Source organism: Lissotriton helveticus, chromosome 8, assembly GCF_964261635.1.
Source record: "Lissotriton helveticus chromosome 8, aLisHel1.1, whole genome shotgun sequence".
Taxonomy (NCBI): domain Eukaryota; kingdom Metazoa; phylum Chordata; class Amphibia; order Caudata; family Salamandridae; genus Lissotriton; species Lissotriton helveticus.
The window spans coordinates 727,780,177-727,924,355 of NC_136069.1; positions in this window are offsets into that span (position 1 = coordinate 727,780,177).

Sequence of the window (144,179 nt, forward strand, 5' to 3'; positions counted from 1 at the left end):
TTGTTTATTTTTCATGTCAATAAAATGATTTTTTTTTTAAAAGGCTTATTAGTGGATAAGCATGCAAGATGATGAGAGGCAGAAGAGGACGGAGGAAGTGATTGAAACAATAGGAGCTTACTCACTGATATAAGGCGATGACTCTGAGAAGAAAAACATTTTTAAAAAAAGAAACCGAACGATAAGGCAGAACCAGAGAGTGAAGAGGAAGACCCCTTCATAGACAAACTCCTTAGAATATGACCACCCCTGTATAAGGCAACACCGGCACAAGGCACTACAGATCAGGCAGTTACTGGGAATGGAGCGGCCAGCGCAAGCCCTCCAGAAGCTAGTTCACCCCTTAGTTACACTGAGACTGCTACTTAACCCCATGTTCAGACCTCAACACTTGGTTTTTTTTGTAAACAGATTTTATTGAAGCTTTTGTCAACTATACAGCAGACTACTTTTTGAGGCAATGTCGCCTCATAGGCCTTCTCATAAGTCAGACATCTTTACATTTCATCACGTTATAATATAGACAACCGCCATAATCCCAATTCTCCCACACTGCCTACTACATAAGTCGATTCCATTTTACAAGGAATCTGTAATGAGGGTAAGAATACTACTGGTCGACTAGTCTGATGCAAACTGTGAATCGCACACAGTTGGAGAGTGATGCACATACAATGTGGGTCATCATGAATATAGCGATAAGCAAGACTCTCCAGACAGAGGGGGAGTTGGTATTGGTGAGCCCTCCGGGATGGGGTCTCGTGTATCTCGGTCTGGGTGTCTCAACAACTCCATTAGTATCTCCGAGGCCCTCTCAATTTCAATGGAGCGATTGCTCCTCATGGCCTCCCTAAGTAATCGCCCCATTTTTCTAGCTCCTTTCGCCACCCTGCTATTCTGGGTCCTCCCAGGGCTTTCCAATTTCTCATTATCTCTCGTTTTGCTAGGATGAAAACAAGTCTTGGAATCTGCTCGTTACCTTCGCCTTGGTGGTGCAGGGGAAACAGTTTACTATGCAGAGGCCCATTGTGCAAGGGACCGACCTGGAAATTGTATTCGTCACTGCTGCTGTGAGGTCTTCCCAATAAGATACCAATGTTGGGCATTCTCAGATCATGTGTTTGAACACCACTCCCACTGTTCTGCATGTCAGGCAGGCCACCTCCAATGTTTGGAAATATTTGTTGATATGGCCTTGTAACATGTATTGTCTGTGTAGGGAAATGTTGCTAATCAATTTAAATCGTGCATTTCAGGAGACTTTTGGTACTCTTGCTAAAATATTACCCCAAACTGTTGCTTTAATGGGGATCCCCAGGTCCTCCTCCCAGTGAAACTTCAAAGTCTTCAGTGGCTATAGTGTATACTCCTGTATCGCTCTATATAGGCAAGAGACTGTCTTTATAGTGCCCACCAACCTTACCATGTAATGGCAGTGTTTGGTGGTAGGGTTCAGACATTGCTGTTACCAATGCACGCAAATCACACCTGTCTGAAAGAGACTATTAGTTATAGATTCCTTGTCTTAGAATTAGCCCCAAAAAGCAAACACAAGGAAATGATGGAAGAAGCGCTGAAACTTTTCAGACACTCACCACCAGTCACAGATCTGGGTTGAATCCATCATCATTCTTTAGCTCACTTTGCCACCCCAGTTCAGACATAGCTATCTGCAAATCAATCTTGACCCTGTGCCTCATGGGAACAGTCCAGCCTGAACTGCCAAGTCATGTATTCCTTGGACCGGAAACAAGCATCCTAGACCGGTTTCTGGGTAACACCCGTCATCAGCCAAGCTAGCTTGAATCCAGTGGCAAAGTGAGGAAGGGACCCATGTCTGGGCATACGTCAGACTGGATCCGGAGATCTTTTTTCTTAGCAGTACCTCTGTGCTTCTGTAGGTGGCATTGGTCATATCCGCGTCTGTCGGCGGCGTTGTGGTCACCGGGACGACGTCGCAGTTTCTATTTAGATGCCGCCCCTGCGCACTGACGTCATTTCTTTCTTTTTCCGTGCCTGCCAGTCCAGAGAGAGCTTGCCCCTTAGCTTTTTGACTAACTTTTTCCGACTTTTTGTCGACGACTTTTGAGTCTTCGACTCCTGGTGCATAAGGGATGTCCAGCCATTGGCCCGGGTTAAAGCCCTGTGTGACTCCTGTCACAAGTTGATGTCGGTCAACGATCCACACCTCGTGTGTCGTTGGTGCCTGAAGCGCGACAGCGACCCAAAATCGTGCTCCGACTCCCCGGCCCTGAAGCAGAAGTCGCTGACAGAGCGGACCCGAAAGCTTTTGGAGGCCCGGCAGTTTGCTCCGCGCGGAGGGTACTTTTGTACCATTGTTCATCCCTGGCGTTCCCTACTGCCTTGACCGGAAGACATAGGAGGGTGAGGAGGACTGGGAGGGGTATTTGACCCTCTAGCAGACCAACTTGAGGAGCTGGACTGGAGAGAGAGGCGTTAGGTGATGCCAGTGATCTGGATACCTCCCCAGACCTTGATATGCTTTATCCCCCAATTGTGGCTTTGGAGTAGAGAGCCTCCTATGCTGTTGTGTTGCGTAGGGTGGCTCAGTCCCTGGGCCTCGAGCTTCCTACGGTGGCTGTCAGGACTAACTTCATGACTAAGGTGCTTCAGCCAGCAGCAGCCTCTTCGGAGCCCCTGCTGCCTTTTAATGAGTCAGAAAAGGGGGTGGTGATGAACAGAGTGTCTGAATTAAGCAGACCACTCTTACCCAGTCCAAAGATCAGGGCTTGATCTCTTGACTGGGTGAGAGTATTCTGCTTAATTCAGAGACTCTGTCCATCACCACCCCTTGTTGTAAATTATTTTGTCCACCCTAAGCGTGGAAGGGTATACTCAGATGTGAGTCCCTTGCTCATTGCACCGTCAGGATTCAAGCAAGCCGGGCCAAAGACGGCTGAAATGCCAGAAACCGGTCCCCGGAAGCTTGTTTCCTTCCCAGTGTAAGAATTGGCTTTTGTAGTCTGGTCTGCCCTGTTCCCATGATGCACTGGGCCAGGGACAGACTAATTTGCATACAGCCAGGTTCTGAAACTGGGATGGTGCAATGAGCTAAAAAACGGTGTTGGATCTAGCCCTGATCTCTTGACTGGGTGAGAGTATTCTGCTTAATTCAGAGACTCTGTCCATCACCACCCCTTGTTGTAAATTATTTTTTTTTGCCTTTTAATGAGGCCTTCATTGATGTCCTTCGGGGCACTTGGTCCAAGCCCAACACAGGGGCTCCTGTGGACAGGATGATTGACCAATTCCACCGCCTGGCCCGGGCAAACCCTTTTCCTCTCTCAACACCCTACCCCTGAGAGCTTGGTGGTCCTAGGCTCGTCCTCAAGAGGCGCATTCCCTACTGCTCCACCAGATAGGGAATCCAAGGTGCTGGACCATCTTGGGAAGAAGATGTTTCTTCTGCCAGCTTTGAACTGCGGTGGGTGGACACTGCATGTCTTTTGAGCCGCTACACACAAACGGTGTGCGATACAGTTGTGCAAGTGCTGCCGCAGTGCCCGGAGGAGGCCAGGGCTGTGCTCCCCCATGCTGTTGCTGAGGGTCGAGGTGCAGCAAAGTTTACCGTCCGGTGTGGGCTGGATACCGCCAACTCACTAGGTAGAAAGGTTTTCCACGTTGGTAGCCCTGAGGCCCTACGCCTGGCTGAGAATGTCTAGCTTCTCTGGGGATGTCTAATCTAGTCTTTTGGACATGGCCTTTGATGGCCGTTGCTCGAGCGTTTCAAGTACTCTAGGGCTATGGTCAGATCCTGGGGCCTCGCAGCATCTTCTCACCTCATGCAGTGTGTCTTTTGGCGCTTTTGTGGCTGCGAAAGGGGTACCCCACCACGTTCCACCCAGAGCCACAGTGCAGTGGAAGCTACCCAGCCTATGTGTGGCCCGGGACGACGTGGGACACAGTGTCGCAGGTCTGGGGGCCAGCGGATGGGCCATTTAACCAATGCCCCCTTTGAAGCAGCCTTCAAAACTTCCTAGTCCGACCTTTCAGGGCCACCAGTTGCCAGTGGGTGGCATGATCCGCCATCAACTCCATCACTGGCACAACATCACGTCGGACAGGTGGGTTTTGCAGATAGTTCGAAGGGGCTACTCCCTCCCTTTTGAGACCCCTCCTCCCTCCATGCCACCAACACTCCATTGCATGTCGGAGGATCATTTGACCCTTCTTCGCCAGGAAGTTGTGGCTGTCTTGGCCAAGGGAGCTATCAAACAGGTCCCTGTGCCAGAAGTAGGTTGTGGTTGCTCCCACTACTTCCTGGTACCCAAGAAGGACAAAGGCCTGCATCCTTTGATAGACCTCAGGGACGTTATCCGCTTCCTCCGGAAGGAGAAGTTCAAAATGTTAACCTTGGCTCAGGTCTTGTCTGCCCTCGACCCTGGAGACTGGATGGTAGCATTGGACTTGCAAGACGCTTATTTTCACATCCCTGTCTTGTCTGCCCACTGGTGTTACCTACGGTTCACGGTAGGCCACGAGCATTTTCAGTTTACTGTGCTCCCCTTTTGCCTTACCAGCCCCCCTCGGTGTTTACAGAAGTGATGGCGGTGGTTGCAGCTGATCTGCGTAGATCAGGGGTTCCAGTCTTCCCTGTCTCGACGACTGGATGTTGATGGTGGGCTTGCCCCAGGCTGTCGTCTCCCACCTCCAGACTACGACGGACTTCCTGGACTCACTGAGGTTCACTATCAACTTGCCGAAGTTGCACCTGATTCCCTCTCAGAAGCTCCTTATCATCGGAGCAGTTCTGGATACAGGTCAGTTTTGGGCTTACCCTCCCGAGCAGCAAGCCCAGGATATTCGGGCTATGATACTGATGTATCAACCTCTATCCTGGATTTCGGTGAGAATGATTCTAATGTTGCTGGGCCTCATGGTCTCCTGCACCCTTCTGGAACATCATGCCAGATGGCATATGCGGACTCTGCAGTGGGACCTGAAGTTCCAGTGGGTGCAGCATCAGGGGAGTCTTTCAGATGTCATCCAGATCTCGGATGGGACTGCAAGTCAGTTGCAGTGGTGGCTTACGAACCAGGATTGGCTCAATGTCAGATCCCTCTCCCTTTCCCAACCAGAATTCACAGTAGTGACTAATGCATCACTCCTGGGATGGGGCGGCTACATGGAAGAGGCGGAGATCAGAGGCCGCTGGCTTTTGGTGGAGTCCGGGGTCCACAACAACCTTTTGAAGCTCCGGACGATTCGTCTTGCAGTGAAATCATTCCTTCCTTCTGTCAAAGTAAGAGTAGTGCAGGTGTTCACGGACAACACCACTTCCTTGTGGCCACTGCAACAAACAAGGCGTGGTGCGGTTGTGGACCCTATGTCAAGAGGCTCTTCACCTTTGGACATGGCTGGAACATCAGGGCATTACCTTGGCGGTTCAACACCTGGCAGGTTCCGCCAGGGCGGATGAACTCATCCGCTGGTGCATCATGGATCACAAATGGCTCCTTCACTTGGAGGTGGTGCAAGCGCTCTTTCGGTGGTGTGGAGAGCCTTGGGTAGATCTATTCACCACCAAGAGAACACGCAGTGTCAGCAGTTCTGCGCGTTAGAGTTTCCAAGGTAGCACTCGCTCAGCAACGCTTTTCATCATGAGTGGAATTGCAGCCTCCTGTCCGCCTTTCCGCCTCACCACTTCTGCCCAGAGTGCTGAAGAAGATCAAGCGCGACCGGGCCCGTCATTCTTGTGGCTCCGGACTGGGTACGAAGAGTCCGGTACCCCGAGCTCTTGAGCATGGCCATCGATCCTCCGATCAGACTGGCTCTTCAGAAGGATCTTCTGTCGCAGCAGCAGGGGACGGCCCTCCACCCTAACCTGTCCAGCCTCTACCTCCTTGAGTGGAGATTGGGCAGCGACAGCCGACAGGTTTCAACCTTCCTCCTGAAGTCTGTAATGTCATCTTGGCAGCAGGGTGTCCCTCCACTAAAACTGTATATGCCTGTAGATGGAACTAATTTGTGGCATGGTGCACAGCAAAGGCTGTGGATCCCCTTTCTGCCCCTCTTTCATTCTTTCTTTTGTCCAGCAGGGCTCTGCTCTGGGCACTCCTAAAGGCTATCTTTTGGCCTTTTCGGCTTTTCTTCACCTTCCTGATCAGCCTTCTCTTTTCAAGTCCCCTATTGGTACCAGATTTCTGAAAGGCTTTACTCATCTCTTTCCTCCTTCTCCTTTCGTAATGCCCCAGTGGGACTTGAATCTTGTCCTTACTTATCTTATGTGTGCTCCTTTTGAGGCACTACATAATTGTACTCTTTGACTGCTTTCTTGCTTGCCATCACCTCTGCTCGCAGGGTGAGTGAGCTTTAAGCTTTATGTTCCAAACCACCCTTTCTTGCTGTCCATCTGGAAAAAGTGGTTCTTTGTACTAGGCCCTCTTTTCTGCCCAAAGTGGTAACCTCTTTCCACATAGGTCAGACCATCACATGACCCCCTTCTTCCCGCCTCCGCACCCTTCCAAAAAGGAGGAGAGACTCCACAATGTGGAACCAAAACGTGTGCTGTATTGCTGTATTCCACCTTGACCGCACTAAAGACTTCTGGGTGGACGATCAGCTCTTTGTAGGTTATGTGGACGCCAAGAAAGGTTGGGCAGTGCACAAATGTACCATCTCTCTATGGGGCGCCCTATGCATTCAGATATATTATTCTTTGGCTAAAAAGGAACCTCCAGTAGGCCTCGCGCCCACTCTACCAGGGCGACGGCAGCGACTACTGCTTTGGGACATGGAGTTCCGCTGGTGGACATCTGCCAGGCAGCCACAGGGGAATCCCTGCACACATTTACTAAGCACTACTGCCTGGACAGCCAAGTCCGGAGAGACAGCTTTTTCAGCCGTTCTGTACTCCAGCTCTTCCTGGTGTGAACTTAGTTCGCAGACCCAACTCCGGGGTTGTTATTGCTGGGGTATCTATTCTAAGGTGAGGAATTATAACTAATAGTCTCTTTCAGATGAGCAAGTTACTTACCTTCGATAACGATGTATCTCTAAGAAAGACATTAGTTGTAGATTCCTTACCGTCCCACCCATCCTTCCCGTTCTGCGAACTGACTTCTAGTGATAGGGACTCCCTTACAGGGCCCTAGGTTTGTGCGCAAGTGGTCAGGGTGTTGCATGGCTCTGCGCTTCTGGTGTGGAAAGTCATTTCAGAACTAACATCAGAATGCAGTGATGGCATCTAAGTAAACAGCTCAATGTGATCCCGGCGACCACGATGCCAACGACGGATGCAGAGTCAACCGACGCCACCAAGCGACGTGCATGGGTACTGCTAAGATAGAATTTCTCTGGATCCTGTCTGACGTCTGGGGTAATTCTAAGGTAAGGAATCTATCACTAATAAATGTCTCTTACAAACATATCGCTACCGAAAATACGATGAATAAATAATTGTGATATCAGCTTTTTGGTGGGTTACATTTTTACATTTGGAGCTATTGCCCTTTCATATTATTTGTAGTGGGGCCTTTCATTCTTGTTTCTCATTGTATTATTCCCTGGATTGGAATTGCCCCCAGAACCAGTGTTCTCAGGGTCTCTCTTAAATTTTTTGCTGAGTTAGGCTAAGGGCAATCAAATAAGCCCACAACCCTCAAGTCAGGGTCTCACCGGAGGCCAAACATGGAGGGCACAGGATAGGGGTCAGGCTCGCTGTGCGACTGCAAAGCCGGTCTCCCGGAGCCCCCTTAGTTCAAACAATTGCAACCTCATAGCTTGGTGGCCCCTGCCAGGTCGGTCACCCCAAAGCCTTGACAGATTAACGGCAAAGGATCCAGCCCCGCCTCACTGGCCACTGAACGTCAAAGACTGGAGGGCAGATGTATGGGGTTGGGTTCGCTGGCCGAATGCACAGCTGGTCGCCTCAGCTCCGTCTGTGCGTGGCGCAGATTCACTCCACTCTCCACACTCAGCTCGATAAACATCACGGCCTCCGATGAGGGCCGCATCTTTCTCTCCGATACCCACGCTGGCGGGGACTCCCCGAGGCAGGAACATGCTGAATGGAGCACCTCCACTCAGGGGCAGCGGGATCACTTCTCTTTCCCCGCAAGGGGATGCCACAGTTCAACTCAGGCAGCACAGGTGGGGCGTTTTCGCCTCTCCTCATCCGGTTAGTCACGGGGAGGAAGCCTGCAAGATGGTGCCCGATGATGACGTCGCCGGCCTCAGATGACAGAGGCCCCTCCAGGTAACAGTCCAATCGCTTGAGGACACATCCCCGCTGATGCAACTACACAGATTGGGTCTCAAATAGATCCGAGAAGGTGGGACCCACTGGGCGCCGAGCAGGCGAGGCCCGTCCTGACCTCCCCACCCGTCCAACTATCTGCTCAGCTCCAGCCGGGTCTGGCAATCAAGCCCCCCAAGTGGGGGCGTCGGAGGCCCGTCCATGCCTGTGGAATTCAGGCACAACTCCCCGGTCACCAATAATCGTTGGCCAGGGCCCCCACAATGGGGTCCCAGGTCCCCACCGGTCTGGACTCTTCCACAAGCCCCAGGACCAAGATGGTGGGCGAAGCCGCTCTCCCTGGTTGCCCACTATGTATCAGCCCCCAGCTCGGACCTGGAAGACAAAGCAGGTTGCAGATACGGGGTAGATGGGTTGGTGGAGTTTAGGAAGGGGCCCGTTTGTGCCCCCAAAGCCCCACTGCTGCTAGTTTCTTTAGGTCGGCCGCTGGAGGAGGGAGACACTGCAAGGTGCGTCCTACTCCATCTGAGTCTTGGCAACGCCCCACTTGTTTCTAAATTTTTTGAGTTTGAGGAAATCATGAAAGACAATGTAGGGATGGACTTCTTAGGGCATAACAATGAGAGCAAATTGCTTTACATGAGCAAAGAAGCTGCCAGGGTAGTACACGAAGCATATGCAAAAATAGAAAGTGTCAGATTAATGCGGATTTGTTCTAACACAGAGTAGGTAGATGAGAAAGAATGTCAGGATGTTGGTGGGGACAAGGAGTTAAATCTGTTAAAGTTGAAGGGATTAAAGATGGATGTGAGAGAATTGATTGAGAATATTACGCATGTAGAGAGCTGGAAAATGTTTTGGAATTGAGGTAGAAGAAAGAAGTGGTGCATGCCATAAATTTCCGAACTGTAGGATGTCTGAGCACATGACCCTCTATGAACAACTAATGTCCGAATATGATTTGCAAGAATCACAATTTTTCTTTTATCTACAACTTCGACATGCACTAGACAATTACTAGCTACCAGCGAGGGTGCTTCCGTAGTATAGCCCCCTAGAGCCAGACTTACAATTGTGGCTATAGAGCGGAAATGCATCTCTGGTTTATATAGGTCTGTAGTGTACAATGTCCCTAAGCCGCTGACCAGATTAAGAGAGTGTTTCATTACGACATCTTCCTCATGTCTTATTTCCGTCTTTGGTACTCTCTTTAGTTTTTCACTCTCATTTCTCATTCTATTGGCCTGGTAGTTATGTCAATGAAGAGTTTAGAGCTATTGATGTCCTAAAAACGTAGCCCTTAGCTTTACAACGTGTGTTAATCATTGGAAACACAGTATGGACAGAGATGAGGAATTTTTAAAGTGATTATCTAGATTCTCTATCTAGGTTGTGTTTACAAGTCAAGTCAAGGTAGAAAGTCTTCAATACTAAAGTGCTAACAGAGTTAAAAGTACTGAGATAAGGTGTGAATGAAGAGGAACATATCAAAGACTCTGATGTTTGGCTATTGATTCTTGATATGTATTTGCTACTGATGATGAAGGACACAACATGAAGGGGCAAAATGAGACATTAATATCAAGTTACATTATCACTGCAATGCTCTGCCAACAAGTCCAGACTTTAATCTAATCAAGCCATATGTATGGGAATAAATGAGCCATTTAAAATATAAAATGAGGCATTCCTTACCTGTCATGTCACAAAGATGTAACAGTGAAGAAATATTATAATGACGTAGATTGAGGCCTGACAAAATCTTTAAACCAGAAACAAATTCTGTAGTTTGTAACAACTTTGACAAAGATGGAGGCAAAGTCTTGACTACAGCTGCCAATGTTGACACACCAGCGCCTTAGCGACCCTGAAGATTCTTTGATGTCACAAAGCCATCTTACTCTGGTAAGAACCAATGATGTCACAATCTGAGAGAAAGATGGTAGCAAGTCAACACTGTTCTATTCAGGAAGCTAAGATGTTGCTGGTCTGCAGTGGCACCAAAAGCAGCACTTCCCACCATCAGCTATTCGAGGAAAGCTAAATTATGTGAACATGTGAGGTGCTAAAGGATTTAGCATAAGGGTGTGAATCAAAGAGGAGGCAAATGTGCCTTAGAACATTTTCATATATATTAGAATGTTTCTTTCTTCCATGCAGCATACTTTTGTATTTGGATTGGTATCCCAGAAATTACAAAAAGAATCCCTTTGAAAATAATATATAAGAATAAAGATGCCTTTGTCTATTCCATGCCCCAGAATGGACAGACAGCCGTTTTTCTGTGAATTAATTCACCAGACAGATTTGGTTTGTCAGGGGAATTTACTGCATTTTTGTAATATTCTTTTAGTGGGAGCGTGGATGGTGAGTTCCTTGTTAGGTTTCCAGTTGCTAGTGGATAAGAATACAGCTGATGGAACAGGGTAAGGAAGCGAGTGTTCTATGTTGATCCACGATAGGCATCATTCATCACCATTCCATCTCTACCGTGACAGGGATATTTCTTTTAGTGGCAGGCTAAACACCCAGCTTTTAGGGGAGTTTTAAAGTAGGACCATCTAGGCATTTTCATGAAGTTAACTGAAATTAACTTTTCTGTCTGTCACAATAGGTTGCTTATACTTCATGAAAGTTGCACAGCTAGGAAAAATGTTAACTGAAGAATATTTATAATGATCTAAGATCCCTTTTTCACTATGAAGTTTTTGAACATATGTTTTCTGGAAAGAGTGTTGGGGCTCCAGAAAGATCTGTGCTTCCCACTGAGCGGTACTGTGAGAAGCTGGATTTCTGTTGCAGTAAGGCCCCCACTTGTTGCCAGAACTACTGATGCACTTTGACTTGTTGTGCCCTGGGTCCCTGCTAATCAGGTTCCCAGGGCTTGTGTTCTTTCTCCAAAACTGTACCAAACCCAATTGGCACCCTGGCCACAGGTCAGCCCCTGTTAAGTGGTACCCCAAGTACACAGAGCAATGTGACCAGGGAAGGTCTCTAAGGGCTGCACCACATATTGTGCCACCCTTAGAGAACCTTTACCTTTACACTAACACACTGCCTTTGCAGGCTGCGTGTTTTGGTGCAGAACAAAGTGAAGAGTCGACATGGCACACATCCCTGTGTGCCATGCCTACAACCCACTGCCTTGGCATAGATCATCCACCACTCTAGCTGGCTGCACTACACCAGTGGTGAGGGTACAGGTGCATGAGCCCTGTATCCCTAAAGAGTCTAAGTCCTTTCTTAGACATTGTAAGTAGAGTGCTGCCATTAAGAGTATATGATACTGGGAGGTTGTCAATACAACCTCCACAGCACGGTTATGGCTACAATGAAAACCGAGAAGTTTGGTATAAAATTCCTCAGGACATTAAACCCACACTGATGTCAGTGTGAAATTCAAAGAAAAATGCACTCAGAGGGCATGTTAAAGATGCCCCCTGAAAAATGACCAGCCTCTGTTGGGTTTTCTGACTGGTACACTCCAGCTTGCCACCACAAGACATGTTTGTGGACCCGTGGGGTGGAGCCTTTGCTCCCCGAGCCCAGAAACAAAGCCTTTCCTGGGTGCAGGTGTTCCCATCTCCCCCAAGTCCAGGAAAAGCCATCTGTGGCAGGGGAGCATCAAAGGCCTTGCAGCCTTTGTTATGCGACACCCAGCCTCTCCTGCTATCAGGAGCAGGCCCCCGTCCTTTCTCCCCTCCTTTTCAGCAGGAAGACAGGAGGGAAACATTTGCCACCCCAGAAGGTGTTCCCACCTCTGCCAACCCCACCCCTCAGGTGGGGGAGGCGAGGTGAAGTCCACTGTTAAGTGCCCGCCATCTTGCAGATGGCAGGCACTCCCCAATCAGGATTAGGCATTGTGGTCACTCCCCCATGTGGGGTAGGCACACCAAGGGTGTACCCACACTAAGGTCAGTAGGCAAATGGCTACTGACCCCGAGACCCCTAAAATGCCCCTAAATACAGTATTACGGGGCAGCCCTGAACCAAGAAGGCAGATTCCCGCAACCTAAGAAGAACAAGCATTTGCAATGCAATAGGACTCGCATTTACCCGAGACCTAATGCATTGCAAACTGGAGTGGGGTGGAGGCAGGGGGGCGGGAAGGCACGGCCTGCGGGAGTGTGGGCGGAGGGCAGGTGAGTGAAAAGGAATGGACTGCAGTAGGAGGGGAGAGCATGGAAAGAAAATAGTGCTCACAATCTTAATAACACATACCATTTAACACACAAAGTAAAGGGACCAGTAGCCATGGAAGGATATAAATGAGGACATGGCCGTCATGAGGAGGGACTAACAACCTATAAACCAATCGGAAGGCAGCATTGAGAAAGGACAAAGACATAAGTCAATAAAAAAGATGGGCGTGGAAGTGGGCAGAGCTTCCACTCCATACTACATGCCTCGCAAAGTGAGCAGCACATGCTTTCTGCCGCTATAGGCTCAACCTAAAAATGACAAAATAATGAAGCAACAGTATAACACAAGCATTTGCAATGCAATCACTCTCGCCAGGACTTTAAGTTGGATGAAAAAACTAGGAGGGTCTCATAAAGGGGCGTGGCCAATGTAATTAAGGGTGTGGCTTAAAACACATAATCTAAAAGTCTGTGTTTAGCATAGTGGGCCACCCGACTTGTATTTTGCTGTTTCTGTCATTGCCGCCAGATATGATACAAGTAACATCATACCTACAAGAAGTCAGGACTATTGGCTTTGTCAATGGTTGTTAATTGCATAAGATAAATAAGCAGCAACTATGGCTTGTATATAATATTGAAAAAGCTTCCACTTAAAGCCCTGGTGACACCACGACAATGTTGCTTCTCCTGAGTTTCAAAAGGAGAGGGGAAATCCAGAGAGAAAATGAGTCTCTTTAAAGGATTTCCCTTCCTTTACAACGCTCACCTGGCAGGACGTCATGCCGTAACTTTTCTACTAGTGAGCAGTGAGAGTATGCACACATCATTGTGCCTGCTGTCACTGCAGTCCGCTAAAAACGGACAGCCTGTGCCAGGGCACAAGAACGAGCCCGATAGAGACCCATTTCGAGGCCTCCTTTAAAAAACTGCTGGTGCTCAGCACCGGTGATACCCGGGCTACTTAAATCTCTGGATCTCGCCTTTGGGACCTTATATGTATTTATCTATGCAGCACATTAGCCTGGGTGCTGAAACATCTATTGTTCTTCAACATGGAGGGAAAGTAAGCACCAAACTGTTTGACACGCCAGGTGTGGGAACATATGGAGAGAAATATTGCCTTTCAGCGGAAAATGGTATAGTCCAAAGCATTGTTTTTAATATAAAATCAGGCTCTTCGGTGGTGATATCACTGAAAATTCATGATTTGAAAAAAATATTATTGTCTACGTGTGCTTGTGTAAGACAATTTCTATGGACTGGAATTTGGAGAATGCTAAATCCGGTATTTTACTGACCTCTGCTGGTCGGTTTTTATCAAGACAGTTAAATAGAGGCAGTTGAACAGAAACAAAAGTACCTAAGCGAAGAAGACAAGTTCTAGGGCTGATCTCCAGAGCCCACAAAGTGCATGTTAGTATATAATAAGTACATACTAAAGTATATACAAGAGTTCTCAAATACATGACCTAAAAAGGACGAAAGAAGACGCCCAGCAGAGGAGACTCCAGAATCCTGGGAGGGCTGATTGCCTTCAACAAAGACCAGATCTCCTGTGAACAGCAGCTCTGTTCAAAATAAAACTCCCAAGACAGAGTCTGAGCCTGCTGAAGACAAAGAAACGCAACGCCTAGAACCACCACTGCATCCGTCGCCTACTGCCAAAGTTCAATTGGCCCACAGGTCCCATCGAGGTCCCCCAGCGCTCCAGAGCCCACGTCCACAGTGAGTTGACCCCTCTAGGACTCCTCGACTTCCCTTGCAGCCTCTGCATGGAGACCCCCCAACAGCGAGTGGCCTGGTAAGGTGAAATCGGACCACAAAAGGCACCCCTGCATCCATCCACCCCGAGCCCTGGATAAGAGAACCCGAGGTGTTCCTACGTCCCCAAGCCTCCAACTTACCTGTCGAGCTGTTGGTTCCTCCCGGAAGTATTCCTGGAACGAGCTTGCAGCTGTAAACCAAAATCGAAAATCGAAAGACCCCATTGAAAACAACATGGAACCCAACGCCAAAACAGCACCCTGCACTCAGCCGCCCCTGCGCCTCTGCGGGTGCACTTTGTATGCTAAACCGGATCCCTCTTTGCCCTGAGCCTAACACCAGGAGCTTTGCTCCCACAACCCAGTGGCCTGCTCGTAAGCAGCCACCAACCGGTGGCCCTCTATCCCCATTGGATAACATTGGACGTCAGCACTCTGCACCCGGCCGCCCTTGTGCTGCTGAAGGTGTAACAAGAATGCATTCTTTACCCTGGGGGAACCCTTGTTCTAACCCCAGAAGCTCAACCCCAAAGGCCGATTACTTACCTGGTTACCGTTAACTTAATTTCTCTCTTTAGGAAGCAATTGACAGTTTTTCTCAGAAAAATGTTTTAAGTGTTGAGTTGATATGTATGGAAACCTGAAAACAAGCATTTACAATGCAACGGTCTCGCCTTTGCAAAAGTTAGAGCTATTGGCATTGTAAATGACCATTTTTTTTATTTATGTGTTGATTTTGAAATCAGATAAATAAATGGCATTCTCGTTTACAATGCCAATAGCTTAATCTTTCGCAAATGTGAGACCTATTGAATTTGCACATACAGCCACACACACACGCACGGATTTGGTGGATGTGGTGGTGGTGGATGATGTGGTGGTGAGGGATTTGGTGGTGGATTTGGTGGTGGATGTGGTGGTGGTGGATGTGGTGGTGGTGGAAGTGGTGGATGTGGATGTAGTTGTGGTGTATGTGGCTGTGGATGTGGCGGTGTATGTGGTGGTGGTGGAGGTGTATGTGGTGGTGGTGTATGTGGTGGTGGTGTTGGTGGATGTGGTGGTGGTAGAGGTGGTGGATGTAGTGGAGGTGGTGGATTTGGTGGTGGATGTTGTGCAAGGGCCAGAAGTGCTCGGCCAGCTCCCGGGGCAGCACAGAAGAGTGCTAGATGCGCGGGGAGCCGGCAGGGTCAGCCAGGGTTGGGCACCCTGGCCTTCCCTCCAACCCTGGTGACACGCGAGGGTCCAGGGTGGGACCGGGATACTCAGAACAACCCGAAAACGGGCAGAGCGGCTGGGGGTAGCTACGTAACAAGCCGGAAGGACGTGGCTCGTCTCGGCTCCCGGTCTGCGCTGCTCTCCTGAGCCTCCAGCTGCGGCCGACCCGAGTTTCGACTGCAGTGAAACACACCATCGGCGGGCTGAACATGCGGGGCACAAACTGGGAGTTTTTCAGCGGCTGCTGAAGTGTCCCTGCGATCGGGAGAGTTGAGGACGGACCCCGGCGCTCGCCAAGATGGCGCCCACCACCCCATGAGTGGCGAGGATCATCGGTTGCCTGTGAGGAGATCGGGGAGCCTAGGGAATGCCTCGTCGCTTCCAGTGAAGCCAAGTCTGCGCACACCGAGCAGCGACACCCGCAGCAGCAACCACTACGAGGCCAGGAAGGCGCAGCCTCGAACGGGATCGGCGATCGCGGCTGCTGCCATGAGAGCCTTGTGGCTGGTGCTGAGGCACATCTGGTGTCGAGGAGGGCGGGGCCAGCCCCGAGGTCACGCCAGAGCCGGATGTTAACACCGCCTGAGGCCCACCTTCTGCTACTTGCACTGCCAGCCGTCTCGCCCTCAGCACAGGGATGCCAAGTAACCGTGAGGCGATATGAGGACACTTCATCTTACAGCCACTCCGCTTTGTTGCCTTTCCGTATTGCCAGGTACAGGGGTACAGTTTCGGGGAGAATCTCAACACTTCAGCGTGACGCACCGGGGCTTTTCATTGCTGTCTTAACCTGGGGGTGCGCGCCTTCCTGGACTGCGTCTCTGGCACCCGCGCGTACTTCCACAGACATTTGGCGTGGAGCCTGAGGGGCACTGCTGCCCTTGTGACCCCGAGACTGCGCCTTTGAGTATCCTCGGCAACTCTGCTGCCCAGTGGCCCCTGAGCACTTGCCCATCTTACTGACTCGTCTTGGTTTCGGTGGTCCCCCAATCCCTTTCCCTCCTTGCTCCTGTGGCTGCCCCCCTCTTCTCTGCTCCTTTATTCATGGACTTCTTTACTTTTTTTTCTTTTATCCTCGCTGCCATTTTGCTGCTGCTCTCGGCCGCTTCTTTCTCCTGACCCTGGCCCACCATCTTGTCCGTTCCCTCTGCCTTTACCCTTCTCCCTCGTTTCCCCCTTGAAAATGCTCATATTTTTCTGATTTGTCTTTTTTCCATACCCCAGTATCCCTCCCACCCTCCCTACTCACACCCAATTCTACTATTTGATATATATATGTACATAGAGATAACTCTAATCACTAGTATATGCTGTAGACCTTTGTACTCTCTACCATTCCTATGTGACGCTTAGAATGTATCCATTTGTATCGCTTCCTTGAGTGACTCTCTTCCTTGTGTGACTTTACAACTTGTACATTTGCAATTTTTTCTGCTTGTATCTTTTATGTAACGCACGTAATCCGAATGTCTGACAAAATATCGATAACACAAATATCGGTATACAAAAATATCGGAACAAAAATATCGAAGTCAAAAATATAGGAATCCTATCCCTAACAAGGTAAGTACGAATATATCGGAAAAAATATATAGAATGACAAAAATATCGTTTTTTGTAAAATATCGTTTTTTTTATTAAATAAAAATCTAAAATTAACAAAATAATACTTATAAATGTAATAAACATATTTAAAAATGTACTATAATATTTAAAATTAATACATAATGTAATACAAATTAATATTAATAAATATATAATACATAATATATTTTTCATTAATATTAACTCTAAATTAATTATTTTCATAACTTATAAAAAAATAAAAAAATAATAAATTACTAATACATTTATATACATAAAATAATCACATAAATAACAATTAATAACAACATAATACTAATAAAAAAGCTAAATACATTTTAGATAGTGTATGAGTAAAAATTACTATTCCCACTCCAGAGAGTGCAACAGTAGGGAAAGTGTTGAATAGCGTAGGGGTAACAATTACTATTCCAACTCCAGAGAGTGCAACAGTAGGGAAAGTGTTAGATAGCGTAGGGGTAACAATTACTATTCCCACTCCAGAGAGTGCAACAGTAGGGAAAGTGTTGGATAGCGTAGGGGTAACAATTACTATTCCAACTCCAGAGAGTGCAACAGTAGGGAAAGTGTTGGATAGCGTAGGGGTAACAATTACTATTCCCACTCCAGAGAGTGCAACAGTAGGGAAAGTGTTGGATAGCGTAGGGGTAACAATTACTATTCCCACTCCAGAGAGTGCAACAGTAGGGAAAGTGTTGGATAGCGTAGGGGTAACAATTACTATTCCAACTCCAGAGAGTGCAACAGTAGGGAAAGTGTTGGATAGCGTAGGGGTAACAATTACTATTCCAACTCCAGAGAGTGCAACAGTAGGGAAAGTGTTGGATAGCGTAGGGGTAACAATTACTATTCCAACTCCAGAGAGTGCAACAGTAGCGAAAGTGTTGGATAGCGTAGGGGTAACAAATACTATTCCAACTCCAGAGAGTGCAACAGTAGGGAAGTGTTGGATCGCGTAGGGGTAACAATTACTATTCCAACTCCAGAGAGTGCAACAGTAGGGAAAGTGTTGGATAGCGTAGGGGTAACAATTACTATTCCAACTCCAGAGAGTGCAACAGTAGGGAAAGTGTTGGATAGCGTAGGGGTAACAATTACTATTCCAACTCCAGAGAGTGCAACAGTAGGGAAAGTGTTGGATAACGTAGGATTAAAAATTACAATCCCAACTCCAGAGAGTGCTACAGTAGGGAAAGTGTTGGATAGCGTAGGGGTAACAATTACTATTCCAACTCCAGAGAGTGCAACAGTAGGGAAAGTGTTGGATAGCGTAGGGGTAAAAATTACTATTCCAACTCCAGAGAGTGCAACAGTAGGGAAAGTGTTGGATAGCGTAGGGGTTGAAATAACATACTTATAAAAAATAATTCATTAATACTTAATTACATTAAAATTAGTTCCCACCATATTCCCCTATAAACAGACAACTCACAACAGAAAACATTTATCAATTAATGAATTATTTAAAATTAATGACCAATTAATTTTAATTATTTACCAATTAATAACAATTAATGTATGCTTCCTACTAATTAATAATTAATTCTACATAATTAAATTACTTCCCACCCTATTCCCCTATAAACCCATAACCCGCTACAGAACATATTTATCAATTAATCAATTAATTAAAAAGAATTCTCAATTAATTAATTAATAATTCCTACTAATTAATAATTAATTTAACATAATTAAATTACTTCCCACCCTATTCCCCTATAAACCCATAACCCGCTACAGAACATATTTATCAATTAATCAATTAATTCAAATTAATTAAAAAGAATTCTCAATTAATTAATTAATAATTCCTACCAATTAATAATTAATTTAACATAATTAAATTACTTCCCACCCTATTCCCCTAAAAACCCATAACCCGCTACAGAACATATTTATCAATTATTCAATTAATTATAATTATTTAAAAATTATTCTCAATTAATTAATTTATAATTCCTACTAATTAATAATTAATTTAACATAATTAAATTAGTTCCCACCCTTGTCCCCTATAAACCCATAACCCGCTACAGAATATATTTATCAATTATTCAATTAATTATAATTATTTAAAAATTGTCGTAATATCGATCACAAAAAGATCCCATGAGGGTTGAAGAGGAGGCAAGATGGCCGCCGTAGCGCTGTAGGTGCAAGTCGCATCTAGACCCCTCTCTGACCCATGGAGGTAACAGGATCCTGATCGGCTGCTAAAGAAGCATGCAGTGGTGGCTATGCCGGCAGATGCGGGAAGGGAATAGCGGTGTCTTTCACTACCTTAAAAAAAGTTTACTGCAATTGAAATCGCTCTTTGGGGAGTTCCGAAAGGCTTGTTCTCCTAAAATGGCAAACCGGGCGAAAGACAAACAGGCAGTGGTTTCAAGCATCGGACCGGCAAAAGAGATAGGCCAGAAGGATCCGGGAAGGACTGGTACAATCCCGAAAACCAAGATGCCCCCACCCAGCAAACGCTCTACACCCACGATCTCGACGGTGACCAAGGCGCAGCAGCGCAAAATCGAGAAGGCTGCCGAGAAAGTTAGAGGCAAGGTACTGAATCCAAATGATGACACGCGCAGCGGCAGCAGCAGCGGCAGTCACAGCGCGCAGCCCGGCCAAGCGGGAAAACTTACCACGGAGAGAAAGAAGGGCGACCTCACCTTCCGCCAGCCCTCAGTAATCGAGATCTTCAACAGCAAGGCACCCCCGCCAGCCCCAACGGAGGATGCAGAGGCAACCTGGGATACGGAGAACTCTCTGGCAGGCGGACCTGGAGGTAGCGTCCTCGTGGACGCAAGCAAAGGAGTTGCTAGGCAACCGACGTGTGCGGAGTGGGCAGAGCTCACGCTTACCGCGGAGCAAGATGCAACTGAATCAGTTACCGTCGGAGAGGAGGCTGGGCGGACGATCACGCAAAAAGAGGTGAGAGCGATAGAAGAGGCGATTGCAACTAAATCTTTAAATACAGTCCCTTTATTAGAAGCGCTTCAAGAGGTGGAGGCAGGATTATTGCAAGGGCAAAAGGAGCAGCTGGGTATTGGATATACAGAGGGCACAGAGAGCGCAGAGGGAGCGGAGGGAGAATTCTTCTCTGTCCCTGAAGAGTCAGACTCCACTATCACCAGCAGTGAAGAGGAGAGAGAAACGGGAGACTCACTCTCCAGCACTGAAGATACAGGGGGCTCCAAAGAGAAAGACACACAGAAAAAACGCAGGCCGACTAGCAGGAGAACTGGCTCTCCCACAATACTGCACAAGAGTTCTCAAAAAAAATTGATTTGGGACTATTCCGCTACTTCAAACCTTTACAAAGAGGATGGGCAAGACCCCCAGAATGAGGTTGGGAAACTAGACTTAATATTTACAACTCTAAAACAAATCCAAATGGAAGCCAGAGCAGAGAGTAGAAGAGCCAGGCATGATACGAAAAAAATTCAAGCCTCCATTAGGAGAATAAATAAAAAATATGAGGAAGTGAGCGAAAGAGTTACCGAAGTGGAAGAAAGGGCTGGCAGGATTGAGGAGGAAGTGACGGACTGGCAGACTAACAGAGAAGAGCATTCAAAGGCGATGGGGGATCTGCAATGGAAGGTTGAGGATTTGGAGAATCGCCAGAGGCGAAATAACGCTCGCCTGCTTGGAATAGAAGAAGGGACAGAAGGGCAAGACCCCAGAGGCTTTGTGATAAAGTTGCTAAAAGGGGCCTTCCCGGAGACCCCATGGAAATGGGAACAAGAGGTGCAAAGAGCACACAGGTTTCCGCTCACGACAAAGGGGAAAAAAAGAGGGGATGGCTCACTTCCAAGAGCGATGTTAGTGTTCTTCGGGAACTTTCTGGCGAGACAAGAGCTGATGGATAAAGCCAGACCTGACTCTAAAAAGACGGTGGATGGAACTACATTTTTTGCAAGACCGGACTTTTGCCACGTTACAGTGGAAAGGAGGTGGAGACTAAGGCAAATGATTGCTGCATTTCAGAGTCAAGGCGCTGAAGCCTATTTGATGTTTCCGGCAAAACTAAAAGTCATTGTTGGGGGGAGAGTCAGAATGTTCTTTTCAGAGATCAAGGCTGGAGAATATCTAGAAGAATTGAAAGAGATGAAGGGTAAAGGTGGAGCTAGTAGATAGTATTATTAAGCAGATACATGAGAATGGGGTGGGGCAGAGGAGTAAAAAGTTAAAAAAGAAGAGAAAAGTAGAGGAAATGAAACTGGGGAGAAAACAGTAATGCTCAGTAAAAAAAAAAAAAAAAAAATTGGCAACCAGTACAAAGATTAGTGGGAATAAGAGTTGTTCTGGGATTGGATTTTTCTTTGCCGTTGGGGTAGGGGAGGAGAGGGGGGCGACGCTACAACGCACAGTGGTCACGCATAGGTCAGCCCTGACCTATTTGCCTGTCACAGGGGGGGGGGGAGCTGCAGGGGAGGGGGGGTACAGAAGGGGAGGGTGGTGGGGGGGCACGTTTTATGGTTGGAATAAAAATACAGTACAGATTGATAAAAGTCACTATGTTTTCAAGATGGAAAAGTGGAAGTAATGGGAGTGGAAAGATGGGAAAAAGGAAGGGGGAGGGAAAAAAACATGTTAGATGGAAACTAAGATAATTACGTTGAATATATGTGGTTTAAATAACAGAGAAAAAAGACAAAAATTGGGAGCTCTACTGCGATTCTGGAAAATTGACATTGTCTGTTTGCAAGAAACACACATAGCCGTTAATGAGATTTATTTGTTGGAGCAAATGGGGTATGATGTTTTAGCTTATACAGGCCAGATAGAAAGGTGTAGGGGGGTTGCAGTCCTGGCAAGGAAAGGCTGCACTATAGTCAAAAGGAAAAAGGAGGACAGCGAAGGGAGGTGGGTGATGATTGAATTGGAAACAAATGCATCTCGATTTACAATTATCTCTGTGTACGGTTCAAATGATGATGATCCGGATGTTTTTGAATTTGCTGACAGAGAATTAGCAATATGGCCAGAGCCTCTGATATGCTGCGGAGATTTTAACATCAATGGGTTAAATGGTTTGTTTGAGAAGCATGGGGAGAGCTACATGGGAAGGAAGAAAAAGGTATACAGATCAATACAAAATCTTGCTAGACACAATGCACTAAGTGATATGTGGGCGGAAAAAAACCCAACGGGTTCAGGTAGCACATTTTATTCTGCACCACATAAGTCGATAGCTAGATTGGATTATTTTCTTATATCTAGCTCTCTTGTTGGTATCTCCAGTATAGATCGACTCCCTAGGATTGTGTCGGATCACAACCCCCTGGTTTTAAGTATAAGAACCGCTCAAGTTAAAGAGAGGTTAAACTCTACCTGGACGTTTGAAAGAGGGCTATTAAAGGAGGAGGAGTACATCATAAGTATGAAAGCATGGATAAGGAATTTCTGGGACATTAATAGATACTCTACATCGGCAGATGTAGTATGGGATAGCTTCAAGGCAGGTATAAGGGGGGAGACACTAAGCTACACAATTGCTAGAAATAGAAGGGAGAAGGAGAAAACAGAAGAAGAGATTAGAATTCTAGCAACAATAGAAGAGGCTTTAGTAGAGGCAATTAGTAAGAGGGAACCGTTTGAATCGATATTACTTGAATTAGAAAATCAAAAAGCAGAAACAGGGGTCTCGCTAGCGCAGAAGCTAGCTAGGAATTACTTAGCAAAAAAAGAGCTGTGCTATGAATTCAATGAAAGAGTCGGGCACCTCCTGGCAATAAGAACAAGACAAACGATGGCAGCAGGGGAAATAAAAGAGGTCAGGGATAACACTGGGGCAATAGTGAATAAGGTTGAGGAGGTACAGGAAGTATTTAGGAGGTACTATGAGGTATTATACGAGAGAGACGAAAATATGAGCGAGTCTGAGTTCGAGGAAGAAAGCATGGCCTTTTTAACTCCTAGACCACAGACAGAATTTAGTATAGAGCAGAGAGACAAATTAGATGAGGTGTTAACTCTTCAGGAGATCGGGGATGCTGTCTCTGACCTTCCAGTAGGTAAAGCAACAGGACAGGATCAGATACCCGCTGAGTTTTATAAAATTTTCTGGGACGTCATTGGCATAGATTTGTGGACGATATGTTGTCTGGCACAGGGTGGCAGGATTGTTCCAAAGTCATGGTCGGGTGCAGACATCATTGTGATACTAAAAAAGGACAAACCACCAACAGAACCAGGGTCATATAGACCAATCACTCTACTCAATGCCGATGTGAAGATATACGCTAAAGCCCTCGCTAATAGACTGAGTAAGATCATTGAGGAAGTGGTGTCCCCGGAACAACATGGGTTCATACCTGGTAAAGGGACTACCCAACATACCAGACAATTGATCACTGTCCTGGATGCAGCAGAGGCCTTGGGAGACCCAGTTGCAGCAATCTTTTTAGATGCCGAGAAGGCCTTTGACAGGGTCTCCTGGGCCTACCTATGGAAAGCGATGGAGTGGGCAGGAATAGGTAAGGGATTTATGACAGCAATCCAGGCTTTATACAGACAACCTACAGCTAGGATAAGAATAAACAAATCCTTTTCAAAAGCGGTGCAGATTGGGAGGGGGACAAGACAGGGGTGCCCAGCTTCACCGTTTCTGTTTGCCATCTATTTGGACCCCTATCTGAGAAGGTTAACAGCGAATTGTAGGATTAGACCTGTCACACTGCATGGGAAAGATTACAAATTATTTGCCTATGCAGATGATGTAGCGATTGTCACTCCAGAGCCAGCACAAGCACTGACCGAAATTGAAGACGAGGCAAGGAAATTTGGTATATTCTCAGGATACTTAATAAATAGAGGGAAAACACAGATAGTGCAGAATAAGTATTCCACCTTTAGCGATATTAGAGTAGTTCAAGAAGCAACATACTTGGGAGTTAAGGTGACGGCCGATTTAGGGAAGCTGGTGGAAATAAACATGGGGCCATTATTAGGGAAAGTTAGGAGAAATTTGGAGAGGGTCAATAATTTACACCTGACTTTAATGGGGCGTATTAACTTTATCAAAATGGTCACATTCCCCAAATTTCTATATTTCTTTAGGGCGATTCCTTTACTGTTTGATGGGATATGGTTTAATAAAATAGAAGCAACACTGAACAGGTTAATATGGGCACAAGGAAAGACACGAAGAGCATACAGATTTCTGACACTACCACGGGAAAAGGGAGGTTGGGGGGCACCAGATTTCAGATTTTATTATTGGGCTGCAGTATTGCAGTACTCTAAAGCGCTACTAGGTGGTGGTTCTTTCCACGAGGAAGGGATAGGTATAGAGAATACTTATAAAGCATTATTAGGAGAAAGGGCTGAGAATGCCCTGGTTAATACAGTAGAGTTTACATATTTCAAACATACTAGATTTAAAACTTTGGAGGCAGTATATAAAATTTGGAGGGTTATTATGAAGAGAGTAGGGCTAGGTAGATTTAACAGATATCTGAGGCTATACCTAAATGACGATTTACCAACAGAAATTTTTTGGGATAACACAATGAAAACCTGGAATGACAAAGGGGTTAAGAAAATAGGCGATTTGATGGATGGGGAAGGGGTTTTTTTGTTATTCCAAGATATCCAACATAGATTTGAAATACCCGGAAATAATTTCTTTAAATACCTACAAATAAGAAGTTACTTTCATCTAAAACAGGGGGGGCCAGCTGGTATGTTAAGTTGTAGGATTATGGAATATTTAGGGAGCGGGCTAAGGTGTTCAATCAGACAATTGTATATAGAATTACAGGAGTATAAAACCGATGATAGGGAGAAATTTAGTAAGAAATGGATTGAGCAAGTTGGGGCTCACCCGGAAGCTTTGCAAGTCTCCTTAGACTTTGGAAGATCCATACTATGTTCTGCTACACTGCAAACACAACATTATAAGACTATTTTCTCGCTATATCACACACCAGCCAGAATAGCACAATGGGGGGGCAACACTGGTATAACTTGTCCACGCTGTGACTCATCAAATGCTAATATTACGCACATGTTCTGTCAGTGCCCTCAGTTATGCACACTAAAAATTGCAATAGAGGAGTTCTTGGAGAAATCTTTAAGAACAAAGGTGAAATTCACAGACGAGCTGATAATATTAGGAATTAGCATAGGCGATAACAACAACTATCCCGAATTTGTATTTTTAGCCACAGCAGTTTACAGACTGATTATTGCAAAAGCCTGGAAAGATAAATCTGCACCATTATTTCGTATCTGGATGGCAAGGTTACTGCATATATATAATTTGGAGAAAGCCATTTATGATAGGAAAGGCAAAAGGGCAAGAATATTGGGGAGAAAGATATGGCGTCCTATAGAAGAGTGGAAGAATAGCAAGACATGAATTGGGTTTTTTTTCTTATTTTTTCAGGAATACTTTAGGTTATGAATTATTTTGTTGTATTTCTTTAGATCTCATTTTTCGTTCATGGCTTTGATTGTATGATAATATATATGACTGTATAATTGTAAGAAAATTCTGTACTGTATATACTGTAATGTAATCTACGGAAAAAATGGGAGAAAATAAAAAATAAATTAAAAAAAAAAAATAATAATTATTTAAAAATTATTCTCAATTAATTAATTTATAATTCCTACTAATTAATAATTAATTTAACATAATTAAATTACTTCCCACCCTATTCCCCTATAAACTCACAACCCGCTACAGTACTAAAAGACAACATTTAATTAAATTACATTAAAAATAAATTATTAAACATAATAAATACAATATAATATACACAAAATGTATTTAAAAATCGATATTAGTAACATCGAAATTATTTACTTCGATATTACTGACATCGATATTTAAAACTTCGATATTACTAATATCGATATTAAGAGTGTAGATATTACTTACCTTCTATATTATGTCCCTTCGATATGTAAACTTCGATATAATTGTATATCGAAATTTAAAACTCAATATTTTGTCTGTGTACCACGTAATCCATATGTATTGAAACTGGTTCTTATATAAAGCGCTCTGACACCTTCGGGTAAAGTTGTGCTAGATAAAATAGCATTAAATAAAATAAAATAAAGGGACCGACCTGGAAATCGTATTCACTACTACTGCTGTGAGGTCTTCCCAATAAGATACCAATGTTGGGCATTCTCAGATCATGTGTTTGAACATCACTCCCACTGTTCTGCATGTCAGGCAGGCCACCTCCAATGTGTGGAAATATTTGTTGATATGGCCTTGTAACATGTATTGTCTGTGTAGGGAAATGTTGCTAATCAATTTAAATCGTGCATTTCTGGAGACTTTTGGTACTCTTGCTAAAATATTACCCCAAACTGTTTCTTTAATGGGGATCCCCAGGTCCTCCTCCCAGTGAGGTGTCAAAGTCTTCAGTGGCTGTAGTGTATACTCCTTACTCCTGTTTCGCTCTATATAGGCAAGAGACTGTCTTATAGTGCCTACCAACCTTACCATGTAATGGCAGTGTTTGGTGGTAGGGTTCAGACATTGCTGTTACCAATGCACGCAAATCTCACCTGTCTGAAAGAGACTATTAGTTATAGATTCCTTGCCTTAGAATTACTCCCAAAAAGCAAACACAAAGAAATGATGGACGGAGCGCTGAAACTTTTCAGACGCTCACCCCCAGACATAGATCTGGGTTGAATCCATCATCATTCTTTAGCTCACATTGTCACCCCAGTTCAGACATAGCTATATGCAAATCAGTCTTGACCCTGTGCCTCATGGGAACAGTCCAGCCTGAACTGCCAAGTCATGTCTTCCCTGGACCGGAAACAAGCATCCTGGGACCAGTTTCTGGGTAACACCCATCATCAGCCAAGCTATAGCTTGAATCCAGTGGCAAAGGGAAGAAGGGACCCATGTCTGGGCATACGTCAGACTGGATCCGGAGATCTTTCTTCTTAGCAGTACCTCTGTGCTTCTGTAGGTGGCATGGTCAAATCCACTTCAGTCGGCGGCGGCGTGGTCACCGGGATGACGTCCCAGTTTCTACTTAAATGCCGCCCCTGCTCACTGACGTCAGTTCTTTCTTTTTCCGTGCCAGCCAGTCCAGATCCTGAGAGAGCTTGCCCCTTAGTTGCTTTTTGACTGACTTTTTCTGACTTTTTGCCGATGTCTTTTGAGTCTTCGACTCCTGGTGCATAAGGGATGTCCAGCCATCGGCCCGGTTTCAAGCCCTGTGTGACTCCTGTCACAAGTTGATGTCGGTCACTGATCCACACCTCGGGTGCCTGGAGCACGACAGCGACCCAAATTTGTGCTCCGACTGCCGGGCCCTGAAGCAGAAGTTGTTGCGGGAGCATTCCTGAAAGCTTTTGGAGGCCCAGCAGTCTGTTCCATGCCGCTGGAGGCCCCAGTCAAGGGGAAGGTTGTGGGACTGGCTGTTGAGCCACCACCGCTCGTTATCGAAGTCTTCACAACCTTGGGTAAGTAAAAGCATCGATGATCTTTGCCTTCTCCCCATCCATCGGCCGACGCGACACGGGACCCGGAGAGTCGACACTCTCTGACTCCTTCCTCGGAGCCTGTTGTGACGGCTGCAAGATTCCCTCCCTTTCCCCGTAGCATCCCCTGCCCAGCTTTGTCAATTTTACGAAACGTTGCACAGCATCTCAGGTCAGCCCGACACCGCATGCAGACACAGCTTTTGGCCCTACGGACTCGGTTGGGTGCCCTGAGCCTTCGATGCCAGTGGCTCTCGACCGGCTCCACAGGGCTCCAAGGATTCAGGCCTGGTTCCAGATTGGTGCTGGTCAACCTCATGGTACCTACCCTGGTGCCAATTTCAGTGGCGACGCCCCGACGCCGGTTTTGTCCCAAACTGGCGTTGACTCAAGCTTCACCGCCTACGGGGACACGGTGCTCTGGCGCCTGAGGGTACTTTTGTACCATTGTTACTCCCTGGCGTTCCCTAGCACGCTGACTGGTAGTGATTGGAGGGTGAGGAGGACTGGGAGGGGCCTTTGAGCCTCTAGCAGACCAACTTGAGGAGCTGGACTGGAGAGAGGAGTTGGGTGATGCCAGTAATCTGGATACCTCCCCAGACCTTGATATGCTTTCTACCCCGACTCTGGCTATGGAGTAGAGAGCCTCCTACGCTGTTGTGCTGCGTAGGGTGGCTCAGTCCCTGGGCCTCGAGCTTCCTACGGTAGCTGCCGGGACTAACCTCATGACTGAGGTGCGTCAGCCAGCAGCAGCCTCTTCGGAGCCCCTGCTGCCTTTTAATGAGGCCCTCACTGATGTCCTTCGGGGCACTTGCTCCAAGCCCAACACAGGGGCTTCTGTGGACAGGATGATTGCCCAACTCCTCCGCCTGGCCCGGGCAAACCCTTTTCCTCTCTCAACACCCTACCCCTGAGAGCTTGGTGGTCCTAGGCTCGTCCTCAAGAGGCGCATTCCCTACTGCTCCACCAGATAGGGAATCCAAGGTGCTGGACCATCTTTGGAAGAAGATGTTTCTGCCCTAAGGCGGATAGTGGCGCTGCCAAGAACCTAGGAATATGGTTCGGGGAATACTTGGGCTTCCATGAGCAGATCAAAAGACTCTCAGGGGTTTGCTTTGGCTTGCTCAAAGCCTTGAGCAGGTTTTTTCCTCTGCTCCCCCGCACTGCCAGGGAGACGGTCGCTCGGGCCCTCATTCTATCGCGCCTCGACTATGCTAAGGCCCCCTACATTGGCACCCCGGGGTATCTCCTAGGAAAACTGCAGGTTATTTAAAACGCAGTTGCCACGCTCCTGTTTATTATCCCGAGGAGAATGAGCGTACGTCAGCAGCTAAGCGATTTGCATTGGCTTCCCGTCGCCCAGCGAGTTCGCTTCAAACTTTTGACCATGACTCATAAGGCACTTCACGGCCCTGGTCCTGCCTACATTAGTTCGCGGTTCGCTTTCTATCTACCCAGGCGACCTCTTTGCTCCGCCCTCCATTGTCGGCTGGTGGTCCCTAGGTTCCGCCACTCGCGGATTGGGGGGGCAGTCCTTTGTGGTAAAAGCAACCACACTGTGGAAAGCTCTGCCAGCTGACCTCTGGCATACCAAGGAGCTTCCTATTTTTAAAAAACTTCTTAAAACTTTCCTGTTCAAACAGCTGATCTAGTTCTTTTGCTCACCTCTGTCACTGTTCTCCTACGCGCCAGGACACTCTTGAGTATCAGTGCGCGGTATAAATCTCTTTATAACACAACATATAACATAAGAGCTTAGAACTGCGGTCGGTGAACACTGCATGTCTTTTGAGCCGCTACACACAAACGGTGTGGGATACAGTTGTGCAAGTACTGCCGCAGTGCCCGGAGGAGGTCAGGGCTGTGCTCCCCCACCCTGTTGCTGAGGGTCGAGGCGCAGCAAAGTTTACCGTCCAGTGTGGGCTGGATACCGCCACCTCGCTAGGTAGAATGGTTTTCCATGTCGGTAGCCCTGAGGCCTTAAGCCTGGCTGAGAATGTCTGGCTTCTCTGGGGATGTCTAATCTAGTCTTTTGGACATGGCCTTTGATGGCCATTACTCGAGCTATTCAAGGACTCTAGGGCTATGGTCAGATCCTTGGGCCTCGCAGCATCTCACCTCATGCAGTGTGTCTTTTGGCCCTTTTGTGGCTACGAAGGGGTACCCCACCACGTTCCACCCAGACCCACAGTGCCGTGGAAGCTACCCAGCCTGTAAGGTTGCTGGCCCTCATGGTCTCCTGCATCCTTCTGGAAGATCATGCCAGATGGCATATGCGGGCTCTGCAGTGGGACCTGAAGTTTCAGTGGGTGCAGCATCAGGGGAATCTTTCCGATGTCATCCAGATCTTGGATGGGACTGCAAGTCAGTTGCAGTGGTGGCTCATGAACCAGGATTGGCTCAACGGCAGATCCCTCTCCCTTCCCCAACCAGAATTCACAGTAGTGATGGATGCATCACTTCTGGGATGGGGCGGCCACATGTGAGAGGCGGAGATCAGAGACCGCTGGGTTCCGGTGGAGTCCGGGGTCCACAACAACCTTTTGCAGCTCCGAACGATTGGTCTTGCAGTGAAAGCATTCCTTCCTTCTGTCAAAGGAAGAGTAGTTCAGGTGTTCACGGACAACACCACTTCCTTGTGGCCACTGCAACAAACAAGGCGCAGTGCGGTCGTGGACCCTATGTCAAGAGGCTCTTCACCTTTGGACATGGCTGGAACATCAGGGCATGATCTTGGCGGTTCAACACCTGGCAGGTTTCCTGAATGCCAGGGTGGATGAACTCAGCCGCTGGTGCATCATGGATCACGAATGGCTCCTTCACTTGGAGGTGGTGCAAGCTCTCTATCAGCGGTGGGGAGAGCCTTGGGTAGATCTATTCACCACTGAAGAGAACACACAGTGTCAGCAGTTCTGCACGTTAGAGTTTCCAGGGCAGCTCTCGCTCAGCGAAGCTTTTTGTCATGAGTGGAATTGCGGCCTCCTGTTCGCCTTTTTGCCTATACCACTTCTGCTCAGAGTGCTGATGAAGAGTCTGGTACCCCGAGCTCTTGAACATGGCCATCGATCCTCCAATCAGACTGCCTCTTCAGGAGGATCTTCTGTCGCAGCAGCAGGGGACGGTCCTCCACCCTAACCTGTCCAGCCTCTACCTCCTTGAGTGGAGATTGGGCGGCAACAGCTGACAGCTTTCGACCTTCCTCCTGAAATCTGTAATGTCATCTTGGCAGCCAGGTAGGTGTCCCTCCACTAAAACGGTATACGCCTGTAGATGAAACTAATTTGTGGCATGGTGCACAGCAAAGGCTCTGGATCCCCTTTCTGCCCCACTTTCATTCTTTGCTTGGTCCAGCAGGGCTCTGCTCTGGGCACTCCTAAAGGCTATCTTTTAGCCTTTTCGTCTTTTCTTCGCCTTCCTGATCAGCCTTCTCTTTTCAAGTCCCCTATTGTTAACAGATTTCTGAAAGGCTTTACTCATCTCTTTCCTCCTTCTCCTTTCGTAATGCCCCAGTGGGACTTGAATCTTGTCCTTACTTATCTTATGTGTGCTCCTTTTGAGGCACTACATAATTGACCTCTTTGTCTCCTTACTTTAAAGACTGCTTTCTTGCTTGCCATCACCTCTGCTCCCAGGGTGAGTGAGATTTAAGCTTTATGTTCCAAACCACCCTTTCTTGCTGTCCATCTGGACAAAGTTGTTCTTTGCACTAGGCCCTCTTTTCTGCCCAAAGTGGTAACCTCTTTCCACATAGGTCAGACCATCACATGACCACCTTCTTCCCGCCTCTGCACCCTTCCAAAAAGGAGGAGAGACTCCACCATCTGGACCCAAAACGTGTGCTGCATTGCTGTATTTCCACCTTGACCGCACTAAAGACTTCTGGGTGGACGATCAACTGTGGGTTATGTGGGCGCCAAGAAAGGTTGGGCAGTGCACAAATGTACCATCTCTCTATGGGGCGCCTTATGCATTATTATTCTTTGGCTAAAAAGGAACATCCCGTAGGCCTTGCGCCCACTCTACTGGGGCGACGGCAGCGACTACTTCTTTTGGGACATGAAGTGCTGCTGGTTGACATCTGCCAGGCAGCCACAGGGGCATCCCTGCACACATTTACTAAGCACTACTGCCTGGGCAGCCAAGTCCGGAGAGACAGCTTTTTCAGCCAATCTGTTCTCCAGCTCTTCCTGGTGTGAACTTAGTTCGCAGACCCACCTCCGGGGTTGTTATTGCTGGGGTATCTATTGTATGGTAAGGAATTTATAACTAATAGTCTCTTTCAGATGAGCAAGTTACTTACCTTAGGAAACGATGTACCTCTTAAGAAAAATACATTAGTTGTAGATTTCCTCCCGTTCTGCGAACTGAGTTCTAGGGATAGGGACTCCCTTACAGGGCCCTAGGTTTGTGCGCAAGTGGTCAGGGTCTTGGATGGCTCTGCGCTTCTGGTGTGGAAAGTCATGTCAGAACTGACATCAGCATGCAGTGGTGGCATCTAAGTAGACAACGCAATGTGAAACCGGCGACCACGATGCCGACGATGGATGCAGAGTCAGCCGACGCCACCAACTGACGCACATGGGTACTGCTAAGATAACATTTCTCTGGATCCAGTCTGACGTCTGGGGTAATTCTAAGGTAAGGAATCTATAACTAATAAATGTCTCTTACAAACACATCGCTACCAAAAATACGATGAATAAATAATTGTGATATCAGCTTTTTGGTGGGTGACATTTTTACATTTGGAGCTATTGCCCTTTCATATTGTTTGTAGTTGGGCCTTTCGTTCTTGTTTCTCATTGTATTATTCCCTGGATTGGAATTGCCCTCCGAACCAGTGTTCTCAGGGTCCCTCTTGCGTTTTTTTCTGAGTCAGGCAAAGGGCAATCAAATAATTCCCCCACCCTCAAGTCAGGGTCTCACCAGAGGCCAAACATGGAAGGCACAGGATAGGGGTCAGGCTCGCTGTGCTATTGTTTACATTTTTACATTTGGAGCTATTGCCCTTTCATATTATTTGTAGTGGGGCCTTTCATTCTTGTTTCTCATTGTATTATTCCCTGGATTGGAATTGCCCCCAGAACCAGTGTTCTCAGGGTCTCTCTTAAATTTTTTGCTGAGTTAGGCAAAGGGCAATCAAATAAGCCCACAACCCTCAAGTCAGGGTCTCACCGGAGGCCAAACATGGAGGGCACAGGATAGGGGGCAGGCTTGCTGTCTGACTGCAAAGCTGGTCTCCCAGAGCCCCCTTAGTTCAAACAATTGCAACCCCATAGCGTGGTGGCCCCCACCAGGTCGTTCACCCCAAGGCCTGGACAGATTAATGGCAAAGGATCGAGCCCCGTTTCACTGGCCACTGAGCTTCGAAGACTGGAGGGCAGATGGATGGCGTTGGGCTCGCTGGGCAAATGCCCAGCTGGTCGTCTCAGCTCCGTCTGTGTGTGACGCAGATTCACTCTAGTCTCCACACTCAGCTCGATGGACATCAGGGCCTCAGATGAGTGCCGGCGTCTTTCTCTCCGATACCCACGCTGGCAGGAACTCCCCGAGACAGGAACCTGCGGAATGGAGCACCTCCACTAGGGGGGCAGCGGGATCACTCCTCTTTCCCCGCCGGGGAATCCCACAGTTCAACTCACGCAGCACAGGTGGGGCGTTTTCGCCTCTCCTCACCCGGTTAGTCACGGGGAGGAAGCCTGCAAGATGGCCGCACGATGATGGCGTCGCTGGACTCAGATGACAGAGGCCCCTCCAGGTAACAGTCCAATCGCTTGAGGACAAATCGCCGCTGATGCCACCACACAGATTGGGTCTCAAAGAGATCCGAGAAGGTGGGACCCGCCGGGAACCCAGCAGGCGAGGCCCGTCCGGACCCCACCACCAGTCCAGCGATCTGCTCAGCTGCTCAGCTCGGGTTTGGCAATCAAGCCCCCCCAAGTGGGGGCGTCGGAGGCCCGTCCATGCCCTTGGAATTTAGTCACCACTCCCCGGTCACCAATAATCATTGGCCAGGGCCCCCTCAATAGGGTCCCAGGTCCCCACCGGTCTGGACTCTTCCACGAGCCCCGGGCCCAAGATGGTGGGCGAAGCCACTCTCCCCGGTTGCCCACTATATATCAGCCCCCAGCTTGGGCCTGGAAGACAAAGCGGGTTGCAGATACGGGGTAGATGGGTTGGTGGAGTTTAGGAAGGGGCCCGTTCGTGCCCCCAAGGCCCCGCTGCTGCAAGTTTCTTTAGGTCGGCCTCTGGAGGAGGGAGACACTGCAATTTGCGTCCTACTCCATCTGAGTCTTGGCCACGCCCCACTTGTTTCTAAATTTTTTGAGTTTGAGGAAATCATGAAAGACAATGTAGGGATGGACTTCTTAGGGCATAACAATGAGCGCAACTTGCTTTACATGAGCAAGGAAGCTGCCAGGGTAGTACATGAAGCATATGCAAAAATAGAAAGTGTCAGATTAATGCGGATTTGTTCTAACACAGAGTAGGTAGTTGAGAAAGAATGTCAGGATGTTGGTGAGGACAAGGAGTTAAAGCTGTTAAAGTTGAAGGGATTAAAGAGGCATGTGAGAGAATTGATTGAGCATATTAGGCATGTAGCAAGCTGGAAAATGTTTTGGAATTGAGGTAGAAGAAAGAAGTGGTACATGCCATGAATTTCCGAACTGGAGGATGTCTGACCACATGACCCTCTACGAACAACTAATGTCTGAATATGATTTGCAAAAATCTAAATTGTTCTTTTATCTACAACTTCGACATGCACTAGACCAGGGGTCTCCAAACCGGTCTTGGAGGGCCGGAACCATGCCAGATTTTTTGGATATCCCCATTGAGATACATGTAGTTATTTTAAAAATCTGGCATGGATCCGGCCCTCCAGGACCAGTTTGGAGACCCCTGCACTAGACAATTACTAGCTGCCAGCCAGGGCGCTTCAGTAGTATAGCCCCCTAGAGCCAGGATTACAATTTTGGCCATAAAGGGGAAATGCATCTCTGGTTTATATAGGTCTTTGGTGTACAATGTCCCTAAGGCACTGATCAGATTAAGAGAGTCTTTCAATACGAAATCTTCCTAATTTCTTATTTCTGTATTTGGTACTCTCTTTAGTTTTTCACTCTCATTTCTCATTCTATTGGCCTGGCAGTTATGTCAATGAAGAGTTTAGAGCTATTGATGTCCTAAAAACGTAACCCTTAGCTTTACAAGGCCATATCATATGCATGGGAATAAATGAGCAATTTAAAATATAAAATGAGGAATTCCTTACCTGTCATGTCACAAAGATGAAACAGTGAAGAAATATTATAAAGACTTAGTTTGACGCCTGACAAAATATCTAAATCAGAAACAAATTCTGTAGCGTGTAACAACTTTGACAAAGATGGCGGAAAAGTCTTGACTACAGCTGCCAATGTTGACACACCAGCGCCTTAGCGACCCTGAGAATTCTTGGATGTCACAAAGCCACCTCACTCTGGTAAGAACCAATGATATCACAATCTGAGAGAAAGATGGTAGCAAGGCAACACTGTTCTATTCAGGAAGCTAAGATGTTGCTGGTCTGCAGTGGCCAAAAAGCAGCACTTCCCACCATCAGCCACTCGAGGAAAGCTAAATTATGTGAACATTTGAGGTGCCAAAGGATTTAGCATAAGGGTGTGAAACACAGAGGAGGCACATGTGCAGTAGGACATTTTAATATATTAGAATGTTTCTTTCTTCCATACAGAATAATTTTGTTTTTGGATTGGTATCCTAGAAAGTACAAAAATAATCCATTTTAAAATAATAAATAAGAATAAAGATGCCTTTGTCTATTCCATGCCCCAGAATGGACAGAGAGCCGTTTATCTGTGAATTAATACACCACACGGATTTGGTTTGTCAGGGACGTGTACTGCATTTCTGTAATATTTGGTTAGTGGGAGCATGGATGATGAGTTCCTTGTTAGGTTTCCAGTTGCTAGTGGATACGAATAAAGCTGATGGAACAAGGTAAGGCAGCAAGTGCTCTATGTTGATCCACAATAGGCATCATTCACCACCATTCCATTTCTACCCTGACAGGGATATTTATTTTAGCTGCAGGCTAAACACCCAGCTTTTAGGGGAGTTTTAAAGCAGGACCAACTAGGCATTTTCATGAAGTTAACCGAAATTAACTTTTCCGTCTGTCACAATAGGTTGCTTGGACTTCATGAAAGTTGCACAGCTAAGAAAAAGTTAACTGAAGAATATTTATAATGATCTAAGATCCCTTTTTCACTACGAAGTTTTTGAAGGTATGTTTTCTGGAAAGAGTATTGGGGATCCAGAAAGGTCTGTGCTTCCCAGTGAGCGGTACTGTGAGAAGCTGGATTTCTGTTGCAGTAAGACCCCCACTTGTTGCCAGAACTACTGATGCACTTTTACTTTATGTGCCCTGGGTCCCTGCCAATCAGGTTCCCAGGGTCTGTGTTCTTTCTCCAAAACTGTACCAAACCCAATTGGCACCCTGGCCACAGGTCAGCCCCTGGTAAATGGTACCCCAAGTACCCAGGGCAATGTGACCAGGGAAGGTCTCTAAGGGCTGCACCACGTATTGTGCCACCCTTAGAGGCCCTTTACCTTTACACTAACACACTGCCCGCAGGCTGCGTGTTTTGGTGCAGAACAAAGTGAAGAGTCGACATGGCACACATCCCTGTGAACAAAATACACAATTGATAAAGGGTCCAAGGTGAAATTCCGTTATAGACCAAGTAGTATTTTGTCCCCATCCACAATATGCCAAAACTAAATGAATACTATTGGTCTGTTTACAAAGTAATATACAGCAAAAAACAGAGTCTGTGGCAGGTAGAATTGTGCTAAGTTGGAAAGGAATCCCATCGGCCCACCAGATGGCAGAACTTCATCATCGTGGATTTGTAAGACTGGTATATGATAGGCAACTCACCTTATACAATCGTGAGCTGTCCTAACACACAACCACCAGTGATGGATCAAGCCATGAATGTAAGCTCTGTGGTGCTGAAAAACAAAAACTAATTTTGCAGTGATATTAAATGTGAGAAAAAATCATATGTGCAGATTAAAATTGACTACTATGATAACAAAGGTAAATTTCTTAGATGAATAACTATCGTCAGATGACTAAAGTCCTCTTTAGTCATCTGACGATAGTTATTTTGACAAACTATCCACACTCTGTTTTTAGTTTTGACATTATGATAAGCCTCTAATAAATGTACCTTTGTTATCATAGTAGTCAATTTTAATCAGCACATATGATTTTTTCTCACATTTAATATCACTGGAAAATTAGTTTTTCAGCACCACAAGCTTACATTCATGGCTTGATCCATCACTGGTGGTTGTGTGTTAGGACAGCTCACGATTGTATAAGGTGAGTTGCCTATCATATACCAGTCTTACAAATCCCAGATGATAAAGTTCTGCCATCTGGTGGGCTGATGGGATTCCTTTCCAACTTAGCACAGTTTTAGCTGCCACAGACTCTGTTTTTTGCCGTATATTACTTTGTCAACAGACCAGTAGTATTCATTTAGTTTTGGCACACATCCCTGTGTGCCATGCCTACAACCCACTGCCTTGGCATTGCTCATCCACCACTCTAGCTGAGTGCACTATACCAGTGGTGAGGGTACAGGTGCATGAGCCCTGTATCCCTACAGTGTCTAGGTTCTTTCTTAGACATTGTAAGTACAGTGCTTCCATTAAGAGTATATGGTACTGGGAGGATGTCATTACTACCTCCACAGCACTGTAATGGCTACAATGAAAACCGAGAAGTTTGGTATAAAACTCCTCAGGACATTAAACCCACACTGATGTCAGTGTGGAATTCAAAGAAAAATGCACTCAGAGGGCATGTTAAAGATGCCCCCTGAAAAACTACAAGCCTCTGGTGTGTTTCCTGACTGGTACACTCCAGCCTGCCACCACAAAACACGTTTGTGGACCCGTGGGATGGGAGCCTTTGCTCCCCGAGCCCAGAAACAAATCCTTTTCTGGGTGCAGGTGTTCCCACCTCCCCCAGTCCAGGAAGAGCCATCTGTGGCAGGGGAGCTTCAAAGGCCTTGCAGCCTTTGTAATTTGACCCCCAGCCTCTCCTGCTATCAGGAGCAGGCCCCCTTCCTGTCTCCCCTCCTTTTCAGCGGGAAGACAGAAGGGAAAATTTAGCCAGCCCAGAAGGTGTGCCTACCTCTGCCAATACCACCCCTCAGGTGGGGGAGGCGAGGTGAAGTCCACTCTTAAGTGCCCACCATCTTGCAGATGGCAGGCCCTCCCCAATCAGGATTAGGGATTGTGGTCACTCCCCCATGTGGGGTAGGCACACCAAGGGTGTACCCACCCTAAGGTCAGTAGCCCAATGGCTACTGACCCCGAGACCCCTAAAACTCACCTAAATACAGTATTTAGAGGGCAGCCCTGAACCAAGAAGGCAGATTCCCGCAACCTAAGAAGAGCAAGATTTGCAATGCAATAGGACTCGCATTTACCCGAGACCTATTGCATTGCAAACTGGAGTGGGGGAGGCAGGGGGGCGGGAAGGCACTGCCAGCGGGAGTGGGGGCGGGGTGGCAGGAGAGCGAGAAGGAATGGACTGCAGTACGGGGGGAGAGCATGGAAAGAAAATAGTACTTACAATCTAAATAACACATACCATTTAACACACGAAGTAAAGGGACCAGTAGCCATGGAAGGATATAAATGAGGACATGGCCATCATGAGGATGGACTAACAGCCTATAAACCAATCGGAAGGCAGCATTTAGAAAGGACAAAGACACAAGCCAATGAAAAAGATGGGCGTGGAAGTGGGCAGAGCTTCCACTCCATACTCCATGGCTCGCAAAGCGAGCAGCACATGCTTTCTGCCGCTATAGGTTCGACCTAAAAATGAAAAAATAATGAAGCAACAGTATAACACAAGCATTTGCAATGCAGTCAGTCTCGCCAGGGCTTTAAGTTGGATAAAAAATCTAGGAGGGTCTCATAAAGGGGCGTGGCCAATGTAATTAAGGGTGTGGCTTAAAACACGTAAGCTAAAAGTCTGTGTTTAGCATAGTGGGCCGCCGGACTTGTATTTTGCTGTTTCTGTCATTGCTGCCAGATATGATACAAGTAAGATCATACGTACAAGAAGTCAGGACTATTGCCTTAGTCAATGGTTGTTAGTTGCATAAGATAAATAAGCAGCAACTATAGCTTGTATATAGAATTGAAAAAGCTTCCACTAAAAGCCCTGGTGACACCACAACAATGTTTCTGCGCCTGAGTTTCAAAAGGAGAGGGGACATCCAGAGAGAAAATAACTCTCTTTAAAGGATTCCCCTTCCTCTACAACACTCACCTGGCATGACGTCATGACGTAACTTTTCCATTAGTGAGCAGTGTGAGTATGCACACATCATTGTGCCTGCTGTCACTGCAGTCTGCAAAAATACAGACAGCCTGTGCCAGGGCACAAAAACGAACCCGATAGAGACCCATTTCGAGGCCCCCTTTAAAAAACTGCTGGTGCTCAGCACCGGTGATACCCGGCCCACTTAAATCTCTGGGTCTCGTCTTTGGGACCTTATATGTATTTAGCTATGCAGCACATTAGCCTGGGTGCTGAAACATCTATTGTTCTTCAACATGGTGGGAAAGTAAGCACCAAACTGTTTGACACTCCAGGTATGGGAATATATGGAGAGAAATATTGCCTTTCAGCAGAGAATGGTATAGTCCAAAGCATTGTTTTTAATATAAAATCAGGGCCTTCGGTGTTTATATCACTGAAAAGTCTACGTGTGCTCATGTAAGACAATTTCTATGGACTGGAATTTGGAGATTGCTAAATCTGGTATTTTACTGACCTGTGCTTGGTCGGTTTTTATCAAGACAGTTAAATAGAGGTAGTTGAACAGAAATAAAAGTCCCTAAGCGGAAGCCGACAAGTTCTAGGCCTGATCTCCAGAGCCCACAAAGTACATCTAAGTATATACTAAAGTATATACAAGAGGTCTCAAATGCGTGACTTAAAAAGGACAAAAAAAGACGCCAAGCAGAGGAGACTGCAGAACCCTGGGAGGATTGACTGCCTTCAACAAAGACCAGATCTCATGTGAACAGCAGGTCTGTTCAAAAGAAAACTCCCAAGACAGAGTCTGAGCCTGCTGAAGACAAAGAAACGCAATGCCTGGAACCACCACTGTATTAGTCGCTTACTGCTCAAGTTCGAGTGGCCCACCGGTCCCAGCGACGTCCCCCAGCACTCCGGAGCCCACGTCCACAGTGAGTTTACCCCTCTAGGACTCCCCGACTTCCCCTGCTGCCTCTGCACGGAGATCCCCCCCAACAGAGAGTGGCCTGGTAAGGTGAAATCCAACAACAAAAGGCACCCCTGCATCCAGCCTCCCTGAGCCCTAAATAAGAGAACCCGAGGTGCACCTACGTCCCCGAGCCCTCCAACTTACCTGTCGAGCTGTTGGTTCCTCCCGGAAGTCTTCCTGGACCGAGCCTGCAGCTGTAAACCAAAACCGAAAGTCCCCATTGAAAACAACAGGGAACCCAACGCCAAAACAGCCCCCTTCTTCCAGCTGCCCCTGCGCCTCTGTGGGTGCACTTTGTATGCTAAACCGGATCCCCCTTTGCCCTGAGCCTAACACCAGGAGCTTTGCTGCCACTACCCAGTGGCCTGCTTGTAAGCAGCCACCAACCGGAGGCCCTCTATCCCCCGTTGGATAACATTGGGCGTTAGCACTCTGAACCCGGCCGCCCTTGTGCCGCTGAGAGTAAACAAGAATGCATTCTTGACCCTGGGGGAACCCTTGTTCTAACCCCAGAAGCTCAACCCCAAAGACCAATTACTTACCTGGTTACGGTTAACTTCATTTCACTCCATAGGGAGCAATTGACTGCTTTTCTCTGAAAATTGTTTTAGGTGTGGAGTAGATTTGTATGGAAACCTGAAAAATAACAATTGTGGAAAACAGAATTTACTTACCTTTTCTATAGGAAATGTCCCAGTGTGATATCTAGGCACATCACACTGAGCAGAAAAAGTAATCTAAAAAGTAACTAAAAAGTAATCTGTTTCAGTAATTTCAATACCTTGTCTTACCTGTATTTCAAGCAACTGCATTTGAACTTGCATTCACTTGTAAACACTGCATAATATATTGCAAATAATTTATTTCACTTACCTGTGTCAGGCTTGGCTTGGTTCTAGAAATAAAATACCTTGATAATATTTTTATACAAACAAAATTGGTCTGAGTTCAGTCTTTGAGTGTGGGACATCATTTTCTCATTGAGTGTGTACAACAAATGCTTAACACTACACTCTGATAAAGCCTTACTGTTCGCCCACCCTACGACAAATAGAGATTAAGGTGCTATCTACTTTTACCTCTGCCTACCTTTGGGATTCCACTGGACTTTGTGCACACTACACTTCATTTTGGTATAGTATATACAGAGCCAGCTTCCTACAGGTACTTTCTGCAGAATAGCGAATATGAGCATGAGATTGTACGATTTGAGCCCCCAGACCAGACCCTACCACTGTGAGGCCCTAAATCTTTGGGGGCAGGTTGCCTACGAAAAGAAAAGGAAGAAGCTTGCATCCAAGGTCCTCAAAAAGGCTTATTAGTGGGGGGGCGTGGCTAGCGGCCAAGTGAGATGGCCGCAGCCTGAGTGAGCTCCGGCCGACCCGTGGCTAAAAGTACAGACACAGCCTGCAGATTCGGGCAAATTTGAGCAGGGGCGACACGATCGGAAGCCTGAAACCCTTTGAGAGGCTCCGGTAGGATATTTGCGGGGCCGTGACCCTTGAGACACGACTGGCGAGTGATTGGAAGGCCCCGAGACTGCACTCCGCAAAATGGTGCCGCCGGCGTGAGCACCGAGCTGGGGTGCGCCAGACTGCGGGGGACCCCTCGTATCCCTCAGCTGTTGACTTTGGCAGGCCTCGCTCCTCGGACGGGGGAACGAGACGCCGGGGGACGACGGAGACAGCCCTTTTTTTGCAATCCTGGGCTCCGTGAGGTGTGGTCTAGTCGGCCCGGGAAGTGGCCCTAATTGAGGCCTAGCGCTGATCGACGCCGGGGGAAGTGCATGGCCGAACTGGTGTGGGCCCTCCCTCCTCCCCCCCCTCCGATTGAAGAACCCTTGGGCGCGGGGGTGCTGCGGCGGGAAGCTACAGATAACGGCTCCCCCTGCGAGACTTCTCACCGGCCCTGTGAAGTCTGGAAGTGCAGGCTGGGGCGCGGTGCTACCTGAGGCCCCGGCTTTGGGGACTTGTGGAGCTCGGAGATCGATATTGCAGAGCATAGAGTGGAGAGGCGCATGGTCACGGACAGTTCTACAGCGGAGGTCAGTTTGGTGTCTGTTTGAGGCCGACATTGCTGCGTGGCCCCCCGCGTCTTCTGTGGGGCTTTGGAAGATTTGCTGCTCCCATGAGACGCTGCCAGGGTGCTTTCATTTGTCGCAACTGAAATTGTCTCACTGGGCACGAGACCTGGCACTGGGTGGACCTTTGTAACCGTCTACGAAGACCGGGACTAAGCTCTTGGGCCTGCGGGCCACGACACAGCATTCAGGGTGCGTTGGTGTCTCTGCTCCCCCCTCTGCAATAAACCCCCTTTTTTTTTTTTTTTTTAGGGGGGCGCATTGGGCCCCTCTTTCCTTGGTGACTTTTCCTGGGGGAATGTTGGTCGGAGGGCTTGGACAGGCACTGGTGGCTTAAACTGTGACGCCCGTGTGCGGGGATACTGGTGTCCACTGCCGCATGGTCTTGGCGTGTCCCCTGCGATCGATTGCACTGGGGAGTGCGACCTGGATTTGAGGTGCTGCCTACTGCACGTCCACTACGTCACTGGGCTACTAAGGGTAGCAGTCTGCCTTCCTGCGAGCTTTTTGGAGCTGGTGGAGATCGCGGAGAGGCTGAGACTGCTGGCGTTGTGCGTCCCCAGGCTTGCTCCTTATGCCAACAAAGAAAATGGCGACGGGGGCAGAGGCTCTAGGAGTAACCCTCAGGCACAGTTGTCCAAGTTCTCCAGGACCAAGGGAGCGGACAAGGGTGACTCGCCGAGAGCAGTCCAGGGGGGAGCGGGAGCATCGTCTACCCCGAGCAAGGAACCAACACTTCACGACGTCCTGGCGGCCATAGGGGGTATGCATACATCCCTGGACTCTGTCACAACTGAAGTCTCCCTGCTCCGGGCAGGTTACAAACAAACGAATGAAAAAGTGAAGGAGCTCAAGGTGGTGACGGCGGCACTACAGGAGGACACCTCTGAGTTGCAGCGTCAAGTGTTAGACCTGGAAAAGAAACAGACTTGCAAGGCGCAGCAACTGGACGACTATGAAGGGAGGGCCCGCCGGAACAATATAGGAATCCTTGGGGTTCCGGAAAAAACAGAGGGGCCTACTGCGGACCTTTTTGTAGAGGAGTTGATTGTGAAACATCTGAAGCCTAAGGCGCTCTCCGTTTATTTTTCCATTGAGCGCGCTCACAGAGTGCCAGGCGGGCGACCCAAGACTGGGGCCCCGCCGAGACCCTTGATTGCAAAAGTTTTTAATTTTAGAGACAGAGATAATATTTTACAGGCCTCGATGGCTGGTACGCCGCTGAAGATAGACAACTACGAGTTCTCCTTTTTTCCTGATTTCACGGCGCGGGTCCAAGCACAGAGACGCAGCTTCCAGTCGGTTAAGCAGGAACTCCGCAGCAGGGAAATGAAGTATGCCATGCTTTTCCCGCTCAAATTGAGAGTGGAATGGGACGGTAAACCGTGGTTCTTTGACTCTCTGGATGCAACTTGGGAATGGCTGGAGGGATGGACAAAGGTCGGTGACGCAAGAGGAACCCGCCGCAACAGGGCGAAGCGACAGGAAGGTGGAGAGTCTGCTGCTCCAGTGACGGAGGCTGGGATGGAGGCCAGTGGACTAGACGAGCAGGAATGAGCGGCATCCTTGTCCGCCTGATGGACTGCCCCTGATGACATTTACAAGTAACGGGTGGGGGGATGTGCTGTGAGAGGGGGGGGTTAACCTGGCGGGAGGGGGGACCTTGAGGAGCGCTCGAGCTCGATGTTCCGATTGTGTAACAGGCCTACTTTGCGTTTTTTCATAGACATGTTATGATATTGTTCTAAAGGTTGTGTCTTTAAATGATAAGCAACGTTCTTTTATAATCAAAGTCCTAGCCATGGGTTGGGGGGGACCACTTCACCTCTGTGTGTTTAACATGGTTTGGGGTACTACAGGCACTCTGCCTTGTTGGGGGGTGGGCAGTTCGAGGTCCACTGGCAGGGGAGCAGGGAGGGGGGTGGAAGGGATTTGGAGGGGGGATGTCGGGGAGATTGAAGGTACTGATTGCAGTGACAATGTACGACTTGCATTTTCAATGGCAGAAGAGGGGGGGTTGTTGTGTTTTGTTTTTTCTTTTGGTTTTAGGCTACATCTTATAGTTTTCTATGCTAAGGTCCGTGGTACAGTGATGGGACTTCAAGGCGATTTTTTGATTGTGATGGCAGACGAGGAATTGGGTGACACGAAGATAGATATTGGCGCCCCGGTTATGACCCCGGTGCCCCCCATGCCCTTGCTTACTTGGAACGTGCACGGGTTGGGGGACAAAATTAAGCGAGGATTAGTATTGCAGTATGTTCGCCGTGCTGCCCCGGCACTTGTATTGCTCCAGGAGACGCACTTGGTGGGGTCGACCTGTAAGGCCCTGGACCGTTGGGGGTACACGATGGTGGTGCATTCTGAATTTTCCACTGGCTCCAGGGGGGTGGGCATATTGGTGCGTAAACGCTTCCCTTTGATTGTACAACAGGTATGGAGGGATACACAGGGACGATTTGCAGCTATCTCCTGTCTGTGGGATGGGAGGAAGTTCAATATGGTGACAGTGTACATTCCACCGGCCCTTCATGCTGTTGAATTCCCCACCCTTAGTGCTTTTTTGTTGACACTGCCGTAAGGTGAACTCATTTCAATGCGGTTGTAGACGATGGGATGGACCGCCATCCCTGCAGGCAGCCGGGGTCGGGTAGGTCGCGACTGACTGGTTTCACAGAAGCCCTTGGCCTCACGGATGGGTGGAGGTTTAAACATCCTAGGGAACGCCGATACACCTTCTATTCAGGCGTACACAATAGTCTCTCACGCATCGACTATTTCATCCTACCCGCTGATAGTCTGCCCCATTTAACGGAGGCAGTGATAGGCCCAAGACGTATTTCCGATCACTCACCGGTCTCCCTGACGTATTTCTCCTATCTCAAAGCTCGGAGACGTACTTTTCCGATCTCCACTGGTTATTTACAGATCCCCCAAATCAGAAAAGAGGTGGTCACGGTCACAAAATATTACTTCCAAGAAAATACGGACTCGGTCCACTCGCCCGGGGTCCTCTGGGAGGCGAATAAAATGGTGCTACGGGGCCAAGCGATAGCTTCTATAATGGGTCACAAGCGAGCTATGCACGCTGACCTCCAGGTGATCGAAGGTGACTTGGCAGTGCTACAGTTCCGACATGAAGAAGACCCTACTGAGGAGGTTACGCAACAGTTACGCCTCAAACAGACTGAATTCACTGAATATCAGCGGACCCAGGTTCGACAGCGGCTCATGCGGTCGCAACATACTGTCTATGAAGTTGGGGATAAGGCCGGGAAACTTCTAGCCTGGCTGGAAAGAAAGGAACGGGCCCGGAGGACGATAGCACAACTCCGCACCCCAAACGGCGATGTAGTCACCGCTCCTGCGGACATCTTAGATACCTTAGCCGACTATTATGAGACAGTCTATACCGCCACCGCCCACTTGTCAACAGAAGAGGCGCAGACTTATATCCAAGATATAAGAATGCCTTCACTATCAGACACTGAAGCCTCACTCCTGGACTCTGACTTTACGAAGGATGAGGTCCTGATTGCAATACACTCCTTGCAATCGGGTAAGGCCCTGGGACGGAACGGAATCCCTATAGAGCTTTACAAGCCCATCTCCGACCTCGCGGCTCCGCCTCTTTTGAAGATGTTTGTGGATAGCTTGAATAAGGGGGAATTGCCGCGGGATCAGCGGACAGCCACGATAATTGCTATACCAAAACCAGGCAAGCCTCCGGACGAGGGCACGTCCTCTCGCCCGATTTCATTGTTAAATGCGGAAGCGAAAATATTGGCAAAAATGATAGCTAGTCGTCTGACCCCGCACTTGGAGACACTCATCCACCCCGACCAATCCGGGTTTATGCCAAACAGAAATACTGCACTAAATTTGAGACGAGTCCATGCGGTGATGGCTCAGATAACCAGTCTGTCTGAGCAGGTGGTGATTCTTTCGTTGGATGCCTGAATGGCTTTCGACACGGTCGAATGGCCGTATCTTTTCGCGGTTCTTCGACATATGGGCTTCGTTCCCAAGTTTTGTGCTTGGGTGAAGTTACTGTATACGAAGCCTCTTGCACATGTGGTGGCTAACAGCCATATTTCCAGAGACTTTCAGCTTGGTCGTGGCACGCATCAGGGATCCCCTTTCTCGCCTCTGCTCTTCACTCTAATCTTGGAACCCCTGGCGGCATGGATAAAGTGGGACCCCATGATTAAAGGACTTAGCTGGACAGAGAAGTGGGAAGAACGCATATCTCTATATGCTGATGATATTCTTCTCTATTCGACCTTGCCCAGGTGGGTAATTATAGTACTCCTTAACAGCTGTGACATTTTTGGCAGGGCTTCAGGATACACTATCAACTGGTCCAAATCGGTTTTGTTTGTTCTGAAGGGACCCCCACCACTACTTCCGGCTGATTGTCCCTTGGTGATCACTGATGGGCTCTTTAAATATTTGGGGGTTTGGGTGACGCCTAGCCAGGAGGCCTTTTTTCAACATAATTTGACACCCACGCATGACCGGTTCCGTACAGATGTGAAGCATTGGCACACCCTACCGCTGACCCTTTTGGGGAAAGCGGCGTTATTCAAAATGATGACTTTACCGCGATTATTATATATCCTTGAGAACACTCCGTATCTTGTGCCTTTGAAATACTTTACGTCTATAAACGCACTGGTCTCAGGTCTCCTCTGGGGGGATAAACCTGCACGCATTTCCAGGCAGAAGTTAGTTAGGGGCTGCTATGATGGAGGTATAGCCCTTTCGGATATTCAACTGTATTATTGGGCGGCCCAGTTAAAGATTATAAATCACTGGCTCCATGCTCCGCAGACTGAACCGGCGTATAAAGCGGATAGGTACGATCTAGGTGGCGGTGGGGTACTGGCAGCGCTCTACGATATTAAAAGTGCGGCGTCCTTGTTGGGCCCTACGACCCATTCGGTAAGGTTGTGGTACTTGGCCTCGGCTCGCCTTAAATGAAAAGGTAAGATCACGCAGATGACGCCACTTTGGTCCTCGCGTCGACTCGGCCAGCTCTGCAAAAGTTAGGGATTTGAGGCCTGGGACTTGATTTGTATTTCAACGGTTGGGGACCTTTGGCGGCGGGGCGCAGTCCTCACGTTTGACCAATTAGTGGACGAATATGATTTGGCACCTACAGAGCACTTCCCGTATTTACAGGATAGCCATGCCCTCCGCTTGGTGATTCCCGCTGGTGATGAGCTGTCTGAATCCACTCCGCTGGAAGACAGACTGCTTACGGAGCATATGCCCAAAAAGGCAACCTCATTGGTTTATCGTAAGCTTGTCAATAATTTGCTCGACCCCACTCTGAAGTTGAAGGCAGCCTGGATGGTGGAGATAGGGGATATGGATGAGTCTGACTGGCAGACCGCGCTTTCCTCTCCTCGGGAGGTTGCTGTGCCATCTAGGCTAAGATTGGTGCAGCTGAAAATTTTACACCAAGTATATTATACTAGGGTCACTCTTCACAAGATAGGGAGAATTACACATCAGTATTGCTTGCGGGGGTGCGGGGAGGGGGGAACTTTCTTTCATACCATTTGGGACTGCCCGTTGATTGCTAGTTTCTGGGCCAAGGTTATGCGGACCATCTCTCAAGTAGCGAGGGTCCCACTGGTTCCAGAGCCGCGCTGTTGCCTGCTGAACATTTGGGAGCCTAACGATCTGAGTCACCCTATGCAAGATTGGGCCACGCTAGGTATTAGGTATGCTAAACAAAACGTAGCCAAAGCTTGGGGGTCCCCTTTGGTACCGGCGCTTAGGGACTGGTGTGCTGATCTGGATTTTGCGATGGTAGCAGAAAGAGCGGTGTATCTGAATCGAAAATGCCCACGGAAGTGGGCCAAGATTTGGGGGGCATGGAATGAGTATAGAGGGTTCATCTGTGACCCACCGCAGTTAGATAGTGATACTGACTCCGACTAGAGGGGGGGGGTGATGAGGGGTTTCGGGAAAGGAGTGGAGGGGCTGCTATGATGCAACAGCTGTATTATATTCTTTACAATGTGTCACTATACTTGATTTCACTCGTCTTTGATTAGTCCTTACGACTGTATGCCTTGATTGTCTTTCTCAAATGCCATTGTTTATTCTTCATGTCAATAAAATGTTTTTTTTTTTAAAAAGGCTTATTAGTGGATAAGCATGCAAGATGATGAGAGGCAGAAGAGGAGGGAGGAAGTAATTGAAACAATAGGAGCGTACTCACTGATATAAGGCGATGACTCTGAGAAGAAAAACATTTTTGAAAAAAGAAACCGAAGGATAAGGCAGAACCAGAGAGTGAAGAGGAAGACCCCTTCATAGACAAACACCTTAGAATATGACCACCCGTGTGTAAGGCAACACCGGCACAAGGCACTACAGATCAGGCAGTTACTGGGAATGGAGCGGCCAGCGCAAGCCCTCCAGAAGCTAGTTCACCCCTAAGTTACACTGAGACTGCTACTTAACCCCGTGTTCAGACCTCAACACTTGTTTTTTCTCTGTAAACAGATTTTATTGAAGCTTTTGTCAACTACAGCAGACTACTTTTTGAGGCAACGTGGCCTCATAGGCCTTCTCATAAGTCAGACATCTTTACATTTCATCACGTTATTATATGGACAACCGCCATAATCCCAATTCTCCCACACTCCCTACTACATAAGTCGATTCCATTTTACAAGGAATCTGTAATGAGGGTAAGCATACTACTGGTCGACTAGTCTGATGCGAACTGTGAATCGCCAACAGTTGGAGAGTGATGCACATACAATGTGGGTCATCATGAATATAGCGATAAGCAAGACTCTCCAGACAGAGGGGGAGTTGGTGTTGGTGAGCCTTCCGGGATGAGGTCTCATGTATCTCGGTCTGGGTGTCTCGACAACTCCATTAGTATCTCCGAAGCCCTCTCTATTTCAATGGAGCAATTGCTCCTCATGGCCTCCCTAAGTAATCGCCCCATTTTTCTAGCTCCTTTCGCCACCCTGCTATTCTGGGTCCTCCCAGGCCTTTCCAATTTCTCATAATCTCTTGTTTTGCTAGGATGAAAACAAGTCTTGGAATCTGCTTGTTACCTTCGCCTTGGTGGTGTGGGGAAAACAGTTTACTATGCAGAGGCCCATTGTGCAAGGGACCGACCTGGAAATTGTATTCGCTACTGCTGCTGTGAGGTCTTCCCAATAAGATACCAATGTTGGGCATTCTCAGATCATGTGTTTGAACACCACTCTCACTGTTCTGCATGTCAGGCAGGCCACCTCCAATGTGTGGAAATATTTGTTGATATGGCCTTGTAACATGTATTGTCTGTGTAGGGAAATGTTGCTAATCAATTTAAATCGTGCATTTCTGGAGACTTTTGGTACTCTTGCTAAAATATTACCCCAAACTGTTGCTTTAATGGGGATCCCCAGGTCCTCCTCCCAGTGAAACTTCAAAGTCTTCAGTGGCTATAGTGTATACTCCTGTATCACTCTATATAGGCAAGAGACTGTCTTTATAGTGCCCACCAACCTTACCATGTAATGGCAGTGTTTGGTGGTAGGGTTCAGACATTGCTGTTACCAATGCACGCAAATCACACCTGTCTGAAAGAGACTATTAGTTATAGATTCCTTGCCTTAGAATTACCCCCAAAAAGCAAACAAAAGGAAATGATGGAAGAAGCGCTGAAACTTTTGAGACACTCACCACCAGTCACAGATCTGGGTTGAATCCATCATCATTCTTTAGGTCACTTTGCCACCCCAGTTCAGATATAGCTATCTGCAAATCAATCTTGACCCTGTGCCTCATGGGAACAGTCCAGCCTGAACTGCCAAGTCATGTCTTCCCTGGACCAGAAACAAGCATCCGGGTACCGGTTTCTGGTTAACACCCGTCATCAGCCAAGCTAGCTTGAATCCAGTCGCAAAGTGAGGAAGGGACCCATGTCTGGGCATGCGTCAGACTGCATCCGGAGATCTTTTTTCTTAGCAGTACCTCTGTGCTTCTGTAGGTGGCATTGGTCAAATCCGCGTCTGTCGGCGGCGTTGTGGTCACCGGGACGACGTCGCAGTTTCTATTTAGATGCCGCCCCTGCGCACTGTCGTCAGTTATTTCTTTTTCCGTGCTTGCCAGTCCAGAGAGAGCTTGCCCCTTAGTTGCTTTTTGACTAACTTTTTCCGACTTTTTGTCGACGTCTTTTGAGTCTTCGACTCCTGGTGCATAAGGGATGTCCAGCCATTGGCCCGGTTTCAAGCCCTGTGTGACTCCTGTCACAAGTCGATGTCAGTCACCGATCCACACCTCGTATGTCGTTGGTGCCTGGAGCACGACAGCGACCCAAAATCGTGCTCCGACTGCCCGGCCCTGAAGCAGAAGTCGCAGACAGAGCAGACCCGAAAGCTTTTGGAGGCCCGGCAGTCTGCTCCGTGCGGAGGGTACTTTTGTACCATTGTTCATCCCTGGCGTTCCCTACTGCCTTGACTGGAAGACATAGGTGGGTGAGGATGACTGGGAGGGGTCTTTGACCCTCTAGCAGGCCAACTGGAGGAGCTGGACTGGAGAGAGGAGTTCGGTGAAGCCAGTGATCTGGATACCTCCCCAGACCTTGGTATGCTTTATCCCCCAATTGTGGCTTTGGAGTAGAGAGCCTCCTATGCTGTTGTGTTGCGTAGCATGGCTCAGTCCCTGGGCCTTGAGCTTCCTACGGTGGCTGTCAGGACTAACTTCATGACTGAGGTGCTTCAGCCAGCAGCAGCCTCTTCGGAGCCCCTGCTGCCTTTTAATGAGGCCTTCATTGATGTCCTTCGGGACACTTGGTCCAAGCCCAACACAGGGGCTCCTGTGGACAGGATGATTGCCCAATTCCACCGCCTGATCCGGGCAAACCCTTTTCCTCTCTCAACACCCTACCCCTGAGAGCTTGGTGGTCCTAGGCTCGTCCTCAATAGGCGCATTCCCTACTGCTCCACCAGATAGGGAATCCAAGGTGCTGGACCCTCTTGGGAAGAAGATGTTTCTTCCACCAGCTTAGAACTGCGGTGGGTGGACACTGCATGTCTTTTGAGGCGCTACACACAAACGGTGTGGGATACAGTTGTGCAAGTGCTGCCGCAGTGCCCGGAGGAGGCCAGGGCTGTGCTCCCCCACGCTGTTGCTGAGGGTCGAGGCGCAGCAAAGTTTACCGTCCGGTGTGGGCTGGATACCGCCAACTCACTAGGTAGAAAGGTTTTCCACGTTGGTAGCCCTGAGGCCCTACGCCTGGCTGAGAATGTCTGGCTTCTCTGGGGATGTCTAATCTAGTCTTTTGGACATGGCCTTTGATGGCCGTCGCTCGAGCGTTTCAAGTACTCTAGGGCTACGGTCAGATCCTGGGGCCTCGCAGCATCTTCTCACCTCATGCAGTGCGTCTTTTGGCCCTTTTGTGGCTGCGGAAGGGGTACCCCACCACGTTCCACCCAGAGCCACAGTGCAGTGGAAGCTACCCAGCCTATGTGTGGCCCGGGAGGACATGGGACCCAGTGTCGCAGGTCTGGGGGCCAGCGGGTGGGCCATTTAACCAATGCCCCCTTTGAAGCAGCCCTCAAAATTTCCTAGTCCGACCTTTCAGGGCCACGAGTTGCCACTGGGTGGCTTGATCCGCCATCAACTCCCCCACTGGCACAACATCACGTTGCACAGGTGGGTTTTGCAGATAGTCCGAAGGGGCTACTCCCTCCCCTTTGAGACCCCTCCTCCCTCCATGCCACCAACACTCCATTGCATGTCGGAGGATCATTTGGCCCTTCTTCGCCAGGAAGTAGCGGCTGTCTTGGCCAAGGGAGCTATCAAACAGGTCCCTGTGCCAGAAGTAGGTTGTGGTAGCTCCCACTACTTCCTGGTACCCAAGAAGGACAAAGGCCTGCATCCTTTGATAGACCTCAGGGACGTCATCCGCTTCCTCCGGAAGGAGAAGTTCAAAATGTTAACCTTGGCTCAGGTCTTGTCTGCCCTCGACCCTGGAGACTGGATGGTAGCATAGGACTTGCAAGACGTTTATTTTCACATCCCTGTCTTGTCTGCCCACTGGTGTTACCTACGGTTCACGGTAGGCCACGAGCATTTTCAGTTTACTGTGCTCCCCTTTTGCCTTACCAGCCCCTCTCGGTTTTTACAGAAGTGATGGCAGTGGTTGCAGCTCATCTGCGTAGATCAGGGGTTCCAGTCTTCCCTGTCTCGACGACTGGATGTTGATGGTGGTCTTGCCCCAGGCTGTCGTCTCCCACCTCCAGACTACGACGGACTTCCTTGACTCACTGGGGTTCACTATCAACTTGCTGAAGTTCCACCTGATTCCCTCTCAGAAGCTCCTTATCATCGGAGCAGTTCTGGATACAGGGCAGTTTCGGGCTTACCCTCCCGAGCAGCGAGTCCAGGATATTCGGGCTATGATACTGATGTATCAGCGTCTATCCTGGATTTCGGTGAGAATGATCCTAAGGTTGCTGGGCCTCATAGTCTCCTGCAGCCTTCTGGAAGATCATGCCAGATGGCATATGCGGACTCTGCAGTGGGACCTGAAGTTCAAGTGGGTGCAGCATCAGGGGAGTCTTTCAGATGTTATCCAGATCTCGGATGGGACTGCAAGTCAGTTGCAGTGGTGGCTTACGAACCAGGATTGGCTCAAGGTCAGATCCCTCTCCCTTCCCCAACCAGAATTCACAGTAGTGACTAATGCATCACTCTTGGGATGGGGCGGCTACATGGGAGAGGTGGAGATCAGAGGCCGCTGGCATCTGGTGGAGTCGGGGGTCCACAACAACCTTATGAAGCTCCGGGCGATTCGTCTTGCAGTGAAAGCATTCCTTCCTTCTGTCAAAGGAAGAGTAGTGCAGGTGTTCACGGACAACACCACTTCCTTGTGGCCACTGCAACAAACAAGGCGCGGTGCGGTTGTGGACCCTATGTCAAGAGGCTCTTCACCTTAGGACATGGCTGGAACATCAGGGCATGACCTTGGCGGTTCAACACCTGGCAGGTTCCGCCAGGGCGGATGAACTCATCCGCTGGTGCATCATGGATCACGAATGGCTCCTTCACTCGGACGTGGTGCAAGCGCTCTTTCGCTGGTGTGGAGAGCCTTGGGTAGATCTATTCACCACCAAGAGAACACGCAGTGTCAGCAGTTCTGCGCGTTAGAGTTTCCAAGGCAGCACTCGCTCAGCAACGCTTTTCGTCATGAGTGGAATTGCGGCCTCCTGTCCGCCTTTCCGCCTTACCACTTCTGCCCAGAGTGCTGAAGAAGATCATGCGCGACCGGCACGTCATTCTTGTGGCTAAAAGACTGGGTATGAAGAGTCTGGTACCCCGAGCTCTTGAGCATGGCCATCGATCCTCCGATCAGACTGGCTCTTCAGAAGGATCTTCTGTCGCAGCAGCAGGGGACAGTCCTCCCCCCTAACCTGTCCAGCCTCTACCTCCTTGAGTGGAGATTGGGCGGCGACAGCTGACAGGTTTCGACCTTCCTCCTGAAGTCTGTAATGTCATCTTGGCAGCCAGGTGTCCCTCCACTAAAACTGTATACGCCTGTAGATGGAACTAATTTGTGGCATGGTGTACAGCAAATGCTTTGGATCCCCTTTCTGCCCCTCTTTCATTCTTTCTTTGGTCCAGCAGGGCTCTGCTCTGGGCACTCCTAAATTCTATCTTTTGGCCTTTTTGGCTTTTCTTCATCTTCCTGATCAGCCTTCTCTTTTCAAGTCCCCTATTGGTAACAGATTTCTGAAAGGCTTTACTCATCTCTTTCCTCCTTCTCCTTTCATAATTCCCCAGTGGGACTTGAATCTTGTCCTTACTTATCTTATATGTGCTCCTTTTGAGGCACTACATAATTGTCCTCTTTGTCTCCTTACTTTAATGACTGCTTTCTTGCTTGCCATCACCTCTGCTCGCAGGGTGAGTGAGCTTTAAGCTTTATGTTCCAAACCACCCTTTCTTTCTGTCCATCTGGACAAAGTGGTTCCTTGCACTAGGCCCTCTTTTCTGCCCAAAGTGGTAACCTCTTTCCACATAGGTCAGACCATCACATGACTCCCTTCTTCCCGCCTCCGCACCCTTCCAAAAAGGAGGAGAGACTCCACAATCTGGAGCCAAAACATGTGCTGTATTGCTGTATTCCACCTTGACCGCACTAAAGACTTCTGGGTGGACGATCAGCTCTTTGTGGGTTATATGGACGCCAAGAAAGGTTGGGCAGTGCACAAATGTACCATCTCTCTATGGGGCGCCCTATGCATTCGGATATATTATTCTTTGCCAAAAAGGAACCTCCAGTAGGCCTCGCGGCCACTCTACCAGGGCGACGGCAGCGACTACTGCTTTGGGACATGGAGTTCCGCTGGTTGACATCTGCCAGGCAGCCACAGGGGAATCCCTGCACACATTTACTAAGCACTACTGCCTGGACAGCCAAGTCCGGAGAGACAGCTTTTTCAGCCGTTCTGTACTTCAGCTCTTCCTGGTGTGAACTTAGTTCGCAGACCCACCTCCGGGGTTGTTATTGCTGGGGTATCTATTCTAAGGTGAGGAATTTATAACTAATAGTCTCTTTCAGATGAGCAAGTTACTTACCTTCGATAACGATGTATCTCTAAGAAAGACATTAGTTGTAGATTCCTTACCGTCCCACCCATCCTTCCCGTTCTGCGAACTGACTTCTAGGGATAGGGACTCCCTTACAGGGCCCTAGGTTTGTGCGCAAGTGGTCAGGGTGTTGCATGGCTCTGCGCTTCTGGTGTGGAAAGTCATTTCAGAACTAACATCAGAATGCAGTGATGGCATCTAAGTAAACAGCGCAATGTGATCCCGGCGACCACGATGCCGACGACGGACGCAGAGTCAACCGACGCCACCAACTGACGTGCATGGGTACTGCTAAGATAGAATTTCTCTGGATCCTGTCTGACGGCTGGGGTAATTCTAAGGTAAGGAATCTATCACTAATAAATGTCTCTTACAAACATATCGCTACCGAAAATACGATGAATAAATAATTGTGATATCAGCTTTTTGGTGGGTTACATTTTTACATTTGGAGCTATTGCCCTTTCATATTGTTTGTAGTGGGGTCTTTCATTCTTGTTTCTCATTGTATTATTCCATGGATTGGAATTGCCCCCAGAACCAGTGTTCTCAGGGTCTCTCTTACATTTTTTGCTGAGTTATGCAAAGGGCAATCAAATAAGCCCACAACCCTCAAGTCAGGGTCTCACCGGAGGCCAAACATGGAGGGCACAGGATAGGGGTCAGGCTCGCTGTGCGACTGCAAAGCCGGTCTCCCGGAGCCCCCTTAGTTCAAACAATTGCAACCTCATAGCGTGGTGGCCCCCGCCAGGTCGGTCACCCCAAAGCCTTGACAGATTAACGGCAAAGGATCCAGCCCCGCCTCACTGGCCACTGAACGTCAAAGACTGGAGGGCAGATGTATGGGGTTGGGTTCCCTGGCCGAATGCACAGCTGGTCGCCTCAGCTCCGTCTGTGCGTGGCGCAGATTCACTCCAGTCTCCACACTCAGCTCCATAAACATCACGGCCTCCGATGAGGGCCGGCATCTTTCTCTCCGATACCCACGCTGGCGGGGACTACCCGAGGCAGGAACCTGCTGAATGGAGCACCTCCACTCAGGGGCAACGGGATCACTTCTCTTTCCCCGCAGGGGGATGCCACAGTTCAACTCAGGCAGCACAGATGGGGCGTTTTTGCCTCTCCTCATCCGGTTAGTCACGGGGAGGAAGCCTGCAAGATAGTGCCCGATGATGACGTCGCCGGCCTCAGATGACAGAGGCCCCTCCAGGTAACAGTCCAATCGCTTGAGGACACATCCCCGCTGATACAACCACACAGATTGGGTCTCAAATAGATCCGAGAAGGTGGGACCCACTGGGCGCTGAGCAGGCGAGGCCCGTCCTGACCCCCCCACCCGTCCAACTATCTGCTCAGCTCCAGCCGGGTCTGGCAATCAAGCCCACCAAGTGGGGGCATCGGAGGCCCGTCCATGCCCGTGGAATTCAGGCACCACTCTCCGGTCACCAATAATCGTTGGACAGGGCCCCCACAATGGGGTCCCAGGTCCCCACCGGTCTGGACTCTTCCACGAGCCCCAGGACCAAGATGGTGGGCGAAGCCGCTCTCCCTGGTTGCCCACTATGTATCAGCCCCCAGCTCGGGCCTGGAAGACAAAGCGGGTTGCAGATACGGGGTAGATGGGTTGGTGGAGTTTAGGAAGGGGCCCGTGTGTGCCCCCAAAGCCCCACTGCTGCTAGTTTCTTTAGGTCGGCCACTGGAGGAGGGAGACACTGCAAGGTGCGTCCTACTCCATCTGAGTCTTGGCAACGCCCCACTTGTTTCTAAAGTTTTTGAGTTTGAGGCAATCATGAAAGTCAATGTAGGGATGGACTTCTTAGGGCATAACAATGAGAGCAAATTGCTTTACATGAGAGCAAATTGCTTTACATGAGCAAAGAAGCTGCCAGGGTAGTACACGAAGCATATGAAAAAATAGAAAGTGTCAGATTAATGCGGATTTGTTCTAACACAGAGTAGGTAGATGAGAAAGAATGTCAGGATGTTGGTGGGGACAAGGAGTTAAATCTGTTAAAGTTGAAGGGATTAAAGATGGATGTGAGAGAATTGTTTGAGAATATTACGCATGTAGTGAGCTGGAAAATATTTTGGAATTGAGGTAGAAGAAAGAAGTGGTGCATGCCATAAATTTCCGAACTGTAGGATGTCTGACCACATGACCCTCTATGAACAACTAATGTCCGAATATGATTTGCAAGAATCACAATTTTTCTTTTATCTACATCTTCGACATGCACTAGACAATTACTAGCCACCAGCGAGGGCGCTTCCGTAGTATAGCCCCCTAGAGCCAGACTTACAATTGTGGCTATAGAGGGGAAATGCATCTCTGGTTTATATAGGTCTGTAGTGTACAATGTCCCTAAGCCGCTGACCAGATTAAGAGAGTGTTTCATTACGACATCTTCCTCATTTCTTATTTCCGTCTTTGGTACTCTCTTTATTTTTTCACTCTCATTTCTCATTCTATTGGCCTGGTAGTTATGGCAATGAAGAGTTTAGAGCTATTGATGTCCTAAAAACATAGCCCTTAGCTTTACAACGTGTGTTAATCATTGGAAACACAGTATGGACAGAGATGAGGAATTTTTAAAGTGATTATCTAGATTCTCTATCTATGTTGTGTTTACAAGTCAAGTCAAGGTAGAAAGTTTTCAATACTAAAGTGCTAACAGAGTTAAAAGTACTGAGATAAGGTGTGAATGAAGAGGAACATATCAAAGACTCTGATGTTTGGCTATTGATTCTTGATATGTCTTTGCTACTTATGATGAAGGACACAACATGAAGTGGCAAAATGAGACATTAATATCAAGTTACTTTATCACTGCAATGCTCTGCCAACAAGTCCAGACTTTATTCTAATCAAGCCATATATATGGGAATACATGAGCCATTTAAAATATAAAATGAGGAATTCCTTACCTGTCATGTCACAAAGATGTAACAGTGAAGAAATATTATAATGACGTAGGTTGAGGCCTGACAAAATCTTTAAACCAGAAACAAATTCTGTAGCTTGTAACAACTTTGACAAAGATGGCGGCAAAGTCTTGTCTACAGCTGCTAATGTTGACACACCAGCGCCTTAGCGACCCTGAAGATTCTTTGATGTCACAAAGCCATCTTACTCTGGTAAGAACCAATGATGTCACAATCTGAGAGAAAGATGGTAGCAAGTCAACACTGTTCTATTCAGGAAGCTAAGATGTTGCTGGTCTGCAGTGGCACCAAAAGCAGCACTTCCCACCATCAGCTATTCGAGGAAAGCTAAATTATGTGAACATGTGAGGTGCTAAAGGATTTAGCATAAGGGTGTGAATCAAAGAGGAGGCAAATGTGCCTTAGAACATTTTCATATATATTAGAATGTTTCTTTCTTCCATACAGCATACTTTTGTATTTGGATTGGTATCCCAGAAATTACAAAAAGAATCCCTTTGAAAATAATATATAAGAATAAAGATGCCTTTGACTATTCCATGCCCCAGAATGGCCAGAGAGCAGTTTTTCTGTGAATTAATTTACCAGACAGATTTGGTTTGTCAGGGGAATTTACTGCATTTTTGTAATATTCTTATAGTGGGAGCGTGGATGGTGAGTTCCTTGTTAGGTTTCCAGTTGCTAGTGGATAAGAATACAGCTGATGGAACAGGGTAAGGAAGCAAGTGCTCTATGTTGATCCACGATAGGCATCATTCATCACCATTCCATCTCTACCGTGACAGGGATTATTCTTTTAGTGGCAGGCTAAACACCCAGCTTTTAGGGGAGTTTTAAAGCAGGACCATCTAGGCATTTTCATGAAGTTAACTGAAATTAACTTTTCTGTCTGTCACAATAGGTTGCTTGGACTTCATGAAAGTTGCACAGCTAGGAAAAATGTTAACTGAAGAATATTTATAATGATCTAAGATCCCTTTTTCACTATGAAGTTTTTGAACATATGTTTTCTGGAAAGAGTGTTGGGGCTCCAGAAAGATCTGTGCTTTCCACTGAGCGGTACTGTGAGAAGCTGGATTTCTGTTGCAGTAACGCCCCCACTTGTTGCCAGAACTACTGATGCACTTTGACTTGTTGTGCCCTGGGTCCCTGCTAATCAGGTTCCCAGGGCCGGTGTTCTTTCTCCAAAACTGTACCAAACCCAATTGGCACCCTGGCCACAGGTCAGCCCCTGGTAAGTGGTACCCCAAGTACCCAGGGCAATGTGACCTTGGAAAGGTCTAAGGGTTCACCACGTATTGTGCCACGCTTAGAGGCCCTTTACCTTTACACTCACACACTGCCTTTGCAGGCTGCGTGTTTTGGTGCAAAACAAAGTTAATAGTCGACATGGCACACATCCCTGTGTGCCATGCCTTCAACCCACTGCCTTGGCATAGATCATCCACCACTCTAGCTGGCTGCACTATACCAGTGGTGAGGGTACAGGTGCATGAGCCCTGTATCCCTACAGTGTCTAAGTCCTTTCTTAGACATTGTAAGTACAGTGCTGCCATTAAGAGTATATGATACTGGGAGGTTGTCATTACAACCTCCACAGCATGGTTATGGCTACAATGAAAACCGAGAAGTTTGGTTTAAAACTCCTCAGGACATTAAACTCACACTGATGTCAGTGTGAAATTCAAAGAAAAATGCACTCAGAGGGCATGTTAAAGATGCCCCCTGAAAAATGACCAGCCTCTGTTGGGTTTTCTGACTGGTTCACTCCAGCTTGCCACCACAAGACATGTTCGTGAACCCGTGGGGTGGGAGCCTTTGCTCCCCGAGCCCAGAAACAAAGCCTTTCCTGGGTGCAGGTGTTTACACCTCCCCCAGTCCAGGAAGAGCCATCTGTGGCAGGGGAGCTTCAAAGGACTTGCAGCCTTTGTAATGCGACCCCCAGCCTCTCCTGCTATCAGGAGCAGGCCCCCTTCCTGTCTCCCCTCCTTTTCGGCGGGAAGACAGGAGGGAAAAATTAGCCAGCCCAGGACGTGTGCTCACCTCTGCCAACTCCACCCCTCAGGTGGGGGAGGCGAGGTGAAGTCCACTCTTAAGTGCCCGCCATCTTGCAGATGGCAGGCACACCCCAATCAGGAATAGGGGTTGTGGTCACTCCCCCATGTGGGGTAGGCACATCAAGGGTGTACCCACCCTAAGGTCAGTAGCCTAATGGCTACTGACCCTGAGACCCCTAAAAGCCCATAAATACAATATTTAGGGGGCAGCGTTGAACCAAAAAGGCAGATTCCCGCAACCATAGAAGAACAAGCATTTGCAATGCAATAGTACTCGCATTTATCCGAGACCTATTGCATTGCAAACTGGAGTGGGTGGGAGGAGGGGGGGGCGGGAAGGCACGGCCAGCAGGAGTGCGGGCGGAGGGCAGGTGAGCGAAAAGGAATGGACTGCAGTAGGAGGGGAGAGCATGGAAAGAAAATAGTGCTCACAATCTTAACACATACCTTTTAACACACGAAGTAAAGGGACCAGTAGCCATGGAAGGATATAGATGAGGACACGGCTGTCATGAGAAGGGACTAACAACCTATAAACCTATCGGAAGGCAGCATTTAGAAAGCACAAAGACACAAGCCAATAAAAAAGATGGGCGTGGAAGTAGGCAGAGCATCCACTCCATACTCCATGCCTCGCAAAGCGAGCAGCACATGCTTTCTGCCGCTATGGGCTCGACCTAAAAATGACAAAATAATGAAGCAACAGAATAACACAAGCATTTGCAATGCAATAGCTCTCGCTAGGGCTTTAAGTTGGATGAAAAAACTAGGAGGGTCTCATAAAGGGTCGTGGCCAATGTAATTAAGGGTGTGGCTTGAAACACGTCAGCTAAATGTCTGTGTTTAGCATAGTGGGCCACCCGACTTGTATTTTGCTGTTTCTGTCATTGCCGCCAGATATGATACAAGTAACACCATACCTACAAGAAGTCAGGACTATTGGCTTTGTCAATGGTTGTTAGTTGCATAAGATAAATAAGCAGCAACTATGGCTTGTATATAATATTGAAAAAGCTTCCACTTAAAGCCCTGGTGACACCACGACAATGTTTTTTTTTTTTATATTTATTTTTATTAATTATAACACAAGAGAAGAAATGTACATATCGGGTGTCATTTGGAGGAACATATTGTGATGGCGAACGGGCAAATGATTTGAGGAGATACACAGCAGTTATAGGCATCTGAAAGTCAACAATGCCACCTTAGAGCTGGGGCTAGACAATACAGTACAGATAAACTTAAGCAAACAGCATCGGAACCCGCCCGCCCAGATGACAGGATATTAAAATCTAACATACGACACCCAGATATGAGGAACTAAGCGGCTCAGGATAATATGCCACATCTCTTCTGAAGAAGGGAAAAGGGAAAAAGAAAGGCCATAGAACATAATAAAGGAAAAAAAAAAAAAACCTCAGCCCCCCACCCTGCACCCCTGCAGATGGCTACGACCTAACCCCACTAGCAGCGTGCCTGTCGCCCACTAAACTAAACCCCAAGGAAGGGAAAAGATGGAGGAGGAAATGTCATACAATACAATACGAGTTCCCGGACTCCCCTCCCCCCGCCAAAAGCAGACAGCCCCTACCGTCGTACAAAGCAAATTAAAGCAGACTAAAAAGCAAACAGATAGGGGAGTCACAGAAAAAGAGAAGACCTTCCCGCCCAACCCCCGGCACAACAGAGGCAGCAAATCCCTTATCAAACATAGCCATTGTACCAAACCCAGACAATCAGACTTCCATCTGGCCCCTACGCTCACAGACACCACCCAGCAGAGCCAAAAGATAGTCACTGTACCGAACTCAGACAGTCAAATTCAGCCCTGGCCCTTACGATCCATCGCACAAACCCCATCCGGTAGGACCGACATAGTAGCAAAAGAGTCAAAGTGTTGTAAAAAAAGAGGACCTATACTGCCATAAAGGGTCAAAAATGTTAAGTCTCGAAGTCTCCCAGATACAAGAAATCAGTCAAAAAAGTATGAAAGGAAGCCTCCAGAAGCGAAGGAAAAGATGAGTCCTGCGCGGGCGATGACTCTGCCGATCGTGCTGGTTGTTCAAGGGCTCCGGCAACATTCCGCTGCACTCGTGCATAGACAAATGGCACCAGGTCTTGATTATGCTCGGGGTTCTCCTCTCGAGTTAGATCAAGCTTCGCGGGGGTCACCGTATGGTGCAGGTCTGACACAGGGCTGGAGTCCGGTCGCAAACACACAGTCTCGATGCTTACGGCCAATTTGTAGAAGATAGCCTCCCTTTGCAAGTGAAGGGCCCCGATGGCGGCCATTACAGTCCCCAGTGATGGTCCACACATCGTCCGATCCATCGCTGCTTGCACGATACCAGAGCAGGTGCTTAACCCCGGAGGCCGGCTACTCCGGGGAAACAAACAGGAGCGGGATGGACGGAAGCGACGGGCGACTTGTAGGCTTGGCGCTCTTTACACTGTTGCCGCGAGCGGGGGCCCCACCCGCGGACCCCGCGGGACGCTACAGGGTCCCCGGGACCTGGCCCCCCACCCACCTCAGCAAACACGTCTCGTCGCCGTCTGACTAGTATTCGCCGGGACCAGAAACCACCACCAGGATCGAAGAATAAATTTCACTCCGATGAGACCTGACTCCGCCAGTTACACGCGGCCGATGTTGTTCAACTGAAACCCGGCTGGGTCAGTACTCGAGGCCCCGGCTTACACACTGGAGTAGGCCCAAAAATGAAAGACGGTGTAACTTCGTCAATCAGAGCGAGAAAAACTCCGGGATTGCCCCCCTGGGCTCAGCAACGATTCAGACACCCGGGAGTCGGGCGGGAGGTCAGGATTAATTGCAGGATCGGTCCGCCAGTGACGGAGGTCGACGGAGCCGGGAGCTTATGCGGCCATCTTGGTTGCTAGCGTAGCTCCTCCTCCACCACGACAATGTTGCTGCTCCTGAGTTTCAAAAGAAGAGGGGAAATCCAGAGAGAAAATGAGGCTCTTTAAAGGATTTCCCTTCCTTTACAACGCTCACCTGGCATGATGTAATGCCGTAACTTTTCCACTAGTGAGCAGTGTGAGTATTCACACGTCATTGTCCCTGCTGTCACTGCAGTCCGCAAAAAAACGGACAGCCTGTGCCAGGGCTCAAAAACGAGCCCGATAGAGACCCATTTCGAGGCCCCCTTAAAAAACAGCTGGTGCTCAGCACCGGTGATACCAGGCCCACTTAAATCTCTGGGTCTCGCCTTTGGGACCTTATATATATTTAGCTATGCAGCACATTAGCCTGGGTGCTGAAACATCTATTGTTCTTCAACATGAAGGGAAAGTAAGCACCAAACTGTTTAACACGCCAGGTATGGGAACATATGGAGAGAAATATTGCCTTTCAGCGGAAAATGGTATAGTACAAAGCATTGTTTTTAATATAAAATCAGGACCTTCTGTGGTCATATCACTGAAAATTCAAGAGTTGAAAAAAATATTATTGTCTACGTGTGCTCGTGTAAGACAATTTCTATGGACTGGAATTTAGAGAATGCTAAATCTAGTATTTTACTGACCTCTGCTGGTCGTTTTTTATCAAGACAGTTAAATAGAGGCAGTTGAACAGAAATAAAAGTACCTAAGCGGAAGAAGACAAGTTCTAGGGCTGATCTCCAGAGTCCACAAAGTGAATGTAAGTATATAATAAGTATATACTAAAGTATATACAAGAGGTCTCAAATGCGTGACCTAAAAAGGACGAAAGAAGACGCACAGCAGAGGAGACTGCAGAACCCTGGGAGGGCTGATTGCCTTCAACAAAGACCAGATCTCCTGTGAACAGCAGCTCTGTTCAAAAGAAAACTCCCAAGACAGACAAAGAAAAGCAACGCCTAGAACCACCACTGCATCCGTTGCCTACTGCCCAAGTCTGATTGGCCCACCGGACCCAGCGAGGTCCCCCAGCACTCCAGAGCCCACGTCCACAGTGAGTTGACCCCTCTAGGACTCCTCGACTTCACTTGAAGCCTCTGCACGGAGACCCCCCCAACAGCGAGTGGCCTGGTAAGGTGAAATCGGGCCACAAAAGCCACCCCTGCATCCATCCACCCCGAGCCCTGGATAAGAGAACCCGAGGTGCACCTATGTCCCGAGCCTCCAACTTACCTGTCGAGCTGTTGGTTCCTCCCGCAAGTATTCCTAGACCGAGCCTGCAGCTGTTAACCAAAATTGAAAGTCCCCATTGAAAACAACAGGGAACCCAATGCCAAAACAGCACCCTGCACCCAGCCGTCCCTGCTCCTCTGTGGGTGCACTTTGTATGCTAAACCGGATCCCCCTTTGCGCTGAGCCTAACACCAGGAGCTTTGCTCCCACAACCCAGTGGCCTGCTCGTAAGCAGCCACCAACCGGAGGCACTCTATCCCCAATTGGATAACATTGGGCGTCAGCACTCTACACCCGGCCGCCCTTGTGCCACTCAGGCAGGTAGCCAGAGGGACCGGGGAGGGGGCAAGGGGTGTTGGGAGCTCACACGCCGGAGCTAGGACTAATTGCTCTCCCTAGGATCAACCCGCACCAGCCAAAGACGGTGCTGCTCTCACGCGCCTGTGTATATGACCAAAGCAGCGAGGCTACAGTCACAACCTCTGAGACAGGGGACGCAAGGAGAGGAGGTGCGGGCCGGCCCCTCGCAGTGTACATCCGGCCAAGCCATTGGGGTACAAATCAGGGACTTCAAACGCCCGCCACCATGATCAAACCCACATTCAGGGCCACCCTCGCTCCCCCGCCCCAGGCATGCTAATTACGTCGCACCCATGCGGCCCTTGTGCCTGCATGGGTGCCAGGGTGCCCTGTGTGCGAGAGACAGGCATGCCCTAGATTTCCGAGGTGTGGGGGGTGGGTGGTGCTTGCGGGCCCTGGACTCCTGGGCTGACTCAACGCATTCTCTTATAACCCGCCGACGCTGCCTGCACCCAGAATGAATAACGGAACCTGAGGACATCGTAAAATGCTACAGTCCCCTAAAATCAAAATTAACTACATTGTAGCAGGACATGAGCAGAGGATCCTATAGATCAAACCCCTAGATCTACCCCCGCGCCGCGAAGCGGAGGGAGTTAGACATTCCTGGGGGAGCTCCTCAATTCCCCACCACCCCTAGGCATCACAAGTCCAGTCTTGGCTGGGCAGCACCTACTTGAAGGGGGCGAGACATTCCTGGGGGAGCTCCTCAATCCCCCACCACCCCATGTCATCACAAGTCCAGTCTTGGCTGGGCAGCGCCTACTTGAAGGGCGCAGCCCACTCTCAGCACTTTCAGCTGCCTCAGGCGCGTGCATCTCAGCGCTAGGAAAGACGGCGGACGACGAATGCCAGTAATCCCGACCATGGCAACGCCGCACACCCAGTCACAGAGACCCATGCGATCCCCGGGCTGGCTGTAACCAGGAGGGGCGACACACCACGCAATCAAACCGTGCTGGTTCCCTCAGCGGATGTGGCGCTTGCCCTAACCACCCTTACTTGAATGGGGAAGCATGCAGCAGGACTGTCCGCTCGCGTCTTGGCGCTAAACGCATAATAAGGTTAATTCCAAACTCGGTGGTTTTACTCCATTACGACCTCTCGCCGCACTATCGGCCACGTGAGAGCTGGCTGTAAGGGGGGGTGCGCCTGTTGCGCTCTGGCCCCCGGTCCTGAAACCCCACGACCCAAGAACAGGAGCCCGGAAGCAATGGGAGAGATAAAGCCAAAACAGGAAGAGCGGGACGGTAAGTGTCCCTCTTACCGAGGCTCTGCATGTACTGATCAAACTGTAAGCCCCGTTCTTTTCGGATTGAGGAGCGTGTTTTTCTTTCTCCCCTCTTCACCATTGGCTGGAGGAGAGGAGAAAAAGAAACGAAAAAAACACACCCCTCAATCCGAAAAGGGCGGGGCTTACAGCGAAAAGAGAACGTCACAGAGACCTCTTTTCCAAATGCTGGCCGCCGTTTAGGAGGCCAACCAATGGAGAAGAGGGGCGGGGTTTACCCTCGCTACTCTAAGACATTAAGTCTCGCTGGCGAGACTGCGCATGCGCGCAGCCTACGCCAATCTCGACCTAAATAACAATTGTGAAAAACAGATTTTACTTACCTTTTCTCTAGGAAATGTCCCAGTGTGATATCTAGGCATATCACACTGAGCACAAAAAGTAATCTAAAAAGTAACTAAAAAGTAATCTGTACAGTAATTTCAATACCTTGTCTTACTTGTATTTCAAACTACTGCATTTGGACTTGCATTCACTTGTAAACACTGCATAATATATTGCAAAGCATGTATTTCACTTACCTGTGTCAGGCTTGGCTTGGTTCTAGAAATAAAATACCTTGATAATATTTTTATACAAACAAAATTGGTCTGAATTCAGTCTTTGAATCTTTGAGTGTGTGAAATCAATTGCTCATTGAGTGTGTACAACAAATGCTTAACACTAGCCTCTGATAAAGCCTTATTGCTCGCCCACCCTACCACAAATAGAGATTAAGGTGCTATCTACTTTTACCTCTGCCTACCTTTGGGAATCCACTGGACTTTGTGCACACTACACTTCATTTTGGTATAGTATATACAGAGCCAGCTTCCTACAGGTACTTTCTGCAGAATAGAGAGTATGAGAATGAGAATGTACGATTTGAGTCCCCAGACCAGACCCTCACACTTTGAGGCCCTAAATCTTTGGGAGCAGGTTGCCTACGAAAAGAAAAGGAAGAAGCTTGCATCCAAGGTCCTCAAAAAGGCTTATTAGTGGATAAGCATGCAAGATGATGAGAGGCAGAAGAGAAGGAGGGAGGAAGTGATTGAAACAATAGGAGCTTACTCACTGATATAAAGCGATGACTCTGAGAAGAAAAACATTTTTGAAAAAAGAAACGGAAGGATAAGGCAGAACCAGAGAGTGAAGACGAAGACCCCTTCATAGACAAACTCCTTAGAATATGACCACCCCTGTATTAGGTAACACCAACACAAGGCACTACATATCAGGCAGTTACTGAGAATGGAGCGGCCAGCACGAGCCTTCCAGAAGCTAGTTCACCCCTAAGTTACACTGAGATTGCTACTTAACCCTGTGTTCGGACCTCAACAGATTTTATTGAAGCTTTTGTCAACTATACAGCAGACTACTTTTTGAGGCAGCGTCGCTTCATAGGCCTTTTCATAAGTCAGACATCTTTACTTTTCATCACATATTATAATATAGACAACTGCCATAATCCCAATTCTCCCGCACTCCCTACTACATAAATCGGTTCCATTTTACAAGAGATATGTAATGAGGGTAAGCATACTACTGGTCGCCTAGTTTGATGCGAATCGCACACAGTTGGAGAGAGATGCACATACAATGTGGGTCATCATGAATATAGCGATAAGCAAGACTCTCCAGACAGAGTGGGAGTTGGTGTTGGTGAGCCCTCCAGGATGGGTTCTTGTGTATCTCGGTCTGGGTCTCCCAATAACTCAATTAGTATCTCCGAAGCCTTCTCTATTTCAATGGAGCGATTGCTCCTCATGGGCTCACTAAGTAACCGCCCCATTTTTCTGGCTCCTTTCGCCACCCTGCTATTCTGGGCCCTCCGAGGGCTTTCCAATTCCTCATAATTTCTCGTATTGCTAAGATGAAAACAAATCTTGTAATCTGCTTGTTACCTTCGCCTTGGTGGTGTGGGGGAAACAGTTTACTATGCAGTGGCCCATTGTGCAAGGGACCGACCTGGAAATTGTATTCGCTACTACTGCTGTGAGGTCTTCCCAATAAGATACCAATGTTGGGCATTCTCAGATCATTTGTTTGAACGCCACTCCCATTGTTCCGCATGTCAGGCAGGCCACCTCCAATGTGTGGAAATATTTTTTGATATGGCCTTGTAAGTCCAGGGTCGTTTCTACCATTAGGCAGGACTAGGCGGCCGCCTAGGGCGGCAAAAAATATGCCTGCATGAAAATTTGTTAAATAAATATACCCCTTTTATTTGTGATGTACTCGTTAGAATACAGCGTACCGCCCGGAGAGACTGTGATTAGAGTGAAATGTGACAGCTACCATCGGCAAAACGCATTTAGTGCATCTCGTCATTTTTTTTCAATAATTGTTATGCTTTCATAATCCTGCGCTATATACTGAGATCTACACAGCGGTATCTGTAAAAATATGATAATAAAGAGAACAGATTCGCGCTTGGGAAGAAATCGTTCCAGCCCCAGGGCCCGCTAAAAGAGACACGATTTAGGCTTCTTGTTGGAGAGATCTGGAACAAACCTACATGAAAGGCAATACCGAGTGGGCCTGTGAACGAGGTATGTTCATTATTTTTGCAGTAACACTTTGTAATATGCTAAACACAGGTCTGTACGACTTTGCATTTACATATATTATTCCCAGATTGATGCAACTTTTCAGTCTGCACAGTTTTTATAAGAATGTATTTCTTTGAGCAATTCCGACAGTACAGTCCAAAAAACCCACTACAATTGTAGCCATCATCTCAAACACGTAGTAGATCAGGAATATTCCCTCTCCCAGGGAACAGTGATTACAGATCAGTTCATTAGAAATTTACCATTAGTTTATCCTTCTTCTCGGAAATGCGCCTCACTCCCCATGATTGCCAATAAGCCCTTACCCCTCAGATTCTTAAGTCTGCACAGTTATTTCAGAGTAAACAGAGTCTAAAGATTAAGAGTGCTTTTTCGGATATTGAGAGAGAAAAGCGGCAGGAGAAGAGCTTGAAATACGTAGGTGTTGTCGAGTTGTGAACAGTGCCAGATCAGTATGTTCTATGTATGACTGCAAACCCCCCCCCCCCTTCTGTTTTGAGTGTTTTTCTATATGTTGGATTCTATCACTATCTGGGATGAGGATGTCCAAGATGTGTGTGAAGGAGGGAGGTTGTGCACTAGGTTTCGGTGATAAAGAGGGCATCTAGGTTATGTTGGGGGAAGACTCAAGAGTGCGCATTGATAAGCACTCCTCCCACAACACCCTCAGTTGATGCTTATCAAGCAGGCAGTAGTATTTGCATGCCTGAATCCTGAAGTGGCCCCGAAAAAGATTATCCTGGCATTGCGTGATATCGTGTCTAAGATAAAGCTTGCTCTGTCTTGAGAATCTCGTCCCATAAATCAGCATACTATGGGTTGGTTTGATTCTGCGTGGGTGGGTGTATCTACCTGTGTTGGGTGTGATTGAAGGTGGTAGAAGCCAGCAGCCCTACTGTCCAACTCAAGCCCATGAGAGCATAACTGAGTTCATACCTCAGAACAGGGCAATAACACATACATAGCCGCAGCAATTGACACAGATGACTTACTTTAATACGGATTTGACGGTCCAGACTAGATAAAGAGGCACCAAAGCTGGCCTCTATTCCCCAACACCTGGATGACAGGGGGGGGGAGTGATGGTAGTAAAAGGGAGGGGGCGGCATTTTTCAATTCCCGCCTAGGGCGGCAAAACACCTAGAAACGCCAAAGACTCGCAGTCATTGGGATGTGGATTTATGATATGACAATGCCCTGGATCGAGGAGGGTGTAAAATTAACAGTCGAAATGACACAGTAAGGTGAAGTTACATTATGACTGTGTTCTTTGCCTACAAGCGCAGACTTCCACCTAATATAAACATCTGCAGTGCTATAAATGAGTCATTTAAAATATAACATGAGACATCCCTTACCTGTCATGCCACGAAGAAGTTAAAATGAAGGAATAATGTTTGTATATAGTGTGGAGCAATAACGTAATGAAACTTGAGGTGAGACCCCTGCAGATCACATTGAGAGGCTGCCCTCCAGACCTTCTCAGGAGCTCTGAGGCCATGTTACTCTGCTGAGCGGCTCCCTGGAGTTCGGGACCCCTGTACTCCAGAGGCCTTTGTTATGCCACTGGTGTGGAGTCTTTCACTTCACAGTAGCCCGAAAATCTGTGATGTCGCAAAGATTTCTCCCTGTCCTAAGAACTAATGATCTGACCATATGTGACATAGCTTCTGACACATATATAGAATTGCAGCATCGTTCAAAGAAAGACGTCAAGATGTAGTGGGAACTGTACGACTTCGAAAAAAGTAGCTCCCCAAACCCTCATTCCGATCTGAAATTAAAGTAGTATGCACCAAAGAAACAATTCTCAGAGCCTACAACTTGGCGCTATGACTGGGGCGTGGCCTGATGCCAGCTGTAGGAGCTTCCGGCGAGGCTTCCACATCCGCCCCCTTCCAGAGCCAGATTGCCACCCCTGTCGTCTGAGGGGGCCCTGGTGATACTTGGTGCCATCCTGCATGCTACCTGTTCGTCTGGAGGGATTGAAGTGGGCTTCTTCGGCACTACACAGCTCGAGCCTAGCTGCATCTCGAGGTCTCGTCAAGATAGCTTTCGGGGCTGGGAGACTGCGCTGAAGGCATGCTGCACTGCCCCCAGAAAAGTGACCCAACCCCACCCCACCCCCCACTTTCATGTCAATGATGGTACAGGGCCCTGGGGGGCCTTCGGACACTAATAGAGACCTGAGTTTGAGACAGCCCCTCAGGGACTGAGCACCTGTGGATGGAAGCTGCAGTAGGCCCCTCCCCTTGTGATACTTACAACACACAAACGGATGTGGGCACTGAGAGGCCCATGCAGACTGCCTTACATTGTGCTGGGCGGAGCCGCTGGTGGAACAGCACAGGGTTGTTCCAGTGGCATTTACATGGCATCCCCATACCTATTGGAGTCCTGTTGCATACTTGACCCTGAGCTGTCTTAGGGGGCCCTCGTGGGGGTACTGTGAGAGGTATTGGTGGTGGGACGTTCTGACGGCTGCCTTCGGCGCTAGCCCCCTGCCATGCCTTTGCGGGGGACTATTGGCTGATGATCGGAGGGGCCTGTGATCGGACCTGGTAAGCCTGAGGCCTTTTGCCTCTATTTTTGCCTATGGACCCCACCTGCTTCTTGGTGCTGCTGTAAGGGTACCCTGTGTCAACCTGATACCTGTTGCAACCCCTCTTGCTCTATGTGACGTCCCTTGGAGTGATTGGACTTGTCCCTTTTGTCTTGGGAGCCGCCTTTGGACTCACCTTGGGCTGTGAGCTGTGCCTGGCCTCAAGTTAGACTTCCTAATTGAGACTGAAGGGGTTGTTGCTGTTTTCCATTGCCTTGTGCACAGGGGCCCTTGTTGTCCTTCTGTATCCCCCACCTGTGACCATGCAGTGCCAAAATCAGTGAAAAGAGGTCCCGGTGCCAGTAGCTGAGGCCCCCCTCCAGCGGGAGGTGAGACTAGCCCACTGGTTATCGATTGGTGCAGGTCACACAGGTCATGCTGGACTCTATCCTGATGACCATTAGAGACTCGAAGGAAACCCTGAAGCACAAAATAGGCATGGTCGTGGTGGACCTCAGCCTTCTCAGAGTGGACCATTGTAAATTAGCTGAGTGCATCACAGCTACTGAGCTTACGTTGTAGGAGGTGATCCCAGCTGAATAATATCTGAGCAGTGAGGATGTCTGAAAAAGGTGTGGACATAGTTGCTTTCCTTGAGGACATCTTGGTGGAGAAGATCCATGCTGAGGTGTACAGGTCGACACACAGGAAAGTTACAGGGACAGATGCCTTCCCTGTTGAGTTTTATGACTCCTACATGTATCTTCTTGCTTCTTACCTCGCTACATTGTACTGGGAGGCGCTGGCGGCTCGAGTCTTGCACCCCACCTTGCAGGAGGACCTTATGGTCCCCTGCTCAAACCCGGGAAACCAGCTAGTGGTGTGATGGCTTAAATGCTGTTGTCAACGCAGAACAGATCATAAACTACTCAGTGGGATCCTGGCACAGTGTCTGTTGCCCCACATATTAGACTGGATCCATGCCGACCAGTCAGGATCTATCCTTGTTTATTGCACGGAATTCAACATACGGCACCTGGTGGCAGTTTTGAGAAATGACCTTGTACTGCAGGAATGGTCTGGCTTCATGTTTTTGATAGTCTGGACTGGGAATTTCTCTGCACTGTCATGCTTTGTATAGGGCTGGAGCATCCCTTTGTGGAATGGACTTTTTTACTTCACGCGAACCCTGTGGCGCGGATCGAACTAGGTGTACGATCTCTGGACAGTGTAACATGGAAAAAGGCAAATGGCAGGGATGCTTGTTATATCCTCTGCTTTTCGACATCACAACATAGCTACTGGCATGCAGTGCTTGTGTTGCACTGCTCTCTGCTGGCATTCAGTCCCACGAAAGTTCAGATTATATCTCTGTCTATGCAGATGACATGGTACTTTACCTGGGTGGTCTGTGCACGGAACCTGAGAGAGCGGAGCTTCTCCTCGCAACCTTTGGAAAGACCTCCAGCCTATGTTTGAATTGGCTCAAAAGTAGACAGACCCCAAACCGCGAAGACAGGGGTGAGCCTCCAGCTCTATGCGGTGGAAATTGAGTGCTGTACAATACCTGGGGGCTGAATATATCTCACAGTCCTTGGACTACTGGAGGGCCATGTGGGTACGGCTGTGGCAGCGGCGGCTCTCCGGGCAAGCGCAGGATATTGGAAGACATTCGCCCTGTCGGTGGCAACCCGGCTAGTCAAAGCTAAGATGATAGCATAACCTCGCCTTCTGTACTTTTTTGCCGTCCTCCTAGTTGCGGTGCCACGGAGTGCGTTTTGGGATCTGGACACAATCCTGATTGACTTAATATGGAGCAAAGGCCAGCAGTGTGTTGAATTAGCTAAATTGCAGCAAGCATGCATGGATGGGGGATGAATGCTCCAGAATTTGAATCTACTACCTAGCAGCATAATTGTAGTGGTGTATGGGATGGTTTTAGAGACGGGAGACCATGAGGATGCTGAGATTACCAAACCCCCAGGCAGCCTATCAGTCCAACTGCTGCACTTTGTTACATGTGGTTGAACCTCTGAGGTCAGGGGGAAAGACTGCCACCTCCGACAGGATCCAAGATCCCTTCCGGGTGACGGTTGGAATCCCATCCCTACAATGGAAGCAGTGCCTGCAGAGGCACCACCATAGGGAGTAGGATGTCCCTTTCCAACTGCCTTTTTATGGCTGTCCCACGGCCATGAAAAGACAGACCAAAACAGACTTTGGGATCGCAAACAGGGCCCTGGCCCCCTCACATAGCAATGTACCGTGTGCCATTCACCACTTGGTGCCTGGCACACAGTGCATGGATTCGCACAAAGTGCTTTTTTCTACTGTGGCTTGTGCTGCTGCCCTTTTCCTGGGCCACAGCATAATCAGCAGTAGAAACAAACATTGGCATAGCCAATAGGTCTTGCCTTTGGGAACCTTCTAAGTGTTTAGCTATGTAGCACATTATCCTTTACATTACATTAGCCATTTAATACATAAAAAATTCTGGTAAACTACTACCGTGGGGCACCCAATGAGGTATGAAGCTACCTTGTAAAAACTATGTGAGTATCAAACAGCAGTGTTACATGCAGAATCACAAGAATGTTAATAGATAAGACCCCCATAGCTCGCCATGAAGATGTTAGGATAGCTTGGACCTGAGTAGCCCAAATATCTTAAGTGCATTGTGTAAACCACGTGTGGCTCATTGCCAGTACACCTTGGGAGCAGCTGTTTGTACATAATCACTACATTGTGAAAGGAAGAAAAAGGCACCCAGCATGCTGTACATGACAAAACGAAGCAAATCACTACTTACATAAGCTGTAACTACGTTGCTGGGCTTGTGGCGCTAAGTTTAATAAAAGTGCGGCAGCCAGGGACATCCGGCACATCCTCCCAAGATGGGTAAATTGAGTACAATTGATTGCGTGATAGTCACTACTTAGAAATAGCAGATGTGCAGTAGTTAATGATATGAAAAGAAACATATTACTAGAAATAGTTTGACATAGGTATAAATCATTTAATTAAAAAAATCATTCAATCAAAAAAAAATCATTTAATAAAAAAAAATAATAATAATAATAAATAAATAAAAAAATAAAGCCATTTCGAAATGTAGCAGGTGGCGTTTCCCTCTCAGTGTCCATAATATATATTTTGTCTCTTCGATTTCTCTGATTGACATTTAACAGAACACTTCACTTCATTTCTCATTCGCTCCCTGTCACCTGTAATTCTCTAAGTAACCTTTTTAGGAAGGGCCCTCATTCTCTGAGAACAGTCAAATTGATGTATTTATGTCTTCCCCAGCATTCTGTGGTACCCTGCAGCCTTTCCAGGATGTGACTTTTTTATTTTAAAATATCCAAGCAGTATCGCAGGTGCTTAAAATCGATCTTGTTGTCTGTACTCCCAGTGCTCAATGATGCCATTTGCTCAATTCAAGGTACCAGATGGATGCCTGCACTGTTCAGTGTGTACCACTAATGCCATCTACGAGTCGGTGACTCAGATTCAAAGGTTATGCACGCTGTACATAGAGTTTTTGACAATTCCTGCTGCCTTGTTTGGTGTAATTAAGAAAAGAAGACAAACAGAAAAAAAATCCCCTTTCTCCTCCTACTTGCAGAAAAGCAAAGGTGTGCAAGCTGACTGTAAACATCCAATAATTTTGCAAAAGAATCAGCGCTGCATCCTCCATCTTAAAACATTATAAACAGTTGCAGGAGCTCCCGCGATCGGAAAGCTAAAAGCCGTTTCATAGGTTTTTTTTGTTTTTAAAAAAAAAACTTTTATTAACAACAAAACGTAATAACAACAATCAAGGCATATAAAATATAGTGCAGTCGATCATGCGTCTCTAGGGAGCATTACTCCAATGATCAGGTAAATTATACATATACAATACGGCAGGAGGGAGGGTGGCAGTGGGAAAAGAAAGCAGCAATCATAATATCAAACAGTATGTGGAACGCCATTTATGGGGTCAAGGGGGTATCAGGCAGTAAGTCTGGTGGGGGAGTGCAGATATTCCCACGATATGTATTCCACTGAGGCCAAACCCTATTCCATTGCCTAGGTCGTCCCCTGGCCAAATACACAGTTTTCTCCCTGAACATGCACCAGTCCATGCCCTCCTTCCATACCAAGACCGTGGGCGCCGTTTCATAGGTTGCTTGTCTTAGTTGGGTTGCTGGAGTGCAGATGTGTAGTCAATAATTCCTCCATGCATGTGCCTTTAAAAAGCGCCTTGAAAGCAGAGCAGTCGCTGCCACACAGACTTTACTGCAAGCACGCCTGGATGGAATGACAACTCGCAGAACACCTCTGTCTGTTTCCAGAGAACAGAAGAGAAGATACACGCTCACATTACAACACTACATAACAAGCGCAGCCACAAAAGTGAAAGCGATCGCACTGTGTTTCATTAGTAACATGATCCACAACAACAAGGGAGGAACACAGCTGCCATAATGCGCGCCGCGGCTCGCTCCTGACACCAAAATGGTATGGGAGTGAACATTTAGAGAAAAGGGGGAACATACGCCCGCCTTTGGCCATTTGTGTGCTTTCATTATTGAAAGCCGCACACAAAGGCCAATGGAATGTGTGGGAATTACCAAACCCACACGGACAAGTTTCGGGGAAGTTTGGAGTGCTCACAAGAAGCCTCCCATAGTGCCACATTTGCGCACTGCGCTACGCTCGACCTAAAAAGGACTTTCAGACCGCTGTGATGGCAGACTCATAGTAATAGGGCGAGTGGGTCCCCCGACTTATTGCAGGATGGTCTCCAGCCCGATGCCATGGCGGTTGGCGGTCTGACCGAACGCCATCGTAATTAGGGCCATAGTTTAAAACAGTAAATCTAAAATATTTTAATATATAAAATTAATATAATGTAAATTATATAAATGTCCCTAATATTGAATACTGTATAAAAATTTATGCTTTTTTAAACGCACGCACAAGTATACATGTGTGTAAATGTATATATATATATAAATATATATATATATATATATATATATATATATATATATATTCATTCCAACAAAACAGGTAAGCCCCAAGAGAAGGAAGCCACATGAAGTTTTATTTGGCACTAGTAATTTTGCTTCCATTTCACAGTTTGCTTCAGCAGATAAACACACAATTGCAGTCTTCAAAGTGAATGTCAGCCTGACGCGTTTCAGGATTTCTCTATCCTTTCTACAGAGGCAAAGTTCAGAGGGGATTAAAGAAGCAGTTTTTTATTGCGCACAGTTATATACATTCCCAACACCTGCCCCAGTGGGCGTAGCATCTCACAAAGCCTTCTGGACCTTGCAGTGCGTCCATACTCTTCCCCATGTGAGGCAGCTTCCAATACCTTCAAATGTGAACTGTAGTTGAATTCCAAGTGGAGAGAAGTGCCACAATTGGTGCTATCTGCCCCGCTTTCCAGTCAAACAAGTTTCACCAAAAGGCTTGATCACATGTACAATGGCACCATAGAAACGAACCTAAATGCCACTGTGTACCAACAAAATAGAAGATGGCTGCTGGTTCTCTCCCGGCCATTGTCAGATGTCACATACACAATGTGTACTAAAGTAAAGTGAAATACAAACACAGTAATGTACGGAAAAAGTCCATCTGCCACTCACGTATAGGTATCAGGGAGATTGCTAGCTACATCCCCGGTATTTATGTTCCACAAATGCAAGGAAAACAGTAGTGACAAAATACTAATAATAATTCACAAATGTGTACACAAGAAAAGGTACGTCATGCAATACTGGAGAACAATGGTGGTGAGGGCGTATGAGGTACATCCCGGTGCTGCGAGTCTGGGAGGAAGAAATCACCCGCTAATATGTCCTGCGCATGTCAGGGACCCCGTAAGTGTTCTCAAGTAAGAGAACAATAAAGTTGGAAAATACATATACACCGCAAGTGTGCGCAGTGCGAGTCAGCGACCTCAGTGTATAGTTTCCATGGTAATAGGAATATCTAAACCAGGCTTCTAGGAATGGGGAACTGCTTCCTGTCAAGGCATCTAGACGAAATCTGCGCAAGTGCGTACTGCGAATGTCAGGGACCCAAAACAGTATGCCTAAGAGATGGAAATACCAATGCCACCCGTATAATGTGGCAGAGATAGGACTCCAAATTGAGAAAGATATCCCGCACATAAGCTGAATCTACAACAATAAGGCATGAAGCCAGGTACATGCTGGCATGGCCTTTTAAAGCTCATTTGTACTATGCAGACATATGAGACCCACATAGAGGAGCGACACACTGTCCACCCGGAGTGTACCTGGGCGTGTGTACTTTGAACGCAGCGATGCATTAGGATTACCGTTTTTCTCCGCCGGTGTACACGCCAACCTCCATGGGTCTGAAGAAGTCCAGAAGGAGAAACGTGTATAAAGGTCGCCAGTAGGTATATATAGTTAGGATTTTTTCTCTATGGGATTTTTGAAAATTCTATGTCTAATAACTTTGGCGTTTGTGGACGGAATTGGCTGAAATTTTCAGGAAAATGGAACATTTTGTTTCTGAGCAGCCCCTGAAAATTTGGGGGGGTTCGTCAAGGGGGGGCCGAAGTCCAGAAGGAGTAACGTGTATAAAGATATATATATATATTTATATATATATATATATATATATATATATATATATATATATATATATATATATATATATATATTACCTACTGGCGGTCGCCAGTAGGTATATATAGTTAGGATTTTTTCTCTATGGGATTTTTGAAAATTCTATGTCTAATAACTTTGGCGTTTGTGGACGGAATTGGCTGAAATTTTCAGGAAAATGGAACATTTTGTTTCTGAGCAGCCCCTGAAAATTTGGGGGGGGTTCGTCAAGGGGGGGCCGAGAAAAAAGGGGGGTCCCAAAACGCGTTTTTCCCATGTTAATTTCCATAGGGCGGTTGGCCTCACTTTTAGCCCGAACGGCTGAATGGATTTGCACGAAACTTGGCAAAATTGTAGGGACTGGTAGCCCGATGTGCCTTTGCTAGGTCTCAATATATGTGCTCCAGTGGATTTTGAGAAATTAACGTTCAAAAAAAGATATATATCTGTGACAGCGTCCCGGGTAGCGCTCCGTTTCGCGTACTTTTCGCGTTACGGAGCTTTGCGAAGCGAAGCTGATTGGCTCTCCGGTGTCTGTAAACATTCCAAACAGTCCGTAGCGGCCACCATCTTGTCTCTCGGTAGGATCGAGAGACAAGAGGAGGCCAAAGCGAAGGGGCAAATGACCATAAGGGGGCATAGTAGAACCTCCCTGACCCCCTAGGTTTGATGTGGAGGCTTTAAAAGGGCCCCGCGGGGCAAAAAAAAAAAAAAAAAAAATCGTTTTTTTTCGTGGGGTGCGCCCGGTTCGCGAACCGGGAAGCGGTCTGGGGAGCGTACTACAAGGAAACAAGAATGATTGACTTTTAACTTATTGTATGTTTATAGACTTTTTTTTATTTTTTATTTTTTTTTCTGCCGAGTGATGTCTCGGCCTATCTCCACGGGATGCAGTCCCTACCATCTCGGCGTTTAAGCCCAGGGGGACCGGTAGTGTGGGAGAGATAATGTCTGTTAACGTTCGATTCGAAGGAAATCAGGAAGTGTTGATAAACATTGTCTGCGCCATCTTGCCTTTTTTCAAATGCCACACTTTTGTCGTGCACGGCAGCCATTTTAGATGCCTTGACCAGACCCACTCTCTGCACGCTGTCGATCCTTAGCATGGCTCCCCACCCTCGCAAGCATCTCCCCCAGGCACTGGTCACCCCCGCTCTCTGTCTTATGCATGGGCAATAAACCTCCCCCCATTTGCGCTGTTATTCCCTGAGAATCACACCCTGTGCCCGCTCGACACCTCCCTTTCGCCCTATTCACTACCGCACCCTCTGACACTCCTCTTCCTATGTGTCCGATTGTCCAGGCCGGTCCCAGGCTATCACCTAGCCCTGCAGATGTAGTTTATGGCTCCAGCTGTAAAGAATCACCCCTCTTCAAAGGAGTTACAGTAGATCAAGGCCCCCACCCGATGAGATCCGTCACACCACACGCGTTCCTACTATCTGAAAACCCTCCTGTATTGTGATTGGGGAGGGGACCCAGCCTGAAGCGGAAGATTCCAGGGATGCCTCTTTGTACATCAAAGTTTTTACAATTATGTGTCACATTAAAAATATATAGCACTCCAACAAAGTAGTAGGATTATAAAACTTTAATAACTTATAAATATATACAACGCAATAAAAACATTAAATACATTTAAACATTTTATGGAAAAAAGAAGCAACAATGGTCAGTAGCTGTGTTTTGTGCGAATAGTCCCAAGGCAGCACAACGTGCTGAGTTCTGGACGGCACCCAGGTGATGTTACCTGGGTGCCGCACTGGTTTTGGGTATCCTACAATGCAGCTCCGAAAAACGGCGTGGGGCGTCCCGGGGGGTGCGGGGGGAGGCCTCGTCAGTAGCGGTCTGTTGTGCGAATAGTCCCAAGGCAGCAGAACGCGCTGAGATGTGGATGGCACCCAGGTGATGTCCAGTAAGTTGCCGCACTGGTTTTGGTATCGTACAATGCAGCTCCGAAAAACGGCGTGGGGCGTCCCGGGGGAGGCATTGTCAGTAGCGGTCTGTTGTGCGAATAGTCCCAAGGCAGCAGAACGCGCTGAGATGTGGATGGCACCCAGGTGATGTCCAGTAAGTTCCCGCACTGGTTTTGGTATCCTACAATGCTGCTCCGAATAACGGCGTGGGGCGCCCCGGGGGGGGGGGGTGAGGCGGCGTGAACGGGCCTCCCCAGGTGGAGGCTCGTCTGCTGTAGTGGGGCGCCCCTTTACAGTTTCAGTTGCCATTCCGCCCGCTTTTGGTACACTGTGCCAAAATCCGCCATTCAGCTGAGTTGCGCCCACTCTTGCGGTGCAGCGATAGGCGGCTGCCACAGGACTCTCAAAATGGCGGCAGGCTCTTTCCTTTTTGGGCCTGGTCCACTGAAATGGCCCTGGGACACCTTGGAACTCGGACGCTTGTCTGCTAGGTCTTGGACCCCATTCTCGAAAGCGTCCCCTCAGCCTTGAAGATTCTACAAAAGTCTTGGGGGCCCCCGACTCCTGCACGTTTCCGGTGGGGAGCGGCTGCCATGATTGCTCGCGGAATGACCACGACGGAGCCACGAGATGGTGGTGCTTTCATGCTGACGCCAGCTTCAGTCTGAAACATCCAGAAACAAGGTGGGGCTTTCATTGTTTGGAAAAAAAAAATGTTTTAATCCAATGAAAAGTGTTATTTTAGGTCATATGATCAAGCCTTCCTCATTAGGAAACCAAAAGTAAAATGAACCAATGAAAAGTTTTATAAACAAGTCACATGACCTGTTATGCGGTATAGGGTTATAAAAAGCGTAGAAAATCCGTTGGCACGTGAGGCGGCGTCAGTGGCAGACCGATGTGCGAATAGGCCGAAGGCAGCACAACGCGCCAAGATCCGGATGGCACCGAGGTGGTGTCCAGCAAGTTGCCGCACTGGTGTGGCCATCCTACAATGCTGCGCCGAAAGTCGGCGTGGGGCGCCCCGTTGGCCTGTGAGTTCGCGTCAGTCAGTGGGGGCTGTTTGAGGATCTGACTGCATTGGAAAGCAATGTGATGCTGTGCGTCGCCCCCAAGATGGAGGTTCCTCGGCTGCAGTGGGGCGCCCCTTGGTGTTTCACTCGCTATGCAGCTGAGTTGCGTGCGCACTTGCGGCGAATAGGCCGAAGGCAGCACAACGCGCCAAGATCCGGATGGCACCGAGGTGGTGTCCAGCAAGTTGCCGCACTGGTGTGGCCATCCTACAATGCTGCGCCGAAAGTCGGCGTGGGGTGCCCCGTTGGCCTGTGAGGTGGCGTCAGTAGCGGACCGATGTGCGAATAGGCCGAAGGCAGCACAACGCGCCAAGATCCGGATGGCACCGAGGTGGTGTCCAGCAAGTTGCCGCACTGGTGTGGCCATCCTACAATGCTGCGCCGAAAGTCGGTGTGGGGTACCACGTTGGCCTCTGAGGTGGCGTCAGTAGCGGACCGATGTGCGAATAGGCCGAAGGCAGCACAACGCGCCAAGATCCGGATGGCACCGAGGTGGTGTCCAGCAAGTTGCCGCACTGGTGTGGCCATCCTACAATGCTGCGCCGAAAGTCGGCGTGGGGCGCCCCGTTGGCCTGTGAGGTGGCGTCAGTAGCGGACCGATGTGTGAATAGGCCGGAACCAGCACAAGGCGCCAAGATCCGGATGGCACCGAGGTGGTGTGTTATGTTGTGTAATTCATGAGTATCGCTTTAACTATGTTCATTCTACATTCTATTCCGAGTGTTCCTACATATTGTATTCCAATGTATTCAGTTACTGCTGACTGCTAACCTGTCTGGCTGTGTACCTGCTACAGGACATTTCTGTATTAAACCTACTTCCAACTTAATTGATGTGTGATTTATCTTCACAACATGGTGTCATAGTTGAGAGTTCTGAGAAGAGGGGGGGAGGCGGCGCAAACGAGTCTCTCCCTCCACGTGGAGGCACTTCATCTGCAGTGGGGCGCCGAGATCCGGATGGCACCGAGGTGGTGTCTAGCAAGTTGCCGCACTGGTGTGGCCATCCTACAATGCTGCGCCGAAAGTCGGCGTGGGGTGCCCGAAGGGGGGGGGAGGCGGCGCAAACGAGCCTCTCCCGCCTCTCCAGGTTGAGGCACTTCATCTGCAGTGGAGCGCCGTCTAGCTGAGTTTCGCCCGCTCTTGCTGCTACAGCGACAGGCGGCTGCAACAGGACTCTCAAAATGGCGGCCTGTTCTTTGGATTTGGGCCTGGTCCACTAAAATGGCCCTGGGACACCTTAGAACTCGGACGCTCGAATTTTTTTTCCTTTCCTCTACATGCAAAAAAGGTAAATGCCCGGTACGTTACCTGCCTCATCTGCCACGATGTACTCTCCAGAGGAACCGAAAAAAAATATAGTTATGGTAATTATACCATGCATCGTCATATGGAGAGGTGGCACCGATTAATTATAGTGGTGCACAAAAGAGAGATTTGGAGGACAACCCCCGACCTGCCAGTACATTCACCAAAGAAGTGGCACTGACAGCATCAGAGGCAAGGGAAACGGTCCCAAATATTCAGAAGAACTTTGGAAAGATTAAAATGACATGTTTAGATTGTGGCAAATTAATTTCATGTGGACAGATGAGTGTTACTCTAATAAATACAGCATATGAACATCATCATAGTCGATGGTTGGTGGAGACATTTTGACTATATCCTGGACCTGCCCGTCCTCGCCCAAAATGGCGCCGGAATAAATGGGACTCGTAACTCCTTGTTGTGTACTGGTTGCACAACCTTGATATCACGAGATACCTATGCAGTTTTGAAGCACATGGTGGGCGGGGATGAGAATTGATTGAATATTTCGACATCCCTATTGATATTAAGTTCTGATGTGTTATTGATTACTGTACTATTGAAAGTTCGATTTAACGTCACCCATGGTACTTGCCCGCAAATGTATATCTAGATAATTTTATTGTAACTGGCCCTGTCGTATTTTAATTATAAAATGTACGTCCACCGATTCCGCAACTGTTAGACACCTTAGTTCTTGCAACCTAATGGCCCGCCTGTTACGTTCCTCTACAGTGTAAATGTCTCCTCATCATATACGATTACAGTTTGCTCCGTGGCCGGCCCACGTGGTTATAGGCCCGTATTTGTATACTGACATTTTCACAATAAAGGTTTTTAAAAGAAAACATGGTAGTAGTATTTACATTGGTAAAGTTTTTAAGAATAGTCACTGTTTTCGAATCAGTAAAAGGCAAGTGAAATAAAGCAGTCCAATTACATGAAGGGTAAAAGGTATAATACGCAGGAACGCAGTAAAGATAAATGGTCAAGGGCTGTTGTGTTTTCTACTTCTGCAACATAAAGTGATCGATAAGAATCTGATATTCAGGCGTATCGGCGACTAAGACAGCAGGCGGAGCCTCTTTTGCTCAACGGCTCCGTCATGGGACGAAGAAACGCCCTTTTTCTCGAAAAAGGAATATATTTTACTTGCAGGACAGTTGTAAATTTTCCGGGAAAGTACGTTAGCCTGGAACATTATAACATATATGTTTAAGAAAAAATAATGTTCGAAAGCAATAAAAAGCGTAATTTTTAGGTCATATGACCAAGCCTTTCATCATTAGAATAAGAAAAGTAAAATGAAAACCAATGAAAAGTTTTATTAACAAGTCACATGACCTGTTATGCTTACGTTACGCGCTGCGCGCCGCGCCCCGGATTGCTTCCGGATGCGCTAACGCGGCGCGTCATATGACGCATTACGCGACAACGCAGGTCCAGAATATAGTCAAAATGTCTCCACCAACCAGCGGTCGGAACACAACCCCTTTCAGCAGGCTAAATAGTTCTGTTAAATGACAACAGAAGGGACAGGCAACAAGAACCATCAGTCAAAGAGGGGAGGGCAAGTTCTTCTCTACCGGGTCACGTTGGGGCGCTACCGGAACTGATCGAATTGGTAGTCTACAGTGTTTCTGGATGTTTCAGACTGAAGCTGGCGTCAGCATGAGAGCACCATCATCTCGTAGCTCCGTCGTGGCCATTCCACGAGCAATCATGGCAGCCGCTCCCCACCAGAAGCCTGCGGGAGTCGGGGGCCCCCAAGACTTTTGTAGAATCTTCAAGGCTGAGGGGACGCTTTCGAGAATGGAGCCCAAGCCCTAGCAGACAGGCGTCCGAGTTCCAAGGTGTCGCAGGGCCATTTTAGTGGACCACGCCCAAATCTGAAGAGCCGGCCGCCATTTTGAGAGTCCTGTGGCAGCCGCCTATCGCTGCACCGCAAGAGCGGGAGCAACTCAACTACATGGTGAGCGAAACGCTGTAGTCGCAAGAGCGGGCGGTAAACAGCTGAATAGCGGAAGAGGCACAGTGTAGCAAAAGCGGGCGGAATGGCAACTGAAACGGTAAAGGGGCGCCCCACTACAGCGTGTCTTCAGGTCAAACGGATTGTGGGACAAGGTCAAGAATGGAAGAGTCACCAAAAGGCAAAAAGTTCCGCTTGACCCCGGGAGCCGGCCGCCTATGTCGGGGGCGATCTCAGGCCACACCAGGGCAACAAGACTTGGGGAGGGGGCAGTCCGCGCCATCACACCGTCCCTCGGGGGCCTCCGTCAAGCGGTTCAGGGAGGCACCGCATCACATTGTTTTCAAATGCAGTCACGTCCTCAAACAGCCCTCACTTACATTGAGAATAGTGAAGCTGTAGCAGGTGCAAATAACCTTCAGACAGTGTAACAAGCACTCCTCAAAACTTTGAACTATCAGAGTGCATGAGTTTCATGCTTGATCGATTGAGCTAGCCGGATCAGGCAACAAAAAGTATAAAATAGTTATGTAAATAGTTATTTAATAAAACGTTTTACCCTGTTACTTTGCTGGTGTGTTGTATATATTTGTAATATTTGCATAGAGTTTATCGTTATATTGGGCGGGATGGGTGGCGGAGCCGAGCTGTCTTGCAGCCATCATGGCGTGGAGCTCAGTTCATCTCACTAGTTTCGTATTTCTCATGAGGGGTTGTTCCTAATGTTTCTATTTTAGCGAGGTCAAAAAGAGATCCCATTAGTGGCCTACTGATTTTGCTCGATTCCTTTTGTTTTTTTACACGATTTTTCACTATCTGCAAAGACTAAACAGAGTATTGTGACTCTGTGCTTGTTTGTAAATAGAGAATGAACCAAAGCGAACCAATTCTAAAACAGTAAATGCTTGGATAACAATGAATCAAATGGAGAGAGAAGCAGGCACGACGGATTACAACGGGGGCAAAGGCCTGCGTTAACTACCCTTCACTATCTGCAAAGAGAGAGTACTCGTAATAGAAATGAGGTGGGGGGGCAGCATTCAAAGCAGATCAGTGTGCATAAACACGAAAATGTTTTTACTTACCACGTACTTGACATTCGACAGCTTATGATATTTGCTATTAAAAAACCATTGAAATTCACTGAAAAAACCATAGGTTAGAGACCATATATAGTTAGGAATTAGCATTTAAAAAACCTTGAAAATTCCCTGAAAAAACCATAGGTTATAGACCATATATAGTTAGGAATTAGCATTTAAAGAACCTTATTTTACTCACACAAAACCATTGAAATTCCATATATAGTTAGTTGCACTAACTATATATCGCGCACCCGCAATCCACTGCTGATGATGTCACATATTACATCATTCATGACATGGTCAGTGACATCACTGATGACATCACTGATGACATCACTGATGACATCTCATTTGACATCATTCTTGTGCTAATACGATAAACCTCTTCAGACTCTAATATAACCTTAGATACACTCAGTGTATACAGACACTCACACACTGTCACTCATCCATGGAGTTACTCACACACCTAGTCAGTCATGCAAAGAAACAATCTCACCTCCATTTCCTCAACTATACAGTTATACACACCTTACTTATTCAAACATATACTAACACATATTTACTCTCTTATACAATCCCTGATACAAGTTCACAATGATCCATACAGCCACTCACACATTCAGTGGCTCTCATGCACAGTTATTTATATATGCCAACTCTCACATGTACTGTGTTTTACATATGTACTTACTATGACATGTAGCATTGAGATATCCATTCACTCATCAATACACTCATGCACACAGTCAACCGCCCATGTAGCTTTTTCCACATGCACTCTTGAACTCATACACCTAGTGAATCAACTGCTCACACATCTATGCACAGAGTCACACACCTCCCAGCCACCCCCACACAAACTCAATCTCCCATACAAATACTTGGGCAACCAATCAATAACACATATAGCCTCTCGTATAGCTAATGATCAACACATGCAGCAGTTTACATCACAACAGACATACTGATGCACACATTCAGACAGTTTAGTCACTAACCCATGCATTTAGTACGACACATTTATTTACTCACTCATACAGTCAGTCACGCACTTACTAAATCCTTCATCCAGACACTTATACATCCACTCATTCTTCAATATATCAAACATATTTAAACTTTACAGAAACACACAGTCACTGGATGATGTCATCAGTGATGTCATCAGTGATGTCATTTGAGATGTCATCAGTGATGTCATCAGTGATGTCATTTGAGATGTCATCAGTGATGTCATCAGTGATGTCACTGACCATGTCATGAATGATGTAATATGTGACATCATCAGCAGTGGATTGCGGGTGCGCGATATATAGTTAGTGCAACTAACTATATATGGAATTTCAATGGTTTTGTGTGAGTAAAATAAGGTTTTTTAAATGCTAATTCCTAACTATATATGGTCTATAACCTATGGTTTTTTCAGTGAATATATATATATATATATATGATGATTGTTTCGCCAATCCTCGAGCCTCTCTGTGACGGCGGGCTGAAACGGGGGAGCGACCCCCCTGAATTCCACAAAAAATGCTCTTTGTCTCCAAACAAAAGCAGCTTCAGCCCAAATTCTTATCAGCGTGATTATTTATTTAACAAAATACATGTCAAACACATCAACCGACGCGTTTCGGTGCAGCCGCACCTTGGTCACGGGTAAAGTTCATTACTACATGCATTTCTTTTAAAGTGCTCGAAACATAAACATAAAAATAGGACTACTCGTTCCAACACCATTTCGATAATACCAGAATGTCTGACATTTTGAAGTGTTCAAATGCTGTGGCTAATTATATTCTTTAAGAAAGAAAGAAAATCATGATTATAATTCTAGTACCCCAGTGGGCTTATTATCCACATGTGATTTCAATCAAGCCACAGAAATGTAAAATGAGAAAATACTGACAGTATTTCTTTTATGCCTATTTTTGCACTATCACTTTAAATAGAGGTGTACCTCACGACACTGTTGTCATGTGATCAAGGCAGGGATCTGCCGAAACGCGTCGTGACGATATGGCAAGCACAGAAATAAATATTTAAAAACTTGCACCAAATTTGGGTCTTCCTCGTCTTTTCGTCCCGTTGAAGGCGAGCCTTTCAGTATATAGCGCTGGACAGCTTTCCCCAGCGACGAAGACCGCCTCCTCGACAAGTTGGCTCTGGAGACAGAAGGAAGGTTGCTGCTTTTGCGGAACTGAGGTGCTTTGCTTTGAACGCGCCGGAAAACGGAAACCTTCGGAGCCCCCTGCTGTAGTGGAAGCCCCTGCTGAGACCAGGAAGAAGGAGTCGCCCATTTCCGGCAGCTAGGCGAAGCTCGGAGGAGCGGGAGCGCGGCAGCTGGAGTAAGCGGCAACGGATCCTATGTGCGAGGCAAGTCCGAAATAATCAGCAGGTGAGGAGGTGTGCGCCCAAGTAGCTACGGGCAAAGAAAAAGCCCGATATCTGTGTGCGAAGCAAGCAGTGGCGAAAAGCGGCAAAAACCAATACGTGCAATTTTGCCATGTCGGCGGCAGCAGTAAAGAACCGCGAACATGCAGTGGCAGGAATGTTCTCTGACGAGGCAGTGCAGCCAAGGCAGACAGAGACAGTTACCGGCTCAAACATTGCTGCCGGGGGGACAGGAATAAAAGACAAATACAAAGCGCTTGAGAAACTAATGCGCAGGGAAACAGCCAAATGGTGGGAGGCCAAATCTTTACAAGGCTATTTGGATTTCAATCGTATACCTCGGGGGCTCAGGATAATGATAGCCCCTAATTATGACACACCAAATCCCCGCCTAATGGCTGAGTGGTCAGAATGTAATTTAGATAACTCCAGGAGGTTGGTGGAGATTCTAGTAAGGCACGCGGAGAGGGACCGCGAAGAAATTCTGCCCAACATCGACTTGCTGTGCAGAGAAATAGAGGTGCTTAATGACCCACAAGAACTTAAAGACAAGTTTGAGCAGGAAATGGAACAACGCTTACAAAAAGAGGAAGAAAAAATCAAAGTGGGCAAAACGTAAAAATTTAGACGAGACAAGGAGGATTACGAAAACGGAAGGATCTTCACGTTTTCAAGAAAATACGATGTGGTGAGGAAAATGCAGGAAAAATGCCTAATCAGCCCATTGGCTCAGTGCAGCAATCAGCGAATGCTGCACCTGAAACCTCCTCAATTTCGGGGTCAAGTGTATATACAGAAAGTGGCTCAGATGAAGGAGAGGGAAACAGTAATGCCATCAAACCTACGATGGGGGAGGAACTGGAGTATATACGGCAGAGCTTGCGGGAGACTCTACGATCTGCAACAACAGCGCAGCTGGCAAAAAACGGCGCACCAGGAGCAGGAGGGAGACCGCCCAGAGGAAACGCGACAGTGCGAGGAAGTTGGAACCGGGGTTCATGGAAAAAGAAAAACAAAAATCAAAACCAATGAGAGGAGGAAGAGACAGCATGGCGGAGGTTGGAACAAATTCCAATACCATCATTAATTTGTCTGAAGTAACCCTCACAGTGTCGGAGAAGCAATTGCTGTCACTAGGCTTATCTTATTGCCCAGAATCCAATTTCCAATATACACGAACTAGAGCTGACATCTATCAGTTTATCCGTAAATTAAAGCTCCAGAAATTCCACAAGCTGCAAACTAGGGGCAAATCAAAAAACACACCCATGGTTGACACAGGAAACAAGATCACTAATCTGGTGTCCAGTGATTTTGAAACTCTGGCTGCGGCCCAAACCATCATCAACTCATCTGACATGACACCGCGATGTCAAATGTCACAGGAAAGTGAGATCTTTGGAGCACCTTTTCCAAATTTGACTTCATAAGAAGTACGCAGCTTTGGCAATACCAAACCGGAAACACCATTTAAAATCAAGTCTAAATTTGTGCCAGTTATGATGAAAGATTCAATAGATGTCTTCAATGAAATTGTAGTGGCACAAGTGAAAAAATTGAATAGGAGAATTCAATCCACAAAAAGACAACGATCCAACGAAGAAATTAAATATGGTCTACTAGTTGACAAATTGAAAAAAGAAGATAAGGTTGTAATAAGAAATTCGGATAAAGGAGGGAATATTGTGTTGTGGCCCCTCTCTGAATATCTTATTGAAGCAAACAAACATTTAGGGGATACCCAATGCTATGTCACCAGCACACCACTGAATTATAAACGTATGCAAGATGACCTATGTACCAAATTACTGGATTGGAAGAGCTTGGGGTTGTTAAACAATGATGAGTTCAAATACTTGAAAAAAGAATTCCCCAAGACACCGGTAATTTACTTTATACCAAAGATACATAAGGACCGTGCAAAACCTCCTGGTCGCCCTATAATTGCAGCCTGTGATGGCCCACTTGAAAATCTATCCAGGTACATCGACTACTTTTTACAGGAGCATGTGGTGGGTTTGGAATCTTTTATAAAGGATACAGGAGATTTTTTATCTAAGATTAACAAAATCAATTGGCAAGATGGATATTATCTCATCACCCTAGATGTGTCATCACGGTATACCTGCATTAGGAACCAAGACGGGTTAAGGGCAGTGAAATATTTCGCAGTAAAAGGAATATGGAGTTTGCAGAACAAAACAGAATGCTTATGGACCTGTTAACTTTCTGTTTGGAACACAATTATTTTTTGTTTAATAAGCAAATGTATCGCCAAGTGCAAGGGGTAGCAATGGGGGCCAGTTTTTCCCCCAGCTACGCTTGCCTCTTTATGGGCTGGTGGGAAGAACTGGTCCTCAAGAGGCAATACACGGATACATACACTGAAAAAGTTGTATCTTGGCAAAGATACATAGATGATTTGATAATTGTGTGGAAAGGTACTAGAGAAGAAGCCATGGATTTCATTGGAGAGATCAATATCAATGACATTAATTTACATTTGACGCACAACATAGGCAATTGTCAGGTATCCTTTTTGGATGTGTCAGTAAATATAGTTGACAACAAGATATGTACAACCTTGTTTAGAAAGGAAACAGCAGGGAATACGTTGCTGCACGCAACCAGCGCACACCCCAGACACCTTATACACAGCATCCCGTATGGGGAAATGCTTAGGCTACGTAGGATATGCAGCAAGGAGGAGGAACTTAAAAAGCATCAGCAGGATAGCAAGGCCAGGTTCTTAGAACGGGGCTATGGTGCAAAAGTGATTGATGCCGCAATTGCCAAATCCATTGTCAAACCAAGGGAGGAGCTCATAGAAAGTACGGTTAATCGTAGACAACCAGAGATTACCAATGCTCAAACAACTCATGAATCCCCTAGGCTGATTCTGACTTACCAACAACAAAGAATATACAGAGTTCCCCGGACAGAGTCAACTAAATGACTAACGTGAACCTCTCTCTCATATTGAGTTCAACAGAAAAAAAGTGAATGTTGTGAACCCTTTACGGAATTTGGGGATGCCTCACACAGGTCACCGGTTGGACGACTGTTGTCACCCCACCCGGCGATCGTCCAGCGTCATCATCGGTATCCTGCCCCTGCGACAGACTGGCGGTGCAATGCCTGTCGGGCAGCACCGGATGCTGCACTTTGGCGGGGTTCTTTTATTCCTTAGCCAAAGGGTGTGTGAGTGTGAGGGGCCTAAAAAAGTGCAATAGTGCGCTCACTATTGCACTTTTTTAGGCCCCTCACACTCACACACCCTTTGGCTAAGGAATAAAAGAACCCCGCCAAAGTGCAGCATCCGGTGCTGCCCGACAGGCATTGCACCGCCAGTCTGTCGCAGGGGCAGGATACCGATGATGACGCTGGACGATCGCCGGGTGGGGTGACAACAGTCGTCCAACCGGTGACCTGTGTGAGGCATCCCCAAATTCCGTAAAGGGTTCACAACATTCACTTTTTTTCTGTTGAACTCAATATGAGAGAGAGGTTCACGTTAGTCATTTAGTTGACTCTGTCCGGGGAACTCTGTATATTCTTTGTTGTTGGTACTTTCTGGGACACATACATTGGACCCCGTTAAAAATTGTCCTAATTTTATGATTCCCCCTTGTTGATACAATGATTCTGACTTACAACAGACAGCACAAGGATTTACGCAAAATTATCCAGCGTAATTGGCATGTGGTGAAGGATGACCCTGTGATAGGTAGTTGTCTTCCAGAGTTTCCTGCAATCACATATCGTAAGGCCACCTCCATGGCTGACATATTGGTAAAAAGTAGTCCTGAATATAAGGATTCTACAGGTCTATCTTTGGCACGGAAGGGATTTTACAAATGCCCTCAGTGTAAAGCTTGCACATATGGAGTGAATAGGACCTCTTATCTCACTGCCTTCAGCACGATACCACAAAGTATCAAACACCATCTTACTTGTAAAAGTGAGTATGTGGTATACGTTTTAGAATGCAGCTGTAATTTGAAATACGTGGGGAGCTCTAAGTTACCGGGCCATAGACGTATATTACAGCATATAAGGGCAATCAATAATAATGATCAGAGCAACCCGGTGGCCCGTCACTTCCATGATGTGCATGGTGGCAAACCCAAGGATCTGAGATATTTCCTGTTAGATACGGTACCGATGCAAAGAAGGGGAGGGGACAGAGAGGGGATGTTGCGTAGATTAGAGACTCACTATATTCTTCTATTGGATACGAAACAACCGAATGGTTTAAACATGAGTGAGGATCTGTACACTTATCTGGATTAATAGATCAAACATATACAGACACACAAGAGCAGGTACTATGACATTCCATTTCCACCTTACATGTTTGAAAAAGTATGCCATCAGGATTATAAACATTATCAAACTATGTATATAAGAAATGAAATACAGAATTTCTTTTAACATTGTTCTTATTGTAAAAAGAAAGATATATTTTTGATACTATATCTTATGATTATAACGAGATTTTAAAAAGAATTGTACTGTATGTATGGATGAATTAATCAATTTTTTACCGGCTGGCATAATTGACTAATTGTGGGAATCTTCCATGACTACAAGTATGAAATCTTACCATCCAAAATAAGGGAAACCTGTCTACCTATGTTCCAAGCTTAATCCAAGCTATAGTGGTCTCTGTAACAGTTTTGGCTGCACGAAAGTGCCTTGATGACTTTTTTGTCTTTTTGTATTTCACACGTTTAGGGAGCACTTTTCTGTTTGTTAGTGTTATAACAAAAAAATAAAATAAGAAAATAATTATAAAATAATAACACAATAAATAATTCAGTTAAGTGTTGGGTTCTAGGGATGCACTGTGTATATTCTATAGGCATTTAGATTAAATACATACAATGATGGTTTAGATATCAAATGTGATATAAGGTACATGTTTGATATTGACAGAGGTGAGGTGTTAAAGTTGAAAGCAAAATTGCAAAATTAGCTACACACTATTAGGAGTTTGGCCATTCGATATATAGAAGCCAAAAGCTACTGCATTTAAGCACGGATGTCACTTTAAACCATTATTTTTAAAATATAATAATTTTGCATTGTGTATTTTACATTCTTTTTCTAATTAAAAAACGCTGACAGATTGTTGGATTATGTATTTCACAGAAATGTAAAATGAGAAAATACTGACAGTATTTCTTTTATGCCTATTTTTGCACTATCACTTTAAATAGAGGTGTATCTCACGACACTGTTGTCATGTGATCAAGGCAGGGATCTTCCGAAACGCGCCGTGACGATATGGCAAGCACAGAAATAAATATTTAAAAACTTGCACCAAATTTGGGTCTTCCTCGTCTTTTCGTCCCGTTGAAGGCGAGCCTTGCAGTATATATATATATATATATATATATAATGATTGTTTCGCCAATCCTCGAGCCTCTCTGTGACGGCGGGCTGAAACGGGGGAGCGACCCCCCTGAATTCCACAAAAAATGCTCTTTGTCTCCAAACAAAAGCAGCTTCAGCCCAAATTCTTATCAGCGTGATCATTTATGTAACAAAATACATGTCAAACACATCAACCGACGCGTTTCGGTGCAGCCGCACCTTGGTCACGGGTAAAGTTCATTACTACATGCATTTCTTTTAAAGTGCTCGAAACATAAACATAAAAATAGGACTACTCGTTCCAACACCATTTCGATAATACCAGAATGGCCGACATTTTGAAGTGTTCAAATGCTGTGGCTAATTATATTCTTTAAGAAAGAAAGAAAATCATGATTATAATTCTAGCACCCCAGTGGGCTTATTATCCACATGTGATTTCAATCAAGCCCTTGTGGGCAAAGTATATAGTCTTTCAAGAAAATCCCAGAATTGTTTTGCCCCAGTGGGCTAATGTTCAGCCACATTTCAAACTGATTATTAAAGTTGCGATTTGAATATGTTCATCCCACGGTGTGCGGACTACTCTGTCTCCTACAAAAAATACAAAATGTGCAATCACTTCAGTGTTCAGTGCAGTTAAAAACAATACTTCAACATTATAGGCATAGTTAAATGGCATCCTGGCAGCAATCTACAAAGTTCTCCTACCCCAAATGTACTGCCATCTCTTCATCTTTGTTCAAACCATTTGGATAAACAGTGTCGTACTTAATTATGAATCTAGACTCCAGTTGACGAAGTTGTCTAATTCTGTCACCCCCTCTTTCAGAATGGGGGACCCTATCTAGGGCACAGAACTGCAATTGTCCTATGTCTTTATTGTGGCATTCTTTAAAGTGTTTAGCAATGGGGTAATGTTTATCCTCATTGGTAATGGCCCTGGTGTGTTCCAAAATTCTCTTTTTGACTTGGTGCTTCGCGCTCCCAATGTATATTAATGGGCACGAACATCTCAGGGCGTAGACACGGTAATCTGAATTACATGTCAAGTGTTTATGTATAATAAACGGTTTTTGTGTCCTTGACAATTGTAACTCTTTTCTGTTAATACTGTTTCTACATGCCTTACATGATCGGCATGTAAAAAAAACTTTTACTGCCCTTATGTCTGTTTTTTCTTTTATGGTGTTGCAACACAATAAGTCTCTCAGGGTCGTACACTTTCTAAAGGTGACCTGTGGTTGGTTGCCCACCAGGTCTTTTATTACTGGGTCTAGATGTAGTACCTGCCAATACTTTTTCAAGCTTTTTCTCACTTGCCATGATTGAGCTCTATAGGCTGTTATGAATCTAATAGGCTCCTTTTCCTCACAGAGTTTGGCTTTAAGATATAACAGCTCTGCTCTGTCAATACTTCTTACTTTAAGGCAAGCCTGTTCCACTATTCTGTCTGAGTAGCCCCTTTGATTGAACCTGACCTTCATTATTTTAGCTTCATTCTCAAAATCCCTGTCTGTGGCACAATTGCGTTTTGCCCGCAAAAGTTCTCTAAATGGGATGCTGGCAATCAATTTTTGTGAATGGCAGCTTTCTGCGTGTAAAAGGCTATTGCCTGCAGTAGGCTTACGGAACAACTTACTCCTAAGCCTGTCCCCTTCAATGTATACAACTACATCCAAAAATTCCACTGACATTTTGTCCATATTACATGTGAATATATATATATATATATATATATATATATGTATATATATATGTATATATATATATATAAATGTGTATATATTCATAATCAAAAATATTAACAATCAATTACAAAGCTCTAAAAACATGAGCAAATGAATAAAGTATTTAAAAATATAAAATCCAGAAAAAAAACCATTTACCTAAAAAGTTGTAACAAAAAAAAAAAAATGATACATATATATATATGTATTCCGGTGAACAAGGCAACAGGGTCGCCGAAACGCGTCTGGTCCATGGCACTCCTAATGCACATGAGAGAATAAAATAAAGACACTACTGCACTTGCTACCTGTGTTCGTGTCCGTTCTTCTCTACGAGGCTGCAGCAGTTTGTGCCAATCTTTGGAGCGTTTCTACATATATATATATATATATATATATATATATATATATATATATATATATATATATATATATATATATATATATATATATATGTTGGAACCGGAGGTCTCTGGTTGGCACAGGTATGCACTTGTGACAAGCAGGGACCCGCACTTCCAGTCAGGGCAAGGGAACTACTCCTTCGAATAACCCCTGCTCACCCTCTAGGTAGTGTGGCGCGAGCAGACAAGGCTAATCCTCAGGGCAATAGTTAGTTAAGCATTTATGATCACACACAGTAAACCCACTAACCCACCACAAATGGACACCAGTCGTATGGTTATATCAAAAATACGTATACTTTATATAAAAGATAGATTCAAGCAGGATTATCACAAGACCAAAATAACTTTTAGCGATTTGAGGCCACCAGATTACAATAGGCAAGGTTAGTCTTTGAATGTTCGTTGTTCAGCAAGGTACGATGACAGGGAAATAAGAACGTTGCAGACCCAGGATCCGATATGAACTCGAGACGGAGCTCAAGTGTACCTTGCTTGTGGAAGTCCGAGGCGTTTCAGGCGCGGCTACTGGTGAGGGCGGACCCGGGACGAGGCCGACGGTTCTCCAGAGGATCTCTCCAACTCGGTCACCCTCGAGGAGCGAGGCGGAGGAGCAGGACTGTGAAGGGTTGTGGCGATCCGGGGTCGATGCAGCTCACAGGGTGAGGCGCCGTTCAGGCCTGCGGGACGTACTACTTCTTAGCACGCCGGGTCGTACTCGTGGATCTGTGAGGGGCGTCGCATTCTATGGCAGGCGGGTGCAGCACCAGGCTTCCGGTACCACTGTACGGGGAGGCCTTTCTTGAGGTGCGGCACGAGCCTTGGTATGCAGGAGGGCAAAGCGAGACAGCGGGTACGTTACGACATACGGACCGTCCGAGGCTAGGGAATGCGCTCCGTGCAGATTCCGGCTGGAGAAGATGAGAGGTACCCAACGTGCTCCGTTAGCGGAGAGGTGACAGGAGAGCGGGCGGCCCGGCACTGAAGCGGAGAGCGACTCAGGGATGAGCGGGGCTCTCTACGGCGGGGCGACCAGGCTCCGAGCTGTCACTACCTGGGAGGGGGCAAAGGCACCCGAGTCACAACTCTGGCGAGGGAATAAGAACTAAGGCCCAACAGCAGACGGGCACAAGCAGAATAGAACCCAGTGGTCCTGGGGTTCCGTTCAGGGGGCAAGCTCTCGATCAAGCCCTTGGAGATCGTTTCAGGCACAAGTCTACAAAGTCCTCTCTGGTCCTTTCCTCTCCGTTCTCAGCAAGGCACCACTGCAGGCCAGTCCAACAGGATACAGACTGGTTTCCGTCCTTCAGCTTCTCTTGGTCCTTGTAGTCAGGCAGAGGTTCATCGTGGTCAAAACTGGATCTGATTTGTAAGGAGCGGAGCTCCTATATTTATACTGCAATTCTTTTGTCTTTGCAGGCCAGGGGGCCTGAGCCTAGTTCAACCCGGTTTTGGAGTACTCTGTTGACAGGACACTGCCGTCTTCTTTCAGGGTGCTGGGCAGAGACATCAGACGCTCCGCAGAAGGTGGAGCCAGCATTGTGGTGGTGGAGAACAACCCTATTCAGAGTCAAGGACTACTCTGCCCACCCATCCTGGAGTAAGCACCCCATTCACCACCTGGAGCCCCCGACTGTCCCCGGGAATCTCCTAGCCCTGTCACTCACACAAACCCAGACAGCAGATACACATCCTGGCAGAGGCGGGCTGAAACAGTGAGGCAAGCAAAGGCTAACTTTCTAAAAGTAGCATTTGCAAACACAGGATATTAAAATAAACCTTACTAAAGAAAGTATTTTATTATTCTGACTTCAGGCATACTAAACTCGACGTGCTACCGTGTTCCCTGAGCCTGCCGGGACTATAGCGTGTAATAGTGCAGACAGCTCATCTGGCCTAAGAGAACAGGTAGCCCTTCAATAGTGAAGAACGAAAAAGGGCGGTAATTCACTACTAGGACATGCCACACTCTAGGCTTGTCCTACCTTACGCTTACAATGCACCCTGCCCGTGGGCCTACCATAGGGTTGACTGATATGAAGGTTAGGGAAGGTTTAGGGACTGGCACGTGTGGGCACTTGCGCAGTCCGCGTGACAGTACGGGACTGTACGCGGGGTCTGCAATGGCGGACCCGAGACATATCTTACTTAGCCGCTTCTGTGGGTGGCGCAACCGGCGCTGCAGGCCCACTAGCAGCATTTGTATCTACAAGCCCCGGCACTCCTCGTGCACTTTACTGGGGACTGACAGTAAACCAAATAAACCAATCGTGGTAATCAATTACACATACACTTTACATTGGGAGCACTTGCACTGCGGCACGGATTGGCCGTGGCACAGTGCCCTGAGCATCGGACACAAGCAAAACATCTGAGGCACATCAGCAAAAAGTGGAAGGGAGACTCACGCCAAGGTGCCAGGTCTAACTATATATATATATATATATATATATATATATATATATATATATATATATATATATATATATATATATATATATATATATATATATATATATATATGTATAATCTATACTATCCCGTCATATGAAAACCTGGATCCTGCCTTGTGAGAAGAATGGTCTGAGTACACGACAGAAGCCTCTGCTCGTATGCTTAAAATACTAATTAAGTTCGCCTGGAGCGACCGTGACAAATGTTTAAAGGAGATTGCAGAAATTGAAGCATTAATTGCAGCCAACCAGTATACAGCAACAAAAGATGACCTGCGAGAAAAAATGAAAGTATGCCTCATTGCCTATCAAGAAAAAATTAAAAAGCGAAAACACACCTAATTTAATCGTGATGCCAGAGATTACGAACAGGGAAGGATACTAACCTTTGCCCGTAAATTCGATGCCCCATGGCGTGCACTGAGAGGAGCAGCTCCTCAGTATGTGGAAACAAGAGAGACCTCAGAATCCGCTGCAAGTACTGACGCGGAAGTCTCAGGAGAGGAATCAACAAGCACTGTTGCTCACAGCCCAGCTCCAAGAGGCCGTTTTTTCGAGAAATTTCAGCTAATGAGAAATTCTCGGCAACAGGGAGGAAGAGGGAAACCCCCAGAACAAAGGCATCAGGAGGTCGTAGAAAGACGCAAAGGGGCGGCCGCTGTAAATCAACCAGAGGAATAGCAGGCCAGACACGGAGCAAAAGAGGATTCAGGAGGTAGAGCCGCCTCCTGATTTGACCATAGTCAATCTAACGAAAAGAAAATTGACTATTGATGAGGAAACAGTACTTAAGAAAGGATTAACTTTCTGCCCTACCAAAAGATTAGAGTACACACAAACACAAATAGATCTTTACCCGTAATTTGAAACTTAAGAAATTCTTCACAATGAGGGGCAGCAACATCAGAGTGCAATAAATGTGTCTACACGCCAAACTGAACAGGCAACGGAATCAACCTCCCTAACAGGGGAGGATCTAAGGACATTACAGATTTTGGCAAGCCCAGAACCCACCAGTTCGCAAGACACGGTATCCATGATATCAGAAGTTAGGAGGTATGGACTGGCACAGAAATCAATACAGATATAAATTAAGCCAAAATCAACCTATATCCCAATAACCTCTTACGACACAATTGATGTTTTTGAGGAATCAGTCAAGAAAGAGCTATTAGCAATGAGGTTGGCACCATCATTAGAATGCGCCAATGAACTTGAAAAAAGGACAACAAGAAGCGTTACAATAACTTAAAAGTGATCCGGATTTGGTATGTAAACCCTCAGACAAGAGAGGAAATGTTGTTTTAATGTCTCGTGAATTTTACACTAAAGAAGCACTTTGGCAATTATCTGATACTGCATGCTATGCAAAAATAACAAAAGATGAGTATATTCTGAGTATTAATAAATATCATGAACTCATTCAGAAATGGGCGGATAAAAACATGATCAATAACAATGAGTTTACATTTTTGACATGGCCATACCCAGTAACAGCTACCTTCTATCACTTGCCAAAACTGCATAAGGACGCCACTAAACCACCAGAACCTCCTATAGTTTCCTCCATTGGTTGTTTGACTGAGGCAATGTCTCAATTTGTGGATCACTTTTTATCAGACTTTGTTCAAATGCTGCCCTCCTATATACGGGACACTACACATTTTATTAAGAGCATCATGGACATTCCTTGGGAGGAAGACATGATAATGATAGTTTTGGATCTGACGAGCCTTTATAATGTGATTGAACATAGTAAGGGTTTACAAGCAGTACGTTATTTCCTGAAAGGCAGGTCTTTGGAGTTAACTGAGCATATTGAAATGCTAATTGAGTTTATCAGCTTCTGCCTATCTAATAATATTGTTGTTTACGAATCTAGGATTCTATTTAAATATTCAGATTTATGCCCTTATGTGGTTATATCAAATCATATCCTTATAAAGGCATAAGAATCATACCCATATTAAGTCATAGCCAATGCAGCCCAAATACGGCAAGGCTGTTCCCATAGCCTCCTAGAAAGCACAGCGCGTTCTTAAACAAACCAAGCCTCCAGCAGCCCGGGAATTCCCCCTGCTTCTGTATTGATTTGTCCTAGAACTCCTGGATTCCTGAAAGAACTGCGAGTTCTTAGTGACGTCTTATGTCCAACCTTACGTCAAACTCGGAACCTTCCAGGTATAAATATACCAGCATCTGCCTTAGCAAAACACACAGTGGTTTGGAGCAGTTCGGCTATATACTTGCCCGACGCCCTGCGGAAGCGAGTACCGAAGGAATCCGACCCTCCCCTTCACGCACTGAGAGAGACTCTGTCTTTTCTCCTGCCGAGAAATCCAGCTCCAGTGTTTCCGTGTCACCCTCGCGGGTTGCTGGGAGATCGAGTCCTGAGAGAGAGATACAAGACCTCCTTCATTCTATAACCAATGTACGGAGCTGATTAGACCCATAGAGAATTCTTGATTCAGATTCTTGGCAGAAACTATCTTAAACTACAACTACAACTCATTTACTTCTTCCCATGTACTAGGCTTAGGTTAGGTACACCGGGGTAGGCGTATCTTAGAAGCACCAGTTGAGTACTTTTAGTCAACTTTTATCATTGTATGTATTTTATCTGTTTTCAGTATCTTATGGCTTAGAAACCATATAAATGCTTTTACAGTATTATTTCATAATACTCCTTTTACTGTACGCACTTTACTTTATGACAAGTTTTGCAATTGTGGCAATACACTTCTCTTGCATGAGAAAGAAGACTGCTCCATAAATAACCACTTTTATTGAAAACGCCCGACTTTCTATTTCTCTGCACTCCTGGTGAAACTAAGCATGCACGATAGACTGAGTGAAATAGCTATCTATTGTTTCCGCGACTCTGGAGATATACTCCTTATTCTTGGGGGAGCAAAGTTGTCATGTTTATGCGGTTGTCAGAAACTAATCCCTTCTTGTGTACTCGAGAAAGTTTCTAGTGACCTCTGAGCTAGCTGGCATTCATAATTAAGTCTAACATATTCAATAGAGACCTAGTAGACCTCAGTCCTACGTCAAATCTACAGGATATATTATTACAATGCGCAGAGCCTATTGGGAATATAGGAACTACACTACCAACCGTACCACTGTGATCGAGGGAGACGGCAGACGCGGCGTGTGTTTGAAAACTGATGGGGTGTGGACAGCGAATATATATGTCTCCATTGGCCCTGTGATTATGACATACAGGAGGATTTGACTGCTATCCTTCACAACAAGGCAACTCATGCCCTGTACTTTTTGTTGATGCTCAGAAAATTAAGAATTATAATAAAAAGGGATTCTTTGCTACAGCCACAAATAATAAGGCCGCTAATGACATTCACAGCCGTATCTGAAAACGCATAACATAAAAAGTTCTGAGTGAAAACTTTGAAAATATACGTAGGAATACCTTTCGCCCTGAAGAAGTCCTACGGACGAAACGCGTTGGCTACGTTTCTTTTTTAACTGGAAGATTGTTAATAAAAGCAAGAAAAGAACCTCAAGTCCTACTGAAGTATTTCTTTGGAACACTGTATTTAATGTTATTGTGAAAGTTATATTGTGTGGGGTGCTGTACCATTGTGTTGTTTTGAATTGTCGGGAGTCTAGGGGTATTTGACTTCAGGTTAATAGCACCCACAATTAATCCACAATACATAGGATAAAGTGCAGATCTTTTGGCCCGATACCCCTGTTCTAGTGTTTTGCATATTCAATAGAGACCTAGTCGACCTCAGTCCTACATCTAAACTATCGTTTATGTTATTCCAATGCGCAGAGCCTATTGGGAATATAGGAACTACACTACATGGCGCCCAACGTTTGGTAAGGTGATAATTTACCGATAGATACTAGAAGTAACTCAGTCGTGCTTTTCACACAGACCCCTTTTCCCGTAAAAACTCCAATAGACGTCTGGAGTGGGTAAAAGGTTAAATCCGCCAAGACTTAGTAGGAGGAAAATCCTATGTATTAGTTTTTGGTTTAGTCAACGTTGAAGGATACAGTGCTCCAAAATATTGTGCACCTAATCTTTGTTTCCTTGAAACTTGCTCTGCAAATTTTCTGTCAGCAAAAATGACGGAAAGGGAGAGAGCTAGAATAGCAACTCAACTGTTAGCCGAAGACACACGTTTCCAACAAAATGACCTGGATGCAATACTCATCCCGGTAAATGTAAGAAAAACCATAGCTATAAAACTTATAGAAAATGGAGTATCACCAAGAGGTGGTACAGTCATATTTGTCGTAGAGGCTGTGGTAAATATTTTAGTAATTTACCTTGATCGGAATTTCTATATCAATAAGGTTAAGTATGAAGAGCAGAGTCCGTGGTGGTTCGAATTCAGGGTCTTTATTCAGTAACTCGAGTTAAGGGAGAGCTCCGTCATCTGAGGAGGATCGGAAGAATCTCTAACTTTATTATCGGAACACATTGTATTTATACACAGAAAAGAGGAAGGAGCTTCCCTTTAATGCAGGCACGTGTCATATGTTGCAAAAACAGAAGTCATGACTAAGGAAAAGAGGCTGTGTCATGAAAAGATGAAACATGGCAGAGGAGGTGAGGCTGCGTCATGATTAAAATGAGGAAGCACAAGAGAAGCAGAAATGTGGAGAAGTAACACTACGCTGGTTACTTAGATAAGAGAGAGATGGTTGTGACAGGATGTCTGTTTGTCGTGTTTCAGCATTTGGGCGTTCTTCTTCTCGGAATTGGTTGTCGTGGTTTAGCAGAACGGGGTCTATTTCTCGGAATCGGCCTGATTATAGGGAAATGGTTACAAATGGGGGGGGTCTTGTTCTCGGCATCGGCTTGACCACAGGAATTTACGGTTTGAGTGAGGAAGCTGGTTCTCGGAATCGCTCTGACCATAAGGATGTAACTATGAATTTTAGGGGAGTGCGAGTGCAACTTTGTGTGCACGTGATCGGTTTTGCTCGTGTGCTCGTTTTCCGACATGATGGGCTCGGGGACGTGACTGAAAGGGTGTATGATGGGACATAAACTACGAAAAATAATCATTTTCCACATCCCCTGCTTGTCCCATAATATACCCTTTTAAAATTCTTTTTCCCTTTCTAATCTATTTCTATACTCATTAGGCCGTCTACTTGTTCCTGTAACATGATTCTTTCCTTTTCTTTCTTTCTGGACTGGGTTTTGGGAATGCAGGTAGTGATACAGAAACTACAGAAAGCTGGACCGCACTGAATACAGAGGCAGCAGGTGAAGAGAATGGCTAGAGCAAGACCTATAACTGTATGCGCCTTCCATCCCCATGAGGACAGGAGGCCCCAGAGCCAACCCGTCAGGGACCAGGCACCGGTGTCTGCATCTAGTATTCTGGAAAGTATATGAAGGCGGGAAATAGCGGAATACACCGAGGGTGCATTGTCTGGGATAAATATACAGCAGCTGGACCCGATCAGTTCACATACACCACCACGGTCAGCCAATATGATGTCTAGGACCATACGGTTCTGTAACGTCATGAGTCTGTCGGCAGCCATCTCAGCGGTGATGTTACTTAATTCACCAGCTGTTTCGTTTATGGCTCCCTGGACTACACGAGTCAGTTGTCTTATGTGGCGGCTGTTGATCATAGGCCCCCAGAATGGGATGACTCCTTTAAAGAAATCGCCGGCCTCTTGGTCCGCTGTATCTTCAGCGTCAATGGCCCCCCTTCGCCGTCTATTAATTACGGTCGGAGGGTCACTGAGATGGTAATCTGCTGGGGCGGTGTAGGTAGGGGGGAGGAGAAATGCAATGTAGCATTTTCCGGACTAGCCTTGAGGTAGCCAAGTGCGTGCGTGAGGTCCACAGATAAAGTAGGTGTTGGGGGCAGTGACCATCGTTTGGAAATTTGGATCAGGTAGGGTGTATGTCTTGTTACATTCACTATCTCCCATTTTCTGACCCTTGCCCTTTCCTCTTATGCAGAATAGGCCCTCATGGGGCACGGCCCATGCTCCCTGTTATGTCTGTCTCTTCTGGACTGAAAATGTCTCCCTAAAGGAGGTAGTGTCATTAAAGAGGGAATAACTGGTGTTTTCACTATTGTCTGCTCGTCCCCATGTTGCTGTAAAAGTTACCATCTTTTCGACGGCTCGTACTGTTTTTGTTTTTATCTCGTTCCAGGTACTAGCGTTCTTGATCTGGGTCTCAGGAATGTTTCTAACAGAAGCGAAAAATATCATAGAGAGTGCATAGGTAGATCCAGCATAGCCAAAAGGGAGAGGAATAAAAGGCATTTCTCTGTGCACGGAGTGTGGCATTAAGCCACAGACCCAACAATTGGTCTTGTTAATCACCAATTGATGTTGGTGGAGTGTGGAGATGAACGTGTTATTGAAGAACTCTTTTCTGTTCTTGAGATGTGGAGGAAGATCTACGTGTGAATGCATAGCTGTGTTGTTCAAAGGCGTGGGGGAAGACGGTGGGAAAGCTAGATGAAGGAACCAACCTAGACAAGCCATGATGCAGAAAATAAGAATCATGATAGAAAGAAAGATTGGAAACTTTGTTCTGTAACAATTTCGCACAATGAGTCTTTATCTTCATGATTTCAGCTGCTTAGTCTGAGTAAAATATGCACCAGTGACCGGACACTTCCCAGCAACCGCTTCACCAAGCGTCCGTCTTGGGCTTAAATAGCCACTGGCTGGCCGAGGTCAGGTGCAATGTCTCAAGTCTGTTTTGGATAAGATCGCAGCCGCGATTTGTACTCTTCTTTGGGCAAAAGTTCTGGAAGGGGTGAAATAAAGTCTGTTGTTTCAGTGTCTTTAAAGTCTGATGTTTTAGTGTCTCTGGTCTCGGGATCAGCAACAGCGTCCGAAGGAGTTGGTCCGTAGAAGGGCTTGCAGTGGCTCACGTGGAGCCACCCTTTCCGTCCTTCGACTTTGACGGCGGTCCTCGTCGTGAGCAGCACCAGCTTGGGAGACGTCCACCTTCTTTCCAGAGGGCTGGTTCAGTCAAAATTTCTGACGAGCACCCATTGGCCAGGCTGAAGGGAGTGCTCATCGGGCGTGGTCTTGTCTGGAAAAGCTGCAGCCACCTGTGAACGGCAAGAACGTAGTGCAGACATCAAAGAAGCCAAGTAATCTGTCAGTACATTTGCATCAATGTCAGTTAGCTTTTTAGGAGATGGGACACCCCAGATATTCGGAGGCCTCCCAAATGTGATCTCATAAGGGGACAGACCCGGCCGGGAATGTGCCACCATTCTCATGTAGAAGAGGGCAACCGGAAGGGCTGTAACCCAGTCTAGTTGCTTGTCAGCGCAGATCTTGGCTAGTTTGGTCTTTAGGGTCTGATTATGTCGTTCGACTAGACCTGCGGCTTGGGGGTGTCGGACACAGTGAAATTTCCAGGTGTATCCTAACAGTAAGGAGACAGCCTCCATCAATTTAGAGGAGAATGGTTGTCCGTTGTCAGAGTATATGACTCTTGGCAACCCATATCGAGGGAAAAATTCCCTTACCAATTGCTTGGCAGTCATCTGGGCACCATAGTCTGGGACGGGGTATGCTTCAGTCCATCGAGTTAAGGTACAGACTACTATGAGGACATAGTTATGTCCCCGACATCTCTCCATCTGTATGTAGTCCATTTGGAGGACTTCGAAGGGGTGATCAGGAGGATGGAACCCTCCTTGTTCAACGGATACACTTTTCCCGGGATTAAAGTGACAGCAAATCATACAGGTTCGTACTTTTTGTTTGGCTGCTGCACGCAGGTGCTTGTTGTGCCATATCAAATTCAGACTGTCTAACAATCTTTTTTCTCCTAGATGTGCGGGACCATGGGCAGTTTCTATCATTACGGGAACCATTAGGTCAGGGAGAAACCATTTGGATTTGTCCTTTGTTACCCAACCTTGATCTGTGTGTGAACCTCCCTCCTCCTCCCATTTTCTCTTTTCGGTCTCTGCGGCTTGGTTTTGGATGTCTACTACATCTTTGGTGGGATCGATAACTGGACAGATAGTTCTAATGGTGGTTTCGGTGTTTAGTGTTTCTGTCTGAGCAGCATGTTTAGCTGTGGCGTCTGCCAGAGCATTACCTCTAGTGATAGAGTCTATGACCTTGGTGTGTGCTTTACATTTTAGTATGGCTACTTCTGTGGGTCTGTGTATTGATTCTAGTAGCTGGAGGATAAGATCTCCATGTTGGATCTTGGTTCCATGAGAGGTTAGGAAACCTCTCTCTCTCCAAAGGATGCCGAAGTTGTGGACTACCCCGAACGCGTACTGCGAATCGGTGTAGATGTTGACTCGTTTTCCTTTGGACCATTCACATGCATGGGTAAGAGCTATTAGTTCTGCTGCTTGTGCTGAATGTACGGATATTCTGGCTGCTAAAAGGACTGTGTTTTCTGTAGTGACAGCATAGGCTGCTGAAAGTTCGCCTGATTGGAGGTGCATACAGGAACCGTCTACAAACAGTGTGTGTTCTGGTGTACTTAGAGGGACATCTGTAAGATCAGACCGGGGTTTTGTGACTAGTTCGACTACCTCTAAGCAGTCATGAATCTGATTGTCAATTGGAACAGCAGGCAGTAGCGTAGCTGGGTTGAGGATATTGCATCTTTTGATGATGATGTGGGGTTGGAACAGAGTGACTTCATAACCTGTGAGGCGAGCTATGGTCAAGTGTTGTGTCTGTGTCCTATTCAAGAGTAGTTCCACTGCATGTGGAACTTGTACTTCAAGAGAGTGCCCTAGTACTATGGAATCACTTTGTCGTATTGCTAGAGCTGTAGCTGCGACAGATTTCAAACATACAGGCAAACCTTGTGCAACAGGGTCAAGAGTGCTAGAAAAATAAGCACAGGGACGATGTTTGTTGGCTTGTGTTTGTGTGAGTACTGACAAGGCTGTACCTTCCCGTTCTGTGACAAAGAGGACAAAAGGTTTGGCATAATCAGGTGTAGCTAGGACAGGTGCAGAGCATAATGCTTGTTTGAGGGTGTCAAAAGCAAAAGTATGATCAGGTGTCCATGGCAATGGGGAAGAGGTTGTGGTCGTTAGCTGTATCAGGGGTTTGGCCAAGTAAGCAAACTGGGCAATCCATTGTCTACAGTAGGAGGTGAGGCCAATAAAGGCACGGACTTCTTTCTGTGTCTTGGGGACAGGAATGTTAAAAATGAGTTGAATTCTTTCAGGTGTGAGTGCCCTACCCTCCTTTGACAGCAGGTGTCCTAGGTAGGCCACCTGCTGTAAACACAATTGTAATTTCGAGGGTGACACCTTGTGGCCATGTTGTGCAAGGAACATTACGACAATTCGTGATGCTTGTTCACATTCTGGTTTGGAGCATGCGGTGATCAGCAAGTCATCGACATATTGTAACAATGTCGTATTGGCGGGCAGAACAATGTCGTCTAACTGTCTTTTAAGTGCCTGACTGTAGATACTGGGGCTTTCTGTGTACCCTTGGGGAGCTCTTGTGAAACAGAAACTGCGACCTTGTAGGGAGAATCCGAAAAGGTACTGACTGTCTTGGTGAATGGGTACACTGAAGAAAGCGTTCTTCAGGTCGATTACAGTAAAATGTGTGGCCTCAGGATCTATAGCTGTTAACAGAGTACTGATGTCTGAGACCACTGGGTATTGTGGTACTACACATTTATTGAGTTCACGTAAGTCAACCACGAGTCTGTAGACTGGTGGCGCACCATCATCAGTTTTCTTTCGAACTGGCAGAACTGGCGAGTTACATATGTTGGAGGGTACTTCTCTGACTACTCCTTTCTGTATCAAGTCATCAATAATCTGGATAAGGGCTTGTTCTGCATCTGGAGGTAATTTGTATTGTCGGACATGAGGTAGGACAACGCCTTCCTTCAATGTCACTAGGTGTGGTGTAATATCCATGAATCCTACATCTGTTGGATCAGTAGCCCATAGTGTAACAGGAATGTCTCTTAGTCTGACATCTAATTCTCGTGTGGTGAAATGACCTTTAAAATCTCTGAGGAATAGTCGGATCCCTTCCGGGGAACAACATATTATAGCACCTAGTTCCTTTAGTGTCTGGATGCCAAGGAGATTTACGGGACAGGACTTTGTAAGCACCAAATCGGTGGTGTCCGCCCTGATTTCTTTGGAAGCGGACGCTCCCCACGACCCCTGCTCCCACCTGGGTATCGTATCTCGCTGCACTCTGCTGCCTATTTACCCTGCTCATAACTATTTACTCTGGTGCCTGCGCTGCACGCTGCAATCTGCTGCCGAATCATTTATTATTTATTACTGTAACTTTATTTATTTCCTCCTGGAACCTGCGCTGCTCGCATTTCCTCTTCAGCTGCATCCGACATAATTTAGAATACTCTGAGCTGCTGTGGTGTGGCGCTCGCTCTGTGTGCCCTCATTGACTCGCATTGCCTCCGCATTAATTAATTACCGTGCACAGCCTGTCCCGGTTCAGAATCGCCAGCCATTTTTGTTGTTGTTGAATAGGAGCCTGGCCCCTCCAACACGATCCCGCCTCCCAGCTGATCCCCCCTCCCACTAAGTGCCTTGACCCGCTCCGTCCTTTGTTTGCGCTGTGTCCGCCCTGATTTCTTTGGAAGCGGACGCTCCCCACGACCCCTGCTCCCACCGGGGTATCGTATCTCGCTGCACTCTGCTGCCTATTTACCCTGCTCATAACTATTTACTCTGGTGCCTGCGCTGCACGCTGCAATCTGCTGCCGAATCATTTATTATTTATTACTGTAACTTTATTTAATTCCTCCTGGAACCTGCGCTGCTCGCATTTCCTCTTCAGCTGCATCCGACATAATTTAGAATAATCTGAGCTGCTGTGGTGTGGCGCTCGCTCTGTGTGCCCTCATTGACTCGCATTGCCTCCGCATTAATTAATTACCGTGCACAGCCTGTCCCGGTTCAGAATCGCCAGCCATTTTTGTTGTTGTTGAATAGGAGCCCGGCCCCTCCAACACGATCCCGCCTCCCAGCTGATCCCCCCTCCCACTAAGTGCCTTGACCCGCTCCGTCCTTTGTTTGCGCTGTGTCCGCCCTGATTTCTTTGGAAGCGGACGCTCCCCACGACCCCTGCTCCCACCTGGGTATCGTATCTCGCTGCACTCTGCTGCCTATTTACCCTGCTCATAACTATTTACTCTGGTGCCTGCGCTGCACGCTGCAATCTGCTGCCGAATCATTTATTATTTATTACTGTAACTTTATTTAATTCCTCCTGGAACCTGCGCTGCTCGCATTTCCTCTTCAGCTGCATCCGACATAATTTAGAATACTCTGAGCTGCTGTGGTGTGGCGCTCGCTCTGTGTGCCCTCATTGACTCGCATTGCCTCCGCATTAATTAATTACCGTGCACAGCCTGTCCCGGTTCAGAATCGCCAGCCATTTTTGTTGTTGTTGAATAGGAGCCCGGCCCCTCCAACACGATCCCGCCTCCCAGCTGATCCCCCCTCGCCCCTCCCCCTCCACTATCCTCATATGACCGAATCATTTGCGCGCAGCGTTCACGCGCAGCGGTCGCGCCCCAGTTGCGCCGAAGGTGCGCCAAAGGTAAGCCTGTCTGCGGCCGTCCGCGCCTGGACCGCGACCAGCGCCAGACCCCCTGCCCTATGCCGCTCCCAACCCCCCAGAGTAACTTATGATGCCGCTACTCTCCTCGCCTTCAACGCAGGACGCACCCCACTATGCTGCGTAGCTACCCCAGGACGTACCCACGGCCCATTCTCCTGCCTCTCCTGTAAGTTCAACTGCTTCAGGACCCTCACCAAACACACTTCCTCCACACTCAGCTCCGAACCCAACGACTTGAAATGCATCCTACTGAACACCCGCTTGGTCCACAGACACGCAACCGAACTCTGGGACCTAATCGACACTGTGTCACCTGACATCGCCTTCCTCACTGAAACTTGGATGAACGCATCTTCTGCCCCCGACATCGCCATAGCCATACCGGACACCAACAAGATCATTCGAAAAGACCGCACCATTAAAAAAACTGGAGGAGGCATCGCCATCGTCCATAGAAACACCATCAAAATTACAACCAGCTCTGACGACAATCTTGCAACCTCCGAACACCTCCACTTTCAGATCCACACCAACCCCAGGACCACCCTTAGAGGAACCCTCATTTACAGGCCCCCAGGCACCCGATCTCAATTCAGTGACGACATCACTGACTTCGTCAGCCCGCACGCCCTCGCCTCCGAGAACTACATTCTTCTAGGAGACCTCAACTACCACCTTGACAACATTCTCGACAACAACACCACCACCCTCCTGGACAACCTGTCCAATCTCGGACTCAAACAACTTGTTGACACCCCCACTCACACAGCCGGACACACGCTCGACCCTATCTTCACCTCCAGCAAGCACATCTCCTTCGATCACACTACAGCTCTCCACTGGACGGATCACAGCTGTGTTCACTTCAGCTACAAAACAACCCTGACCCACAACCGTCCACAACCCATTCCCCGAAGAAAATGGAACAAAATCACCACCGACCAACTCCTCGCATCCCTCAGCCAAAACACTCCCACCCTAGCAACGGACCCAGACCAAGCGGCCACAAACCTCAGGCAATGGATTACACACAGTGCGGACGAACTAGCACCCCTGAAAAAACACCAGTTGAAATCATTCAGCAAAAAGGCTCCCTGGTTCAATGATGACCTTAAAAAATCCAAGAAGACATGCCGCACCCTGGAGAAGAATTGGAGAAAAGAACCAACCTCAGACAACATGACCTCCCTCAAGACAGCCACCCGCAAACACCACCAACTGATTCGATCCGCCAAGAAATCAGCATTTAAGGACCGTCTCGACAACAATTCTCATAACAGCAAGGAACTCTTCAATATCGTCAAAGAATTCACCAACCCTCCCGCAGCATCCAACGACATCACTAACTCCCAAGACCTCTGCAATGTGCTATCCTCCTTCTTCTACAACAAAATTGCCGACATCCACAACAGCTTCAAGAACACTCCCAATGACCAACTCACCCCACCCCCTTCTGATCCCACCCCTCCAACTAACTACCTCAATTCCTGGAACCCAATCACCATTGAAGATACCATTCGCCTCATGAACTCAATCCACTCTGGCTCACCTTCTGACCCCTGCCCCCACTACATCTTCAACAAAGCTGACTCCATCATCGCTCCCCAACTCCGCGATGTCATCAACTGCTCCTTCAACTCAGCCACCTTTCCAGAAATATGGAAACACGCCGAACTCAGCGCCCTTCTGAAAAAACCTACAGCAGACCCCTCAGAACTGAAAAACTACCGACCCATCTCCCTCCTCCCTTTCCCGGCCAAAGTCATCGAGAAAGCCGTCAACAGCCAACTCGCAGCCTTCCTTGAATCCAACAATTCCCTGGATCCCTCACAGAACGGCTTTCGAGCCAAACACAGCACCGAGACCGCCCTCATTGCGGCGACCGACGACATCCGAGCACTCCTGGACAACGGTGAAACAGTGGCCCTCATTCTTCTCGACCTCTCCGCCGCCTTCGACACTGTCTGTCACAACACCCTCATACAACGCCTCAACAACATCGGCATACAAGGAAAAGCCTTGGACTGGATCATCTCGTTCCTAGCCGGGAGAACACAGAGAGTCCGACTTCCCCCTTTCTACTCAGAGCCCACCGAAGTCATCTGCGGCGTACCTCAAGGCTCCTCGCTCAGTCCCACCCTCTTCAACGTCTACATGAGTCCCCTCGCCTCCATCGCACGTCGACACAACCTCAACATCATCTCCTACGCCGACGACACCCAGCTGATACTTTCCCTCACCAAAGACCCCAACACTGCCAAGGACAACCTTCACGAAGGTATGAAAGAAGTAGCCGAATGGATGAAACAGAGCCGCTTAAAACTCAACTCAGACAAAACTGAGGTGCTCATCCTTGGATCCTCCCCCTCAGCTTGGGACGACTCTTGGTGGCCTTCCGCTTTGGGATCAGCGCCCACACCCACTGACCATGCACGTAACCTTGGCTTCATTCTAGACTCCTCTCTCTCAATGTCCAGACAAGTCAACGCTGTATCGTCCTCCTGCTTCAACGTCCTTCGCATTCTCAAAAAGATCTTCCGCTGGATCCCCCTCGAAACAAGAAAGACTGTCACCCATGCACTGGTCACGAGTCGACTGGACTATGGCAACACTCTCTACGCCGGAATTACAACAAAATTGCAGAAAAAGCTCCAGCGCATCCAAAACGCATCAGCGAGACTCATATTAGACATCCCGCACCAAGAGCACATCACCGGTCACTTAAAAAACCTCCACTGGCTTCCCGTCAACAAAAGAATTACTTTCCGCCTTCTTACCCACGCACACAAGGCCCTTTATAATCTAGGACCAGAATGCCTCAACTCCCGACTGTCCTTCTACTATCCCACCCGCCAACTAAGATCATCCACTCAAGCCCTCGCTGCAGTCCCGCGCATCCGAAAAACCACCATGGGTGGCAGATCCTTCTCCTTCCTGGCTGCCAAGACCTGGAACTCACTCCCCACCCACCTCCGCCTTACTCAGAATCACATCTCCTTCAGAAAAGAACTGAAAACTTGGCTATTCGATAAACAATGAACCCCTCCCCCTAGCGCCTTGAGACCCTCTGGGTGAGTAGTGCGCTTTATAAATGCCTGAACTTGAACTTGAACTTGGAAGTTGTAAGAGGACCAACTTGAAGTGATATTTGTTCAGAAACTTTGTTGATGACAGGTGTTCCTGAAAAACCCAAGGAAATACTATTTGAGCCAGAGAGGGGTACCTTGGGAACTTCGCTGTGCTGCACTGTCGTCCTACTAGCCCCAGTGTCGATCAGAAATGTTGTTTCTTTACCTAGGAGTTTAGCATGTACATAGGGACCCTCTTGATCAACTGGGACCGGGACCAGTGGACGACTATCGTGTTCCTCCCAGCTGTCTGATGAAATCGTGGGGAATTCAGGATAGGATGACACTGGGTACTGATAGAGTTGGGTGACAGGTTTAGCATCAGTTGGAGGAGCTGATGTGGGAACAGAAGGTCGAGGGGGATAGTTACGAGGTTGTGTCTTCCCAGTGGTAATATTATGTTGTAATACTGGACAGTCACGCACAAAATGACCTGGCTTTTTACAATAATTACAAGTAACTTTTTCCTGTGACATTTGGGGTTGTTTAGGGGTCTGTTGGATGGTATTAGTTTGCGCTACCAATACCTTCATTTTAGTATTTTTTGTCCTTTTCTTTTCTTGTTCTTGTTCGTCCCTAATTCTATTTTGGTGATATTGAAACATCTGAAGCGCTTGTGAAGGGGAGCTTGCTTGGCAAGTACTCTCTACCTTCAGTACTCTATTTTTGATCGTGGGCAAGGCATTTTCTTAGAATTTGGAGACAAATAATCGATTATAGGCGTCTCCATCTGAGGAGAGGCCGCTGTTGATGAGAAAACATTTCTCTAACCTTGTATAATAGTCCCCTATATCCTCATCTGGTTTCTGTTTGCATGCACAGATAGCATCCCAATCTTCTTTCTTAGTGGTCAGCAACTGGGATAGTATTTTAGGGAGAAGGCGAGGGAGTTCCTGAACTAGAGGTCCCAAGCCTTGTCCAGGATCACGAGTAGTGTCTTCTTTCTCTAAATCTGCCCATGCTACCTTTTTCCCTTCAACCTCCCAATCCTTTCCCTTTAGCTTGTCATACGTTCCTTGAGGTAGCAAGACTGTGAGGAGAATATTGAGGACTTTATAAGTAAAGGAACCCATTTGAAGAATATCCTTGAGTTCCCTATGGAAACCCGAAGGGTCTTTTTCATGGGAAGTGACCATTTTCTTCATTTCTAGTATTTCTAGTTTTGTCAAGGGAGTGTAAACAAACGTTTGTTGCAACTTTCCTGCGGAATCTGCAACGGGGTGTACTTCTCGGAGGGGGAACTGTCCTTGGTCATAGTGTTGGGGATTTGCATCATAACTGTCTGTAAAGTATTGAACATATCGCTGTCGTAGGTCAAGGAAGATATTAAGAAACTCTTGTCCCCTGGCCACCCACCTCCCTTCTAAACAGTCTCGTAAGAGAGGGTGTAACTTTTTGGGTGGGCAACCAGTATCTTCGTACATTGTAATGAGGTGTTGAACCATATAGATGCTAGCTAGCCTTTGAGATGCCATAGGGATCAATAAAAACATTTGAGCAACTATATCAGGGCCATATATAGAGTATTGAGATACCCAATGGGTGCTTGATCTAGCGAGTTCTTTTTCTTGTGTGGTGAGTGCAGGCTCGTCGTCCATCCAATCATCTAGAGCTTCTTGTGTTCGTTGGAACAACCTATCTGTAGGGGCTGACAATTTCTTAGTTTTAAGTTTGAATTGTCCATTATTCTGGGAACGAGGGATACGGGAGCGTACTGCACCGTGAAAGGCAGCTCCTTCTTCCCTGTCTTCGTTTGTACTCTCATTCTCGTTTTCCTGGGTAGGGGCATCTTTTCGATGGGAATCGGAAACCTTGCTCGTGAAGAGTGGAATAAAGAGATCTATTTCTTTTATTTTATTGTAATTTCCTGCGACTACTGCTTGATCTAGTTGTAGTAAATCATCAGGAACTATTTTTCCTGCGCTAGCTATCATTCTGATAAAACAAGTGATCATGAATCGTGAGAGGCATTTTCTATGTGCTATGGGTCTATTTTTAATAGATTCCTGTAGGGCTTCTAAATGTTCTCCTGTTCGAAGAGCCTCGTACATTTTGTTTAGGCAATTTGTGACATTCGGTACCTCCCGTACACCTTCTAGAGCCTCTCGTAGGCGAAGGGAGATATCTGCTTGTGAACCTTCCCCTGGGGTTGGGGCATAATCGCACTCTAACATGGGTGGAACTCCGCTTGAGGTGTCAGAGGTGGTTTCAGTCTGGGTGACTATTCGTCTGGCTATTATTTGATTGGTATAAGCAGGAGGAGGTTCCATTAAGTAAGTAGTAATAAAATCATCGGGTACGGAAGGAACCTTAGGACGTGGAGGTGCCGTAGGGGTACTAGAGTCGGAGCTAACCTCGGACCCTGTCTTTGGTGAGAGGACAGGATATATACCTGTCACTGAGGCCGAGACCTCCCTTTTCTTTTGTTCAAAACAAATATCATCATTCTGATCCTGTAACTTTTTCATCTTACTTTCTTCTGACATTCTCTTTGCTTTCTCCACTTTCCCTTGCTCTTTCTGTTCCCTTCGATGTGCTTCTTTTCGCCATAGTACTACACTCTCTAACATCGAGGGTCTTGCTTTCTTTTCCCAACATTTTCTCTCAACCGCCATGATACAATTCAAATCCCATGTGCCACTCTTTGGCCATCTAATCGCAATCTCTAAATCTTTAGTGTATCCTTCCCAAAGATCCAAATACAAGATGGCACCAATTCCATACTTCGTATACATGAAGTAACCAGGAGTATCCTTCGGGGGGACTGGTACATGTTGTTCCAGTAACCCCTTCCGGGTACCCAGTTTACACAGTTTAGAGAACAAAGGCATTGTATTAGATACAAATAAAGTTTACACTTGAAAAAAACTTGATATACTCTGAGTATCAGAGTACAAACATACCGTTTTCTAGAAACCTAGAACCCGTCTTGACCGTGCTCTGAAAGATCAGAACCCGTCTTGACCGTGCTCTGAAAATCAGAACCCGTCTTGATACACCCCCAGCAGTACTCACCGAGGTGCTGAGAACTTGAGACCTTGAATATCTGGACACTTGATTATGCAGCGCTCGTGGACAGGGACTGGTCGGGTTTCAGACGACCTCGGACTCGGCAATCTTCACAGTTTTCGGGCTCTGGGTCGAGACTTCCGCTGTCGTCCTCACCGCCTCGTATGGATGCTCAGATCTTGGTACAGTCTCTCTCGGACATGAAGGAGTTCATGCAGGAACACCCTGCAGCATGCACGCAGAAGTCCGTCGATGTCTTGAAGAGACCGGTTTAGGTCCGCATCACCGGCGTGTGGGGAGAAAGGGAAGTTCCTATTCGGGCGCCAATTTGCTGTGGTAAATATTTTAGTAATTTACCTTGATCGGAATTTCTATATCAATAAGGTTAAATGAAGAGCAGAGTCCATGGTGGTTCGAATTCAGGGTCTTTATTCAGTAACTCGAGTTAAGGGAGAGCTCCGTCACCTGAGGAGGATCGGAAGAATCTCTAACTTTATTATCGGAACACATTGTATATATACACAGAAAAGAGGCAGGCGCTTCCCTTTAATGCAGGCACGTGTCATATGTTGCGAAAGCAGAAGTCATGACTAAGGAAAAGAGGCTGTGTCATGAAAAGAGGAAACATGGCAGAGGAGGTGAGGCTGCGTCATGATTAAAATGAGGAAGCACAAGAGAAGCAGAAATGTGGAGAAGTAACACTAGGCTGGTTCCTTAGATAAGAGAGAGATGGTTGTGACAGGATGTCTGTTTGTCGTGTTTCAGCATTTGGGGGTTCTTCTTCTCGGAATTGGTTGTCGTGGTTTAGCAGAACGGGGCCTATTTCTCGGAATCCGCCTGATTATAGGGAAATGGTTACAAATGGGGGGTCTTGTTCTCGGCATCGGCTTGACCACAGGAATGTACGGTTTGAGTGAGGAAGCTGGTTCTCGGAATCGCTCTGACCATAAGGATGTAACTTTGAATTTTAGGGGAAGGAGAGTGCGTGTGCAACTTTGTGTGCACGTGATCGGTTTTGCTCGTGTGCTCGTTTTCCGACATGATGGGCTCGGGGACGTGACTGAAAGGGTGTATGATGGGACATAAACTACGACAAATAATCATTTTCCACAAGGCACATGAATATCGGCAGGCAGAGGTATTCTATTCATGGATACATTTTCCACCAGCAAATGCTGTGACACTCGAGTTCCACTACTATAAAACAGAGGAACTTCCAGAGAAATACGTCCCTTTCGACGCCATTGAAATTCCACTAACCTACCAAGAGCATGAGCTCTGGTTTAATGGCGCCCTAAAACATCAAAATCACATTACCAGGCTCGGTCCACTAGGTCAACCAGGAGCCACATGGCCGGTTCTAGCCAGCTATACACCACATCCTGACATTGAAAAAATGTCAAGAGGAGAACTTTTAGTTCAGCTAAAATAATTAATTAAAATACATAGACAATTGGTCCAATATGTCATGCGGACTTTAACAGTCCAACCAGCAATAAAAATTCCACAGCACAACCCTCACCAGGGGAACACAAATAAAATTATACCACAGACTATACAATCAGTCATTGGCAAATTGCCTGCAAAACGGGAACAAATTCCGTTCTGGTTAGCTCAGAAAATTACCCAAATAGAGGCTGTATTCCCTGATAGTACACCTCTTGAAAAACACAGAATTCTGACAATCTGTCTACCAATGGGGATTGCACCACATGTGGAGGACTGTGACACTTGGGGAACAGTCTTTGCTTTAATATACACGAAAACACATGGTGTTCCGTCTATGGCGGTTATACCAGACGTACTAAGACAGATTAAAAATGAATACGGTCCAGAACCTGCTTTAAATCTAGGTATGAAATTACTGAAAGACTTTAAGCAAGTCTCGGCTATCCTACTAGCCAACATAAAAGGAGAAGCAGCATCAGTGGCGATCCGCCAAAAATTAAAAGAAACAGATATAGCAGAACAACCTTTTGAACTTGCCAGAATAATTGAAAAGTGCTATGAAGAATTAGGTAGAGATAGTTTGGGTGGGAAACCACTAAAATCACAACTAACTGAAAATCCTGAAAAAACCTTTATTAAGAATAATCTCATTACTCCAAAAAAGAAGTGGGAGGGCAATAAACAAGCCCCTCCCAGAGAAAAACTGTTTCAGACCAGAGGAAGGTCTCCCCAACTGAGAAATAGATCACCAGAACTGGGGGACATGTCTCCCCAAAGGGAGCCCTCTGAAAAAAGATACAACCTTAGAAATAGGGACAATTTAAGAAAACCTGACAGATATCAAGATATTGATACACGTCCCTCTCGATCTTTTCAGACTTCCTCACAGAAATCGGAAAGAAGAGGACGGTCAGAACATAAAGAAGAGCGCATCAAGTCCAAAGACAAGGAAACTGCTCATCAAAGTAAAAAATTACAATTTCCCAAAAAGAAGGTAGCGAGTATTAAAATAAAACATGCTGAGGTTTCTGAGGACACAACTCAAGAATGGAGAATGGGCCCAGACAATGCTAGACAGCGCAGCAGAAGTGACTATAGCTCACACGAAGCTGATGAATCTTCTGGAGACAGTGGACACGAATGAATACATTCAGGTGGAAACTGCAGACACCAGAGTTAGTGTACCCCATAAATTATATGAAATAACATTACGTATAGAGGGGGACAAAACTAGGAAAATAAGAGGTCTCTTTTGGGAGAATATATCTAAAGGCTATGACATCCTTCTAGCAGAGAAAGACTGGCCACCAGAGTTTGTCAGGGAGTGCCCACATGGCGAAGAAATGATTATGCCTGCCTTCTCAAATCACATTCCAATTCATAAAAAATACACATATGCTAAAAAAAGCCCCTGCATTATATAAAAATCATGTAGGGTGGGATGAGGATTTTCCTCACCGAAAATCCAGTTAAACAATCAACCTACTGCACAAAGGCAGTATCCTGTTAAGCAAGAAGCTAAAAAACAAGTCAGGGAGATCGTAGATCAACTTGAATACCAGGGGGTGATTGAAACATGCACCTCACAAATGAACAATCCTTTGTTTCCTGTTTCCAAACCAGACAATACATATCGTCTAGTTTTGGATTACAGACACCTGAACTCTTGTTGCAAAACATTTGCAGTAGAAAACTCACACAGCGCAGCACTAATGAATAACATCGTGCGCAAAAAATATAAAACAACATTAGATATTTCAAATGGTTTCTTCTGTCAAAACATTGCACCAGAAAGCAGGTATTTGACTGCTTTCTCCAGTATGGGGGCCCAGCGGCAATTTTGTCGTCTCCACCAGGGATTCAAGAACAGCCCAGGATTATTTTCAGGCAGGGTAACAGAGTTACTACAAACGTATGATGATGAGGCATTATCGTATGTCGATGACTCCTATCTTACAGACGATGACCTGGAGACACACTTGAAAAGAGTGAACGCCATTATACTCGGGTTCGCATCGGAAGGGTACAAATTCAACTTTCAAAAATCACGAATTGCCCACTTCACAGTCCTATTTGTAGGATATGAGTTATCAAGTGAAGGCAAAAACCTACCAGACAACTTCTTAGAGAAGTGTGCAGTACTCCAAGCTCCAAAAACACTGTAAAACTTACAATCAATTCTAGGTTTCTTGAATTTCGGAAGAACTTACATTCTAAACTACGCAGAGAGGGTTAAATCTCTCTACGAATTAATAAAACCTGATTTCAAACCAATTAATTGGACTCAGAAACACACAGAAATATTACGATCATTACAAACAGACATGTTAACTAAAACAAAACTGCAAACACGCGCAAACGAACGCAACCTTGTAATCTGAGTCATCCCAGGAAGATGCAGATTCACGTACCTGACCTCTAATGAGGGAGAAACGGTACCAATAGCTTATAAATCACACTTGTACACACAAGCTGAAATGAAATTCAGTTCTACTGAAAAAATTCTAACTGCGGTACAAACTGCTGTAGCAAAAAAAAAGAGCCCTAGCACAAGGTTAACGTATAATAATCGTTACACCGGTACCTGCCCTAGAAGCAGTAACACGAGCAAGCATTCCGAATGCTAAAGCTTTGCATCCGAAATGGATACAAAGGGTTAATTCTCTTGCTGCATCAGACGTAGTATACAAATTTGATCCTAACTTAAAAACGCAAGAATTTCTCCAATATGAATATGAATGTCCTTTGCTGACTGAGATCCTGCCTCTGGAACATTACGGCTGTATAATATATACAGACGGTTCAGCACAACCTGCAGTTGGGGGTAAACAAGCATATAGTGCTGCGTGCGCGATTGTTAAAGGTCGTTGGCACGAAGGAAAATTCAGACCCTTGGTCACTAAAACTCAATCACTCGGAGACTGTACAGCTCAGCAAGCTGAACTACAGGCTTTCAAGATGGTGCTTGAAAATACAGATTGCGATTCGTATTACTGCGTCCAGTCTTACAATGAATACTTGCAGAACTGGGTTCAAAACGGTTTCAAAGATGCAAAAGGTGGCACAATCAAGCATAAAATGTTTTGGGAACAAGTAGTTCTTTTACAGAAAAATCTACAAAAGACTCACGTGATACATAAACTGAGTCATCAACGTCATGTCGTTCACGTTGCAGGGAATTCATTGGCTGATGAGGCAGCAAAGTCAGCTGTCCACACGACTTCCGTAGCTGCCATCACCCGGTCAAAAACAAAAATAGACAGGGAGGTAATGCAAGCTGTCAGTGCTTCAGTATAAGACAGTGGTAAGACACTCCCAAAAGGCTTTCCAGTAAAGTACTCATACAAAACTGATGCAAATAATGTTCCTTTTGCTGTAATCCCTGGAGTGGGGGATAGGGCAATTCCAAACACGGAACATAGGTTAGGACTAATTTTAGCGGCATATGAAGGGCTCGCCTCTGCACATGCTGGTGTTTCCGCCACAGTATCGTTATTAAAACAGAGATATTGGTGGCCACGCATGAGAAAACAGACTAGAAACTATGTTCTAGAATGTGAAATATGCCAAAAAATGAAGGTATCAACAGTGAAACGACCTGCACAGACGCCCCTTCTAATCTCAGATAAACCATTAGCATGTGTTTACCTGGACCACTGTGGTCCCTTACATAGGGATGGCAACTATAAATATATCATGGTCGCAGTGGATTCCTGCACGAGATTCATTTGGATGTGGCCCCAGCGCTCGGCTGACGCCAGAACTGTTATAAAAGACTTGCAAGTCTTTATCGGCACATACGCAATTGGCATGCTACATTCTGACCAGGGTCCTGCGTTTTGCTCTTGAGCTTACAAAGAGGCCATGGTCAGCTTGGGCATTGCATTACGGTACTCTAGTCCATTCCATCCTGAGGGAAATGCGGTAGTGGAAAGAAAAACCCGTGACATAAAGCAATCTATGACAACGAAGGTATTAAGTTCGGGTGATGGGTTGATCAAACATCTAACAAGTGTCCAATGTAGTCTTAATAATCTGCCAAGAAATTCTCTGGGTGGAATCACTCCGTATGAACTTTTGTTTGGTACAAGAATGATAATCGAAGATCTCGATTGTCACACTTCAGTGGTGGAACAAAAAACCATTGATATCAAAGATCGTTTGGCTGTTTCACAGGACTTAAATGAAACAAGAAGAAGTCTAAGTAACACAAAGCTAAAGCCAACGGCCACTGAAGAGAAACCACCTGTCCCAGCAAGACCTGTCTGGATTCCAAAGATTGGGCATCTGGTCAGAGAAAAGATCGCGGTGAAGAAGGAATTTGGGCCTTCTTACAGAAAAGCAGTACCTGTCTTAGCAATCAGCGGAACAAGATCAGTACTACTACCGCCCCTACCTGGTAAAAAGGAAAACAGAGTTGTATCAATCGACCTGGTAAAACCACAATCATGTGGCCAATAATAAGTAGTAGGCCCAGTGGACTCCCAAGAAGTAGCAGAAGACCAAACCATGCTACAATCAAAGAGGTTCAAACTGAGAGACTAATCACATTTGATAAACCTGCAGTGAATAAAAAAGGACTATGCAACAAAGCCATGGTACTTGTGCCTCTTGAAACCCAAATTGCAACAGTTCGTCAAGAAACACCTGTCTACAATGATGTAGCCTCTGACTATACTAATATGACAAAGGAAGATCCAAAGATGAATGAAAATCCGGAAGCAGTTCCAACAATTGACAGAACTGCATCTGACTACTTCATCAATTTCGATGACTTTTCTGATGATCCAAGTGAACATGAAGACAAGCCAGCAAACAAAACTTTCAAAGACAAAATTACAGAACTCTTTCATCAACTTGGAGAAACATATCTGATTTCACCATGGATTGAATTGTGGATTGTGTTAGGTGTACTTTTCCTCCTGCTCTGTCTCATTTGTGTTTTAAGCTTGGGAAGAATGATTGATGGAAAATACAGTACAATGGACACAGCAAGTCAGAACATCAACTTGGTTCTAAAGCCTCACAGATCTTCTCACATCGAAAAAAGAGAACTGTCATCAGTAAACATCACAGCCAATCCTATACCTGGTGGTGTAGCATGGGACACAACTGATTACGACATATATGGCCCAGTTGAACTCTTGAAATATCTACATCAGTTCAAGGTTTCTTTAAGTGACTTTGTATCACCTAGTACTTTCTCTGATGATTGGGACGTTGAAAATATTGACAACATGATGTCAGATTTAGAAATGTCAGCAAAATTTACAGAACATGATTATTTAGAAGGTGTAGCAGGGTTTCTGTTCCCCCACAGAACTGTGCACAGAGGATTGGAACCTCAGCGAATTAGGGTGACCCAAAATTCACCTTAGTACCCAACAAACCCCTTACCGAGCTAGCTACAGTGTCTCATTGGTCATAACAAACTCCCAATGTTTAGACTAACCAGAACATGAGCTTACAATACCTCAGGTTACGTGGAACACATGAGCACTCTTTCGTTATACAATCATTTCAAATCAGAACTTGGAGTAAATGAGGACACATGCACATTTGAAATATTTATTTACTAATGCCGTCTTCTCAGGCGCAGTATCTTAGATAATACAAGGAGACATATTATCAGAAGCAAAGTTATCAGCATAGTTACTAGTCCATAGAAAGCAAATGGTGACAGCATGCTAACATGCTGTAATGAATAAGGGTTAACAACACTTATTTCTCACCCTCCCTAACTCACATATTATATTAATAGCTAAGAAGGTCTCTTTGGGTTGAATTAGGGCGGGCCCATACCTCAGGATCCTAGAATGAAGAGATCACATCAGCATACACCAGCTCTCTCTGCATGCGAACAGCATCAAGTGTGTTTGTGTGCTTCAAGCAAAGCAATATAAAACCCGCCTAAAGCCCAAAGTCGGCAGAAGCTGCACTTATGTTATGTCTATGAAGGCGCGAAGATCAGACCTCATAACAATTCTGTATCGTGTTATTCCTGAAGCTTCAGCACTCTCTGTACAGACATAGTTTATTAAGCAAAGCTGATATCAGAGCAATAACATATTATTCTCATGTAAACCACAACGAACTAGTAGGTTGAAAGCTAAATCAACAATTAAGTGTCGTGTGCAGATGCAGCAAAAGGAAAAATGGCGTTTAAACATGTAATGAGCCTATGCTAACTTAATGCATTATAAAGATATACAGTAGCTATATGACACCCCCCCATGATCCGAGGACGGATAAGATAAGATAAGATAAGGGCAACTTCATGAAAGTAGAGTTCAAGAACTATGAACAACCTTATAATCATAGAAAAGTACAATAATCAAATCAAAAAATATAAAAAATGTCAATTTCAGAAATCAACACTACTCAGGCCAATAGGACTGGGAGGTGAAAAAATGCAAAAAATGGGGCATCATCATAAACCAATAAGGTTCATCAAGGCAAGACCGAATATGCAAAATATGCAGCAACAGCCTCCAACAGGAAATCACCGTCTTCATCCGAAAACAGTTCAGCCATCCAATTCAGAAGGGGAAAAGAACAAACGTGATCTCCCAATACTGGAGCCTCTATTACCATCAGAGGACAACTCGGTGGGTTTTCAAAAAAGCTCAGTGCCAAGAAATCTTGCGCTGCTGTAAGAATGTTCCAAGGACCCATTAGTCCATGCATCGCTGCTAAGGCCATAATCCTGTCGCCAGTACAAACCAACTCGTGAGTAACGATGGGACTCATCAGTTGATTAAAGTCGACTTCAGGAGAAACCGGTCCGCAGAGACACAAATCAATGGCCCAGTCAAAATCACAGCTTAGGCAATGAAACACAGGCTGGACACAGGTGAAGTAGGAAAATCGAAACGATAATCCATATGCCGTGCTTAAAATCGCAAGCGGCAGTGTGCCATAATATTCAAGCATCCGGTTGCGAAACAGCGCCAGAAGTGGCTGGGCGGCTCCTTCCACATGTGGGGCATCCATATTTAAGGAAGCAAAGGACCACTAGAACGCCTGCCGCTAGTGCCAGTAGAACCAGGAATCCACCAAACAAACTCGAAAAAATGGAATGGAAGAAAGCAGGGATCACTCCAAATATTTTTTCAAATGAAGTTACAAGACCGCTGCTAACAGTTTTAAAAAAAAGCGCCAGCCCAGTTGTGGAGGACGCGTTAAAGATAGAATGTATCATTTCGCCAAAATGCAACGGTAAATCAGTATTTAAAAGGGCCTGAACCTCAGTCCGGGTGTTAGCTATGTGAAGCACGAAAGTTTCCCGAGCCGAACTCAAGGCCACTTCTTTCTGGGACAATAGAGACCTTAGTCTGCTCATGCCATTGAACTCTGCTTTCAAGGTTGGGATGCGTGGCCAAATGGAAACCTCCCTATTTTCATGTGTGGGTGGGTACAGGACATTTCTGCAGCAAACGACACGTTCAGTTACGGTTACCACATAAGCTACACCTTTAATTAACCCGCAACAATCTTCATTATTTAAAAGTAAGTAACTTCCATTCCCCAGTAAGGCAAACGTCGGGGTGATTGCTGGTACAGGAGTCCCTTTCAAAACACAGGCTAAGTTTGGTCGGTCCTGGTTGCAAGAACCGTGTAATTGTATGTGCCTACACATTAACGAATGATCTGGAGTTTCTGTACATTCCTCCCCATTCAGATAACCTTCCTGGCTGTCTTTCAAACATCTATAAGTGAAAGGAAGGGACCACACTTCATGGAGAAATGCACTACCTAAAGGCTCATAGCGACCTATGGCAACATATTTCATACAATTTGTAAACTTGTACAAAGCAAAAGGTAATGTTATCAAACCGTGGATAAGCCACGTTGCAGCGGAGGCCACTGCCACAGAAAAAGGTAAGGACTCTAATCTCTCAATATGTAACATAGAAAAAGAAGCATCTTGCATAGAAAGCAAGCGCTGCTTGTCAGTTAAATTAAAGGGGGCAAAGAGAGAAGAAACATTCATGTAGGTCCATGGCACCTTGCCAGATTTAAGCGTTTGAAGGGTCCATGCAAATTGCATGATAGAACGTAATTGATTCTGACCATGGTACAACACAGAAACTTCATCATGTACAATATCCACTACAGAAGACAAAATGTTATCTAAAGTGTAAATGCGGGAAGAAAGCATGTTAATACTATTGTCAACTACTGCAAGCACTTTCTCTAGATTTGCTTGATCTATAGCTCTAAGTCGCGTTGCTGCCTCAATCTGTGAGGTCTTCCAGATTTCATTGTAGATAGCATATATCCATCTTTTTGATCTACCACTAGCCGGGCCTTTTATGAAATCATTTAAATCTACATCATCATTCAACTTTGCAAGATGTAATTTAACTGCAGACAATTTAGAATGTGTCAGCCAACTCTGACACAACTTACCCACAGAGTAAGTTGTGACAGAATGCTCAGTTTCAAAACGTGGATCAGGTCTGACTTGTGTAAAGCCATCAGACAAACCCAGAAAACGGTGCTGGCATGAATCCGCACTTTTGTGCCACACCAGCCAACCCTTAGGGTCCATACGGAACATGTTAAAGGACGAATTCAGCAATAGGGTCTGTAAGTCCCTAATCGAAAACTGAGTATAATTACTCCAGCCAGAATATTCTTCTAACTCTGGGATAGATGGAAAATTTAGTTTTTTAGAAGTAGCCAATCCAAAGCACGTTGTCTGTGAAATAGTGGAATTCAAAAACAACATTTGATTCGGGATGAGACATGCACGGTGCAAAGCCTCAGTGCCTTGCACCTGCCAGTTTTTTGAACCCCAAACAGATTTTAGGTCAATAGTTTCCTTCCATAATTCATAGCCGCCAACAGCCAGTTCATCAAGAAAGGACTTCGAGTACAATAATTTGGTATCAGTAAGTCTAACCTTGGACATAGGCTTCTGTGTCATTTTGAAATAAAAGGACTCGGGATTAGACTGATTGAAGTCAGTAAAATAAGTGTACTTTTTCAAAAAAGTACTTGAACTGCCTTGTTTAGGACCTGGGCAATGCTCCCATTGAGTATAATTTACAGTATTCCTTCTGGATGTTGTTTTATGCAAGAAGTGATTGCCAAAATGTTGAAAGTAAAACAAATCACCATAATTAGCAGATTCTAAGTATAAATCCTCAGCATCAAAGGCAGCATAGTATTTCAAATCAGAAAACAAAGACTCTACGGCCTGAACATCCCAATCATCAGAACATATGTTTTGTTTCACCACATCCCCCATATTAACTCTAAGCACATTAGGGACATTAACAACCTCAGTAGGCCCATGAATTTGAAATCTAACGGCATCCCACACTATCCCATCAAGGACAGGCCAAGCAGTGATGTTAACAAATGTCAAGTCTCTTCTCAGTCTGTGTGCAGAATGCGATGAGGACAGGGGGGCCAAAGTTCCATTGAGATGTCGAATGCATGTTCTTTCCTCGACATTGGTCCATTTACCAAGCGGAAGAAATAAAACACAAATCCAATTGACATAAAAAGGTAAATCGAAAAAAGCACCAGCCAAATGTATGTCCAAGGGGGAATTAAATTTTTTTTTTTAAATAAGCTGGCATAAACTGCAAAACGTGAGGGTTTCTTCGAGCCATTGGAAACAGTGTCAAATGAAAATCTGGATTCTGTGGCCAAACGTGCTTGCAGGTCAGGCATGGACAAATCAGTGGGGTAAGTATAGTCTAATTCATCATGGTCTGTACCGGGCAAAGTACTTAATAAAGGACTGGAAATTGCAGGTAATTCAATGGCCACCTCAGGTTCTTGATTAGAAGCAGTGGGCAAAACTGAATTTCTCACAATGGAAGGACAGGAAACAGCCGGTGTCATGCTAAGAAGAATCGGCCACTCTGTGTATCTTGACATTGTCAATTGAGATAAACCTGTTTTCCTTACGACCAGGAAGTGGTGGTAAAATGACTGTTCTTGTGCCCTTCACTCCAAGCACTGGAACCGGAGCTCGATAGGAAGGACCAAATTCTTTCTTGTTATCGATCTTCTCGCGAACCAGTTCTCCTACTTGGGGTAGCCAGCCGACTACCGGGATTTGCAACGCAACATCCGATGTGGAGGGCAAATGTTCCTTTGCAAGACTGTCTCTGGTCTTTTGTAGATCCTGTAAAACATTACAATGTTCATCTACGTCAAAGGTTGTGGCACGAGCCACGCAGTCTAGACCGTCAAGGTCAGGGACGTACATCTTGATGCCAAAGAGCATTTCGTATGGGGTCCGCCCACCCAGAGACCTTCTTGGGAGATTATTAAGAGCACGCTGCACGCCATTGAGGTGGGCCAGCCAGTTTCTGCCAGTGCCTATAACTCGAGCTGTCAAAGATTGCTTTAAATCACGGTTCATTCGCTCCACTACACTATTACCCTCAGGTCTGTAGGGAGACGAAAACTTGACTTGGACCCCCATCGAAGTCATGGCATCCTTATACGCCTTAGAGGCGAAAGCCGGACCCTGATCCGAATGGAAGGTACCACAGGCAAAAATCCCTACAAAGACACGCAAATCTCTAATGACAGTCCGTGAATCAGCGCTGCGATGGGGCCAGAATCATACAAAGCGTGTGCATGAATCAACTGCAACTAAGATGTACTTATACGCAGTATCAGATGAAAAAGGACCGCAGTGATCTAAATAAACACAACCTAGCGGTTTATTAGAAATGTACAACTGTGTCTGTGGCGGACGCGCAGCAGTCGAAGGTTTAATCTGCTGACAAATGTCACAAAGAAGGACATAATCACGCATCTGTTTGTACAGTCCCCGCCACCAGAAACGTTGTTGTAATTGAGTTACAGTGGCCGAGACGCCCGCATGCGCAGACGCCACACCTTCATGTGCCGCTGTAATCAAGTCAGCCCTGCGATCCGAGTTGGGAATCAAACGTTCCCCTACATCAGGAATTTTCACAAAAGGAACCTTTTCGGGACTTAAGTGGTATGTGTACTTCGAAGGGAACCCCGCAGGATGTTTACCTCCCTTCTCAGTGGCAGCAACAGCCGCCAAGATGTCACTGTCAATCTTACTTTTGGACCTAGTAACTGCTGCAACTAAGTATGTAGATACCACTGACTTCGCTGCTTCATCAGCAAGCGAGTTACCGACAGCGTGGACTCCAACACGCTGGTGGCCGAGAGTATGAATCACAAAAACGAGCGGCAACTGAGCCTTAAGCTCTGCCACTCGAACCCAGATCATCTTGTGTTTTATTGTGCTACCCTTGGAATCACGAAAATCATTTTGAATCCAAAAGAACAAGTTTTCATTGTAAGACTGGACACAGTAGTAGGAATCACTCACAATAAGAGTAGTCACACTAGGATCAGCGTACTCCAACGCTAGTAAGAGAGCACAAAGCTCCGCCAATTGTGCGGTGCAGTCCCCTAGAGGCTGCGTGTGAACTGCCTGGGACTGGAACTCATCGTTCACCATGGCACCGACCACAATGGCGCATGCAGAAACGTAGGCGTGTTTAGAGCCATGCGCAACCTGCGCCGAACCATCAGTGTAAATGATGCAATGGAAGTCCTCCAAAGGTCGCATAGCTAGAGGAGCAGGATGAACAAATTCATACTGCAAGTACTCTTGCGACCGCAATGAGGCGTCAAAAATAAACGTGACATCCGAGGACGTCAAGGATGAATCCACCGAGGGTGCAAAGCTTTTGAATTTGGTACACTGGCTTTCGTGACTGCCTCCAAATGAGGACAGGGTGTAACAACCAACATGCGTTTCCCCTGTGTCAGAGCTCGTTCCTTAAGAATCGCCATCTGCACAGCTGTTAAAACCTTTTCCACAGTGGGAAATCGCATCTCAGCCAAAGTGTACAAGTGTGACTTGTAAGCAATAGGTACTGTGTCTCCTTCATTAAAAGTCAAGTACGTGAAACCCACCGTCCCAGGAATAATTCTTATCACCAGGTTGGTGTGGTTATCGCGAGTCAATACAAATTTAGAAGCGAGCAGATCAGCCTGCAAAGATTGCAAGATGGCCGAGTGCTCAGGCAGCCAGCATGATTTAGAAAAAGTTGGTTGTATCAAAGCATACAAAGGCTTGATACGCTGGGCATATTCCGGAATGTATGTCCTCCCGAAATTTAAAAAGCCCAGTAATGACTGTAATTTTTCCACAGTTGTTGGAGCGCGCAACTGGGCACATTTCTCCAAGAAGTGAGGAGCCAAACCTCTACCTTCATTGTTGAGCTCATAGCCCAGGAACAACACTGTGTACTCAGCAATGTGCGATTTTGCAAAGTTAAATTTGTAACCCATATCTGCAAAGGTACAAATAATCGAATTTACACGACACAGATGCTCCCAAATTTCGTCGTCTGTGAGATATATGTCATCCACGTACGAGCAAGCATCTGGGTCGATTCTCTCCAAAAGAGAGACTATGCGAGCGGTAAATATACCAGGACTATTCTTATAGCCCATTGGGAGACGCCGGAATTGTTTTTGGACCCCAGCGCACGTAAAACTGGTCCATTGGGAGCTTAAGCTATCCAATCTGTGGGCATAAAAACCGTTGGAAATGTCAAGCGTTGTTTTAAAACGCTTACGCACAAGACTATCCACCAGGGCAGAGCCGTGAGTATTCTGTACTGCACAGTTACGGCAATGCGAGTTCAAATGCCGGTAATCCAATACCAAACGATACGATCCGTCAGGCTTGGTAACAGTAAAAAGAGGATTATTCATTGGTGACACACACGTTTCAATAACTCCCTGATATTCCAATTGGTCAAGGATTTCCGCGACGGAAGCTTTTGTCTCACGCCGGATGGGATATTGAGGTTGAGGCTGTGGCTGAGACCGTAAGGGAATTTCGTGGCTCGGGAACAATTTATCCCAACCACATTGATTACGGTACAGAGCCGGTGCGAGAGCCCGAGCCCACTCTTCTGCAAAATGCTGCTCATGCTCTTTCGAGACAGTGTTCGCGAAACTGGGGAGGATCACCTCCTCCCCTCGCGGCGCCGCGAGCACAAAAGGTAGGGGCCAGTCAGCCTTCGAAAGCAAAATGTCATACGTAGAAGAAAGATTTTCCCAAAATACCCCTTTAATGGTACGTTGTATGTCACCTTCAATTAACAGGACAATTTCATAAAGTCTTTCAGGGGGAGCAAGTCTTGTATCGGCTGTTTCTATTACAACGTAGACATCAGTCACTGTCACCCTCAGTAGTGGACGCAGCGCCTCTCTCACTATGGTAATCTCCGCCGCGCTGTCCAGCAAGGTCAGAGCCCACGTCAGATTCCGAAGCCGCGTTCTTACTATCTGTGGCATATCGATGCGCTGTTAAGGCTGCGACTTTCTTTTTCGCAAACTGCGGTCTCTTTGGCGTAGAATCCTCCTGCTTCCCTGCGCCGTCTGTCTGGCGGGGCTGGCCACGTCCTTGTTGGCCACCACGTCCCCTCCCGCCTCCTCCTCCACCGGTCTTCGGGGCCGATGAGTCCTGAAAGGAACAAGGAGAGCGTTGATCAGAAACCTGAAATCGATCAGGTGATTTAATCATCGCGCGATCGCGCAAATCATAAACTCTCTCTGTTGGCGCAGGAACTTGCGGCGCAGGATATGATTCCTGAGTCTGCTGTTGTTGCTTCCCCTGATTCTGTTTTTTAGGCCAATTCTGTTTTTTGGACTTGGACTGGACATCCGCCGTAGCAGGCTGCCCTTGTGGTTGTTTTTTCTCCTTGATAGCAAAATATTTCAGACCTCGACTTGTGCGACCAATAGTTTTATAAGCGGCCACAACAATCTTAGCTAACTGTCGGGGTTTATCGGCATCGGGCAGGGCAGCCAAAGCATTCGACACCTGAAAGTTCACTGCATCTGCCTTTATATTGGAGAGGATGAGATCGCTAACAATCTGAAAAGAACCACACAGGCGCATACCCAATTCAACCGCTGCTTCCGGTCCGTGATCATCCTGAACACGCTTAACGATCGTAGGCAGTACGTTCAACGACGGGGTGCCGAAACACCTCGTATAAACGGCCGCAAAAGTTTTTCCCCAACTTTCACAGTCAACGAGTTCAGGAGTTAAATCCTTAGGCAAAGTAATCATCAACATTCTATGTTTATCAGCAGGAGTAGAATTCAGAAACACAGCCTCCAGCTGGTCAAATTTCTCGGCAAGCCAGAAAGGGAATTCATCTTTATCATCGGGGCGCTTACCAAAAACCGAATTGACCATAACCGGATTAATCCTTAAACCGCCATGTTCCGTTTGAACGGCCGGACCCCCCGGGGGACCACCCGGGAGGTGACGACCTATGTATTGCACTAATGCACGAATCACGGCAATCGAGACAACATGTAGTCTGCGAATATCCGCTAGGGGACAAGCACCGTGATTCGGGTGCGGGGTGAATCCACCCAATGCAGGCCAATTGGTGCCTGGAATGGTCAAAGGACCTAACCTCGCAGCGCACAAAGAGTGGGGTAGGGCGCCATCAAACCAAACGCGATGCTGCCAATGATCAATAGGTATTTCCAGTGCCCTGTACGGTGTATATTCAGCCGGTACAGGTGAGGGTGTGTAGGTGTGGAACACGTTAGAATTAGTGTCCACTTCCGGAAACGTTACCCAAGAATAAAACAACTCGAAAGGGTATGCCGGATCTGCATACACCACTAAAATCACAGCCAAGCCCTCCAATGGAACTTGGAAAGCCTGTAAATGGTTGCGCACCGCAATGCGACTATGCTGTGGGATAGCCACAGCCTGCGCCATGATTGCACCGGAACTACTGAAGAACAAAGGAAACTTTGTAGCACAACTGGGTAGTAATTCAAAGAAACCGTTTTAGATAGATTCAAGCTTGAAAAAGACCTATTTCAAAAAATAGGCAGGTTTCACCGACACCACCGTTTTCCGGAAACAACAGTGAAGGGGTTAAGGTTCGAATGATATACTACTCGAGTGTCATGATATAAGACCACCAACATATGGGCGCCATGTAGTAGGGTTTCTGTTCCCCCACAGAACTGTGCACAGGGGATTGGAACCTCAGTGAATTAGGGTGACTCAAAACTCACCTTAGTACCCAACAAGCCCCTTACCGAGCTAGCTACAGTGTCTCATTGGTCATAACAAACTCCCAATGTTTAGACAAACCAGAACATGAGCTTACAATACCTCAGGTTACGTGGAACACATGAGCACTCTTTCGTTATACAATCATTTCAAATCAGAACTTGGAGTAAATGAGGACACGTGCACATTTGAAATATTTATTTACTAATGCCGTCTTCTCAGGCGCAGTATCTTAGATAATACAAGGAGACATATTATCAGAAGCAAAGTTATCAGCATAGTTACTAGTCCATAGAAAGCAAATGGTGACAGCATGCTAACATGCTGTAATGAATAAGGGTTAACAACACTTATTTCTCACCCTCCCTAACTCACATATTATATTAATAGCTAAGAAGGTCTCTTTGGGTTGAATTAGGGCGGGCCCATACCTCAGGATCCTAGAATGAAGAGATCACATCAGCATACACCAGCTCTCTCTGCATGCGAACAGCATCAAGTCTGTTTGTGTGCTTCAAGCAAAGCAATATAAAACACGCCTAAAGCCCAAAGTTGGCAGAAGCTGCACCTATGTCATGTCTATGAAGGCGCGAAGATCAGACCTCATAACGATTCTGTATCGTGTTATTCCTGAAGCTTCAGCACTCTCTGTACAGACATAGTTTATTAAGCAAAGCTGATATCAGAGCAATAACATATTATTCTCATGTAAACCACAACGAACTAGTAGGTTGAAAGCTAAATCAACAATTAAGTGTCGTGTGCAGAAGCAGCAAAAGGAAAAATGGCGTTTAAACATGTAATGAGCCTATGCTAACTTAATGCATTATAAAGATATACAGTAGCTATATGACAAAGGCTCATCAAATTATGAAGAAATGTATTGCTTTAATCATTATGGGCATCACTATTTGCATAAATCTGCTAAACCTAGAAATGTTTTTACTTATAATCAATGGGAGCATTGTCCAACACTGCCAAAAGGCAGTTCGAAAACATTTTATGAGAAATTCCCATACTTCTCAGGGTTTAATAACACTGATCCAGAAACGTTTTATTTTAAAATCATGAATAAGACAGGAATGCAAAACATGTTGACAAATACTAAACTGATTTATTCTGAAAAAGTTTATGAAAAAATGTCTACATTTGGTTTTGAATTTGGGAAAAACAATATTGAGACTAAAACAGTCTGGGGTACAAAAGACTGGCAGGTACAAGGTTTAGAATCACTATTCAGAGCCTGCATGATCCCAGAACAAATAATGTTCCTGAATGACACCATTCAACAAACAACCTGCCTTGGCCTAGCCAAGATAAAGGACTTAAACAAACTGTCTATTCCAAAGCCCATATCTGATGGTAATAGCACTACAGATGTGGAGATAGACGTATCCCATATTTTACATCAAAACAGAACTAATCCTGATTGGAAAAAATGGTTGATCTGGCCAACAGACACTAATAACTGTCAAGATAGATTCCTGAACAAAACACAGGGGTTCAAACAGAACAGGCCAGACCCAAGATATTCCCAGAGACAATATCCAGGGATAATAACAACATACAGTGTAGGAAAACTATGCCTTGAATGGATACAGAAATCCACACTACCTGAAAGTAAGCAACACTTGACTTTCCTTAAAGAAGGTGCGAGATTTCTTACTGGGACCTCGCAAACAGCATCAAAAGCGTTTCATATACGCCGGTATATATGCGGCTTACAACGAAGCTTGAAAAGTAACACAAATTGAAACTGCGGAAAAAATACGAGGAATTGATCGTATTAATTTGGAAAAATCACTGTCTGTAGTGGACAATGGGTTAACGACTCTGTCCTCCAGAATTTATTCACTGGACAGCATTGTATCATCTGCTATTGATATAATAGAACAGGATATGCTAATGTTACGACATGGCCAGTCCCAATTACGTTCTATTGTACAGTTAGGCTGGACGTTACAAAATCTCCGTTCAGGCTACGTGCCATGGCGTCTAATCAACACAACGTCATTATTTTCTATCTTTAACCTTACAGATAAACAAATCTCTTTGGCGCGAAAAGGAGAAGACTATACGGTGCTGAGCATTGAAAAAATAGAAAGATTGCCATTGACAATCTCTGAAAGACCTGTCATTGAATGGATAATACATGGCACCATTACAATTCCGATAACGACTTTTCAGTTTCAATATTGCCGAAAGCATATACCAGCGGGCCTGTATGAAAGGTTGGGTAAAGGATACATCAAGTCAACCTGGAATTTACCTTACACACATAGATGTTATAGTGAGGGGAAAAAAGATATATTTCTTAGTGGTAACAACTGTAAAAAATTCACTAAGCGGTACACTTCTGTGTCAAGGCATTAACTTGCATGGAGCCTGCGAAGGTTCATCAAATAACCTTTCATGCCACCTGCACGGCACCCCTGCTACACAGATAGAGCCTTTTTTCAGACAACTTTCCAACGGCAGTTACGTTATAATAAGTGACCACAGCTGTTGTGGCATGGTGCCAGGAATGGCCTATGTCGTGAGTGTTACTTACAGGGTCACTTGCTGTATGCAAGTATTGTATCCAAACAGCAAGCCAGACAAGGAGGCAGCAACATGGCCTTCCTTGAATATCTCTTCTATTCGAATTGATACTTTAAGCAGAATGAAGTCTATTCTTTTACAAACAACTGTGCCTTTAACCTCGTCTAGAGAAACGTATGATCTGCAAGTTGCAAGGACTGCAGCAGAGATACATGCATTATTAGCGAAAAAATTGCCCCGTGCATTTCGTAGAAATGTGAGGTCAAATCTTAAACATGTCAGATACCAGTGGCCTCGCATATGTATTTAAGACAATTTTTTCGGGACTGTTAGCACCCTTTGAAGCAGGCCTGAGCATCTTCCCGAATTTTGTGCACTCTGTGTTCGGCGGCCCGCCTCTCATCTTGGGACTCATAGCAGGAATCTTATTTTTGTTCCTTCTGCTCCGATATGGCAAGTCAAGTCACAGACAAAACTTAGGCAACAATGGAAGACACGATCCTAGCAATGCGATACCGAGAGCGGATTACTAAAGTCCTCGGCTTGGCTCGGCTAAGAGATCTGAATACTACCTGGTTTCTTTCAATCAGACCAATCTGGCAAGATTGCATCCTACCTGTTCAATGATGCCTGCTCTGCGGGGTAGAATGCGTGTTAGAATTTTGTCTCACACTCCCATCAGCAGTACCTATGGATATCGATACTTTGCTTGGTTCGGTAACAGCTCATGCAACGTGTTGTCCCCAGCGGCTACCTATTCTGATGACGGCATTCGTTGAGACCTCACCATTACGATTAGGTGGCGGTGAGGTACGAGATGAAAGCGGCACAAAAGTACAACCTTCTGTGACCATTGCTGATCTAGACACCGATGGCGGCAATGCATCACACATATGCACTATTTCTACTTTTTCGGACCTGGTCCAACTTTCTCCTACTGTTGTAGACGAATTCTTTGCCAGCCTATCTGAGTTAATGTTCTCTCCTAACAACGAGAATAACTTTTGAAAACACGAGCACACAGTGTTCCCTGAACTCTGAATTCGGCCTTCAGTTATGATAAACAGAACTTCTAAAAAACTCTGAAACTATTTTTTCCCCTGAGAGCGAAAATATATTTTTCCAAGTTCCCAAAATATTTACCTTTTTGGCACATGATACTCTGCTTAAAGTAGAATTATTCTTAGAGAACAAGATTTCTATTTTTAGAATCTCTAGAGACAATATTTTGACTTAGCCTCTAGCACATATACAGTCTTGTATAAATATGTGATGAAATGGTCTCGACCTTCTCTTCTGTATTAAGAGCCATTTCATAAATGTAAATTTCGTGATTCATTCAGTCAAGATTACAATGCACTAAAAATATATTATCTGAATGATACCACTGCTTGCAAACGTACAGTATAATACTCATCTTTCGTGTATATACCATTTCAAATGCATTTTATGTATTTTGGGGTGGGCTGGAAAACACATGCATTGAAATGTTTAAAAATTGCCTAGTATTTAGTACTGATGGACATTATAGGTGGAGTGGGTGTTGTAAATGAATCTAGGATTCTATTTAAATATTCCGATTTATGCCCTTATGTGGTTATATCAAATCATATCCTTATAAAGGCATAAGAATCATACCCATATTAAGTCATAGCCAATGCAGTCCATATTTTACACCAAAAAGAACTAATCCTGATTGGAAAAAATAGTTGATCTGGCCCACAGACACTAATAACTGTCAAGATAGATTCCTGAACAAAACACAGGGGTTCAAACAGAACAGGCCAGACCCAATATATTCCCAGAGACAACATCCAGGGATAATAAATACATACAGTGTAGGAAAACTATGCCTTGAATGGCTACAGAAATCCACACTACCTGAAAGTAAGCAACACTTGACTTTACTTAAAGAAGGTGCGAGATTTCTTACTGGGACCTCGCAAACAGCATCAAAAGCGTTTCATATACGCCGGTATATATGCGGCTTACAACGAAGCTTGAAAAGTAACGCAAATTGAAACTGCGGAAAAAATACGAGAAATTGATCGTATTAATTTGGAAAAATCACTGTCTGTAGTGGACAATGGGTTAACGACTGTCCTCCAGAATTTATTCACTGGACAGCATTGTATCATCTGCTATTGATATAATAGAACAGAATATGCTAATGTTACAACATGGCCAGTCCCAATTCCGTTCTATTGTACAGTTAGGCTGGACGTTACAAAATCTCCGTTCAGGCTACGTGCCATGGCGACTAATCAACACAACGTCATTATTTTCTATCTTTAACCTTACAGATAAACAAATCTCTTTGGCACGAAAAGGAGAAGACTATACGGTGCTGAGCATTGAAAAACTAGAAAGATTGCCATTGACAATCTCCAAAAGACCTGTTATTGAATGGATAATACATGGCACCATTACAATTCCGATAACGACTTTTCAGTTTCAATATTGCCAAAAGCATATACCAGCGGGCCTGTATGAAAGGTTTGGTAAAGGATACATCAAGTCAACCTGGAATTTACCTTACACACATAGATGTTATAGTGAGGGGAAAAAAGATGTATTTCTTAGTGGTAACAACTGTAAAAAATTCACTAAGCGGTACACTCTGTGTCAAGGCATTAACTTGCATGGAGCCTGCGAAGGTTCATCAAATAACCTTTCATGCCACCTGCACGGCACCCCTGCTACACAGATAGAGCCTTTTTTCAGACAACTTTCCAACGGCAGTTACGTTATAATAAGTGACCACAGCAGTTGCGGCATGGTGCCAGGAACGGCCTATCTCGTGAGTGTTACTTACAGGGTCACTTGCTGTATGCAAGTATTGTATCCAAACAGCAAGCCAGACAAGGAGGCAGCAATATGGCCTTCCTTGAATATCTCTTCTATTCGAATTGATACTTTAAGCAGAATGAAGTCTATTCTTTTACAAACAACTGTGCCTTTAACCTCGTCTAGAGAAACGTATGCTCTGCAAGTTGCAAGGACAGCAGCAGAGATACATGCATTATTATCGACAAATTGCCCCGTGCATTTCGTAGAAATGTTAGGTCAAATCTTTAACATGTCAGATACCAGTGGCATCGCAAATATATTTAAGACAATTTTTTCGGGACTGTTAGCACCCTTTGAAGCAGTCCTGAGCATCTTCCCGAATTTTGTGCACTCTGTGTTCGGCGGCCTGCCTCTCATCTTGGGACTCGTAGCAGGAATCTTACTTTTGTTCCTTCTGCTCCGATATGGCAAGTCAAGTCACAGACAAAACTTAGGCAACAATGGAAGACACGATCCTAGCAATGCGATACCGAGAGCGGATTACTAAAGTCCTCGGCTTGGCTCGGCTAAGAGATCTGAATACTACCTGGTTTCTTTCAATCAGACCAATCTGGCAAGATTGCATCCTACCTGTTCAATGATGCCTGCTCTGCGGGGTAGAATGCGTGTTAGAATTTTGTCTCACACTCCCATCAGCAGTACCTATGGATATCGATACTTTGCTTGGTTCGGTAACGGCTCATGCAACGTGTTGTCCCCAGCGGCTACCTATTCTGATGACGGCATTCGTTGAGACCTCACCATTACGATTAGGTGGCGGTGAGGTACGAGATGAAAGCGGCACACAGGTACAACCTTCTGTGACCATTGCTGATCTAGACACCGATGACGGCAATGCATCACATGCACTATTTCTACTTTTTCTGACCTTGTCCAACTTTCTCCTACTGTTGTAGACAAATTCTTTGCCAGCCTATCTGAGTTAATGTTCTCTCCTAACAACGAGAATAACTTTTGAAAACACGAGCACACAGCGTTCCCTGAACTCTGAATTCGGCCTTCAGTTATGATAAACAGAACTTCTAAAAAACTCTGAAACTATTTTTTCCCCTGAGAGCGAAATTATATTTTTCCAAGTTCCCAAAATATTTACCTTTTTGGCACATGATACTCTGCTTACAGTAGAACTATTCTTAGAGAACAATATTTCTATTTTTAGAATCTCTAGAGACAATATTTTGACTTAGCCTCTAGCACATATACAGTCTTGTATAAATATGTGATGAAATGGTCTGGACCTTCTCTTCTGTATTAAGAGCCATTTCATAAATGTAAATTTCGTGATTCATTCAGTCAAGATTACAATGCACTAAAAATATATTATCTGAATGATACCACTGCTTGCAAACGTACAGTATAATACTCATCTTTCGTGTATATACCAATTCAAATGCATTTTATGTATTTTGGGGTGGGCTGGAAAACACATGCATTGAAATGTTTAAAAATTGCTTAGTATTTAGTAATGATGGACATTATACATGGAGTGGGTGTTGTAAACGAATCTAGGATTTTATTTAAATATTCAGATTTAAGCCCTTATGTGTTTATATCAAATCATATCCTTATAAAGGCATACGAATCATACCCATATTAAGTCACAGCCAATGCAGTCCAAATACGGCAAGGCTACTCCCATAGACTCCTAGAAAGCACAACGCGTTCTTAAACAAACCAAGCCTCCAGCAGCCCGGGAATTCCCCCTGCTTCTGTATTGATTTGTCCTAGAACTCCTGGAGTTCTGAAAGAACTGCGAGTTCTTAGTGACGTCTTATGTCCAACCTTACGTCAAACTCGGCACCTTCCAGGTATAAATATACCAGCATCTGCCTTAGCAAAACACACAGTGGTTTGGAGCAGATCGGCTATCTACTTGCCCGACGCCCTGTGGAAGCGAGTGCCGAATGAAGCCGACCCTCCCCTTGACGCACTGAGAGAGACGCTGTCTTTTCTCCTGCCGAGAAATCCATCTCCAGTGTTTCCCTGTCACCCTCACAGGTTGCTGGGAGATAGAGTCCTGAGAGAGAGATACAAGACCTCCTTCATTCTATAACAAAGGTACGGAGCTGATTAGACCCATAGACAATTCTTGATTCAGATTCTTGGCAGAAACTATCTTAAACTCCAACTACAACTCATTTACTTCTTTCCATGTGCTAGGCTTAGGTTAGGTACACCGGGGTAGGGGTATCTTAGAAGCACCAGTTGAGTACGTTTAGTCAACTTTTATCATTGTATGTATTTTATCCGTTTTAAGTATCTTATGGCTTAGAAACCATATAAATGCTTTTACAGTATTATTTCGTAATACTCCTTTTACTGTACGCACTTTACTTTATGACAAGTATTGCAATTGTGGCAATTCACTTCTCTTGCATGAGAAAGAAGACTGCTCAATAAATAACCACTTTTATTGAAAACTCCTGTCTCTTTATTTCTCTGCACTCCTGGCTAAACTAAGCATGCATGATTGACTGAGTGAAATAACTATCTATTGTTTCCGCGACTCTGGAGATATACTCCTTATTCTTGGGGGAGCAAAGTTGTCATGTTTATGCGGTTGTCAGAAACTAATCCCTTCTTGTGTACTCGAGAAATTTTCTAGTGACCTCTGAGCTAGCTGGCATTCATAATTAAGTCTAATATATTCAATAGAGTCCTAGGTGACCTCAGTCCTACGTCTAAACTATCGTTTATGTTATTCCAATGCGCATAGCCTATTGGGAATATAGGAACTACACTACAATATATTCCTTTTTGAGAACAGCACTACCTCTAAATACGTGGAACCGCCATGGGCACCTGCTTCGCCCCCAGGCACGCAAATTTATTTGTAGACTGGTGGGAGAAGCAGGTGGCCTGGGCGGACAAGTATCATAAATGGGTCAAATGTGTCATTTCATGGCGCAGGTATATCGATGACCTATTTATTTTATGGAAGTGTCCACAAAAAGATACTGAAGAGTATATCTGTGAATTGAATCATAATACTTTGAATTTACATTTTAGTGGGCAGACGAGCAAGAAGGAAGTCTCCTTTCTAGACCTCAAAGTATTAATTGCAGAGGGTAAGATATGCAAATCACTATTTAGAAAGGAGACTGCGGGCAACTCGACACTAGAAGCTTCAAGTAGCCGTCAAAAAAGCCTTAAAGATAGCATACCATATGATGAGCTTCTACGTTTAAAAAGGAATTGTACCAACGTAGATGACTTTTACATTTCAGCATATGTAGCTATAGATAGATTAAAAAGGCGGGGCTATTGTGAGCAGCTTTTGCTTAAAACTTTAAGCAAAGTTGGGAAAATACCCAGACACTGCCTACTGAAAGACAAAGTGAAGCGGTCCAATAGGGAGGACGATACATGCAGATTTATTTCCACCTTTTCAAACGAGGCAGGGACTCTGAGAAGAATACTGTGCAGGAATTGGCATATTTCAAAAACTGATCAGATAATAGGAAGGTTACTACCTGATTATCCGCAGATAACATTTAAGCGGAGTCAGTCCCTGAGAGATGAATTAGTCTAGAGTTCTCTCGTATAAAATACCTGGGATGAGGGGTGCTAAAACAATAAATACGTTTTTAACATGCAACACACCATATTGTGTATACTGTCTTTATTGTCCTTGTAGAAAACAATATATAGGAAGCACTATACACCCAACAAAGAAGAGGATCCTAGAACATGCCCGAGCGATTGAAAATAAAGATTTTTTATACCCTGTGTCAAGACACTTTGCTCTACATCACAACAGTGACAGGAATCTTTTAAAATTCTTTTGTATAGATCACATCCCTGCCAGCGATCGTGGAGGTAATAGGGAATTAAAGCTTAGAAGGCTTGAGTCAAGAAATATAATTGATATGCAAACAGTAATCCCTGATGGCATAAACACTGAAGAAGAACTCTCAATTCACTTAGGTTAATGTGCTAATATATGAGTCTGAAGGTTGAGAATACCTTTATATGATGATTTCTGGTTAAAACATTTGAGATTAATGCACAAGATAATGTCTGCTGTATATGTAAATACACACATATATATTCTGTTCTTTTATTGTAAATTGGATTAGTTAGCGCCTTTAGTTTATATTGAATATGATTATTTGATGCATTTGGTTTGGAAATTCAGGGCTCAATTATGTAAGAGGATATAAGCCATAACGTGAAATAATGAGGATGAACTAATCATGTGAGAGGCTTCAGAGAGCGCATGATTTAAGATTAAAATTGCCATAATGTATTATAACCAAGTATAGTTAAATTGTATGAACTAGTGAAGGTTATAAATAAGGCATTTGAATTATTTATATGCACTGATAAATATTACTTTGAAAATGTTCATTTTGAATATATGTAAACCAAACCACAATTTGAAGTTATTGTTTGAGAAAAACAAGTGTTGAAATGGCGTTCAAGGAACTGGTAGTTCCTATGCCTCATAGAATGGGGAGGGTGGGGGGAGGGGTTATGGTGCTTTGGGTGGGGGTGGGAAGGGGTAAGGGTTGGTGGTGGGGGTGTAAGGCAGAGGTATTCATTGCAAGGATGTTTAATTGGTATTCAAGTTGTAGTAGTGAGGATTTCATATTATTGATGTTTGCTAATCTCCTATTTTTTTGTATTATCTCAATATGGAGAAGAAGGTGAAAATATGTACTATTAATATCAATGGTCTCAATGATTTCAAAAAGATTGGAATGTTTCGTTTAATGCTGCAGACCTTAGCCATTGACTTATTATGTATACAAGAAACTCATATTGCGTGGGATAAGCGCTCACTCTTGGATAAGTTGGGACTAGAGGTGCTACTTGTTTCCAAGCAGATGGGTATAAAAAGAGGCATTGCGATCTGTATGCGAAAGGGTGTTGGGAAATGTTTAAAAACTTTAGCTGATAAATGGGGTAGATGGGGGCTTGCTGAGTTAATCATTGGTGGGCTTAAATTTACTATATGTTGTATGTATGGGCCAAACGTAGATGATGCTGAAGTTTTCAATACGATCAACATAGAATTAGCTATGTGGACGCAACCCATCATAATGTGTGGGGATTTAAACATTCATTTGCCGGCTGATTGGAATATTAAATTGGGAAGGAGATATACGGGCTATAAACCTAGAACTTATAGTGCCCTTAGGGAGCTGGTTTTGAATAATGGATTAACGGATGTGTGGCATAAATTGCACCCTAAAGACCCCGGCTATACTTTTTACTCCAGCCCACATCGGAAATTTGCTCTATTAGATTATTTTTTTATGTCATTGCAATTTCTGGAGACAATTAGTATTGAAATTTTACCCCAAGTCATTTCAGACCATAATCCTATGATTGTTGAGATCCAGGTTCCTACGGAACGCCTGAAATTAAATAGATCTTGGTCATTCCAGAGAAGTCTGTTATTAGATGAAGACTATTTGCAATTTATGGTGACTATTATTAACGATTACTTTCTAACAAATAATGACACGGCCTCCCCGCCTGTGGTGTGGGACGCTTTTAAATCAATCATACGCGGCGAGACAATTAGTTTTGCAAATTTCAAGAGGAAAAAAATTCTAATAGAATTTAGGGAGAGGCTAAATAAGATCAGGCTACTTGAGTTGGATCTTGCGACCGCATGTAAAGGTAATATCGGTATGGAAGATGTGCAATTGCGTTTAGTAATTGAACGTTCTGGTCTGCGGACCCATATTGCCGATAAAGTAGCTTCAGACTTCAAACAATATAAAACTGAACGCTACGAGTATAGTGAGCGCACCGGTAAAATCTTGGCTCAACGTCTCCGGCAGAAATCTTCCATTAATGAAATTCAGGGGGTCTGTGACATAAATGGCGACTATCACGGACGTAGGGAAGGAATTTTAGAAGCATTTTTGGAGTTCTATAAAACATTGTATAATGACTGTAATAATGAAGTAGACAAGACGCTGAGTCCAGTAAATTATCTTCATAATAGTAACCAACTAGTATTAGGGTTTGGGGAGGCTGATCAATTCAGCTGCCCAATAAGCTGGGATGAGATCGAGCAAGCTATTTTGAGTCTTGCTGCCGGTAAAGCCATGGGATTTGATCAGATACCTCTGGAATTCTATCGGACATTTAGACATATGCTGAAACCAGAACTTGTCAAGATTTTCAATTCAGCATTTCAAGGGAAACCACCTGACTCCTGGTCCACCGCTATAATAGTGGTGTTTTTAAAGAAGAATAAGGACTCAAAAGAATTAGGCTCATATCGTCCCATATCTCTTATTACGGCAGATAGTAAGATCTATTCTAAAATTCTGGCAAATAGATTTAATCAAGTAATGTCTAGTTTAGTTTCTAATATTCAACATGGTTTTATCCGATGCAGAGATACTACTGATCACGTTAAACGGGTAATCACACTTTTAGATTGGGCACAGGCAAAGGAATCCCCAGTCGGGGTTATCTTACTTGATGCTGAAAAAGCGTTCGATAGAGTAGACTGGGGATTCCTTTGGACTGTGTTAGAAGGGAAGGGGTTTCCACCGCTATTCATTCAAGCGGTGCGCTCGCTTTACTCTAGTCCTAAGGGTATAATAAGATTAGGTGCCGATTATTCGAGACCCTTTCCAATTACTAGAGGGACCAGACAAGGTTGCCCTTGCTCTCCGCTTTTATTTGCGTTATATATAGAACCTTATTTGTGTAGACTCATCCTTGAACCTAATATTCCTCCAGTCCGTCTCTTTGAAGTTGACCATAAAGTTTTAGCGTACGCAGATGACGTGGCTATTGTCACTTCTGATGTTTCCTCTGCGTTACCCATAGTAATTGATTTGGCCAGTGAGTTCGGGAAAATCTCTGGGTATAAGCTAAACATCGCAAAAACACAGATTATACATTCGGAAACGGGTAAACCTTCTGATATCCCATTAAATACTACCGGCTCCTATCTTGGTGTTACTTTATCTCCTAAGGTTGAGGATATTGTTGCATTAAACTTAGACCCCTTACTTATATCTACCAACAGAACGCTAGAAAGATTTAATAATCTACACTTGTCATTATACGGACGAACTAATGTTATTAAGATGATGATTTTTCCAAAATTTTTGTATTTTTTCCGTACCATTCCCTTATTTTTTTCATTATCTCTTTTCAATAGAATAGATAGAATGGTCTCTAGATTTTTGTGGGGGTACCATCGTGCTAGAAGATCCATAAAATGGTGTACTCTTCCTTCAGACTGTGCTGGTTTAGGTCTCCCGAATTTCAGAATGTATTACTGGGCCATTGCTTTGAAAACTTTTCGGGTTTTGTTTTTTCACGATTATGTATCAGAACCAGCAATTGCTCCCTCTATCTTTGAAATGCTTTTAGGTACCCATGCTCGGCAGTGTTTGCTTAAAGTTATTGAACCCAGTTACTATAAAAAAACAAAGTTCAAGGTGGTTATAGCTGCACTGTCAATTTGGAGACAAATGAACAAAACCTTACGTATAATCCCAAAATTGAATTATTATACACCTTTGTTTGATAATAAGTCCTTACCTGCAATTTTTCAAGATATGGTAATCTATCGGTGGCATACGAAACAGATTTATTCACTCGGCCAACTATATCAAAATGGGTCCCTTATGTCCTTTTCTGATCTTCAAGAGACATTTGGTTTATCCAGGAATGATTTTTTTAAGTACCTACAGATTCGTAGCTTTTTGGAAAAAAAAAATGTCTTACTCACGGATACTATGGAAACTGTCGATATCTTAGAAAGTTCTAGGAAGAATAGTCGTATTGGTATTATCTACCAACTAATGAACAATAGGGTTCAGAACGATATTGATCATCATACCTTGAAATGGCAGCGAAAGCTCGGTATTGTAGGGATTGATCT